General features: G+C 38.1%; 2 protein-coding genes across 5 annotated transcripts; one reads left to right on the top strand and one right to left on the bottom strand.

Annotated features, from left to right (window-relative positions):
* Positions 1 to 46,455: 46,455 nt before the first annotated feature.
* Positions 46,456 to 69,808, top strand: Nemp2 (nuclear envelope integral membrane protein 2). Of its 2 annotated transcripts, XM_026389076.2 has the most exons (10): positions 46,456 to 46,641; positions 55,818 to 55,933; positions 58,862 to 59,093; positions 59,214 to 59,286; positions 60,420 to 60,513; positions 61,343 to 61,457; positions 63,169 to 63,394; positions 66,674 to 66,850; positions 67,649 to 67,805; positions 67,971 to 69,808. In XM_026389076.2, the coding sequence occupies exons 1-9, from the start codon at positions 46,551 to 46,553 to the stop codon at positions 67,785 to 67,787; spliced, it is 1,263 nt and encodes a 420-aa protein (XP_026244861.1). In that variant the 5' UTR covers positions 46,456 to 46,550; the 3' UTR covers positions 67,788 to 67,805; positions 67,971 to 69,808. The 2 variants fall into 2 exon arrangements, with proteins under 2 accessions (XP_026244861.1, XP_026244860.1); XM_026389075.2 differs by having other exon boundaries at positions 67,649 to 69,808.
* Positions 69,809 to 73,297: 3,489 nt separating this feature from the next.
* Mfsd6 (major facilitator superfamily domain containing 6) lies at positions 73,298 to 135,593 on the bottom strand. 3 transcript variants are annotated; one of them, XM_026389069.2, is made up of 7 exons: positions 135,515 to 135,593; positions 115,408 to 117,019; positions 93,050 to 93,147; positions 80,307 to 80,468; positions 79,321 to 79,419; positions 77,418 to 77,698; positions 73,298 to 75,432 (listed from the first exon to the last, which is right to left on the bottom strand). In XM_026389069.2, exons 2-7 carry the CDS (start codon positions 116,964 to 116,966, stop codon positions 75,229 to 75,231), a joined length of 2,403 nt encoding a protein of 800 aa, XP_026244854.2. In that variant the 5' UTR covers positions 116,967 to 117,019; positions 135,515 to 135,593; the 3' UTR covers positions 73,298 to 75,228. The 3 variants fall into 3 exon arrangements, with proteins under 3 accessions (XP_026244854.2, XP_026244856.2, XP_077655226.1); XM_026389071.2 differs by lacking the exon at positions 135,515 to 135,593 and adding an exon at positions 134,948 to 135,177; XM_077799100.1 differs by lacking the exons at positions 115,408 to 117,019; positions 135,515 to 135,593 and adding an exon at positions 93,290 to 93,335.
* Between the last annotated feature and the right edge of the window lie 8,586 nt (positions 135,594 to 144,179).

The raw sequence follows: 144,179 nt of genomic DNA, 5'->3' as shown, positions 1-144,179 counted from the left end.
CAAGATAACTAAACGAGAGATGAAGAACAGCTTTATTACTCATATCAATAGCAATATTCAGAATATCAGGGTTTTTGCATCTGTTCCTCAAGTGCCAGTTCTAACAGCATTATTCAAAAGGATCAGGTGACATCTGTTCATACAGTAGGTTGAGTTATAAGAGAAGGACCTGAGCTTAGGGAACCTACATCTTTTATAATGATCAGTAAGTATGCCACCTTTTTCTCCAGGGAGATACCCTATCTCTAACTTCCAACATTTTTCACTATATAAACATCCTCTTAAAAGACCAAAGGTAAGTCAGTGCTTTATTCACAGGATATGCAGAATTATGAGAGATCAATGGAGAAGTGTCTTTATTAAGATAAAGAAATGTCTAGGTATACCATGGGAATGGCATTCAGATAGCAGGTGACTGGGAGTCGAATGAGCATCTCATGATTTTGTGAACAATATATAGAGAGGGGCTGGTAACCTATGATTACAGTAATAAATGTACAGCCTTCTCCAAGAGGTTAAATAAGCATCTCCACAAGAAGAGAGAGAACCTGAGAATTTCCACCTCGGAATGGACAATAGAGGGCAAGGCGTGTTTAAAAAAAATAAATTAAATTCATGAGCTATTGATAATTATTGAATCAGTATGATGGTATTTGGGGCTTCCCTTTTTTAGATACTCTATTTTTATGTATCTAAAAATGTTTATAATAAAATTTTAAAACAGTTTAATTAAATATTTTAAAATAGCAGAATTCTCCATTGAAGAGAAGGTGCACAGGAAAAGAACCTCCATTGACTGTGGTTGGTATGGACCATTTCTCCTATGGAAGACCTCAACTACAATAAAAAGAAGAAAATAAGAATAACAATTACATCTGTAAATAACTGAAGTGGAAATTTTAATTTTAGAAATACTTGACATATTGTAAATATAGGGGAAAGATATGGGATGAAGGAAAGTTGGACAATCAAATTAAATTTCTGGATGACTGCTGTGTCCAAAGTACTAGAAGGATCTAATGCATAACTCATACAGCATTGAAGTTACAATGTTCACTGAGAACAAGGAGAATACCGGTCTGGGAAGTATTTCTAACAGATACTATTTATATATAACAAAGAAAACCAAAATGAAACTGTCATAAAGGGACCATAGCCATTCATTCTTCCATTGAGTATCAACTAAGTATTGGCACTAAGGTGAGCATAGCTAAAGAGAGAACAGGCTTAGAATTCTTTTTCAAAATCATGATCTTCAGTATTTTTTAAAATGTCATATTATCCATATATCATTGCTAGTTCTTACATTATTCAGGATTTGAATGTATTTGGGGGGAGGAAATACAGAATGAAATCTGAAAGGTGACAGGTACAGTTGGTACAGTTTTTAACTGATGAAGATAATATGAAGAAAGACTGCATCAAGCTTAGAATATGTATAGAAAATATCTGACAACTGTCTTCCAATGAAAAGACAGAGTTTGAGGCAAATTAGCCTAAACTGCGATAATAAAATCATCATCTCTAGAATATCCATTTGAAACCCTCAAAATGGAATCCACTATTGACTTTTTCTTCTGGCCCCCATTTTGTAACTATCCCTAAGACCATAGCCCACTGGCTATTACTGAACCTGGAGGGGCCTGATGCTACTCTTCAGCCTGATTCCCACATTCTGGAAAGGCAGAGAAGGGTGAATAAACTCTAAATCAGAAATTAACAGAAAGAAGAAGATCCCTTAGGGAGATGATCCATTAGAAAGGAAATTACTATTACTTGTCAAATCTTTGAAGGACCCTCTTGGTGAAGCCCAGAGCTGCTGTATACCATTGTACTAGTTGTAGACTGCAAGGGCACCCAGCCAAGGACATGATGTAGGGGTGGGAGTACCTGGCTGGAGCTAAAATCTAGCTCCTGTTTCACTTGCAGGGCCATGCACCTGGCACAGAGATGTATTTGTCTGAATAAGGGATCACCCATTCCTAAATCAAGGGCTCAGAGAGGATGCCATTTCTTATCTGCATAAAAGCTTTGTGGGCTAGCTATAGCTCTGAAATGGGAACATCCTCAAATTCTGCAATACTAAAACTCAGGGGCACCCATTGAAATTCTATGAAAGTACTTTAAAGATAAATAAAAGATGGCATTCCTTTATACAGTGGGTAGTAAACATATGGAACTCATTATCCTCAAGATGTTGCATAGTCCACAAATATAAATAGGATAAAGAAAGATTTAGATAAATTCATGCTTGTTAGATTCATATGAGCTGCTAGAGCATTGTTAGAAACACACAGGGAACATGTCCAAATGCTTTCAGGGAAAATACCATGTTTGTCTTCAAAGTGCCTTGCAGTGTTGGGGCCATGAACTGAACACAGCAGGTCTCTGGCTATGCAGGTTTCTCAGGGAAATCAGCAGCCACAAAGACCAAGTTTTCCAAATAACTGGAAGTTAAATTACTATTTCTTAAGTATTTTCTTTATATTAGCAAGTTGTGTAAAAATCTTTCTTAATGGTGGTATGGGCTTTTAAGTGAGCTTAAATGGAGTTTGACAAACTAACTTTTTTTTGAGCACTTAACTGTTGTCATGAGGAACACCCATTATTGTATTGGGCTGTGAGAGAATGATTTCTTAGGACCCTGGATTTCAGTTGAGATGCGTAGCACCGGTTAATCATAATATGATCCCAGTGACCTTATGGTGGTTTCCCTTTTCATTTCTTTCAGTGTTTGAACTTATTTTGAATAAAATCTTCTCCTTCATTCTTCAGGCCTCTATTTTCACTATTGTGAATGGGCTTGCAGGAAAAAAAAACCTTTCACTCCCTCTCTTTGACTTCAGAGGAAGGTTCTCTTCTGTCATGTCACCCTTACTTCATTATAGCCCCCCCAACCCAAGATCAGGCTGCACTTTTTACATGCTTAACTGAAGATTAAGGAATAACAGAAGAGAAACACATTTTGGTATCACTGCTGGACTTGACTACAGATGAGCTTACCCCTGAACCCAGGGAGGTTCAGACCCAACCTGAGTTCTCCTATGGATGGATATGCCTATTTATTTCCCAGCCCAGCCCAGCTCCATTCAGCCTTAGAAACAACTCTATCTAACCTTCCATGAATGTTTTCAGACATGTCTCCACAGAAACACATAAAACAATGGGGTATGTGTGTATAACAGGAACAGTGGCGCTCATCCATCAGTCCATCTGTTCCTCCCTACATCCTCATGCTTTTGTAGGTATGTTGTGCTTTGTGACTAGTTATGGCTGGAGGGACATGGATAGAAAGTGACTTGTGTTATTTCTGGATCACAGCATTAAAAAAATTAACTTCCAGAGGTCTCTTCTCGTGCCACAATAAACCCTGAAGTCTCTTAGCAAAATGATGGCTGCTCAATCAGCATACGGCTCCCAAGTGACTAAGTAGAGTAGAGGTCCCAAATATAGTCAATATCCAATGACATCTTCCTTTTGATTAAATAAAGTATAGAATACTCAGCAGTGTGCTGATATTGCTTAACAACCAGCTCTGGAGGAGATGGAGGGAGTCCCTGATTTATAGTATTTGACTATTTTTCTGGTACAAATACTTCTACTATGTTCAATTTCAAATTACTGATGTGATTGTAACTGGCTTGAAAAGTTCCTGCAAATGTAACAATTTCTTATAAATCAATAAAAATGGGCTCCAGTACAGCATCAAACATACATCACAAATATATGTTTTTCTCATGGGACATGTTTTGCTTTTAAGCACCCAATTAATATAACACATATCTCTTTTAATATATCATTTGTTGGCTCTGTTTTAATAGGAACAATGTATATTTATATACTCAAAACACACGGAATATTTTAAATGAAGCAATACATTAAAGAAGAAATATAATTAGCAAACAGAATCATGTGCATACACACATATAAATGTATGTGCCTAAGTTCCAGTGACTCAGGAGGCTGAGGCAGGAGGATTGCAAGTTAAAGGCCAGCCTTAGCAACTTAGTAAGATATTATCTCAAAAAATAAAAAGTGCTGAGGATGTGGTTCAGTGGTTAAGTACCCCTGGGTTCTATCCCTGGTATCAAAAAAAAAAATTACTTGGTTACAAGTAGTAAGTTTTTCTATCACTGATACGAACAGACATTGTAGCATATAAGAGTTCTTAACAATTATATCAATTCTTTGATAATCAGCAAGCTTCGTTTAGTCATTTTACATCATAACATGGTAGTTTGTTATTTCCATATATGCATTTTACTATGTTTTAATTACCATTTAAGAAATTTACTGGTTTAAGGCTGATGTGTTACATACTCTAATTTTGCCCATTTAAAATAGTGCGAAATAGAATTATAGTCAGTCTTTTCCATGTAGAACATCTGGTTTTCAGTATAGACTACTGACATTTTGTGAGAAATGTGATTATATAAATAACAAGACCTTGAGCTCTTAAGAGCTTTAACACATGAGTTTAATGACATCTATTTTGCCACTCAGGGAACTTTTTGCATAATTCTTGGTTTTTAGTTGTGTTCCAGATGGACAACGCTGCTGGAGAGCTAAGTTGTGGATGGTTTGAAGCAAGAAATTCTTATATTCTTAGTATGGTTTAAAATATATGGTACAACATTAGTTACTATCTGTTCTGAGATGAGAAACAGGGTGGAATTCAATTATTTCTGATTCATTGAAGACACATAAATGAGTAACCATTTGGAGAATGGTTAACAACCTTAGCTACTCCGTGTCCTCAAATGTCTTTCCTTTGAACCAAGATTTTCATCTGCAACCTTCTCAATCTTTATCAGTTAGAATGAGACTGAGATCTTTACCACTGTCCCCAACACTAACACTTCCCGTTTCTTTTAAATTGTCCGATAACAGTGCTAATCATGCAGTGGATATTTTACTGGTTGATCATTTAATATTTCTTCTCAAGACACTGGGTGTATCAGTCTGGAGGAATCAGAAGGCCATTTAAGCAAACCCTCCCACCGTAATACACTTTACCTATCATAGAGTTGGACATTTTGCTGATAGAACTTTCTCCCTCAGCATCTTAGAAATCGAGAATCTTAAAAGAGCTCCCTGGGAAAGGTCACATCTTAAAATCCTTACTCTTTGAGTCCTGTGAGGCGATTAGGACAATTGGTTGAGGTCAAAGTCTGGAGAGAAAAAAATGAAGATCTCTCTTAGGAAAAGGCGTGCTTTACCAAGGATGAGACAAGTAGGTAAGGAAGGGATGAAAACAGCTTTGTCTACTTGACGGTTTAGCCTGGAATTCCCAGGAAGTCACTAACATTTAACCCAATAGACTGTATTATCACCACCATAGGGCAACCCCAATCCAGTCCAGGCATTTACTTCCTCACGTATGCCCCTGGACAGAGCCAAACCAATCATTAATTGTTTAACGGCACCACAAAGCTTCTCCCTCTCTTTTTTTAAATCTATTAATTTTGTGATTCCATGGATGGGACAGTATTGAATCTCATTTCCCAGAGGCATCTTGTACCCCTGTCTAGGAAAATATAGGTGAGTACCTTGAATTTCCTAACTTCTTTTTCCTAATTTCCTAATGTCTTTCGTGTCCAGACTTGCTTCTCTGAGTGATATGTGAGCAAGCACCATCAGCTTCTCTTAGAATTACAGAATCCCAGGCCTACTGAATCAGAATCTGCATTGTAATAGATCCCCAGGTGATGAGTGTAACATTCTGAGAACTGCTGTACCACCTCTCAAACAAATACCTGGGATGTGCTTAAACTGGACAGTTAGCAAGCGTCTGAAAGTTATTAATCACTGAAAACTTTAGTAATCTCAATACCACACAAAATTGGACTGGACCTCCCATAGCAATAGGGACAATTTAGAGTGATTGATAAGAGTTCATGTCTGTTTTTCTTTTTTTTTTTTTTAAAGAGAGAGAGAGAGAGTGAGAGAGAGAGAGAATTTTTTAATATTTATTTTTTAGCTTTCAGCGGACACAACATCTTTGTTTGTATGTGGTGCTGAGGATCGAACCCGGGCCACACGCATGCCAGGCGAGCGCACTACTGCTTGAGCCACATCCCCAGCCCCCAGGTTTGTTTTTAGTAAACATTTCTGTCCAAAACATAGCATAACCTTTTTTCTCTACATTTGAGTTGGTCTTGGGGTCACTGTCGTTCTCAAGTTCTGTCTGCATTTATATGATTGTACATATAAATTGTCCGATAACAGTGCTACTCATGCAGTGGATATTTTATTAGTTGATCATTTAATATTTTTTCTCAAGACATTTAATATTAAAAATAATTCTGTATTGCTTAAAGCTTAGTAGAGTCCATAACATATCTCAAAGTTTTGCTTAAAATTCTTCAGACTATCTTAAGTCCACCTTTATTCATTGCTGAAATTCTCCCTAAACATACAATAAATGGTCATCTTTCCTCCACTTGAATATGTATAATAGCATAACATATACCACTTCCCATGGCAATTTCTTCTGGTTTTGAGTAACTACAGTTAGTAAAAGTTCTTTCTCAAATTGAAAATTTGAGGTTAAAATTTGTCACCCATTGATCTTTGTAATTATCTATTCATTGCAGTAATTAATTCTGTACAATATTTCCCTAGCTGGAAATATTATTGTTACTAGAAGAATCAGGAACCAAGGCACAGAAATCTTACAGTAGAGATCCAGAGGGAATCAAAAAGCACACAAAGAAACCAAGACTAGAAAATATGTATTTCTAATTTATAGTTCTATTCACTAGACTTCCCAAGAAACACTGCTTTGTGACCAACACTATGATAATAGTGTAAGTAAAAACATCAGTCCCTGGGAAAGATCATGGAATAGGGTGTGGTAAAAATCCAGAAATGTTCCCTCCCTTCACATTTGGCAAACATCCTGGGGTCAGATTAGAAGCCAGAAGCCACCATGGGGAGCTGATCTGTTCCCACGAAGGAGATTTGACTCCCTGGCAGCTGGCAGTTTTCCTTTGGGTGTTCCTGGCCCTCCATGAAAGTCCTTCCCCCTTCCCTCTGCACTCCTTTTTCTCTCCACCTCCACACTCCACACCCTACTGTACACACCCTCCCACGCCTTCATCAATAAAACCCCTCCCTAACATACATTCTGCACACACACATGCCCCCACAGCTTCCTCTGCAAACACACCCACACATCTCTCAGACACACACCCAGGCAGCACCAGGCTTTCTGTCTCCTTCTGTCATCCCTCACTCAGCCTTCTCAGAGTACCTTAACACTGTATCTACCACCCAATACTTCCTCTTCTCATTATCTCCTCTACTTATTATTACTGTAATTTTCCTTTGCCTCATCCCAGCCCACTCCCCTTTGCTCGTTGGGCCTGGGAATGCTGGCACTGTAATCTTGTTCTGCACATTTGTAATCTGTCACAAGCAGGAAAGTTGTCAGCCTGCATGTGCCTGCCTGTTCTCCTGCAGCAAGGCTAGGTGGAGGATGGGAAGGAGCTGGCAGGCAGTTCTATTTCTGGAGACTAGAAAAACCCTTGTTTTCCTTCCTTAAATTACTAAAGGAACCATCCCAGCCTTGCAGTAGTCACCACCATTCCTCCTTCCCTATAACTCAGTGGCAAGTTTCACCCTGTCCATTCTTCAGAGTCAACATGTTGTGTCTGTCTTCAGTGGGTCCCTCATACACTGTCCATGATGACATATCACTCAAGGCCAAGAGACCCCAGAGAGGATATAAAGGGCAATGAAAGAGAGTATAAGGCTCCATGTTTAACCAGACCTTAGATAATTTAAATATACAGTAATTCCCTGGACTCTATCAATTGACATATCCCTGAAAATAAAATGCTGAATCAATAAAATATAGGACCTTTGTTTTATAGTACCTTGATGCTCCATCATACATGACAGCTTCACAGAATTGAAAAAGTGATCTTGGGCAAATTATTTGCCACAGTTACCTGAGTTTCTTGTTATTCCTTGGTGAGGTGGGTGATAGCTTAGCTAAATAAATAAGAATAGCAGGGGTCCTTTATTCCTTTCATACTAAGAACACATGAATTTTTAATAACAGCTGCTATTACATGAACTAGATATTAAGCATATTCCACAAAAATTACCCTTGGACACTAAACAAGCAAAATACTGTTTTTGCTCACTGAAAATTTACTATCTAAAAAAAAACAATCATAGCAATGAAACAAAAAAAGGTGAATAAATAATCAGAAGTAGGACTGAGGCTGTAGCTCAGTGGTAGAGCACTTATCTATCACATGTGAGGCACTGGGTTCGATCCTCAGCACTACATAAAAATAAAATAAAGGTATTATGCCCGTATACAACTAAAATATATATTAAAAAATAATAATCAGAAGTAGCATTGATCATTTTCTTTTAATGTTAAGGTAAATTCAGTGGGTTTCCACTCTCCAAAGAATAAGATTCTAACATCTTTTCAACTCTGTCTTCCAATTTTCTTACTAACATTGCAGTTTGCCCACCGAATTCATTGATTCCCAAACACAATCTGTGCTTTTCAACAGAATCTTGAGGCCAGAGGTATTGTCATTTCTGCATTCCATCCTTCACAGTTCCTAGCCCAGTGCACGATGTTGACTTGCTATGTAAACATCTGCTGAAAGCAAGCTTCATGAGAACAAGGCAGTTAAGATTCGGGTGGAGTTATAATTAGCAAAGCTCATTGAATAAAGAAAAGACAGGTCGTTTTTGCCTACAAAGTGCCTACCTTATCCCTATAGTAGGCCATCGCCCTTTTAGCATTCTTGTTCATCAAAGGTGTTTTTCCGTTGCCATAACTGCCTAATAACGTTAATGCATTTCACAGTTCTAGGATGTGCTTATTCAACATCACATGTCCAGGCTTCACCTACCGCTGGACTGGGTTTTACCAGAGGCTAACAAGTTGCTATCACCACATGTATCCAAAACACAAGGGAAACTAGTCAGTGGCACAAGTAGAGACTGGCACCAACCCTCCCTCTGTTTAGACCAGTTAATTCAACTCTCATTGGGAACATACAAAGTTTTACATATTTCATTGATTTCTTCTCTCCTAAGGAACAATTGTTCTCTAATCTCTTCCATCCTCTTAATGCTTAGCTGCATTTTGCTGCTTCATGTTTTATTTCACATGACTGAAATGTATTATCTTATGGACTCCCCTTCAATCAACGAACCTTGAAAGCGGATGCTAGGTCTAGAAATCATTGTTTCCAGTCATATGATTCAGATAATTTGAGTCTGGTAAAAGCAAATACCCATGATTTAACACTTTGTCAATAATTTTCCATGGCAGTGAATGTTATAAAAAGTAAACCAAAAAAGTAAAAATAAAAAAGTAAACCATAGACTCTCCACACTAATTGTGGACATAGGTCATTAAAATTCACACTCATTTTTGAAAAAAAAGTGACCACAACACTCGGAGCAACCAAAAGATCTTTATTGCAGCAGTGCAACAAAGAGAAAAGAAAGAAGGAAAGAAGGAGAGAGAGAGAGAGAGAGAGAGAGAGAAGAGGAGAGATGAAGAGGGAGAGAGCAAGAGCAAGAGAGAGACAGAGAGCGCATGCAAGAAAGACAAAGAGAGCAAGAGAGAGAGAGAGCAAGACAGAGAGAGCAAGAGAGAGAGAGAGAGAGCAAGAGAGAGGGGGCCTGGCAGGAAGGAGTTTTTATAGCCCAAATCTAATGGAGCCCCTGGGTCTGCAAGCTGCCTTGTTGGCCCAAGTTGGGGTTAAGTGTTCAGCCTTGAGCGGAGCTGAATGTTCAGACTTGAGGCAAACAGGTGATAAAGGACCAGATAGAGGGGGGTTTGAGTGCATGGGCTATCTATGCAGCCAACATCTGTTCAGCCTGCTCTGCACCCAACAATTTTAACTATGAATTTTGATACCTGCCTTTCTACCAAGCTATGCTATTTAAAAAACTAGAGTTATCTAAGATAGCAATTTTAATTTGATCTCATCTATTGACCACTTTTTATAATCAGTTAGAGGTACTAACAAGCTGAGGAATGGCTCATGAGAGAATAATGAAAGAGAAGAAAAGATTTTGAACACTTCATAAATTGGATAATCAGATCATGAACAGATGAGAATGTGAAAAAATAATCAGATTTTAATATTTTGTTAAAAGGAAATTCTAGCTTTAGCACACTACACCAGAAACTTTGGGTTTTGAAGCCAAAATAACTGAGAAACTTTGCAGAGTTGCAGGTAGAGCTAGAGTGGGAGAGAGGAAGAATCATTTGATGAGGGTGGTGAAAAACTGACATTCTGGGAGCCCTTGTAGACAGTCTAGAAAGTAGATTAGTAGAAGCCCAGGGCTAGGAAGTGGGTGAGGTAGCAAGGTGGGTGGAGTAGCAAGCGGGTTGGGGGTTATGGCTAAAGGGAATGGGGTTTCTTTTTGAGGTAATGAAAATTTTCTAAAATTGTATGATGGATTCACAATTCTATGGATATCCTAAAAGCCATTGAATTGCATGCTTTAAATGGGTGAATTGTATAGTATGTGAATTATACCTCAATAAAGCTATTAAAAGACACAGAAAGAGGGACAAAGTCAGTAAATTTTGGACTTGGAGCTATTTCCTGAATCTAATCTAACTCATTCTATCTGATTTGTTCCACTTCAGTTTTGAAACGACTTTATCCTTTCATAGGCACGTGAGTTTGAACTGTTCCCCAGCATATCAGAGCCAAGAAAAATGAAAAAGGTACTCCAGTTTATGAGCTTTCTGGAGAACAAGCAGGAGCTTGAACTGTAGGCCACTGTATCTTGGAATCAACTTGTTTCTTTTTGTCTTGCAACAAGTTTAAGAAAATAGAAGTTTTGTTGTAAGAATAAATGTAAGATTCTTAAATGATAAGAAATTCACACAATGTTGTAAATAGCAATAATAAAATAGGCTACAAACTTCCAGCTTCCTAGTTAGATGGCATGAGGCAGAACACTAACCTTTCCAAGCTTTGTTTTTCTCCTTTAGAAAATGGAGGGTCTTATACTACAGTTGTTCTCCACTGATCCTTGGGGAATATGTTGTAATATGTTTAGATACCTCCAGTGGGTATCTAAAATTATGGTCAGTATCAATCCCTATATATGTTATATTATATGTACATTTGTGTATGTTCATACTGTAATAAGATTACAGCATAAGTACTCTTCCTTTGGAGGGCATTATTAAGTAAAATAAGGTTCATTTGAACACAATCACTGTAATACTGAGATAATCTGACAACTGAGACAGCTATGAAGTGACTAACCGGCAGATTTGTCTATAGAGCATGTATACACTGGAAAACATGATGATTCATGTCATGGACGGGACAGAGCAGGGTGGCACAAAAGATTTTGTCACTCTATTCATAAAAGCACACGATTTAAAACTTATCCATTGTTTATTTCTGGAATATTTTATTTTATAATTTTGGATCACAGACTGTGAAACTGCAGATAAGAAAAGACTACTCTGTGTACAAGATTGTTCTGAAGATTAACAATAATGTATACAAATGCCTGGCACAATGAGGGCATTGATTATTGCAAAGGATATATATTTGAAGTTTTCCACTGATCCAACATCTTATACATATTGTCATTAATCTTGAGAAAACCTGCAGCAGTCAGGGTAGCCTAGGTTCTGTTGCAGTAACAAAAAAACCCAAAGTCTCAGAAGCTTCAAAAACCCCAAAATGGATTTTTCACTCAGTTTACAGATCCATCAAAGTTTGGCTTGGGGCTCCATTCTGTGCCATCCTTACTCTAAGACTTGGGTTTAAAGAACTGGTATTTTCTGGAAATTTTCCACTCATGTGGCAGAGGGAAAAGAGAATGGCACAGACTTTTAAAATGTGCCTGGGAATGACATATGGTACTTCTGCTTCCATTTCATTGGCTAAGACAAGTCATAAGGGCATATCTATTTTCAAGTGGGCATGGAATTACATTCCTATCTTGTGCATAGAAGATGGTAAAAGAGGATATTTTTCAATGGCCTTAATGATTACCATACAATCTTATGATGGAAACATTTGTAACCTCAATTTTAAAACAAGAAATAAACAAGGAATTGGAGATACAAGAAAAATAAGTACTTGCCTGCAGCTATACAGCTAAGAACTGTCAACATAAAGGATTCAGACTCAAATCCTGGGTTTCCCTGTGTTATTTCTAGCCAGACTCTGAAAATATTCTACCTACAAGATTATGTGAATATGTCTCCCAGTCCACATTTATAAAAAATATGTGCACATTTCCGTTGGGAACAAATTGGTAACTGCCTTCTCAGAAACCAATTTGGAACAACAACAACAAAAAAAAACATTAAGAATCATAAAATGTTCACACACCCTTTGACCTAGTAATCCTAATTCTGGGAATTTATCCTAAGGGAATCATTCCCAAAAGATAAAACAAAAATTATACTCATGAAAAGGTCTATTGTAACATTGTTTATAATACTGAAAAACTGGAAAGAATCTACTCTTTCAGTAATAGGAAATATTAAATAATTTATTGATTATACACTCAATGAATTATTATAATAATTATTATTATTAAGCCAGTGCTTAATAATTATGAAGACCATGAAGTAATATTTTAAAAATAATACTCTTAATATAAAGTTAGGTAAAAGTGAAATAAAAGTGTTTTACTCTAATGCAACCATGTCATACATTTGTGTGACAAGCATACTCCATATTTGTTCACCCCTTTCCTTTTTTAAAAAATAGATACTTTTTTAGTTGTTGATGGACCTTTACTTTATTTGCTTATTTATATGTGGGGCTGAGAATCAAATGCAGTGCCTCACATGTACAAGGCAAGTGCTCTACCACAGAGCTACAACTCCAGCCCGGGTTCCTCCTTTTAATATTAGAACCCACACCTCCAGTTTCAGCTGGTTACAGGGGTGCCCAGCTACATTTCCAAGCCTCTCTTGAATCTACTGCCACATAACTAAATTCTTGCTAACACAATGTAAGCAGAAGGAATGTGTGTAACTTTCTAGTTTTATCCAGAAAAAAATGATGATGCACATGTTCATATGAGTTATTTACCCCTTCCTTAAAGAAAGAAAACAGGACTGACCAAAGCAGTTGTCTTAATTCTAATGATGAAAGCCATGAGTTATGGAAATGGTAAATTTTTCTTTTCTTTAAACTTCCTTAATCCAATTTTTTTATAAATAAAGTGAGAATTGTTTTTACTACAGTTAATGCAATTAATTATCACCAAAATTAATCTTAAATATTGATTTCCTGTGTGTGGGGAGGGGGGAGGGGGGTGCCATGGTTTGAACCTAGGTCCTTGTACATGCTTAACATGGGCTCTATCACTGAGTTTATACCCCCAGCCCCAAATATCATTTTTATAAAAGGAAGGTAGATCTTCTCACATATGTGGAGGTGTTAAAGGAAAACTTGTGGGGATAAAAAACAGAAAATAATAAAGAAGCACATAAAAATGACACTTTTTCTTCATTTTGGGCACTTTATCGTTTTGAATACCTAGAAATCATTAAGGAAAATGATTGAGAAGGGTTATGGTCACAGCATGCTACAGTGTTGGGGTAGAGAGACTAAGATCCCATAATGCCCTGGGCAACAGAAGACTGTCACCCTGTGGTTGTGTGTGTGTGTGTGTGTGTGTGTGTGTGTGTGTGTGTATTCTATTATACGTACATTGGTGCAGTTTATTAAAGTGAAGAAGTGAGAGTAAGGGGGGAAAAGAGAAAAACTAATTTTTATTCAGTTTACCAATGCCTAACTTCTTTCCCTTTCATAATGCTACTATGGAAGATAAACACTTATTATCTCAAGTAAAACCTCATGGTTTAACTCAGGGATCAAGCTTTTGTAGTTGTTTTGTTTTGTTTTTGCAGTGCTGGGATCAATTCAGGACTTCATGAATGCTAGGTAACTGCTTTACCATAAAACTACATTCTCAGTCCCCTGGCATTTTTAAATATTCACAAATGCAAAAATGGAAAATATTGTATACTTGTAAATTATACTTTCTTATTGATGTATTTATTTTTAAATTGAAAAGTATTAACTGTACATATCCCATTTATGGGATACAGTGTCATATTTCAGCATATGAATACGCTTTGTAATAATCAACTCAGGATATTTAGGTTACCCACCATCTCAAACATTTATCATTTCTTTGTGATTGGAAATTCTTTTTTTTAATTTTATTTTTAAAAATTTCTTTTTTTCTTTTTTTATTAGTTACACATGACAGTACAATGATCTTGACATATCATACATTTGAATCAAATGGGGTATAATTTCTCATTTTTCTGAGTGTACAGGTTGCAGAATCACATTGGTTATACAGTCACGTATATACATATAGCAATACTAGTGTCCATGTATATGACAGCGGAATGCATTAAAATTCTTATTACACATATAGAGCGCAATTTTTCATATCTCTAGTTGTATACAAAGTATATTCACACCAATTTGTGTCTTCATACATGTGCTTTGGATAATAATGATCATCACATTCCACCATCATTAATAACCCTATGCCCCCTCCCTTTGCCTCCAACCCCTCTGCTCTATCTAGAGTTTGTCCTTTCCTCCCCTGCTTCCTCACCCTAACCCACTATGAATCAGCCTCCTTATATTGAAGAAAACATTCAGCATTTGGCTTTTTGGGATTGGCTAACTTCACATAGCATTATCTTCTCTAACTCCATCCATTTACCTGCAAATGCCATGATTTTATTCTCTTTTATTGCTGAGTAATATTCCATTGTGTATATATGCCACATTTTTAATCCATTCATCTACTGAAGGGCATCTAGGTTGGTCCCACAGTTTAGCTATTGTGAATTGTGTTGCTATAAACATTGATGTGGGGCTGGGGTTCTGGCTCAGCGGTAGAGTGCTCGCCTCACACATGTGAGATCCTGGGTTTGATCATTAGCACCACATGAAAATAAATAGATAAAATAAAGGTATTTTGTGTCTAACTACAACTAAAAAATAAATATTAAAAAAATTGATGCGCTGTGTCCCTGTAGCACGCTGTTTTTAAGTCCTTTGGGTATAGTCCAAGGACAGGGATAGCTGGATCAAATGGTGGTTCCATTCCCAATTTTCCAAGAAATCTCCATACTACTGTCAATATTGGCTGCACCAATTTGCAGTCCCCCCAGCAATGTATGGAGTGTACATTTTTCCCCACATCCTCACCAACACTTATTGTTGTTTGTCTTCATAATAGCTGCCATTCTGACTGGAGTGAGATGAAATCTTAGAGTAATTTTGATTTTAATTTTTCTAATTGCTAGTGATGATGAACTTTTTTTCATATATTTGTTAATTGATTGTATATCCTCTTCTGAGAAGTGTTTGTTCAGGTCCTTGGCCCATTTATTGATTGGGTTGTATTTTTTTTGTTGTTGTTGTTGCTTACCTTTTTGAGTTCTTTATATACCCTAGAGGTTATTGCTCTGTCTGATGTGTGAGAGGTAAAGATTTTCTCCCAAGATATAGGCTCTCTATTCACCTCACGGATGGTTTCTTTTGCTGAGAAGAAACTTTTTAGTTTGAGTCCATCCCATTTATTGATTCTTGATTTTAGTTCTTATGCCACAGCAGTCTTATTAAGGAAGTTGGGGCCTAATCCCACATGATGGAGATTAGGGCCTACTTTTTCTTCTATTAGACACAGGGTCTCTGGTTTTATTCCTAAGTCTTTGATCCATTTTGAGTTGAGTTTTATGCATGGTAAGAGATAGGGGTTTAATTTAATTTTGTTGCATATGGATTTCCAGTTTCCCCAGCATCATTTGTTGAGAGGCTATCTTTTCTCCAATGCATGTTTTTGGCACATTTGTCTAATATAATTGTAATTGTGTGGGTTAGTCTCTGTGTTCTCTATTCTGAACCATTGGTCTGCCAGTCTGTTTGGTGCCAATACCATGCTATTTTTGTTACTATTCCTCTGTAGTATAGTTTAAGGTCTGGTATAGTGATACCACCTGCTTCACTCTTCTTGCTAAGGATTGCTTTAGCTATTCTGGGTCTCTTATTTTTCCAGATGAATTTCATGATTGCTTTTTCTATTTCTATGAGGAATGTCATTGGAATTTTTTACTGGAATTGCAATAAATTTGTATAGTGCTTTTGGAAGTATGATCATTTTGATAATATTAATTCTGCCTATCCAAGAGCAAAGTAGATCTTTCCATCTTCTAAGGTCTTCTTTGAATTCTTTTTTTAGGGTTCTGTAATTTTCACTATCTTGATCTTTCACTGCTTTTATTAAGTTGATTCCCAAATATTTTTTTTGAGGCTATTGTAAATGGGGTAGTTTTCCTCATTTCCCTTTCTGTGGATTTGTCACTGATATACAGAAATGACTTTGATTTTATATCCTGATACTTTGCTGAATTCATTTACTAGTTCTAGAAGTTTTCTGGTGGAACTTTTAGGATCTTCTAGGTATAGAATCATATCATCAGCAAAGAGTGCCAATTTGAGTTTTTCTTTCTCTATGTGTATCCCTTTAATTTCTTTCATCTGTCTAATTGCTCTGGACAGTGTTTCAAGAACTATGTTAAATAGAAGTGGTGAAAGAGGGCATCCCTGCCTTGTTCCAGTTTTTAGAGGGAATGCCTTCAGTTTTTCTCCATTTAGAATAATGTTGGCCTGGGGCTTAGCATAGATAGCCTTTATGATGTTGAGATATGTTCCTGTTATCCCTAGTGTTTTGAACATAAAAGGGGTGCTGTATTTTTTCAAATGCTTTTTCTGTTTCTATTGAGATGATCATATGATTCTTTAAGTCTATTGATGTGATTAATTACATTTATTAATTTCCAATATGTTGAACCAACCTTGCATCCCTAGGATGAATCCCACATGATCGTGGTACACCATCTTTTTGATATGTTTTTGATTTGCCAGAATTTTATTGAGAATTTTTACATCTCTGTTCATTAGAGATATTGATTTGAAGTTTTCTTTTTTTGATGTGTCTTTGTCTGGTTTTGGAATCGGGGTGATACTAGCCTCATAGAATGAGTTTGAATGTGCTGCCTCTTTATCTATTTCCTGAAATAAATTGAAGAGTATTGGTATTAGTTCTTCTTTAAAGGTCTTGTAGAACTCAGCTGTGTATCCATCCTGTCCTGGGCTTTTCTTGGTTGGTAGACTTTTGATGGCATTTGCTATTTCATCACTTGAAATTCATCTGTTTAAATTGTGTATGTCGTCCTGATTCAATTTGGGCAAATTATCTGACTCTAGAAATTTGTCGATGCTGTTGATATTTTTTATTTTATTGGAGTACAATTTTTCAAAATAATTTCTAATTATCTTCTGTATTTCTGTAGTCTTTGTTGTGCTATTTCCTTTTTCATCACGTATGTTAGTGATTTGAGTTTTCTATCTCCTTCTCTTCATTTGAATGGCCAAGGGTCTGCCAATTTTATTTATTTTTTCAAAGAAACAACTTTCTGTTCTGTAAATTTTTTCACTTGTTTCTTTTGTTTCAATTTCATTCATTTCAGCTTGGATTTTAATTATTTCCTGTCTTCTGCTGATTTTGGTGTTGATTTGTTCTTCTTTTTCTAGGGCTTTGAGATGTAATGTTAACTAATTTATTTGTTGACTTTTTCTTCTTTTAAGGAGTGAACTCCATGCAATGAACTTTCTTCTTAGAATTGCTTTCATCGTGTCCCAGAGATTTCGATATGTTGTATCTGTGTTCTCATTCACCTCTAAAAATGCTTTAATCTCCTCCTTGATGTCTTCTGCAACCCATTGTTTATTCAGTAGCATACTATTTAGTCTCCAAGTGTTGGAGTGGATTTTATTTCTTATTTTATCATTTATTTCCAATTTCATTCCATTATGATCTGATACAATGCAGGGTAGTATCTCTACTTTTTTATATTTGCTAAGAGTTGCTTTGTGGCATAGTATATGGTCTATTTTTGAGATAGATCTATGTGCTGCTGAGAAGAAAGTGTATTCTCTCATTGAAGGATGAATTGTATTATTAGTTCTATAGTTTCTTTGTTCAGCTTTTGTTTGGAAGATCTATCTAGTGATGAAAGAGGTATGTTAAAGTCACCCAAAATTATTGTGTTGTGGTCTATTTGACTCTTGACCTTGAGAAGAGTTTGTTTGATGAAAGTAGATGCTCCACTTGGGGGAGCATCTACATTATACTTATAATTGTTAAGTCTTGTTGGTGTGTGGTTCCCTTGAGCAGTATGCAGTGTCCTTCTTTATCCTTTTTGATTGACTTTAGTTTGAAGTCTACTTTATCTGATATGAGGATGGAAACCCTGCTTGCTTCCGCAGTCCATGTGAATGGTATAATTTTTCCCAACCCTTAACCTTCAGTCTGTGACTGTCTTTTCCTATGAGATGCAGCATATTGATGGATCTTTCTTTCTTTCTTTCTTTTTTTTTTTAAATACAATCTGCTAGTCTATGTCTACGTCTTTTGACTTAGGCCATTAACATTCAGGGTTATTATCGAGACATGATTTGTATTCCCAGCCATTTTTATTTATTTTTTGTTATATTTAACATGACCTGGTTTCTCCTCTGATTAGATGTTCTTTTAGTGTATGTAATACCTCCCTCTGCTGATTTTCATTTCCTCTTCTTGGAATATTTTTCTGAGGATGTTCTGTAGTGTAGGCTTTCTAGTTGTAAATTCTTTTAACTTTTGTTTATCATGGAATGTTTTTATTTCATCATCAAATCTAAAGCTTAGTTTTGCTGGATATAAGATTCTTGGTTGGCATCCATTTTCTTTCAGAGCTTGGTATATGTTGTTCCACGATCTCCTGGCTTTGAGGGTCTGCATTGAAAAATCTGCTGAGATACGAATTGGTCTCCCCCTATATGTGATCTGATTCCTCTCTCTTGTGGCTTTTAAGATTCTATCTTAATTCTGTACCCCAGACATTTTCATTATAATGTGCCTTGGTGTAGATCTGTTGTAATTTTGTACATTTGGTGTCTTGTAAGCCTCTTGTATTTGGTTTTCCAATTCGTTTTTCATGCTTGGCAAATTTCCTATTATCTCATTGAAGAGATTGTGCATTCCTTTGGTTTGAAACTCTCTGCCTTCCTCTATCCCAGTAAGTCTTAGATTTGGTCTTTTGATGCTGTCCCATAATTCTTGGATGTTCTGTTCATGGTTTCTTACCATCTTGACTGTGTGATCAACTTTATTTTGTAGATTGTATACTTTGTCTTCATTATCTGATGTTCTTTCTTCCAAGTGATCTAGTCTGTTGGTTATGCTTTCTATTGAGTTTTTTATTTGACTTATTGTTTCCTTCGTTTCAAGGATTTCTGACTGTTTTTTCTTTTTCAGAGTCAGTCTCTCTCTCTCTCTCTTTCTCTCTCTCTCTCTCTCTCATCTTTTGCAACCTGTATTTGCTCTCTTATCTCATTGTTGGAGTGATCAATTTTTGCTTGTATTTGCTGCTTTAAGTCATTCTTTAGTTCACAGATCATTTTAATTATGAACCTTCTGAATTCCTTCTCTGACATTTCATCAACTTCACTGTCCATGGGTTCTGTTATTATAGTGTCCTGGTTTGGTTGGGGCACTTTCCTCCTTTTTTTTTTTTTCCATGTTGTCTATGTGTCTTCCTTTCTTGCAGTGTGGATCTGAGATATTAAAGTTTCTTCCCTATATTCTTATAGTACCCGTGCAGATTGTCTATACCTCATCTTGATGTTGAGCTTCCAGACCCTGCTGGTGTCCCTCAATGTATGCTACTGCATCTTGGACCTGGGTCCTGTACAAGTCAGCTTGGGTGGATCTGGGATGCTGGGCTTGATCTCTCAGTGTAGTCTGCTGGTTGGAAGGGGTGGTCCTGCATCCGAGGTTAGCCTCTGGCGGGTTTCTGCCCGACCGGTGGAGGGGTGGACGGGCTCTTCTGTGAGCCTGGGTCCCGTGCAGCCTGGTGTGGACAGTCTGATTGGAAATTCTTAATAGAGACTCAGATCATCATGGCTACCTGTAACTTTGAAGAAAAAAGATTTAGTTAAACAAAAAGATACTGGCCAAGTGTGGTGGTATATACCTGTAGTCCCAGTGACTTGGGAGGTTGAGGCAGAAAGATTGTCAGTTCGAGGCCAGCCTCAGCAAATTACTGAGGCCTTAAGCAACTTAGTGAGACCCCGTCTCAAAATAAAAATCAAAAGGCCTGGGGATACAGCTAAGTGGTAAAGTGACCCTGGATTGAATCTCCATAAATATCTCCCCTGCAAAAATACTCAAAAATACTAATAGCTAACGTTTGTTGAACATTTATGATTTACCAGACACTATTCTAAATAGTTTAAATATATTAATGTACTTAGTTCTCTCAAATCTTATTAGATGGGTATGATTATTATTATCACCATCTTATAAAAATGAAAACTAAATTTCAGAGTATTTAAGTAATTTTCCTAAGTTCATACAGTTAATAAAATGGAAGCCAGGCAGGCAACTTCAGAATCTGAGTTTTTACTCCCTACCTGTGTTGAATATAATTTATTAAATCCTACAAAAATATGCAATTAAGACTCCAAATAAAGGATTTGCAAAGTGGTACTCTTTAGTGCGTATGTTAGCCTAGCAGTATATATAAAACATCTAATTGACAGATTGGTTTTGTTTGAAGGGAATTACATGGCAGTTACTAAAACATGTTGTGAAAACTGCTGGTTGCCTACCAAATATCCATTCTCCCCTTCTCTCTCAAATTAACAGAACTTCTATTTTAAGATGGCCATTGAGCTGAAGTCCATAATTTGCAACCATGTTTGTAGCTTTGTGTAGCCATGTGACTAATTCCACGCACTAAGACCCAATGGAATTAGAAGTCTCTGAAAGGGAAAGGCACTTACTCCTCCATCCTGCCCCTGGGGTGTGGATGTGCTGGCTTATGCTCCCTGAGGAGAGGCCTCACTCCTTTGTGTGCAAGGGTAAAAGCTAAAGGTAGCCAGGCACTCTGATGACAACGAAGCTAGAGGTCTGTTTGCAGGGAAGAGTATTGATTTAATTTCTTAAACTACCTTCTTGGGTCTCTATTAATTACTTATAGATGAACTTAATCCAAACTCATTCATAAATTTAACATTATGTGATTTCCATTCAGATTTGACAACATAAAAAGTCATTTAAAGACGTGCAAATTTAACAGCAATCCTCTTTCCAACCTTATCCCTTCACCCATCCCCACCTCCCAGATACCAACAACATGGATGCTCAAGTTGTTTATATAAATTACATAGTATTTGCATAACCTACTCATATTTTCCCATACACTTTAAATCATCTCAAATCACTTATAAAACCTGACACTCAGCTATGCAAATACTTGTTACACTTTATTATTTAGGGAAAATGACAAGGGAAAAAGAGCATGTACATGCTCAGAATTTTTTTCTGAATATTTTGATCCAGAGTTGCTTGAATCTGTGAACACCAAGGACTGACTATATTTCTATTATTAATTCAGTAAGGTAAACAACTGAAAAAGAGTACCTAAATGACTATGAATTCTTATGAATATTTTTTTATGGTATCCATGTAAGACAGTGCTCTCCAACCCTTTCTATGGCATGACACTCAAGAAAATCATAGTAATTGTACATTTCTGGGTAAAAAAATGTTTGGATGGTTTTGGCCAGAGGATGCTGACCCAGGGGGGAACCTACCCCAAGAGCTGTGGGGCTCAAGTTAACCTCCCTTCTAACCTCCAACACTTCATTGATAGTTTGGCTGGGTATTGCATCCTAGGGTTAAAAAAAAATACTCATTCCTTATAATTCTTAAGGCATTGCTGATTGCTTTCTCTAGTTCAATATTGAAGTTGGGAAGTCTGATGTATTCTGATTTTTATTTTTAGCATAAGACTCATTCTTCTTTTCTTTTTATGGAAGCTTTTGCAAGCTTTCTGTCATTATTCCCAGTACACTTCTCAGAGATGTGTCTTAGCGTGGGCCCATTTTTATTTGTTGTGCTGAGTTCTTGGTAGGCATTTTCAATTTTGAGATATGGCCTCTGAGAAATTTCCTATATGTTTTCCCCTCCATTTCTTCTGTTTTTGAAGCTCCTTCTAGTCAGACTTTATACCTACTGGATTGATTCTTTAAGTTTTATATATTCTTATTGCTCATCTACTCATCTTTTGTCTCTATTTTTAGCCAATTTCCTTAACTTTATCTTCTACTATTTCTACTGAAGTTTTAAAAATTATATTTTTAGCTCCGGCTTCTCCCCTCTTTTTTCTTAATTGGTCTTTTATCATGGATTCTGATTTCATTTTATAAATACAAATCTCATAATTTTGAAGATAAAAGAGCATTTAAAGAGTGTTTTTCTGTTCTCTAAGTTTCCCCCTTGTGTTCAATGAATCCTCTCTTTTAGGTTAGAGGTGTGCCTTACACATCTGGTGGTCCTTTTTGTCTATTCATGTTAATGATGGTGCTAAACAGCTGAAGAGGAGCTCTGTGTGGGTGGGTGGGGTTTGTAGAGTATTGGGCTTCCCTTTGCATGGTAGGGAAGAAAACATTTTGTCTCTTTTCTGGGTCTGTTTAGCCTTTCAGAAGAAAAACATTCTCTAGTTTCTTGCCTAGGGAAGTGACTCTTGAATATTTTTGTCAGTAAGATTATTTTCTATCAAGTCCCAATCAATACACATCCACATATATTTATATATGAAAAAGGTTTCATGGAACAATATTTCCTTTTTCTGTTACATATGCTGACATTTTCTGTATGTCAATTGAGTTTTATTTTCTTTCATGCTTGTGGTGGACCTTATGATGCACCAATAGGCCACTCTGCAATGAAAGGACTAAGTACCTCAGTCTGAGAGTGCTGCTGGGGGTCTGTTAAGCTGTCATCCCCGGTGAGGATTGCCTCAGTGCAGACCTGCCTGTCCTAGGGTCACACTTTCTATGGCCATATCCATCAAGAAGGATGGATTAGTTTTCTAGGGCTGCCAAAACAAAATAACACAGACTAGGTGACTTAAACAATAAAAATTTATTTTTTTCACAGCTATGGTGGCTCTCAGAGGTTTAGCCTCTCTCCTTGGCTCTCACTATGTTCTCACAGGGCCTTTTTTGTTTTTGTTTTGGTTGCATGTGTTCTTTGTGCCAGTGTTTGTTGCTTTCTCTTCTTAGAAGGTAGCCAGTCTTCTGGGATTAGGACTCCCCTGCCCAAAAGCTTCATTTTAACCATATTGCCTTTTAAAAGAATTTGTCTCCAAATAAGGTTACATTCTTAGGTACTGGGTGTTGGGACTTCAACATAAGAGTTTTGGGGATACAATTCATTTCATAACAAGGGAAAAAGCCTAGCCATATTAGCCTCAATTGGGACAACTCCAGAGAGCCACCAGTGCTCCACTGCTGGCTGAAGCAGTCATGGACTTGGCATCACAGCTATGTTTTTCCCTTTGTCCAGTTCTACAGCTTCCCAGACATTGATCCCAATGGCGTCCCCTAACAGACATTCTGAACTCTCTGTCTCAAAATTTGCTTCTTTGGGAACTAAAGCATGAAAATGTTGATTGTGACCCATTAAACTGATTTCATAATCCATTAATCATAACTTATTTCATAACTCAGTTTGTAAAATGCTGGCCTAGGGGTTAATTGCCCCACAAATAGAGCTTTGACTGTGTGGCGGGGAGACAGCAGAGAAAATCCAACCATTCCTGATGCACACTTACAGTCTGTTTCACTGTTTACATCCCCGTAGCTAAGCCCTTCTTCTATAAGACCTGGTTCCTCTGCTGCGCAAGCTTCCTGGGGCAGGTGGGAGTAACCTGGTTGCTGATTTTCTCTGCCTGGGGAACATGAGTAATAGGCTGTTCCATATCAAGCTTTCAACTTATCTCAAACTTTATACCCATACTTTCCCCCCTCTCTCTGCCAAAACTGGTAACTCCAAATCTTGAGCTATGTTTTCAGGTTCTTCACTATAAAATACATTGCTTATGCCTACTACACATTCTAGGCTGTGGCTTTCTCTCCAATTAGTAATGATAACCATCCTCCATTCTCTTTCCAACAAACAGTTTGAATTAGTCCATTTTCTGTTGCTATGACAAAATAGCTGAGGCTTAGTAATGTATTAAACAGAGGTTTATTTAGCTCACAGTTCTGGAAATTCAAGGCTTGGTACTTGCTCTAAAACTATATCACATGATGGCAGATGGCAGGATAGCAGAAACAAGTGTGAGAGGGAGAGACCACTTGGTGATACTGAAAACCAGAAAGCAGGGAAGGGTCAGGCCCACTCTTTTATAACAACCCCTTCCATGGGAACTAATTAGGGTCTCATGACCAGTACATTAATTCCTTCTGAGGGCAGTATCCCCAATGACACAATTGTGTCCCATTAAATTCCACCTCCTAAAGGTTCTACCACCTCCTAAGGTTGCTATGCTCAAAACCAAGTTTCCAAAATATGAGTCCTTACAGAGACACAGGCAAACCAAATCCAAAACAGCATATTTATTGAACCATCTTACCTACTCATAACCCCTCTTCTGATCTCCATTAAGAAGAGATCACACGGTGCTCACTGTGTGATCTTTAGCTGTAAGTTAACAACTTGAGACTTGGTGGCAGTCATATCACCACTGCAGCTATGAAATGGGCCAAAGGTATTCATTTTTTGCTTTTCTACCTCCCCTGCATCTTTTTATATAAGGAAATTTTTAAGTGAGAAACTTTGCTTTTCATGAGCATATAAAGTTAAATCATAGAGAGATCTGTCTCAAAAGTCCTGATAAGCCAATAAGAGTTTTAAGATTAAATATATTACAGGAGAGAAAGTAATAAAATACATGTGAGCAAATAAAGTTTTTAGCTCCCACTTGTCCTTTCCATAAAGTTTTGTGGAAATTTAAAGGAAAGAATAGTTATGTTAAAATTAAAAAGACTGGTGGAATAAATTTGGCTCTACAGTTTAGGGTTAATGAGAAATTATCAGGAATATGAAATAATATTTGGTTATTGATCAAGTGCTACTACACATCAGGCATTGTGCTAGACCTTGGAGAAATTAACAAGGAGGCCAGATAGTCTCAGCCTTTCCTTGAAGACTTCATGTTATGATTGAGAAAGAAAACAAAACAAAAAAATATATATATATGTAAACACAAACCAGTTGGGAAATTCTCAGAATCCATAATTTGCTCATATTTCCTCTTAAGAGAAGATTTGTAATATATCAGAACTGATTCTGTTCACACCATGTGGCATATAATCTGAGCTCCCCAAAAAGATAAAAATAGTTGCCATGAATGGGAAGAAACTCCAGCAACATCTTTCTAATCCTTCACATTTTAAATACTGAGAGGTTTCAGGACTGAATCTCTTTCTGGAATGTCAGGCATAGCAACACCAGGATGACTTGGGAAGGACCATTCTGGTAGTCTTAAAAATGCATAAAAGCAACAGAGGCTGGCCTGGGCCTCCCCTGGGGCAGCTCCACAGAGCTGGAAGGCTTTGGCAGGGTTCTGATGAGTGGGCTGGTCCTTGTTTCTGGTGTTGGTTCTGGAATTGCTCCGGCATAATTCACAGCCAATTAATCTTGTCAGGCAGACTGTTGATGCCAGCTATAGCTCAGACACCATCATCACAAATAACCATCCCAATGAGCCATTGTCTCATCGGTGCAGCCATTCACTTCAAAATGTGAGTAAAATATTTTAATTTGGACAAAAAGATAGGACATCTGTTCTCAATGAAAAAAGTTACAACACGCCAAGTGTATATACATTTTGGTAGAGTTTTTAAAAATAGAAAATCCAATTCTTATGTATAAGGAAGTTTGGGGAAAAAAATCTAAGAATAAAATAACTTTATCAACTGCTTATTGTGCTTTAAAGCTTGTTAATATATTTCTAAAAACCCATAAGGGCTATTAGAAAAAAAAAAAATCTCCCTAGAACAGTATTGTGCTTTGTTTGCTAAGCAGTGGGAGTGTGAATACCTCCACCTGTGTGAAGGAGGAAAATGGAGTGGGTGGGTTTGTGGGAGAAGCAGCTGGAGGAGGCAAGCCTTGTGGGTCCCTGAGCCTGCGTGGGCGGAGGCTGGGCAGCTGAGTCATCGGGAGGAGGAGGAGGGCGGGCACCTGTGGGCAAGGAGTGGGCGACAGGCAAAAGCAGCAAAGCCACTTGGCCTGTGAATGTCTGAGGGAATAGTCCCCAGGACTGAACAAAGAGCATCAGAAAACAAGTACCAATTCTAGTTTAAAAAGGGAAAGCAAAGCTCTGTTGACAGTGCTATTTACAGGTAGCCGTTTTGAATTTTTTCACTCGTGTTTTTCAAACCTACTTATGTGGTTTTTAGCCTGATACTTGGTAGTGAACCTATTGTTGTCATTGACAGAGATCGTTTCTGCTTCTGTGTAGTTGTAAGTTGCCTTTATAAACAAAAGTGGCTCAAGGCAGAGCAGGGGAATAAGTTGAGGACTCAACATTGAGGTAAGCTTAAATTTTCCATCTAAAATGAGCCTTTAAAAACCCCACTATTATGTATAATTATAATGCACCAATTAAAAAAAAATTTTTAAAGAATTCCAAGGAAGGAAATAAAGCCTTAAAACCTTAGGAAGAAAGGTACTTTTTCTGTTAGTCAAAGGCATTTATATTTTTTCTTTTGTAATTATGGAGGGGATTTAAAAAATCTGCATTTAAGTCTGAAATGGAAGCATAGACTAATAACATTAGTTATTACGGTGAAAAGGAATCACAGAGATCATCTTGACGAATTTCCACATTTTTCAGATTAATTTAGACTCAGCATAAATGGACTTGGCCAAGGAGTGCGTTGGGAAGTCTAGAACAGCTTGATAGAGCGATCAATCAATCAATCAATCAATCAATCAACCACGGATGAAATAAATGTAAGGGTACCGGTCCTCATCCACAGCAGCCTCCTGGGATAAAAGGGATGTGGGGGAAGCTTGGAAGCAGAATTGGATAGTGTTACTGACCCCATAGAGAAGTGAGACCCTCCTGGGAAGGCACAGCTGGACTCAGAATACAAAGAGCCCTACTCTGGCACTACTGTTGAAAGCCGCAGACAGCTGGGAAGGGGGCTGGGGACCCCTAGTCCTCTGTGTAACTCTGAGAGCTTCCTGGCTGGGAAATAGCCTTATTAGACCAGAGTTTCGCTAAGGTGGCTCCTATTCAGTTTCTGTCAGTCTCAAGCAGTCTCTTTGAGCTAATTCAAATGTATGGAGCTTGCTTCTTACTCAAAAGAGGAAAAGGAATATTTAGATTTTCTCTTTTCTGTCAGCTAAGTGAATCTTAAAGATTTCTTGTCTTTCCTCTTTTACCAACTTTCTTTACCCTTTTAAAACTATTTATGTAAACGTTTTCTGGGCATTGAGTACACCCAGTCAAGGGTGTTTCAAACAGACAGCAGTAACTACACAGTAAAATAAAAACTAAGATGCTCTTATTAAAAAAAAAAAAATGTTGGTAGCCTCTGAGACTCTTCCAGGGGCCACTGAAATACAAAATTTTTCTGCTCTCAGTACAATTAAGTAACTGAATTCATGATGTTATGAAAATATCTGTGATGTTAATTAAAATAGGACACTGTTATGGTTTGTTTCTGGAATATCCCATAAAGTCTGCTTGGTCTCAATGCAGCAATGCTCAGAGCTGGGCCTTTCAGGAAATGATTGGATCATGATGGCCCTAACCTCACCAGTGGATTAATCCATTTGATGGATTAATAATAGAATGGACTATAGGCAGGTGGGGCATGGTCAGAGAAAGTAGATCACTGATGGTGTGCCCTTGGTGACTATATCTTCTCTCTCCTTTCTCTCTCCTGACTTTCTCCTTTCCAGCGCCATGAGCTGAGCAACATTCCCTCTGCCACACTCTTTTATCATCATGTTCTGCCTCACCTCAGGCCCAAAGAGATGGAGCGAGCCAGCCATGGGCTGAAACCTCTGAAAACATGAACCAAAAAACCTTTTTCTCCTTTAAGTTGATTGTGTCAAGTATTTTGATCATAGCAACAAAACAGAAACAGAGTGCTTGGAAAACACCATGTGAAGGTGGAGAGAGAAAAGAGCCATCTATAAGCCAAAGAGAGATGTCTAAGAAGAAACTAAACCTGCTGACACTTTGCTCTTGGACTCCTAGCTTCTGGAATTGTGAGAATTGGTGTCTGTTATTAAAGCCACCAGTTTTGTGGCTCTTTATATTGGCAGCCTAAGCAGAATAATGCACACTTTTATTAATTTGCTACACATTGCCTTCAGTTACTCTCTGAGAGAAAGTTCAGCCAAGATAAAAGATTTCCCTCTCTCATTTTTTGAGTCTTCTCAGGCAGGATAATTGGAGAAGAGGGTCCTATTTGAAATAAATTGTCCTATGGAAGGAGGGGCAGGCCAGAGGAATGGATAGTCCTGAGGGGAGCGGAGAGGCTCGAGTACAGAGAAAGGAGTAGACAGGCTCCTGGGGGAGTAAGGGTAATAGAATCTAAGAAACTCCCCTTCCTCTGGTTGCCCAATATCATCTTTTATTCTCCAGAAAGAAGATTAAAAAGCTTTTTAATGAGTATCCCTCTGCTCCATTTGAAATATTAATGCAAGTGTATAAATTATCTCCAACAAATATAGTATTTAGGTATTTAAAAATAGCCTGGGGTATAAAAACTGCTATTTCATTTTTCCCAATTCTACTCAGAACTCAGCCCATTAAGCTTAGAGTTTACAGGATTAAGTCAAAGTGACTAAACTTCCTACACATCTTGGGGATTATTTATGCCAATGAACTGAATTTATAATAAATTTATATACAATACAATATACAATAAATTTATGACACTATTAAACAACAGACACATTTCACATTCTTTTCATAGGGAAGTTAATGGCTATAAACTCCTTGCCCAAAGTAGGCACTCAATAAATAATTTTTAGCCTAAAATCAAGTGACATATTTATCCAGAAGTTCAAAGATTTAATTCAGATAGCCATATATATATATATATATATATATATATATATATATATAGAGAGAGAGAGAGAGAGAGAGAGAGAGAGAGAGAGAGAGAGAGAAGGCAATCAATGATTAGGGCAAGCATCACATTTTCTTTAATTTTGAAATATAAATACTGCAAGAGTTTAATTTTCAAAAAGGCTAAAATGACTAACAAGCAAATAAAAATGTAAATGTATAAAGATTTTTTTCAATGCATTGAAAGTGAAAGAAGAGTAAGACATCAAAACTAGTTCAGTGAGCCTGTGAGAAGCCATGGATGGAGTGGGTAGAGGCACTTTAGAAAAAGGAAGGAGAGTTGTAATTTGGTGGTGGCTATTGGCCTGTAGACTATTGCAGTCATCCAAACTCTCTGAAGCATTCCTGTCTCAGCAGTAGGAACTGCAGCATCTTACCTGTTCACATAAGTGGCACTCTGCCTAATGTCCAGAGTCTGTTTTGCTCTTTGCATACCAGAGTTGGTACCGGCTTTAATCCTTGTGCCATGAGAGCACAGCTTTGAAGATCTGGCTAGAATTGCCACCACCTTAGGATGGAGCTCCCAGCTCACTCTCACCATCCTCCACTACAGAAACGGCAGATCTGTTCTGAAGCTGAGTAAAGTTTGCAATTGTGCAATGCTGACAGATTTCCTGGGTGCCACCTACCTCCCTGGGACACCCAAACCTTCCCTACTCCTGAGTGCTCTGTCAGGTGTTAGGTTACTCATCTCTTACCACCTCCCAGACACAACTGTGACTTTCCATGACCTTCTCCCCACAACTGCTTGTCTCAACTACCACTTCTTTTTGTTGTTAACTCCCAGGACATGAAATCCTCCTAATTGCTAAGTCTTATCTTACTAGAAAGTTCTCTAGCATTGGACAGTGCTGACTACTCCCTCCTTGGAAAGTTCTCCACTGGATTACATGACTCTACTCTCCTGGTTTGCTTCTCAGTTTCTGTTGTAGGCTCTTCTTTTTCTGCCTCCTCTTAAATGAACATATTCTTTAGGATCTCTCCTTGGTACTCTTCTTGTTTTGACTCTTTACACTCATGCTGGCAACCTTATCTTCATTCCTTTGTCTTCAGTTAGGACCCATATGCTTAAGTCCTAACTTTCTCCTGTTCACATTTTTCTGACCTCCAACTACTCTTCTATCCAGCTACCTAGTAGATGTCTTACATATGCTACAAAGTCACTTCCAACTGGAATTCCTTTTCAAATGTGTATTTTCTGCATTCCTTCTATCAGTAAATATAATAAGCATTCATTCATGCCAGAAAAGCAGTCACCTTCATGGGCAATTGGTAACAAGTTCCTGTGGATTTTAGCTCTACACTACTGCCACTGTCTTTCTGTATATTCTAAATATTCTTGTATGTCTATACTTTGAGTGGTCTTAATGTCTCCCTTCCACCATCTTTTCTTCATACTGACTCCAAAGTAATAAAAAAATATGAGGCGCATCCCTTTAAGAGTTGTTCAAACAATTTAATGGGTTGCATTATCTTTTCTAGATGCAATAGATTAGAATGAAAAATACAAGGGTAAGTGAAGTTTCATCTTATTCACTTCATATATACATTCACGTGCATACACATATATATTTGTATACATAATCTGTATCTGAATTGTCATGTGAAATGTATTTCACAAAGAAGTTCAAAAACTATTACTCTAAAATACACAAGTGATCCATTTCCTTTGCTCTTGAACCATTTCATGGGCTCATCTGTTTCTAAATTCCAAATGTTTATCAGAGTCGTCAAATTCTGCTCATGTGGCTGCAGCCTACCCCTCTCCACTTCCTCTCATGCCTTCAAATGAAGAATCTTTTAGGGCTAAATGATGATACATCGAAAAGTATGAAGAGCCCTGGATAAACGTTTTCTCTCCCTACGACAATTTTATCTGCTGGTAAATAGTGCAAAATATTCTTTTTGTATTCAAATAGCACAGAAACACAAAATAGAATTTAAAATTTGTGTGAATCTGAAGGTAAAGTTTTAAAATGTGGTAAAAGATTCCCTGGAGATAGAAGACAGGCTTCTCTCTGCTTCACAGAGCATTAAGGAGTAGACATATGAGAAGCACTGCCACCATCACCAGAAATGTTCTGACACCCTCCTCCTACATCCACTGTGCATGGGAGTCCTTGTGTCCCCAAAACATGCAGGCATCGTGGGGCCACACAGAGCCACAGGCCCCATGGAAATTTGGCAGCTCCATGCTTTACTAGCTGTTACCGCAAGACAAATCAGACCACAGGAGCCAGCATCAGGAAACCTAGGTTCAGATGATACTTCTGTCCCTTAGTCTTTAAGGTACTAGACAAGGCACTTCACTACACCCTGAGAGTGATCCTCCCACAGATCCTGTCACTCCATGGGACTTCAGGGAGTGCGGAGCTACGTAGGCAGGTTTATACTTCCTCCACACCTTACAGGGATGTCAACAAAGCTAAGCATACTGTGGTAAATCCTTACAGATAAAGACAATAAGACTGTCTCTGTAGAGACAGTAAACCTTAGTCACTTATGTCCTCTAGGCTCAACTTCTTATTCTGAATAATGAGACTCATAATAACAATAATCCCAAGAGGGTTATTTTGAGGATTAAGTGAGCTAATGTATGTGAAAACACTGTGTAAATAGACCTCCTCTTATATGAACAATAATATTACTTTTGTAATATTTACATTATAAATGCTTTATACCAAGTTTTCTTTTTTTTTTAAATAAAAAGCTGGTTTCTGTTAGTGCCTGGAACATCTAATATCTTTAAACTGATAGGACACACAAATATTATCTCTTTAATCATACCAGAACTAAGCTGAAAATAATACACTGTCATACAGTTTTTAGAGGATTTTGTAACATTGAGAATGTGTTCCCTGAGGCTGGATGGAGTTATATAAAACTATCAACACCTAAAAGTTAATAACAACTTGCCATTTCCAATTCTTATAACAATGGAGATTCTACTTCAATAACAATTCAGATTTATTTAGTGGGTTCTAGGAAGATGATGGTGGCAGCATCATCTTTAATATTTTTAAATCCAAATCTTGCCATAAAAACACGAAGTAAATACATAGCAAAACCAAAGCCCATGGACAACATTTGCAATGACACTAGGAACAAGGCATCTATACAAACTTCAAAATATATGGGAGTATGAAAAATAAAACAAAAGCAAAAACAAACAACCAGCCCTGAATTGTACTCATATCCTGTATCTAAGCAGGAGAAAGCAAAGAGAAGCAAGCAAGCTTAACAGACTTGAGCAAAGGAGAAGCCCCAAATAGCAATGGCTATTCACTGCAAAGCATGTGGGTAGGTTCTGCCCAAGTCATAGGTCTTGAGTACAAGGGGCCTGTTGTGAAGACCAAAAGTTCCTAGCATATGCAGAGTCCTGAGTTCAATTTCAATCTCCAGCACTGGGGGAAGGGGTTTGGCAGGGGGATGTGTAGGGAGAGGGTAGAGGGAGAGAATAGAACCCTTAATGTCTCGTAAAGCAACCTGATCTTTCTGAACATAAAAACAACAGAAGAGGGAGTTTGTGAAGTCAGAATGTTATGCCAGATTCGTGGGACCCCAATACACCTCCAGGAGCTGAATCCAATGCAAGCACACAAGAGTCTTTATTGCAAGCTCGAACCTGGACTCACAACCGTTCCAGACGCAGCGGTCCCAGGGAATGAGTCCCGGTCCTTTGTTCAGTGAGATTTTATAGGTTTTGGGGGGATACTATATTCGTCACAACATCACACAGCAAATCATTCCATACCACGGGAAAATCAAACAACAACTCTTAACATTGATTGGCACATTCACTGCCAAGAACAAGTTGGGTAGGGGTGATTGGTTAGTACAATAGGGGGATTCGTTTGAACTGATTGGTTTAGGCCACGAGGGATGTACGTGCTAAACTACATGGTTTCCCAACACGTTATCAATAACCATAAACTACTTGAGGGTCATCTGGCATTCCAGGTATTTTCCCTGTGTCATGCTGATTGGAGATTGCTAGGGGGGTTGCTATGGGTGCTCACCTAGCCTAACTGAGTCAGGGATACCTGGTGCCACAGATCTCTCTTGTTATTTACGACAAACAACTCAGCAGGGTGGGTATGTGCTTAGGAGTGCTCTGTGTGTTTTTCCAAGGACAAGGGTCATGCCCCCTTCCTTGGACAGGCTTTGCTCTGAGGTAGAGGCTGGTTTCTCAAAAATGGAGTCACATTAGTTTCTCAAGAAGAGCTATCCCAAAACACATGTTTTGGAAATTAAAAGTTTCAAAACTAAATAAAAATTCAGGAAAATAATTTTCACATAAAAATGAGAAACAGAAAAACATTGAGACCAACTCTCTTACAAAGTCATTTCTAAGAGAAAAAACAAGGCACTAAAACATCCCTACACTAGAAAGACGTGATCACAAAAACAAATCAAAACCATAACTCTTTACTTCAAAAGAACCTAAAATACATTAGGAAAATGATACATGATATGAAAATAATAATCTAAATTTTAAAAACTCAGAAATAAGGTTATAGAACTTTGTAAATAATCAGAGATAAAAGAAAAATCATTTTGGAAAATATGAAATATAAAAATATTCTGGAAGGAACAGAAAAGTAAACAAAATAAGACAGATTACCCCATAAGAGAAATAGAAGATAAAATGGAGGAAATTTTTCAATAAAAGATAAAGACAAAAATTTGAGAGAAAGTGAATATATTGAAGACAAAGAGATTCAGCCACAAAAAAACTGGAATCCCTGAAGAAGAAAAACAAAGAGACAAAAAAGATACCAAAATATATAAAATTTTTTCCTTAAAAAAAATGAAACTACATGTTGAAAAAACACACTGTGTAGCTGAGAATACTACAGAACAACCAAAATCAAGATATATTTCCAGTATAATGAATAAACGTTAAGGAAAAGGCAAGTATTTCATTGGATATCAAGTCAATCTGAGCAAGCAATTTATAAGGGTAAGAAAATTCAATTATCATCAGATTTCTTTTACAACAATGTTTTAGGCCAGAAGAAAATGTAGTAACAGATTTAAGAGACTCAAGGAATAAAATATAAACCAACTTTAAAAGGTTAATACAAATGGCACATAACAATAGTTATGAATATGCAAGAACTCAGAGAATATTGTTGTTATTAGTCCTTCCTGAAGAATTGACTAGTGAATGAATTTCAAATAATTAGAATGATCAGACATCAAATATAACAACTGATGGTATATATTAAAGATAGGTTGTATTAGTCAGCTTTTCATTACTGTGACAAAATACTTGAGAAAAACAACAGAGGAATGATTTATTTTGGCTCATGGTTTCAAAAGTTTTAGTCCACAGTCATCTGTCTCCATTGCTATGGACCTTTGCTGAGGCAGAGCATTATGATACAGAGGATGTGGAAGAGCAGAGCTACTCATCTCATGGCAGCCAGGAAGTAGGGAGGTATAAATAGAGATCCTCCAAGTAGGCCCACCTCCTACAGTTCCAGTCACCTCCCAATAATGCCAATAAATCATGAATCTATCATTTGGATTAGTCATTGATGAGGTCAGATCCCTCATGACCCAATTACCTTCTGATAGCCCCAACTTTGAACACTGCTGCATTGGGGATCAAGCCCTTCAAAACATGATCCTCTGAGGAACATTCCAGGTTAAAACCACAACACAGTGTCATTCAGAACTGATACGGAACGACAGTTAAAAGAGCATAATACCTAAAGGCAATGTTCTCACATAATTGTATAGCTATAAAAAAAATGAGGTGAGAGAGGTAAGAACATATGAAAAATATTTCAAGGTGTTCTTTGTAATTATGTTCTTGGTGATATTATGTGTATTGTTATTCTAAACCTGTTTTGTACATAATGTGGAATAAAGTAAATGAGCAATTATGGGATATTCCATTTACTATGGTTTGAATGTTTTTGTTTCTTTAAAATTCATATGTTGAATTCTTAACCCCTCAGGTGATGCTGTTGGGAGGTAGAGCCTTTGGAGGGGGCGGTGATTAGGTCTTGAGGGTTCTACCCTCATGGGATTAGTGCCCAAGGGAGCTCACTCATTTCTCCCACCATGTGGGGACACAGTGAGAAGGAGCCATCTGTGAACCAGTAAGTGGACCTCAGCCAAAACTGAATCTACTGACACCTTGATCTTGGACTTTCCACCCTCCAGAATTATGAGAAAAAGCTTTCTGTTATTTATAAACTACTCAGTTTGTGGTATTTGGTATTTTATTATAGCAGTCTGAATGAACTAAAATACTGTCATCTCCTATATCTTTTGTAATTAGGAATCTAAATAAGGAGGCAAAGAGATTCAGAGGTAGTATAAAAAAGCAAAAGAAAACAAAACCATAATCCTGAATTTTAATTTTAATATTGTGATTAGGAATTTTTCCTGTAAAATTATATGTATACTTATCAATTGATAGATTTCCCAACTCTGCTACTAAAAGTCCCAGAAACATTAACCAATTCAGTAGCACTAAGCAATAGCACCCAGATTGTGGTCTTGAAGTTATATTTCCCACTAACATAAATCAAGACATTTGGAATCATGACCAATTCCATGTCTGGGTCAGGAGGCATACAATAAGCCTAGAATGTCAGATATTAAGAAAGTTAGTAAAAATTACTAAACCATTCCAAAAGGACTCAGAGGCCAACTTGAAGAGAACCCTACTGGCCAAAGAAAACAGTTTGAACTAAAAAAAAAAAAAAAAAAAAAAAGTAATAAGTTGAAACCTTACTAAGTATGTCAAAATCTATGAGTTCATGATTATTCTTTTTTTTTTTTTTGGTAGTACTGGGAATTGAACCCAGGTACACTCTACCTCTGAACTATATTCCCAGTCCTTTTTATTTATTTTCTTTTAATTTTGAGACAGAGTCTCACTAAGTTGTCCAGGCTGGTCTCAAACTTGTCAATCTCCTGCCTCAACCTCCTGAGTAGCAGGGATTATACACATGTGCCACCACACTTGGCTCACAATAATATTTCTGAAAATATAGAGTATTGTTTAGCTTCAGGGTTTAAGGAACCAATTCATTATCTTGAGAACCGGTGAATAAGGGAAATGAACTTAGCAGTATCTTGCCTTTTCTATTTGAACTATATCACTAGATGACCGAATGGTGGATGGGGAGATATGCCTTCTTATAAAAATACTCCAACTAATAAGTGAAAAAGAAATAGTAGAATTTTATTATTGCCATCTTGCAACCTTTAATGAATTAAAGGATCTAGACATCAACAATCACAAAAACAGCCAGATGTGATATGCATCCTGAGGAAAGAACACATCCAACCTATAGTTTCATCCAAAGGGATAAAACCAGTTGTGATAAAGGAGAGGTATGGCATTAGGACTAGGCACATGGAGGGTTTCTGGAGCAGCTAGAAAATTCTGTTTCTTGATTTAAGTGCTAAGAGAATGTTTGCTGTGTAATAAGTTATTAGAGTATACATTTATTTTGTACAGCTTTCCAAATATACTTATTCATAGTAGATGTAAAGATTAAAAGGAATAAAAACCTATTAAACATAAATGATAGCTGTCACAACAAAGGGAGAATTTCAACAAGATTCTCTCATGTCTATCACTCAAGACTGAAAGTACTGAAAAGTAAGTACCGATAATATTTCCAGTATCTACAAAAAGTACTAGAGAAGAAACTAAGAAAAGGCAATAAAGAACCAGGTGAAGTAGTGAAATGGAAGGAAGAAAGAATAGCCTTTAAATCCTAACACAAATCCAAGGAATCTTCAGTGCATTTGGTGAGCTATTTGCTCTAAAATGTGTTTATATTTTACCCAGAGGAATAAAGTTTTATAAAGCTCCCATTACTTGGAAGGTCTGGTACTTTTGAAACTCAGGGCATAAAAATGTCCCTTCTAGAGATGTAGTGGCAGGATGTTTACCTGCCATACAGCCCAGAGTTCAATCCCAGCCCTTAAAAAAAAAAAAAAAAAAAAAGTGTCCAACTTTAGGGCTGGGGCATAGCTCTGTGGGAGAGTAGTAGCATATGTGCTCAACATGTGGAGGGCCCTAAGTTCAATCAGCAGCAGCAACAACAACAACAAATTTCCTTGGCCTATTCTAACCTCATTTATTGCCAAGGAAAGATAAGAACCTTAAATATTTAGATGGCTTGTTTAAGTGTCATTGTTGGGTAAATTATCTCTAAGTGTGTGGGGGGAAAGGAGTGCCACCAGAATCCTAATGCCAAGCTCTATGAACATGCATTTCCTGCCCCATGATTAAGAGGAACAGATTCTAACCTGCAAAATGTATGCTCTGAAAAGGATTCTGCTTCCTCTCTCTTTTCTGCTTTTTGAGCTTATCCTGCCCATCACTCCAAGTGGCAAGTGACCTAGTTAGCTGAACTCCTCACATCAGACCATCCAGATTAGTCACTGTTCATTCTACTCCACCCCTCCTTTTTTTCTGCCTTTTTCTCTTTCAGCAAATCCTATTCCCTTTCCTTTTCTTTCATTATTACCCACTCTCCTTTGTCTAATTTTTCTTCTCTTTCATTGTAAGAGTAGAAAATATTTGCTACTTAGGAAATGGAATGATTCAAAATAAAGATGTTCTGCCAATCTACTAAAGAAGATCCATAGAAGAAAAATACATAAATGGTGCAGAAACAATTCCCTTCTTGAGTCAATGTGTAAATTTCAAAATTGAAAACACATTTATCAGAGTTTAGAATAATGAATAAAACTCATTTTTTAAATCACCATCAAATTTCAGATTACCATTTTCACATATTTATGAAGTCTTTTGGGATCTGTCAAAAATATCACCATAGTGATTTCCCCCTCCCCCATCTATTGCTATTCCAGTTTTTGTTTTTTTATGAAAGCACTTCCCACCATATGCCAGATAACTCACTCCATCACTGAGTAAAGGTACTGATGGGCTAATAACCTGCCAGTGGGACCAGCAAAGTAGTCTGCTGGGATGATGAAGGCGAGAATTTCCAAGAAAGGCTCACTTTTATATGCCAGATATGGAAGCAGAGGTAGACCCCCACATTTGGTCACAGTTGTATGAGGATCCAGTGTCAGTCCCAAGACACACTTTTTAAATTACAAACAGAAAACCTGAAGGACAAAGTTCAACAAACTGAGAATAATGAAATAGAAAACTGAAAAGAGCCCGAGTTCCTGGTGACATGCTTAAATTACTAGATCAATTTCTTTTGGGACTTAACCTCCATGTGACTAATAAATGTTTCATTGCTTAAGATATTTTTAGTTGTACGTTCTGTGACTTGTAACTTGAAACATCCTAACAATACATATCCTAGTAATACAGGTAGAATTATTGACTGTTGATAGGTCATAGTAGGAGATGAAAAGTAACTGAAATGTACTAAATAATAATTATTATTCTTTTCACCTAATTTTAGAGACTTAGAGTGTGGGCAAAAATATATCTAATTTCAAGTAGATAGATATACTTAATAGGCAAAATGTGATTAATCACATTAGCAAAAATTAGAAATATATTAAGAGAATTATTTATACATTTCACTTCCCATGACCTGTTTTGAGACATGACTAATCTAGAAATTATGATTTTGTTATAGAAACAGTTCAACAGATAGACTCTCTTGTGTCAGTTTTCTTCATAAAATAAAATATTAGGTACATCCAGGTTATAAATTTCTTCCCAAAGGCTTCTTACATTTTCTTAGACATTGCACTCCTATGGTCAATACTAACATCCTAGAAATATAAGGAGAGAAAATCCATACAACAACTCTAAGATATGCTTGGATCTAGCCAGATATAGAATACAAAGTGACGTAAAACTGGAAATAAAGGCTAAATTTAAAAAAAAAAGAAAGGAAAAGGAAGAGAGAGGGAACATATAAGAAAATGTGAAACTTGTATTTATCTGCATTTACCAAGCTCCCCCCATCCCTTTTAAAAAATATCTGAGTTATTTCCAAAACCATGCGAGTGAAAGTAGATTGAAGAATTTTCTGGATAGAATGTGACCATTAGGGATACTCTGACGTGCATGAACAGGAATTGAAAACTAAAAGAAAAAACTCCTATTTTGTAACTAAATTGAAGATCTCCTGAATCATACATAAATATTTTTTATTTTAAATAAACGTCAATAAAGACAGTTAAAGAATGTAAATTAAATGCATATCTGTTATTTTTAGCTTTCTCTGAAAGAAAAAAAACTTTACAATATGATTCACCTTCTGTCTATATAAATCTCTTTAACAGAAATTTCCCCAATGTAAAAAAAAACAAAACAAAAAACAAAACCACAAGCAGCAGCAGCATAGATTATGCAGAATGGCTGATTAAGAAAAATACTTCCTAAGGGTGTTCTGGATGCAAAGAAAATTTGGCAGAAGCTCCATAAGAATTAAATGAGGTGAAAGAGCAGGATTGGATGGTGTCCAGGCAAGGAATAAACGAGGGTTCTAATGCTGGAAAAATGTATTTATAGTGCAATCTTAAACTTACTTCAATTTAACCCTATTTCTTTCTCTTGTTTTTAAATTTTGAAAACTTAACAGATAACTAATGACCAATATTCTGTATCCTAATTCTTTAAGTATATTCATTCAAAGCTGTAACTATTCAACCTTTCGGCTTTTTCAGATTAACAAATTATACCTTTCTATTCTCATTGATACCATATTTTTAGCCACCAGTCACCAATTACTTGTCACTTGAATTTTTTTCCCCATCACTAAGTAATCAGAAGACTGCCTTATCATAGATATAGATTCCTAGGCCACATATGAGACCCACTGAATAAAAATGTTTAGAAATAGAACTCCTGTCCAAAACAAAATTTGAACTACTGTTTTAAAGAATTCTCCAACTCTCAATTTACAGGAGTTACCAATTATTATTATTATTATTATTATTATTATTATTATTATTATTTTACCAAGGGCTCTAGCAATTTATTATAGAGGATATATATATATATAGATAGATAGATAGATAGATAGATAGATGTATATACATATATATAGATATATGTGAGTGTTATGTGATTTATACAATATATTACCATACATGTTACATATATTCCATATGTATATATTTTTCAGTACTGGGGATTGAACCCAGGATATTCTACCATGCAGCTATTGAAGACAGGGTTTCACTAAGTTCCCCAGGCTAGCCTCAGCATTGTGAACCTTGTCTCACACTCCTGAGTAGCTGGGATTAGGCACGTACCACCATTCACAACTTTATATTACTTGTTTCTTAATAAATCATATTTATTTTACTCCTTCTCAATATTATTCATTCATGCTGAAAAATTATGTTAGTTTTAATATGACTTAGTTGTTATTAAAATTAGACAATTACTATATAATAAGTCAATGCTAAAACATTTCCTAAATGAAATATGTTAAGAAAAACATGATTCAACAAGTCAATGTCTATTTTCATTCTTTTATTCTTTCCTTTTATTTAGAAGACTTGGCAGTCTATTATTGGTTGTGTTTGTTTGTTTAGGAAGAAATGATGACATACAGCCTCTATAATCTGTATGGCATTAGCCAGTACCATTGCAGTTATAGATTAAATCTTTATGAAAGGACACAAAAATAGTAGAACTTTTCCTATTTTGTTCCAACTCATTTAATTAAATGTTCTATCTAGAAACCAAGTGAAAGCTCCTAAATAATTTCTGACATGAACTGGATTTTTCTTCTGATTCATAATGACTGATTATAACCCTACAGCAGTTATAGAAAATTAATTAGTTATAAAGAACAAGAACTCTAGAAATAAAAATGCAGAGGCTGAAAATTGAATTGTCATCTTTTTATACTGCATGAATATAGTCTGACAAAACTAAAGAAATTAGGTCACTAAAATAATATTTTAAGAGTATCTTTATTATACATGGTTTTCTCATCAATATCTATAATTCATATTACAATATGAATTATATTAACCTGTACATATAATGTGTTATTTCTGATTACAAGTTTGCCCAAACTGCTACATGTTGTCAAGCATGAAACTTGTAAAAGTTCAAAGTTTAGTCCATGGTCCTAATACTTTTGAATTACTTGGGGACTCAATCTCTGGAGAACATATCCTAGGAATCTGTACTTTGCTGAACATTTATTACTGCACACTGCTGCCAGCATTCTGACAAGGATGCCAAGGTCTTCACTAGCTATGAGATGCAGATGCTCCAAGATGCCATATTTCATCCTTTCTTGGAATTTATTAGAGTCAACAGTTAGAATCCATAAGCACAAGTGAGCAACTACTTTAAAGAAGGGATGAATTCTATCCTTTTAAAACCTCTCTTTGGTGTAGAAATGTATGAGCTAGTGACAGTATCCACTCACAACTGTTTTACATCATCCTGGAAAATTTAGTGATTATTCCAGCAATTACCATATTGAATCACTGATGGACAAATTTTTATGTTTTCTAATGGAGATAAGAAAGCAAGCCTGTAATAATACCCCAGAAGACTCTGAACAGAAGATTCTGCAGGTGCCCTGTTTATGTAGATTTTTTAAAATTTAGTTTTAATCACTATAGTTTATCACCTAGAAAAAGGTACATGAATTTCAGTATAGCTTAAAAACTATAAACAGCAAGAATGAATTTCTTATGGGAAGGAAGCAACTATACATGATGGTGTCAATGGACCCCAGAGCCTCCCTAAAGCTGACTACATTTTCGATTCTTTCTTCCTGTATTTCTCCTCCTCCTTAGTGTCTTTTTTATGTCATTACCATTGTCAACACAAAGCTTAGACATATTGCACACCTATTAACACCTCTGATATTCTGGCCTAAGCACTCTGTAACTCTTTATATAGCTGAAATTTGACTTCAAAATCTTTATTAAAGATTAAGTATAGTGTTTTTCTAAACTGTGTGCATAGGATGTTCAGAGATTTTATTTGGGAAAAATAATTATTATGGCTTAAACGTTGATGGAGTACAAACAAAAGCCAAATGTTTCACCTATAATTTCTCAATACCCAAGAAAGATTATTAGTGGAAATGATACAGAATTAGAAGGGTAAAACAAGCCAATCCTTGGTTTTAAACACTGGGTTGGGAAAGTTATACTAGTTTTGTATTAGCTATCTATTGCTGCATAACAAATTAAGTCTTAGGTGAAAATGATAAACATATTTTCTCACACTTTTTGAGGGTTAGGAATCTAGGAGCAGATAAAATAGGTTGTTTTGTCTTGGGGTCTCTTACAAGGATGCAATCCATGTGTCAGTCAGGGCTGAAATCTTCTCAAGGCTCTTACTGGAAAAAAACCCACTTGCACATTTAGGTTTTGCCACCGGGATGCCCCTCCCAGCATGTTAGCTGGCTTTCCTCAGTGCAAGAAATTGTGTGTGTGTGTGTGTGTGTGTGTGTGTGTGTGAGAGAGAGAGAGAGAGAGAGAGAGAGAGGGGAGAGCGCTCACATATTGAAGTTGGAAGCCACAATCTTTTATAATCTAATCTTGGGAGTGACATTTAATCATTTCTTCCACATACTATTCATTAGGAGTGAGTCAATATTTCCAGCCCACACTTAAGGGGAGGGACTTATATAAGGGCATGATAACCAAGAGGTGGAGAGGATCATTGAAAGCCATCTTAGAGGCTGCCTTATAATGTCTTTACTGTAGGAATTTTAAAATACAGTCATGTGTCACTTAATTGGGACATGTTCTGAGAAATGTATCATTTGGTAATTTTGTCATTGTGTGAGCATCTTAAGAGTGTATTTATACAAATATAGATGGTAGAGCCTACTACACATCTAGGTTATATCTATATACCTTTGTTTATGCAGTTTATCATTGACTAAAACATCACTCTGCATCATATGACTGTATTTAATATGTAGTTTACCATTGTAAACATCTATCGGGCATAGTGCAGTAAGTAATACTTTTCAAACTCTAATTTAAAGTCCTTCCATCTGTTTTTATGCTGCCAATTTATATATTCACCTAGGATTTTAAGGACTTGCTGGCCAAGTTATGATTGATCCTTGGACCAGATGGTTTATTAGAAACACAGACTCTCAGATCCCACCTTGATCCACTGATTTATAAATAATATTCCTTATCTTGGCATCAGCATCTACCTTTAGATATTAATATTTAGATATTAATATAATAATTCATCTTTCTATTGGTTGGTATTCATATGGCATATCTTTCCCCAATCCTTTCTTTTTAACTTGTCTAAATCCTTATATTTCAGGGTTTCTTGTAGACCATTTTTTTTTTTGGTAGATTGCATAAATACACTTAGTTGACAATGTCTGCCTTTTAATTGGGGTATTGAGGCCATTTACATTTTATGTGATTATAAATATAGTAGAATTTAAATTTACCATCTTTTTAATTGTTTTCTATTTTTCAATTTATTTTCTAACCTTTACCCCCTGTATTCTTGCTTCCTTTTAGGTCATTTTATTATTCCATTTTATCTTCACTATTAGTTGATGAATTACATTGCTTTTTAAGATAGTGTAGTGTTTGGTCTAGGTTTTTATAAAATATTTAAAACACAATTTATTTAATAGTATTATAGAAAATAAAGATTACTTCCATGCTTTTTAAAATATATATATAGATATATCTATCTATATCTATCTATCTATCTATCTATCTATCTATATATATATATATATTAGTTGTAGTTGAATACAATACCTTTATTTATTTATTTTTATGTGGTGCTGAAGATCTAACCCAGGGCCTCACACATGCTAGGCGAGTGCTCTACCACTGAGCCATAACCCCAGCCCGACTTCCATGCTTTTTGATATTATAAATAATGCTGTGATTAATATTTCTTTCTTTTGTTTCTCCTACAATGATGTCTTTGTTTTTAAGGATTAATTTACAGGAGAGGGATTACTGGTCAAAATGCATTAATTTTTTAAGGATTTTGCCATATGTTAAGTTACTCTCCTGAAATGTTGCACCAGTATATTCCCTCTCAAAAGTTTTTCTGCTGGTTCTTCTCTCTGATCACAAACTAACCATGGAGCACTGTTAAGGAAACTCTCAGGACCACATCAATAGTGCCTGTAAATGTTCAGCATTCTCTTTCCCTTTCTATTGTGCCCATAAGTTATTGTGGGGAAGGGTGCTTAAGTACAGAAAACCCTGTTGGGCCTTGGCAGATAGTAAGATGATAAGAAAGGAAAGGGAAGAAATAGGGGGAGAGGGCAGCCTTTCCTAAAACCTTTCCTAAAACCCAATATCTGGTTTCTCAGGCTGGCAGTCTTATATCAAAGATGAAGTAAAAGCCTTTAGTATTAGTAACTCCAGGTACAAACTTTGATCAGCTCTCTTCCCTTAGATGAATTCCTTTCTGTTTTCTCACTTAAAATTATTATATATCAATAATATTGGTAATAAATAGGGAAGACTATATTTTGCTGATACTAAAATGCATTTTCTCTCCTTTTAACATATCTGAAATAGGGATGTATCATGCACTGATGATTTTAAAGTTATTTACAACTGTGCATTGTATTGTTTTTTCTTAGTGGTTGTGGTAAGCAGAATTATAAAAATGACCTTTCAGTGACACTTCTTCTTATATGATCATCTACTCTTCAGTGACTAGAACCTATCCATGCAATGAAATCTCACTTCAGTAAAGACCTATACTATGTAGCAAAAGAGAAATTTCCTGATAGGCCTGTGGGAACCATCAGTGCCCTGAAAGGCAGTGAGTTTTTCTGGCTGGTGGGTAAAAGGGGAAGTCCGAAAGATTTATAGCAGAACAGAGATTTGAAGAGATCAGAGTCTGTGTTAGTCAGCTTTTCATCACTTTGACCAAAATACCTAATAAGAACAAAAAAGAAGAAAAAGTGTGTTTTGGCTTATGGTTTCAAAGCATTCAGTTCATGGTTGGCTGGCTCCATTCCTTTGGGGCACAGGTGAGGAAGAACATCATGGCAGAAGAGCATGGCAGAGGAAACTGCTCAGCTCATGGCAACTGGAAGCAGAGAGAGCTGGTCTAAGGTTTACAATATAAATCTTTTACTTATTATAATATAGTTTCATGTACTATAAAATTATTTCATGTATAAGAACCTTACTATATATAGTATATACATTTCTCTTTCATCCTTTGAAGTATTGTTGTCATACATTTTAATCCTAAAGATATAAATCTCAACACATTGCAACTACTTTTGCTTTAGATAGTTGTCTTTGAAAATGATTAAAATAATTTCAAAGTTTTATTTCTTTTCATTTTTGTCATTTCTAGAGCTATTTATTTCTGTTTATAAATCCAAATTTCCATCTGCCATCATATTCCTTCTGTGGAAATGACTTCTTTTAACATTTCTTGTATTGAACGTCTTCTGGGCATGGGAGAAAAGCAACATTTGTCTTTTTTGTTTGTTTGTTTTTTTAAAAAGATATTGTAGCTGGGTATAGAATGGCATTTTAATCACTTTGCATAGTGCCATACAAAATTAAGCCAAATCAGAATGAATGTGGTTAGGTCAAAGCGCTGTCTTGCATGAGCCAAGTGCATACCTTACCAGGGAACTTTAGGATTTAAGAACTGGATATGGTCTCTGGTGTTTATCTGGAGGCAGATCCTAAGGGCCAGACACTGAGAATTCAAGTAATGATGGCTTAAACAAAAAAAAAAAAAAAAAAAAAATCATCCCTGGAAGAGTCCTTTACAAGAAAATTTCTGAACTTTTTGAACGTCATATCTAGTATACACATGGTGCCAAGGAAACGTTTAAGGGCAGTTGGCTAAACCTTCCTTTAGGCCAGGGAAGCCTAATCTACCCTATTCAGACCTTTAGAAAAAATGAAGCTTTAAGTGTTTTTAAGAAGATGATTTCTGACACACTGGGTTCTCTAAGGAATCTCAGCAGTAGGCCAGAATTAAAGAGAAAATGACTTCTTGTTCTACTTGTGTGGGATATTAAATTACATTAGTGGGTTTCTAGGGCCTTGAAGGTCTGTTCTTAAAGACCAATCACAATTTATATATATATATATATATATTTTTTTTAACACGTTGAAAGGTAAACAAAATAAATTGGCTTTTATTTATAAAAAGGGGATTGCTAGGGCCTTCTCCTTTCTGAGTTGTCACGCACGAGCTCTTGGAGACCTGGGCCCCCAAATTCCACAGGTCACGGATCAGTCATGTTGTAGGAAACACTCACGGACAACCCGCTCCCTTTTTGCAGCCTGCTTCCGGGTACCAGACGCCAAGGCGACACCGCCTGGGGCGAAGGGAGAGGTGGCTGGCTACGCGAGAACCCGAGGAGGCGGGGCTCCGCCGCCGCCCCTGGCCGACTTCCCGCCCCCTCTCCGGCTCCGCCCCCTTTCCGGCCCCCTCCTGGGCCCCTTCGGGCTCCTAAGGGGCGCGCGCCATCTCCACCGCCTTGGGCGGAACCGGCCCCCAAGGGCTAGGGCCGCGCGGAGCCGGGGCCGCGGCGGGATGCGGCCGCTGTCGGGGCGATGGTGGCTGCTGCTGTGGCTGCCGCCCCTAGCCACGCTGCCCGCGGGCGCCGAGGACGCGGCGTTGTCAGGTAACCGCGGGCACACGCGGCGGGCGCACGCTTCCGGCTCAAGGGCGCGCTCTCGCCTGGCGGGGTGGACGCTCCTCCCTCGGCCTCCGGGTCACTCCCGGGCGCGGCCTACACTAGGGCGGGGCTGCCTTCCCGCCTTATTGGGTTCCCCTGTGGTCTCTGCTGCCATTTGGACATTTTGTGATTTGAGGAATAGAAGCAGCCGCGCGGTTCAAAGCCTGGCTCAGTTTTTCATTTTACAGAAGCAACGAAACTCGGAGATGTTTTGTCCAGGGTCACACAGCTACTCACTGGCACAGCTGGCCCTAGACTCCTTATTTTCAATACGGGGCTTTTTGTACAGCACTTCAATTTATGTCTAAAATCTTGTTATATTTATAGCCATTTCTTTAAAACTCAAAAGACTAGAGAAGCAAAGAGCTTCAGCTTTAGAATGGGGCCGAAATCCCCCTGCCCTGACTGTTGTGACAGGGGGTCACGGACGATGACAACCCATGGTAGTGTTTAATGTATGCCTGGCATATGGGAGAAAGAACTGACAGCAGCACGCAGTGTTGTTACAGGCAACCCCGGGAGTGCTCTGAGGATCCTGGCACAAAGTTAGAAACTCGAATTTTGTCTCTATAACTAGTAATTTGCCCTGAGCTCAATGTTTGTTTCATTTAACATCCTTGAAAAGATTTCCTGGATGTACTGTCCACCAACTTCCGCTCATTGCGTTGGGGTCATTCCTGATTGCAAGGGAGGCTGCCAAGTATGTTCTCTTAGCTGAACTCCAACCACTCAAGATCAGGGTTATTTATGTATTTATTAGCATCTTTCACAGCTGTCTAACGGTTAGGTAGGTATCATTCAGTGAGTTACACCTTGGGGAACTATATATACCAGTTCTCTTTGTGCTAGAGAGTGTTAAAAGTGCTTAAACTGCATTGTCTACCATATTTAATACCCATAGAAGTCCCCTTGGGTAGTTGCCATTTATATACCCATTTTACAGATTAGGAAATGAAAAAAAAATAGAACTTCTGTCTAAGGAAGTTCTAACTTCTGTCTTGTTATGGCAGCAGCTAGAAAATTAGAAGTAGCTCTAGACCAGCACCCAGAACCTTGAGCTCTAATTGAGTTATTACATTTCATGCAACAATTGTGGTGTGTAGTCTTGATCCAGGCACATAGTCTTTATACAGTTTTCTCAACAGTAAAATGAAGTTGTTGTATTGCTGGATAGTTTCAGTATTTTCTTCACTTTTATTTGCCTCAATGAAACCAATGTTTTTGAAGTTCTTGTGTTGTTATACTTGGTGGTAAGGGTTCTTAATTTTACTATTCAAAGACATACATAAAGGGTTACCAAGGCTTCTATTCTACCTTCAACTTTCAGGATGCCCACTGAGTTGGTTAAATTTTAATCTGCAACTAAGAAAATTGGCTACTTCTGTTGCTATCTAGTGAGACTTGCCTTTGCAAGTAGGCTTTCAATGTGAATAAAGAAGCATCCACTGTTCTGTGCTGCATTAGACTAAGTCTAAGAATCACTGCTGCTCCAGGGGCTGTAGCTCAGTGGTTGAGCACTTGCCTCGCATGTAGGAGGCGCACTGGGTTGATCCTCAGCACCACGTAAAAAATAAATAAATAAAGGTATTATGTCCATCTACAACTTAAAAAAAAAAAAAAAAGAACCATTGCTTTTCTAAAAGACTTTGGTTTTATGAGGAATATCAAGATGAAATAGTTGGTATAGTAAACACCCTTGTTCATGGGGGATATGGTCCAAAACCCTAGTGGATAACTAAAACCCGAAACAGTACTGAACCCTATGTGCTGTGGTTTTTTTTCTATATATACATACCTATGATAAGGTTTAAGTTATACAATTAGGCACAGAAAGAGAATAACAATAGTAACTAATAAAATAGATTATTATAGCAATATACTGTAATAAAAGTTATCTGAACTTATGAATTGTTTACTTCTGGAATTTTCCATTTATACCATTTCATAATTTCAGATCACAGTTGACTACAGGTAACTGACACCTCAATAAGTGAAACTGCAGATAAGGGAGGACTATTGTACTTTCTTCTGTAAAGTAGGGCCTATCTATAACACAAGAAACTTGTATTTGATGATACTTAAGATTCCTTCCTATTGTAAAATTCTGTCTGTACATACACACCCATCTATGAAATGGAGAACATTCAGACTAAAACCAGCTTTCTGTCACCTCATTTGGAAGAAAGAGGCAGTTGGCACAGGAAGCACAGGTAGGTAGTTGTCTGGCTGAGAAGAAAAAAAACTTCAAGCTAACAGTCATCCGTAATTTGTAACCAGTGGGTGAGGTCACAAGAAACCATGTGTTTCCTGAAATGAAGTTCAGGTCATAGAAATGGCTCCCCAGGCCTAGATTATACCAGTAAGTCTCTTCATATTCACAGCTTCCACATTCATCCATGCAAAGGAAAATCTGTACCTGGCAGTTAAAACCAAACCTGAATGTACGTTATCATCAACTCTTATTTTCAGTTTCATGTTTGAAAAACAAACTGGGTTAATAGAATAGAGAAGTTACCTTTTCAACTAACACCTTTGAAAATGTGAATTTTAAAAAATTAAAATTAAAAATTAAAAAAATTTTAAAATAAAAAGCTAAGCAAAAAATCCCCAGCTCCATCTGCAACTGTTTGCATTTGAGCTTTTTTTTTTTTATAGTAGATGCACACTTTTTAAAAAAACATTTATTGAGGATCAAACCCAGTGCCTCTGGGTTTGCTAGGCAAGCATTCTACCAACTGACCTACACCCTAGCTCACATTAGAACTTTTTACTTTTTGTTTTTTCTGCTCTTCTCCCTCTCCTTCTTTGCCAGCCCCCCCCCCAATAATTTCAGGTAAAATGGAGAAAATGGCAGCATAATGTGACAAGTACATTTATATATATTATTATTCTGCTGTAATTTCATTTGAGGATAGTTTTTTTTTTCCATATGAGAACCATGGAAGGTTAAGTTAGGAGAAACATTGGTGAAATATTTTTTATATGGGAGGCGGTTTAAGATCTGCTAAGATTTGAGAAGTGTTTGTGTTTTTTATTCTTAGAATATTCTGTTAGTAAGCTTAAGTACACTTTGTTTTTTTCTCAAGATTCAAATGAATATTTTTACCATTATGTATGGAGAAACTCTTTAACTTAAATATATATGTAGTTGTTTAGAAAAACTAATAAAGGACAAAAATATTAAGGAGTAATTTGAAATTTAACTTGTTACAATGGGGGACATTGGGACTGTGGCTGTGGCTCAGAGATAGAATATAGAATGCTCACCTTGCACGTGTGATGCACTGGGTTCAATCCTCAGAACCACATAAAAATAAATAAATAAAAGAAAGATATTGTGTCCAATTACAACTAAAAAAATATTTTAAAAAATGGGGTATATGTAGCTGTCCCTTTTTAATATCAGATATGTATAATAGTACCCCCTTATCCAGAGGGGGAATATACTGTTCCAAGTCTCCCAGTGGATGCCTGGAACTGCAAAGAGTACTAAAACCCATATGTGCTCATACATAATATTCCCTCATACATAATATTAACAATAAAGTTTAATTTATGAATTAGGCACAGAGATTAATAACAATAGCTTCTAATAAAAATAGAAAAATTATAACTATATTATAACAAAAATTACTTAAAACCTATGAATTATTTCTGGAATTTTCTATTTAATATTTTTGGATTACAGTTGATCATAGGTAACTGAGACTTGAAAGTGAAACCACAGGTGAAGGGGAACCATTAATGTCCTAAAATTATATTTGTTGGATGTTTATAAATTGAATGGTATTTAAAATGAACTGAGGGATCTCTCTCATTGGTTCTGGTAATCCTGACTTGAATCCTGTGCTTATGTAGATAACTAATCCCTAGAGAACCTGCTGAGAACTGCAGGGAGTTAAGGAAGATGGTGCTCATTCCAGGGTGTAGAGACCAGCCTTGCCATAGGAAGGATGACCTTCAGTGTTGGTTCAACAGACCTTCCCAAGTGCTTAGAAGATGTGGCAGAGCTGGGTTGGCCCATGCTGCCAGATCTTTCTCCTGATCTGAATCAGGTTTGAGGAAATGAATATCTCGGTAATGGGGCACCCTCCAGGGTGAGAATGTATTTCAATCTCAAGTGTAACCAGTGGCTGTCAGAGGCACATATTGTTCTCTTCTGATTAAATGATTATCATCACATTTTTATATTTAAATTCCTAGAAATTCTTTTTCTTTTCCTGGATCTCATTATAAAGGGATTGTTTTTATGATCTGACTGTATATATTTGCTCTCAGGAGGTTCTGTTTTAGCAAAATAAACAAGCAAAGGTTAGGGCTGTACTAATGAAGGCACCTGCAGCAGCACCATAATCTTCAGTGTTAGGGCTTAATTGGTAATAGAGTTCAAATAAATCAAACTGGCTATTTTTCTATTTCATATCATCAAACAATGAAATTTCTCTAGAAGATGTTTACAGAAGGGAAGAGAAGCCTAAGAAAGATATGACCTTTATAATCAATCTAAGGTGGAAGAATCTGGTCTCTCTAGGAAGGCAGTGGACCAGCTATGAAAGTAAACTTGTCATAGCCCCCATTTCATGTCTTGTCTGGTTAGCCCATGCCTATGGTTCACATGGGTGGACTCACTTCAGGCTAGGTTTGTAGCTTCTTGTGGCTGAGTTTCTGGTCGCTTAGATGTTTAGACATTCTGTGTGGGTTGACTAAGGTACATTCACCTCAGGAGAACTGTGATAAGAATGGAGGGCAGCCAAAGGACACCATGAAATACTGACACTTTGTCTCTACTCTTTTGGGCATTGTGTGAATTCCACATCAGCTTCATCTCTATGGCCAGAGGCTACCTGAGAATTTCTGGGGAGGCAACATACTTTTAAGTAATGTACATTTCTTAATCTGGAGGTGGAAGGAAGATTCAGAGCAAGTTCTTTTATTCTAACCAGGAGGTCGCTTACACAGAGTACACTGATGGACTGCATATGAAGAAAACAAAGCCAAGATTAATGCTGCTTTTTGCTTTCTCTACCCTCAAGTATCTGATGAGGAGCTAGAAGATGTTCCCTAACCAGAGGCTATTAAGAGTTATAGGCTCAACCCTCTCCTTAAGGGTACACCAGTAATAAAGTAGGTAGAGGGAGGTGTAGCCTGTGGCTTCCAACAAGGCTGGAGAGGGTGTCCTGCTGCATCAGGAGTGCTAACTGGCACTGGCCAAGCTCTTAACCAAAACTGGTCGGACTTTCTGTGGCTGGACTATACCCATTCAAATAATCCTCTTATCCTCTTAAATTGCTACACGCACACACACTCACACAACAAATATCTAAGTGCTGTGGGATATAGTAATGAAATGCATGCTGTCCCAAAGTCCACAGGAAGACAGTGTGAGCCAATAAGTCTATTTGTATTATGAAAACAATAAAGCAGAATCAGAAGAATGCAGGTAAAAGTGCTTGGGTATGCAATATTAGACAGTGGATCAGAGAGGTCCTTCCTAAGAATGTGATATTGGAACAAATACATCAGTTATTGGAAAGTACAAGCTCTGCCAATATCTGGAGAAAGAAGGTTGGTTGCAAATGAAAATTGAAGCAGGGTGAACTAGCACCTAGAGGAGGATCAGTGGGTTGATGTGGCTGGAGCAGTTGAGTGGGAGAGAGGTGGAGGAGAGAAGGTCATAGGGGTACTTTTGTCCCTGGAAGGGAGGTTAAATTTTGTTATCATGTAATAGGAGATAAAAGATCTTTATGCTGTTTGTAGAATAGTTTGTGGAGGAAATAGTAGGGCTCCTTCTGGAAGCAGGAGGCTGCTACTGTAATCCAAATGCAAGATAAAATGTGACATGGATAACAGAAATATTTACTCCCAAATTCAAACTATTGCATTAAATTTGAATAGCATTATGTTGCTCTTGGTTAAAGAGCTACAGGTATCAAATGATTTAGAAGATAGTCTTAGGATCAAATGCAAAAAACTCCATTTTAAGGTAGCACTTATTTACAAAGCTTAGGTCCCACAATGAGTATTTTTTCAGACCTCTAAAAAAAGGGAACTTTTCTGTGGGAATTGATTCAGCCCTTGAAGTAGTAGGCTTCACTAAGAGAGGAGTTATAGGGAGGGTCCTGGAGGCATCCCTAAGAAAAGTGCCCCTAGCATTGAGTACATGTGATGTTGAAATAACTGGCTAGAAGTGAATATTTCTGTAATGTTCCGGGTTTCCTGAGACCTCAGTTCCTTCATTTCCCTCACTGAACATACTCCTTCCAACATCAGTAGATCCTCTCTTATCTTTTTTTTTTTAATTGGTTGTTCAAAACTTTACAAAGCTCTTGACATATCATATTTCAAACATTTGTTTCAAGTGAGTTATGAACTCCCATTTTTACTCCAAATACAGATTGCAGAATCATATCGGTTACACATCCACATTTTTACATAATGCCATACTAGTAACTGTTGTATTCTGCTACCTTTCCTATCCTCTACTATCCCCCCTCCCCCCATCTTCTCTTTCTATCCCATCTACTGTAATTCATTTCTCTCCTTGTTTTTTTTCCAATTCCCCTCACAACCTCTTATATGTAGTTTTTTATAACAATGAGGGTCTCTTTCCATTTCCATGCAATTCCCCTTTTCTCTCCCTTTCCCTCCCACCTCGTGTCTCTGTTTAATGTTAATCTTTTCTTCCTGCTCTTCCTCCCTGCTCTATTCTTAGTTGCTCTCATTATATCAAAGAAGACATTTGGTAATTGTTTTTTAGGGATTGGCTAGCTTCACTAAGCATAATCTGTTCTAGTGCCATCCATTTCCCTGCAAATTCCATGATTTTGTCATTTTTTAGTGCTGCATAGATGCCCTTCAATGGATGAATGGATTAAAAATGTGGCATTTATACACCTCTCTTATCTTTTGACGATTCCCAATACAAAGTTCTTAACTCTAGCTTCCCCATTTAACCCTGGTTCTGGCTAAAAGACCCCATAGGATGCTGTGCAGAGGCAGAATGTGGGATGGGGAAGGCCAGTCCAGAAACCTCCCTCTTCCTCCTCTGCTGCTCACCAGGTGAGGGCTTAAGTTCTTGCAGTTTTGCGCTGTCTTCCTGCCTATACCCAACTGTCAGCCCTTCCCTGCCCCAATCTGCTCTTCCCCTGCCACTGCCCTTGGCCAGGAGATGGGTACATCTCAGACATGCTCAAGAATGTTTCAGCATAGGCTGCTCTGAGTGTTCTAGTATTGTCCTTTGGGCTCTTGTGCACAGATAGACCATACAAGAATGTATTTTTATTTTATTTTCCTGTACTTAACAGAGAGCTTCTCGAGCTTCCTTCTTGTGCTGCTTTAAAACAGCTCTTAACATGGATTCCTGAGTTTACATCTCAGGCTCTTAAACTGCAAAATTCATTGATATATTTTAAGATCCATGCATTTCATCATAAATTTAAGAATAAAATGAAAGAACATAACTGTCACAGGGGAATATCGTGGGTCCTCATACAATTTTACCATTTCATGTATCTTCCTAAGAACTCTGACATTCATGCTACTGTTTCAGGAGGCAGGACTTTCTCAGGGTCCTTTCCCCAAGTCTGTCTTCCCCAACTTCATGGTCCAATTTTTAATGCCAAGGATATTTCAAACCAGAACAGGAAACTATCAGAGCTTATTCAAGATTATTCCCTAAATAGGTATAATTGTTGAGTAGTTATTGCTGGTTAACCACTCCTTCCCCAGCTTTGGTATAGCAGGTTGTTCTAGCTTCATTTTAGGTTTTTCTGTAGAAATAGCAGACCATACTTTCCTCAGAGGAGTTAGGTATTGGATATCAGACCCATTTCTCTGGGGAACCAAGAGTATTTCCTATAGCTGTTTCCTATTTGGGAGATATTTCCTGTTTGATACTCTGTCTTGGATTCAGAAGAACTTACTAAATTTCACATCCAAACAGAAGTGGTCACAGAAGAATGACCCCCATTTATTTATTTATGTATTTTAGCATTTACCACATTAACTTTCTATAATTATAGCACTTATTTCCCCCCTACCCCTCTCTCATATAGATATGTAGTATCATAAGTGTGTAATTATTATATGTGGTATACAACATATATTTGTGTACATGCATACTCATATTTTTGTTTCTATAGCCATCTCCAGCCAAATTTCACTTATGCTATGGACCTGCCCATTTTCACTTAATTTCACCAGTGAAAACTGGGTACATATGTGTCTAGAATTGAACTCATCCCACATTCCTCTCACCAGCTTTACTTCTTTTCTAGTATTTGTTTTCTGTGGAAAGGGCTTCACTATCTTTCCATTCACAAGATACCTTCATATTATCTTACTTCTTCACCCAATGAACCTCCAAAGCCTGTTGGTTTCATTTCCTAAGAGCTGTTGAATCTGTTATTTCTCCCTCCTCACTTAGTTCAGAGCTCCAGTAACATGGGCTCTTCTTTGCTGTATCAGGTGCTTCCTGCTGTTGTTGGTGCCTGGAACAGTGCATTATGATTGGTGCCTTAACACTACCTAACCCTTTCTGAACTGTTTAATTCCTTTTGATTGCCAGCAGTTTCCTGCTGAGACTCTGATATTTCCTAAAATCTTTCAGTGCTCTGCTTTCAGGATGAATTCACATTCTTTGTGTGAAGTAAGCACTGCTCACCTCTCCAACAGCAAATGTTGAGATGTTTCCATGTATCCCTCCATAGGATTCTTGTTCCTATGCCAATATATCAGTTAGATATCCCTCAACTGGACTACTCCCATGATTTCCTACATATTTGCCACCCTCAATGCCTGACTGTCTTGTTGTTTCCAATCATCCATTTGTATTTCACTTTTTCTGAGAAGCTACCCTTAACTGCTGGCCTCTGCTTCAGGACTGAAGACATGCTTACTCTCTATGCCTGTGTAGTGCCCTCCATGTCATAAGAGCCTTTACACTGGACTAGGATATTTTCTGTGTCCTGCTAGGTCATGAAGACCAAAGGACTAAAATTACCTTATAGAAAAATTTATTAGTCACAGAATGTTAAAACTGTTACTATCTCTTTTCGAATAATTAAAAAAAAAGATTCTGGGCAATTAAATATTTAAGAGATTACATTTTTTTCATCTCTTAGTTCCAAGATGTAAAGTTTTGAAAGAGATGGATTTTATTCAAACTTCTGAGTCAAAATGTTACTGCTACAATCAGAATTCCCAAATGGAGTGGACATCTCTGTGGTCATCTGTGCAGGTAGGAGCCTACTTTTAAATCATGTCTTAAGGACAGGGCGTTAAAATGTAAGAATAAAAAGTACATTTTGTATGGCATGTAGCCGAGTGTCAGGATGAAGCTGATTCGAAGATCACATAGAGCGGCTCAAGGAGCAGTGGTGTGGAAAGAGTATGTTAACTCCTCTGCCTACTTCTCCAGCTCCTTTCTAGACCACTCTCAGTGAATATACCATCCAAGCGAATATAGTGTTGAAGCTATGATATTAAAGGGAGTCATCAGAATAGTTTTATTGATAAGGTATCATTAAGAAATTTTTAAGTGAAGTGAGTTACCAAGAGGGTATCTGAGAAAAGAGTGTTCTAGACTGAGGAGATAACTAGAAAATTCTTATCAGGAGGCACATGATATTGATTTATACTACAAATATATACAACACTTTGATCACTTGTTTAAGGTGGTATCTGCCAAGGCCTTCCACTTTAAATTTCCTATTTTTCTTTTATTAATGAATGAGTTTTTTGAAGAGATAATTTGAGACTGTGTATATATTCTGTTCCTCATCAACTTTCTAGCCTCTAGGGATGCTTGCCTATCATCATCATATTTATCAGATGATTTTCTAATTCCATTATTCTTTTTACATTCATTGGCATTCTACTAGGGAAGAGTTTTTCCTCCTTCTATTTATTAATTTATTTATATCCAGGTATTCTCATAAAGTGTCAAATTCATTCAATAGACTATAATCCATTACCTCTTTTGATACTCAAATTGTCCTAGATTTGGTGAGTATGGTGCTCTTTCAAACCATCTCAGTGTCTTTTTTAACTTGTGTCTATCATCTCTTTGAGTACTACATATTTCTTTTTCTTTTTTAAATATTTTTAATTGTAGATAGACACAATACCTTTATTTTATTAATTTACTTTTATGGCATGCTTAGGATCAAACCCAGTGCCTCACACACAGGAGGCAAGTACTCCACCACTGAGCTACAACCCAGCCCAAGCACTACATATTTTCTAGCAAACAAAAATGTTTCAGGCTCATGTTGTAGTTTCCTAGACCCAACCCTGCAGTCATAATTTTTTCCAGGGTGCATTCAGCACTAGGTGTGTCCATTACTACTAGAATATCACCATCATGTGTATGCATCCACACCTATATCCCTGCACATAAATCTGTTTCTATCTACCGGTCTACTTAAAACTATGAAATATAAAACATGGAGATATCAGAACTCATGTGAGTGATTCAGGGGTTAGGTTTGTTCTTATAAAAACTTGCTCTGGAGAGAACTCAGGGGTCCCACAAGACATCTAGCTTAACCCCATACAAAGCTTCTCTCTTACTGAGCTCCTATTAGGCCCCATCCCTTAAAGGTCCCACCTTTTCTCAGCACTGCCACACTAGGGGCCCAGCCCCCAAAACATGAACTCTAGTAAATACACTCAAGCCATATCCAGACTGTAGCAAGGACCAAGAGATGAGCCTGGGCCAGTCTTATATTAGGAGGTCAGAAAGAAGTAAGGGAGCTTGCAGAGGGGAAAGAAGGAACAATAAGTGAAGAAGGAAGTGTCTTGAAAGCCCTAAGAAAGTGAAACAGGGAGAGGGAATGATAAGCAGCACCAAGTGCCAATGGTGGGTCCAATAAAAGGGCTACAAGTCAATTGGTAAGCAGTTGAGACATATGAGGGCACTAGTGATGTAATCAGGACAACCTGTTAGGGTGAAAGCCGGTTGATGTGGGTTAAAGAGAGAATGGGAAGAGAAGAACTGGAGACTGCAGGCATAAGCAACTTTTTAAAGGAATTTTATTGCAGTGAGAGGCAAAATAATGGATTGCTAAAGGGAAAAGTGGAGTCCATAGGAAGTTGTTTTTCTACTTTAAATGGAAAAAATAGCAGCATGTGGCATGTTCATAGAAATGACCTAGTAAAGAGGGAAGAAGTGCTCGTGAGGTGTACTTGAGTAGGGAAAGGACAGGATCTGGTGCACAAGTCAGGGGCTTGCCATTAAGGGAGTGTATTAATTTCCTCTGACAGAAATTTTCTCCCAACTGGTGAGAAACAGAGCATGTGCCCACAGATGCTGACAGATGGGTAGATAGGGGAATAGGAGCTGATTGACATTCACTGCTGATTTCTTCCATTTTTAGTGAAGTAGGAAGGATCATCATCTGAGAATGAGCATGGGGAAAAGGTGTTGGAAAATTGAGGAGGGTGATGTGAATGCAGAGGGATGTGAGGTATGAATGACTGTAGCTTTTAGGTCCTACTTCAAGTTCACTGTCATGTATTCAAATTAAGACCACTGTGCATTTCCATAGCATATTTTGTGGCACAAATGCAAGAGTGGAATAGATGCAGAGTTGGATTTTCCAGGTGAGTATGATAAATCAAGAGGGATACAAAGGAGTTAAGGATACATGGAAGGGAATGGCTTATGCATGGAATTTTGCTGGGTAAGAAGGGACTTGAGTACATCCAAGGTGTAAGGATCAGGAGAAAGATGTTCTGGTCTGTATTATAGTCAGGGCATTGAAAGAAGCATGAAATGTAGCACATGGAGGGGCTACAGTTTGGTACAGACAGAACCAGGGTGTGACTATAAAAGTGATTAGCTGAGGTAGGGTGGAGGACAACAGTATACATAAAATAGGGTTCCAGGAGCCTTTAAGGTCCCTTATGTGTCTCTTGATCACAAAGACTTGCTAGAAGAGAGGAAGAAATATCCACTTTCAAAAATGCCAATGTGTGTTTGGATTAAATGCAGATGTGTAGGATCCACCATTTGGATCCTGGGCTCAGTACATGACCATGTGCATCTGTGTGTTCTCCCTTAAACAAGTGTTGGGTTCTCCTTACTCCTCTGCTAATGTTTTTAGGAAGTTTATGAGAAGTTTTTACTTCTGTATTTATGAATTTCTTTGCTTTTGTTTTATAGGTGAAAATTACCAGTCCGGGCCTGCTCAGTATTGTATATATCACAGAAATGCGTAATTGCCAGTATCCAGAAACAATTCTGACTTTTATCAAATGTGTTATTCATAAGTTTTGGGCACCAAAAGAATCTAATGAAATAACTATAATCATCAGTCCATACGAGGAAACCAAGTGCTTCTCTGTGAATCCTGTCAGGGAAATATTTATTTATACAATAAGAGTGAATCGAAAGAGTAAGTTTGTTAGTTACATTTGACTTTCTGGATTCAGTTTAAGTGACATGTCTCTTCTTTTACCAACAAAAGTATATTGACACAAAATGTTTTTTGTGTGTTTGTCTTTTTTTATTTCAGTTGTGGATTTCAAACTTTTCCTTGTATTTGTGGCAGGCATTTTCCTTTTCTTTTATGCAAAGACCTTGAGTCAGTGAGTATTCATTTTTACATTCTTGGCTTTGTGACTTAAATGGGTTATAGGTCATTTTCGACCCTGTTGTAAATATTTTTACACCATTGTGCATTTTTGTTCTTGCTTTAGGTTTTGCAAACAGTAGGTCTGAACATAGTGTCTGAAAGATCTTTAAAGACAGCAACAGTTATTTGTATAGCATGGTATGTGTAAAGTACAAAGTGCTTTTATATGCATTATTTTATGTGTTAACATATTTTATTAGATTTTCATAACAACTATGTAAACTCTGTATATTCTCATTTTATCAATGAGAAAAACAACATCCATCATCGTACAACTGGTTCTTATCAGGGCCCAGATTCATACTCAGGTTTTCTGATGCCAAGTGCCTCACTCTATTTCATTAGAGCTGCCTCCTAGATTTGTGGCTCAGATATATAAAGTTGAATATAACAAATATCTGACTCTTGAATAAGCATGTTATTCTGACATTTTCATTTCTTGCAATTTCATTTGTGAAAAAATCAATCTCTTTCCAATATTGCACTTTTTAAGTTTCTCATGCTAGTTAATATCCAACATTTTCAAGCATTCTTAACAGTGTTCATTTTTGAGCTTATCCTTGGTTCAATTAAATATGCTTAATGTCATCTACAAGCTTTATAAACCAGACAACTCGTATAGAGCAGGAAAAGTAAAGCTTGGACTCCAAGGAGCTGGGCTGCAATCCTGAATCCTCCAGTTAGTGTATATTTGGGAAGGTCTTCTAATTTCCTGATGCCTTTCTTCCTCTATAAAACTTAGACATAGATAACTAAAAATACATGTAAAACTCTAAGATAAGTGCCTGCTACCTGGCAGGTGCTCAATTACTGTTGTCAGATCACATTCTGAATACGTAAGATAACTCAGACATCCTGTTTTGAGTTAATGGAAAGCTATATATTATAAATTGGAAGACTGATTTCAAGCTATTTACTATAAATTACAAGACTGTAAGAACAGGATTTAATTAGAGTTGCCCTCTGAGTTTTTTTTTCTTGGTATTCTTCATGGCTACTGTTGTCATGTTGAACATGTTTTTTTTTTTTTTCATATTGAAAGTGCTCTTGGCATTTGAACTGACTTTTATCTGCTTGTCTTGACAGAAGCCCTGTTTTCTATTACTCTTCAGGGACTATGCTGGGTGTTGTAATGACTTTAGTCTTTATACTACTGTTAGTGAAAAGATACATTCCAAAGGTAGGCATGATATGTGTCAATAAATAAAAAAATGGAAACTGTAATCTGATAGGTGTAAAATACTAATCAATTTATTTATGTTATTGACAGTTCCTAATTCAAACAATGTTTCTTCACTATATTACCTGACTTTAAAATATAATATTTCTGGAGAGTTCATTTTATTTATTATTTTATATAGATTTACCTAAGTATTAGGTTATGGCAATATGTCTTTTGAGACCTTTTTTTTTTCCTAGGTAGTATGTATGTGGTTGGTTGGTTGGCTTTCTGAGTGACAGGAGACTGATTCTATGATTCTATATTGAGAGAAAATTTTATCTTGGCCAAACTTAGGACTCTCATGATGCTGAATCTTGGGGGCTTTGTTAATAGCATTGCTGCATCTGGGGATTTATTCTTTATTATTATTTCTACAGCACACCTTCAAAAGCATACTGCCCTGAACTTAGTTGAGGATAAGTAAATAATAATCCATGATGGTAATGTTGCTATTACTCTGGTTAAAGTTTGTAATAACAGCAGTATTTTGAGATAAATTTGTTCTTTTTAATAGTGTTTCTCTAATTTTATGTGCAAAACCACTTGGGGACCTTGTTAAATTGCAGATTCAGTTTCAGCAGTCTGAGAGCCTAAATTTCCCATAAACTCCCATGTCATGCCAATTACGCTGTTTTGTGGACCATATTGAGTAGCAAGACTCTAGAGAGAATCTTGAGATTGGTTTTAGCTCAGTTTGATATAGATGTAATACAAAGCGTTTGTTTTCTTCTATTTTTACAAGAATGAATGAACCAAAAAATGTGTTATTATTTTCTTCCACACACAGTATAGCACCTTTGGGGCTCTAATGGTTGGTTGTTGGTTTGCTTCAGTTTATGTTGTGTGCCAACTGATGGAAGATCTCAAGTGGCTGTGGTATGAAAACAGAACATATATGTTTGGTATGTAAGAATTAAAAACAGCACTTTCTCTTACTGGTGAATCTGTAATTACTAGAAGCCTTCTTTTGACCTATGTTTCTTTCCAGCATCAGAATTTTCATTTTGAACTAAAGGAGGTACCATTAAAAATAATATTTTGTTTATTTTATTCCCATAGTTGGTAATTGAAATTCATTTGGATCCCATTTTAAACAGTTTTTCCTATAATCTTTCTTAATTTTCTATGCTAATGATCGAAAGTAAAAAAAGTAACTAAAAAGTACAAATTAAAAAAAAATGCGCACACACACTCAAACACACACATGCACACACACACACAAAGTGTCCCTTTTGACTGTGTATACTTTTTCTTAATGTATTAATGTGAAAGGTGAGAAATCCTTAATATAAATGCCGAATAAAAAATTGACTTTTTGGAAACAAAAGCTAAAAACAACATTTATTTTCTTTATTCATTGCACACACAAAAAAACCCCGTTTTGTTTGTTTTTATTAGGAAATAATGGACAGTAGGAGAACCCTTAGCATCAAATTTCTCACATGTTTATCACCCCTAAGAAAAAAGCAATTAATATTTTGTTTTACTTGAAATTTTTATGTTTTTAGCTCATTTTCTTTGTTAACATAATAAGATATTTTAAAAAGTAAATTACAGATAACATGGTAGGCTCCTCTAAATTCTTTTCTATTCATCTCTAAAAACAAAGGGCATTTTGGGGTGAGTTGCTGGGGATTGAACCCAGGGCCTTATGCAGGCTAAAACTGAACTCTACTCTTAGTTCTACTATGGGTTTTTAAAAAAAATTAATAATTACAAAAAGTCATCTATTACTCAGGCCATGTTAAAATTGCCCAGTCACCTTGATGGCTGGTTTGTATAAGCCAGGATATAGTCCAGAACCAGAGTTTGTATCAGTTATATTTGTAAATCTCTTAATTCATAGCAATTCCTGTTTTCATCACAGTAGTGTGCTGAAGAGAGCAAGCTAGTTGCCCAATAGAATGTCCACTTTCTGGATTTATCTAATGACTCCTATGAGGCATAATTTAACTTGTACTTCTTTCTCCCATATTTCCTGTAAACTAGAAGTTAGATGTGAATGTTTGGTTACATACAAATTAAATGCTTTTGGTGGGATACATAAGAGGCAATATACACTTCACATTGGATCATAACTGGAAACATAGTATTATATAGTTACACATAGGCAATGGTGGACTGAGCACTAGATTAGGCAGGTGATCATCTGATCCCTTCACCAAAAAAATCACATTTTCCTTTTGTGACTTAAAGATTAAAAATAGGGTTTATAGCAGTCTGAATTCTACTGTAACTTATTTCTGACCAAAGCAACCATGATAACATTTACCCATCTATGACATTGGGCTAAAATAAAACATGCTTAATATATCACTATTATAATGACCATATATCCTGTATTATTTTAAAAGTCAACCTAAGGGCTGGGGATTTAACTCAGTGGTAGCATGCTTGCCTAGCATGTATGAGGCCATGGGTTCAGCACTGCAAAAAAAAAAAAAAAGGCTAATAACTAGCTGTATACTCCACCCCCGCCCTGCCCCAACCTTCAATGGAAAAAATAAAATTAAAATCTCACAGATTTTACTTTTAAGTCAAGGCTTTGCCAATATTTTTACATAAGATTTCAAATTCAGATTTACATTATTATACCTTCCTCTGCTTTTCCAGGCTATGTTTTGGTAGTTGGATTTTTCAGTTTTGCTGCCTGCTACAAACATGGACCCCTTGTTGATGACAAGAGCAAAAGTCTTCTCATGTGGACCCTACGACTTCTCTCCCTGGTTCTAATCTATGCTGGTGTGGCCGTGCCTCAATTTGCTTATGTAGTCATGATCCTCCTTATGTCCTCTGGGAGTCTGCACTACCCAATGAAAGTATTCAGTTATGTGAAGTGGTGTGTAATCTTTTTTTTTTTTCCCCATAAATTTGACAAATTGAGTTCTGGTTTTGTTGTTTGGGGGATTTGTTTTTATAACATGTGATATTTTATTTCATAATTAACTACATTTACTCTGGAGATAACACTTTGAGAGAGGAGAAGGATAGAGAGCTCTAATCATCTCATCCCATATCCATTTCTTGTCTTCATTAATCTTTCAGAGGTGCACCACCACTTACAAAGTAATTAGAGCTCACTTGAAATTTACTAAAATCATTGGCAAAATTACTTGGGCTCTGGGTTACTAAAGATTTCTACTTTTATTCTGCATTTCTTTTCATTAAAGCCAAAGACTGTTTTAATGTATTATTTGTGCTTGTGAGATAAGAGTTAGGAAAAAGAAATGACTTGTAAATAATTGAAAGGTATTATTCAGTTGATTGCATTAAGGACTTTCTTAGGTTTTAAGTTAAGGCTTAAGGCTTTTCAAAGTATAGAAGGAAAGACATGGCAAATTCTGTTGTCAAAGCTTTTGTTATGTCTGTCTTCAGTCATAGAGTCCGAGATCTGTTTTCATGTCAGGTGCACAGATGGCGATGGTCCCTTTATAGATGTATGTCTCTGTGCCTTTTAAGTGACAAAATAGAGCTTGCCCAAGGACTAATGGGATATAAAGAAAGTTCAGGAATGCTTTCCTGCAGGAAATATCACTGAACTGAATCTTAAATAATGAGCCAAAATAGCTCAGTGAATAAATTTGCAGGGCTTTCCTGACATAGAGAAAGCCCCATTTGGTGTCATCATGAGGCAGTAGCTATCAGGGTAGTTAGTGAGGTGGGCAAGGGCCAGATTAAGGGGCATCAGCAAGCCATGCCAAGGAATCTAGTCTGGTTCTGTACATTGTGGAAGGGTTTACTGATATGTGGCTTAGTTAATCTCTGTTGCCTAACCAGGAGTTATAAGTCCAAATGCTTGAGGCTAGGGAGATACTGTGCCAGACAGAGGTGAGGCAGTAGGGTAACCCTGAAGATGGTGGGAAATTCTGCAGTGTACCCTTATCAAAAAGGGTACACAGTTACCACTCAGCTTGAGCTGATTGTTGCCTTGTGAAAATATGGATTCTACATTGAAGATATTCTAGAAATAGTAGAACACTTCTAGAAATACTAGAAGTGTTGTTTGGGATTTAAATGTGACTTCTTAGGATTTTTAAATGTTGGCAGTTAATCTAATTAAAAATATATTCAACAGGGCTGGGGTTGTGGCTTAGAGGTAGAGCACTGCCTAGCATGCGTGAGGCACTGGGTTTGATCCTCAGCACCACATGAAAATAAAATAAAGATATTGTGTCCACCTATAACTAAAAAATAAATTATATATATATATATATATATATATATATATATATCTAACAAACCAGAATGTACTAATGTGTTAGTGGGATGTGGCCCAGGTATCTTCTGGGACAGAGGGTAGATAAAAGGGGGGGACTCTGTGGTAGGAAACAACCCGTCCTCAGGTATCACAGTGGCTAGGCATGCACTGATGAGGACAAGGAGTAGGAAGTGAGACTGGACTGGAAGAGGAAGTTAATAGATGTTTACCAAATTGGCCACAAGGAAGGATACTCTATGGTGATACTTAGTTTATATATGTGGTGACTGCATGTGTGGCAGTGTCACAGGGTTAAAATGCACCAGTGACAGGACAGGCTGCCTGTATAGAGTGGTGGAGGCCAAAAGGCAGCAGTGCCAGTGGAGGGGTTGACACTGAGTGGCTCTCTCGGCCCATCTGCCCAAGGCAGATAGTGTCTGGGATGACCAGAGGTCCCTCGGTCACTCTATAACTTCCAGATCCCTGGCCCTTTGTCGGGCTTGTGGCCTAAGGAACCCAGGATGAAATTCCTTCCTCCTTCCCTGTAACTATCTACCCACCTGCCAAGAGCAAAGTGTGTCCCTGCACAATGCTTCTTTTATACACTTACTGTGTGTTCAATAATGATAAAAATGTACAACAGACTCTCAACTTTAAATTCTCCTAGTAAATTATTATATGAAAAATTAGTGGATATTTACAGGTTAAATAAACCAGAAATAATACACTGATTTTTTAATAGTACTTTCTAGTTTCCAGAGTTGTTTCCATATAGTTTAATGATAAATGATAACTACTCTTTTGATTATCTTTATTGAATACTACTATAGGCCACTTACTATGTTAAGTTCTTTACTACCCAAAATAGTCATTTAGTCTGTAGTGACTTCATGAGGTAGATGTTACCGCTCTTATTATTTTTATATGAGCAAAGTAGACTCAGAACTGGTAAGGAATTGCCCGGGTTCATGCAGTGAGTAACCTCAAAGCCAGGAATCTGCCCCAGTCTTCTGGCTGAATCCAGGGTTTTTCCTTTGGGAAACCAGGCCAGGGCTTCAGAAAAGGAGAAGGAAATAATGTCAGTGGTTCCTCAATCTAGCTCATTCACTATCAGATGATTTTTAAATGGTAAAAGATTTTTGAGATCCCAACCCTTAAAATATGTTTTTTAAAACTTCCTGATAATTCTGATGTTCATTTAGATTTGGAAACCCCTGATTAAATTAAATTTAAAAGCACCTCAAAACATTTTTAAAAACTAATTGATAAATATCATTGTCCTTTTTATGAGATTATTAGATATGTAAGTGCTTAGATGTCTACATTTTATGAGATTTGGGACTTTCCTGGTTGGAAAAAGAAAATTCCAGTCATGAGCCTCTTGGCATGTTGTGAAAGAACTAATATAAATTATTATACATAAAAGACCTTTGTGCGATATATGCTCTTTCTCTAGGTTTAGTGAGAATTACCACCACTAGGTGGAAGTGATAACCCACAAATGCAGCTTCTTGGTCTAAAGACTAAGGAGACCATTGGGTCTCCTTAAAAGGACATCTCAAAGGCTGGCTTCTGTCAGTGTGCAAGAAAATCAGCAGGCCAAGCATAAATAAGTCCGACTTGTAATTGTCTGATTGTGTGAGTAGAATTCACCAAGGAAGAAAAGGACAATTAACATTCTGTGTCAGAACTTGCTTCTGAAGGGTTTTAGGACGTTATTGGATAGTTCAGGAAGCAAAAAAGCAAACATCAGGCCCAAACCACATGTTCTGTATACCTCAATCATTAAGGACAGTGGAGAGCATAGGTATGGTCTACAGGGCTTTAAGAGAGGGATTACTATTCCTAAGATATATAGTTTTCTAAATCCTGAGAATTGACTTGGGCAGGAATCTAGCAACCAAATGCCACATGTTTTAGGAAAATGAAGACGTGGTTTACACCAGGACAGCCAGTGGTTAAGTGTCTTACTGAAGAGGAATATAGGGAACAAGCTGATGCCGAAACAACCAGCGCCCTGGAGGAACTGCGCAGAGCCTGTCGCCGGCCTGACTTCCCATCCTGGATAGCCATCTCCAGACTCCAGGCTCCTAAAAAGTAAGCTCTGCTCAGCTGCTTTGGCCACAGCTTGGTTCAAATTATTTTAAAATCATAAGGTTGTCAGCATCTTGGGAGACTGAGGCAGAAGGCAAGTTTAAAGCCAGACTCAGCAACTTAGTGAGACCTTGTCTCCAAATAAAATATAAAAAGGACTGGAGATTGACTCAGTGATTAAGTGCCCTTGCCCTTGGTTCAATCTCTGGTTTAAAAAATAAAAAAGCCTTTTTGAGAGAGGCACTTTAGTTTAGAAACAGACTACTTCCCTGGATCACAGATGATGAAGTTGGTAGCAGTTCTCTTTCCTCAGTACTATGACTTTGCAATAGAGCTGCTATTGTCTGAATAAATATTGATTTGATGAGAGGTATTGACATTAAAATAATGAATAATAAATTTAAACTTACAAAAAAATAGGAAAAAGGGCCAGGGATATATAGCTCAGTCATAGAACACTTGCCCAGGATGCATAAGGCCCCAGGTTCGATCCTCAGAACTACAAAAATAATAAGAAGAAGAAGAACAGAAGGAATTAGCAACAGGAGTGGTTGGTTGCATTTGACTGCCCTGGGTGCTCATAAGTCTGTCTACTTCTCCACTGTTTCCCTGGATAGCTGTCTCTAGGAGGATTGCATAAGCCATCTCCCTGTTTATACCAAGAGTGTAAATGCCATCCTCTAGTGATGCAGAGTCAAATTTAATTAAAGGGATAAGAGGCAAGGGTGCATGTTATTTTAGAAATAAACCTTTCTGTTTGTTATACCACTAACTTTATTTACAACATAAAACACTTACTAGATTTGCAGAGTTTGTTCTTGGAGCAAGCCACCTGTCACCTGAAGAAATCCGTCTGCATGAAGAAGAGTATGGCCTTGGCGGTGCTTTCTTGGAAGAGCAGCTCTTTAACCTACAGACTGACAGTCTACCTGCAAGTTGACTTCATTCTGGCCAGGAAGTGAGTAAAGGGCAAGGATGCAGTTAAAGTTGGGCAAAAGGGTTTTAAGGAACAGTGGAAAAAGCATGTGTTGTGGAGAAAAGCCATGCTGGAAAGGAAGACTAACCTATCTATATTAAAGGGAACTTATTTTCCTAGTAAGTTCTGCTACTTATTGTACTGTAGGTAGCCAGCAAGATTCTGTGACAGTTCATTGCCACTTACCTTGAAGTCTTTCATTAGGAACAAGGGAATCATGTTGTTCTTCAAGGGACCAGTAAGTATGAACAGGTGACTTGTCAAAACCAAGGCACTAAATCCTTACTCCCCTCAACCTGGGCCAAAAGACTATTGTTCTTCCTGCATTCTATCAATACCAGTGATGGAAGAGACCTGAGATATACTGGGCCTGTGCTTTCTAAAGTGTGATCCACAGGATAGCAACAAGTGTTTTAGTCAGTGAAAGGATTCTGAGGTTAACTAAGATTGATACAAAGTTAGACAAATATATTGTAGGGCTTCTCCAGGGCCTTTAATAATACTAATGCACATTGTGAATCTCCTAAACAAGGAGAAATTGTGTAGCAGTTTCTGCCTTAATTTGGTCACAGAACCCTTTTTTATGAGACTAATATTCCTTAGAACACATATTTGTAAAATGCTAATGATGGTAGAATTGAGGTTTGAGGAGGTTATATAACTCATCCAAGACCACAAAGCTATTTGAGGCAGTGCTGGTAGAGCTCCAGCCCCAGTATGTCCTGACTCAGGTAGAAGACTTCTTCAGACACAAACTCAGGGGCCTACAGTCTAGTTCTCACAATGTTGACATCTTTTTTATTATTAAATAATGTACCTATTTAATAACTGTGATAAACATTTAAAGTTTTGATAAGATTTAGATATATGTGTGGATTAGAAATTAGAATTACTTTCTGTATTTTTTGTATGTTGAAATTGAAGAAAACCTTTTGTGAAATTTGAAATTCATTTTTAAAAATTGTTCAGCTGTATACATTTGTAATAATTTTGTACAAACAGATTTGTAATATTTTTTACAGAGAGCAAATGTTTGTTTCTTGATTCATGATGTTAAACTCCAGAGTGAAATGAGCAACTAACTAACTAATCCTTGACCCTAGCGGAATGATGCCAAAACAAGTTTGAGATTTGAACACAGCAAAATAATTTATGGGTTAAGATGTTGTTAAGTTGATTCTCTTAAAATCAAACTTTGGCCATTTTTACTGTGATGAGATTATCAGGAAAAGGATAACAGGGAAGAGACAGAGAATTTTGTTACTGTAACTTTAGTAAAGCTTTTCTAAATTATCAAGTAAGAATGTAACTATCTATTTGGAATTTTCTAGATTGATTTTCAAATGATATTTCCTCTGTGAGGCAGTATGTCAGTGTTTACAGGTCTGTTTTTGCCAGACATCTTAAAATATTAAGAACTGTCTCTTTAAAAAAAAAAAGAAAGAAAAAGAAAACTAGATTCAACTTGTGCCTTTATATAGACTTTGATTTTGTAAAAACTAAAAAACATATCATCCATTCTGTTTTATGATAACTATTTTATAAGTATTAATAAGGGATAAAAATATTTTTTGTTAGTCTAATCTTATTTTTTATAATTATATTTTATTGATGATGTATTACAAATATATCAGATGTATCAATTCTTGTGCTCACTTAGTTCACCTCCCAAGAGGCAGTTTTTATAGTACAGAAATGTGTGTATGAATCACGAACATCTGCTGGGGCTGCCAGGGCACGTCTCAGCTGGACAGCTGCTGGGCCCTTCCTGAGCCAGGTTGGAGAGAGGCTTCATTGGAAAGCAGCAGCTCCAAGTGGGCCAACAAGCCTGTGTAACCATCACAATAAAATACTACTAACAAAAGAGAAAAAAAAACAATAATCTTCAGGATATTGTTCTTCATGTTCACTTTTAGAGGAAATTATGGATTTGTCAGTTTCTGTTATGTGAGTACGTGTGAGAAGTTAAACAATTAAAAGTATTACTCGTGATATTTTTTGTGTATTTATGTTGTTTTCTTTTACATTGGTGTTTTATAGTAATGATCACAAATTTAATTCCCATAAAACAATGTACAGGTTTTTCTCTCCTTGCCTTCCTTCCTCCCTTTCCTGTCCTATCTCCCCTCCTCTGTTTCTTAGGAAATGTCCTTAAGGATAATGTAGTTGAGCAATGACTATATCTGTTGATGTTCTGAATTTGCCAATTTTTGTCCTTTGTAGCTATGTATACTGTAGACTATGATCAACTTGGTGCTTCTCAAAGTGTCTGCCCAGTTCATCATAAGTAATACTTATGTAAGATCCACCAAAAATAAGTTATTAGAAAAATGAAATCATCTTTTAAAAAAAGACATAAAATATGAGGCCAACAACCAAGTGCCAGGCTGTCATGATAATCTCAAATTGCTATACATATTTTGAAATGATTCTATTTTAGTCAGCTTTGCATCACTGTGACCAAAGTTCCTAACAAGAACAGCTTAGAGGAAGGGAAGTTTATTTGGAGCTCATGGTTTCAGGGGTATCAATCTATAGACAGCAGAGTCCATTGTTCTAGGCCTAAGTTGAGGCAGGACATCAGGGCCAAAGGGTGCAGTGGAGAAAAGCAACTCACCTCATGGTGACTAGGAAACAGAGAGTAAGGAGAAAAATGGAACCACGGTAAGAACCACCCTTCTAGGGAACAACCCCAGTGACCTACCTCCTCCAGCCATGCCCCACCTACCTACAGTAAACACCAATCTGGACTGATTAGGCCACAGCTCTCACAATACAATCATTTCATCTCATTAATATAGAAAGTAGCTTTTGGGGGACACTTCATCTCCAAACCATTAAAGCTTCAATTCTATTTTGTCACATACCAGCAATACTTCAGATATAACATCATCCCTAGCACTGGTCTAGATGTTATTTTTCTGAGATCCCATTGATGTTTTCCATTAACAAAAAATTCCTTACCTTTTTGAAATATAAGTTTACATTATAAAAGAGTAGCATCCTCAGATGACTAGTGGAGAAAACATGGTACATAACTTTTTAAGTGATTATACAGTTTTTGTTTATTTTGTTGATACCTCTTAAGAAAAAAATGGAAATTATGGAGCAAATGTATTATAACCTACTCCTTTCTGCAGACCTTGCATATTATGCAGTGTCATTACCTGTCATTTTCCCATCCTCTTCAACTTGTGTTTTAGTTAATTTTATCTTTTAACTAAGTCATATCTTTGACATTTAGTGTTTATGATGTGTATCAGAACTGAAAGCTTTATTGTACAGCTTACTACATGTAGGTAAATATATTTAGCATGGTACTATATATTGTTTGAAGGAATATAATGATTATAGATTTAAATGTCAACAAAATACTAAAAGCAAGGCCCTAGAGAAGGAGACAGTACTCCTCCTTCCCAGGCTATTTGTCACACAGTCATAATGGTGTTGTCATGGAACATACATGTGTCAGGGATCTCTTTTAAATATTGGAACAATCTACAAAGCAGACTAATTAAAATGACCCCAGTTTTACAGAGGAGGGCCCTGGGGCCCAGAGAACTTATGTATGTATATATGTATGTATATGTGTGTGTGTGTGTGTGTGTGTGTGTGTGTGTGTGTGTGTGTGTGTGTATTATATATGTTAAGTCCTCATTGGCAGAACTGGGACTCAATTCCAGTCATTCTGGATCCAGAGTCCATATTCCCAACTGTAGCATTATAAGGTCCCTGAATTGCCATGTAAAAACTGGGACTTTCTTAGAGCCCTGTGGAGCAAGTAGTCCTGTGTTAATTAGCTGCCCAAAGTAGAGAGGAGCCAGGTGAGTTGGATCCAGAGTGGGTGTTTACTGCTTCACATTTCCCATCCAGGACAAGCAGTACGCTTCCAGTTACACACTTATCAGAAGCCACAGCTTGTTCTTGTATAAAGTACATTACTTTCCAATTTGAGGAAACATGCCCCTTTTCTCTCACCTATTTTGTCCCCATCCAAGCATTGGTCTTTCTCCTAAGTGCCTAATGATTCAGAATTCTTGAATCAGGTATTCTTAAAGCTTCACTGAAATAACACAGAAGTGGTTTAGGGCTTCAGATAGCCTTTGTCTTTTTCCAGTGCATCATAAGGCTGAAGAATTCCTGAATGGAAAATCACCTTTTTTTTATCCATATGCTCATCTCTGTCACAAGCCTCATACTCACAGAATAACATAACTTTAGGGTCAGCCTCTCATGCAGAAGTTGAGGAAACTGAGGCCCACATATCTCCTAAAGGTGATTTCTTCCTGTACTGTCCAATATAGTATAAATCTAATTCCTCAAATGCACTAGCCACATTCCACCTGCTTAATAGCCACATGAAGTTCACAGTCACCACACTAGACTGCACAAATAGAGAATTTATCATCTTCCTAGTAAGTTCTACTGGACAGAGCCATTGTACAATACCACTGTCTCAGGATGTTGATCTGTGTATGTATCCACCCTTCCTGGCTCCCACGGCTCTGGTCTGGAGAGTCCGTACCAACCTCTGGGTTTTCTCTGTCATTGACAAACCATCCAGAGTGTAAAGGACCTGGTGTCCTCATAATTAGCACCAGGAGTTTGAAGATGCTAGATTTCTGGTTATCTGGAAATATCTAGAAATCATTAAATAGAAATAAAACCTCACACATGTATGTTTCAGGCACATGTGGAATGGTTCAGGCCAGGGCTGCTTTAGGCTTGCTCTACCATAACATTAAGTGGGGAATGGCCTCCCAACCCCCTGGGATGGAGGAAGGTGCTAAGTGGACCAGGACTTTGACATTAGGAGGATCTGACTTTGAATCCTAGTTTTGTGACTGTAATCCTATAATTTAAGCTCTGTTAGCTTCAGAATTCTCATATTTAAAATGAGGCCAGTGATATGTACCACAGAGGAATTTTGTAAGGACAAAATAATAATTTCTTTAGCACATAACAAGCACCCCAACCAATCACCATGGATGTGGCTCCTCTTTTCCCAGATTGACAGCTTAACCTCAGATTGGCTGAGAGGAATATTGCTTAAACAGTGGCCCCAGCAGCACTAGAAGTACTGAAAGGAACTGCAAAACCGTGGGAAGCTTTCAGCTAACTACTGCTTCTTGGGGCCATGGCAAAATTCACAGGCCAGTAGAGGAGCACTGTCCTCCCTATGAGTCCTTAAGTTTTTCAGGAAGTGACTGCCATTGAGATGTATTATAAGCTATTATTCTGTTTAAGGCTTTGAGGACTAGTTTAATAATTAGCAACCAGCCTCTTTGCATCCAGATGAACTCAGCACCCTGGGGTAATCTGCTATTTCTATGATCATAGGGGAAAAATTAGAAAATAAGCAATTAAGGCAGTGATTACCAGCCTGGGTTTTGTGACACCCCCGAGTATTTCTAGGGATCTCAAGAGGGGTTATAAAATTCTCAAATCAAGATTTAATTTGAATTCACTTTAATGTTTTTGTATGGCACTTTGAAGACAAGAAAAAGTCACAAAGTCCACAGACTCATGAAGGTGTCAGCTCAAAAGGCTGGAAATTACTGCATTATTGGATCAATTCCCACAGTAAACATTTCATGACAAAGGTGTGTTGCATTTGGTCTCATTCATTACAGAGTAAAGGACTTTTACTTGTTTGGTCACATCTTTATCATTTAAGAAATATTTAAAAATGTGTTTTATTTTTACTTCAACATGTCCACTGTGCATTTCCAAAACAGCAGGCTTTTCAAAGAAATAAATCAGAACTGTAAACACAAGATACAATATAAGTTTTTGACTTCCTACAGTCAGTTTCACAAATCTACATACTGTACATTCATAGGCGAGGTTCAGCCTGTCACCCACTTCTTTATTTCTGTAATTACACAAGCATAATAAATACATCTGATTTTAAAGGTCACTTAAAATGAGTCATGATAATTTACAGTACAGTACGTTTCAGTTCAAGTGCAAAAATAACTATTTGCTTAACTCTATTTCTTTTTAAGCTATGTTTTGTGGTGAAGCTAGATATCCAAGTGTATAATTTCTTCTCCCAGATAAAGTACTGGGCAGAGCTGTGTCATGGGGAGGCTCTGGCTTTACCATGATCCTGTATGACCAGAGGCTAAGGCGAGAGCTGGCTTCTAACTGTTCCTTCCTCTCTCCCAATTGCCTTTCATTCAGCTGAAGCAGTGGCTCTCTCTCCCTAGTCCTCCACTTTCATTTTTAGCAGCAAGCGTTATGCATGATTCACCAAACCATTGTTCTGAAGATAGCTGAATATGTATAGTCTCATACCCAGATCTAATTGTCCAGTGTCTGACTATATCTTCTTGGGAAAGAGCACACTGAGATTTGTTTCTTTATTCTTTAGAAAGTACCTCTTGTAACACACTTTCTATTCCCAATTTCTTATTTACCACCTCACAAACAAAACTGACCTACTAGGTAAGTTTTAAAAATTGTATCCCTCTCCCAGGCACTTAAATCTTATACTGTTCTTTGTAAATAGTACTGTGTAATTAAAGGAACCTTAGGAATTCAGTGATTTTTGTTTTATTATATAAGCTAACTAGAGCCCAAATCCCTCTAAAATAGTAAATAATGATGGAAGCTATTTCCAGTATAATATAAGTAAACCCTTACCTGTTAAGCCATGGGATACTGACTTGGTCAGTTTCTTTGAAATATTCCCTCATTTCTAGACATTCTCAAAGCCCATTTAAAACAAAAGGCATTTTAAAGCTCAATTTAGCTTGCAGTAGTCAATGACAGCTTTTGCTGCTCAGTACTATTTTCAATATATACTATACGTATATAAAAATATATTTGTTGGAGATATGCAAAGCTTATGATGAAACTTAACTTTTTAAAATTTTAAACAAAAAAGTATAAGTACTACTTTCATCTGATTACCTTTTAATATATCTTACAATTTTTAAATGGTTCTCTTCTAGAGAAAAAAAATTATAGATGTACTCTATTTCTTTACAGTGGGCATTAAGAACACAATAATTAGAATAAATAATCAGAAGAGGGAAATTATACCAATATTCACCTTGAAATACTTGTGTTCCCTCTACTTAGTGTAACAGCTGGTTTCCAGCCTTCCTGCATTGGCAGAAATGTTCTGTGGTCATTCACCTAACCAACCAAGAACGGAAGTCCTCACTGAATGCTATTTCTTTTCTGTGACTCCAATGGGACTATGGAAGTTCACCTTCTCTTGCCATATGTACTGTAGCTCAGGTGTGTGTGTGTTTATGTGTGTGTGTTTTCCATGTTAATGAGTTTAGATATTTAGAAGCGTATGCGGTGCTGGCTCCTTCCGCAGGAGTTGTGATGGGGTCTGGCCAAGGAACCCAATTCCATGCAGGGTGTGAGATGAGCAGGACACGGTCCCTCAGCGTCCTCCAGTGGCAGGCCGAGTGTGCTGCTCCCCACTCTCCTCCGCACGTGGGTCCACACTGGGGTGAACAGAGCTAATCTGTGTCTGAGATGCTGCTGCGTCAGGGGATGGCTGGTTTCTAGGTGGGTCAGGGTGAGTCTCACGCGGGACAGGTTGGACTCCACCAGCTAGAGAATTTTCTTGATTCTCACTGGTCCCCTGGGAGGAAAAAACAGAAAGAATGTGAAACCAACCCTTTATATATGTTTTCAAGTAAGACACAGCAAACATGGGGAGATCATCGTGAAGTGCCCAGGGACCAAGTAATAGAGGAATAAGTATAGAATGTCTTACCTTTCATTTCTTTTCCTATGTGCAACTGCCAGAGCCGCATGAAAAACACAAACACTATAAGCAGACATATCTTGTGGATAAAGGAACATTTTTACCAAAACACCCATCACTACTAGGTAAACAATTTACATCATCAAATATTTTAATGACTCCCCAGTCACTGTAAATCACTGGATGAGTACCAAGGAATAAGTGAAATGCAGGCCACTTGCTAAGACCAGGGTGTTCAAGAGCTAGAAGATGTTTTGTCAATATTAAGTTAATGAGGGATTTTTCTGTAATGAAAAATCCTAATGTATATTTGCAATTTCAAAATAAAAATAATCACTAAAAGTTAAATGAGAAAGAACTTCTACATAAAAAAGGGACGTGTACTTATGTAACCAGTGGTGGGTAGCAATAAGTATGTGTACTCACTCCAGTATGTTTTGGTAAAATTCCATATTAGTTTTCAGGTCAGGAAACATGATTTTTTTTTTGTAGTTATAGATGAACAGAATGCCTTTATTTTGTTTGTTTATTTTTATGTGGTGCTGAGGATCGAACCCCAGCCCAGGAAACATGATTTTTAAAAAGGGTTACTTCTAATAACTAAATAATTTTTTTTAAAAAGTTTCATTTTTGTTAATTTTGAAATATATGGGGAAAAAACCCCTTAGCACAATGACTTTTTCATAAGAACTACACCAAACCTGCTAGTTCTTGTTATTCTCAACAGACACCAGAAAAAAAGAAAAAAAAATTAGTGCTGCGTAACCCTCATGGGCTTCTGTGAAAATGAGGCTGAGCACAGAGATGACAATGCTACACCCTTGGTGGCAGACTCACCTGCTCTCCCGCTCCCATCCCTGCTGTAAGGTACAAAATCCTCCCTGTGCTCCTCCCACCCCAATGTTGAGTTCAGACCTAGCAGAAGATTCATATGAGTTTATTATCTTAAGGAGGATCATGCACAAACTGGCATGCATATGGTTATCAGTCAAGAATCAGATTTGCATAAATTATATAAAGATTTTAGGTTTACAAAGTCAAGATACATTTAATGAAGGTAATTCAACAGATTTTATAAAAAGAAAATACCCAAATTATCCTTAAGTCTTTCTCCTTTATTTCTTTGTTTCTTCTGGGTCCTCTGAAGCTACTCTAAATATGGAGCTGACACAACTTATCAAGTAAGTGGGAGAGATGAATATAAAAAAGGGAAGAAAATTCATTCCTTTGGTCAAACTGTTTGTAGAAGTCATACTCATTTTCCAAAGTCTGGAAACAGCTTTTAGTTACACAGCTATTAACTTTATCAGCATGGTTTGACTTTTCTCAGGAGAGATCACTAGAGATTATCTAGGGATAAGAATAATTGCACTTTCTATTTTTCAGGTGAGGCCACTGCAGAACCATCATCCCCTGAGTTGGGGGTCCTGTCAGACCCATACAGTGGCTCGGTTATTAGTTAATTAATTCAACAGATATTTATTGCATTCCTATGATATGGCATGACCACTAGAATGTTGGAACTATAGAGCTTAGTAAATACAGTCCCTGAATGCAAGAACAATATGCTCTTGCTGTAACTGTTATCCATCAACACTGAAATTTTAAAGGAGTATATAAGATTGGAATTTATTAAAAATTATCATCCCCTTCCTAAACTTCAGCAGAGTTTTCCTTCTACGGGACCATGTAAATATGCCATAACAGCTATCAGAGTATTGAAATTGTTTGCATGTCTCTTGTTTCCCACCAGTTTTTCGATAAATCTTAATGAATGTAAAATGAATAATTAAAATGAGTGAGCCCACTTGAAGTGTCTCCAGTGAAGGTGACATTGCTAGCCCAGTGGAGGACAATACCTGTAAAGGCTGTATCTCAGAAGCACGGTTGTCTCTTGTCAGTTGCATCATCTCTTTAATTTGGTAGAGTGCGTAGACCAAAGTCACCCAGGGGGAGGAGCTGACCCCCCAGGCTGGTTTGTTCACATCTTCCTGTTCTTCCTGGTGCTTGGTTTTCTTGGGTGGAAGTCTGGGCTCAATGCGTGGCATGACATCTTCTGTCTGTTGCTGTACCAAGTCGATGGTTGCTATGGGAACAGGACTGGAGGGAACAGGAATCCTTTCTGCCAACATTGTCTTGTCTGGAGAGAAAATAATGTTTAAATTATTTTTCAGTTTTCTACATATTTAAATAAAGGCAAATAAGCCAGGTGCAGTGGTGCACAACTATAATCCCAGCTACTTGAATGGCTGCCTTGAGCCCAGGGGGTTGAGACCAGCTTGGGCAACAGAGTGAGACTCTGGCTCAACTAAATAAGTAAACTGACAATTCTATAAACCCATTCTAATTTGTTTAGCAACATTAATAAATTTTTGTTTACCAAGGATTTCTTTATGTGGTGCACGACTTCTTTGCTTGGTCTCCTCATAGGGCTTAATAGATATTAACTTATATTTATTTAAGAAATCTAGTTTTCAATTTAACTTAGATATAACATTGTATGGAGCATAGGTTACAGTTAATGCGCTTTAGTCCCCTTGGAGGATTGCAATTTTAAAGGTAGCATCAAAACAGCAAAAGCTATCTGGAAGCTTTTTACTGAAGGCTCAAACTGAGACTTGTAAGAGGTATGATCCATATGAGATTATAAAGAAAAAAAGTAAGAAACCCAATATTGCTCTTTTTTTCTGAATAACTCAAAGTGATTAAAATCTACCTATGTGGTTTCTGTAATAAGTAAGTTTTTGTCCTGACAGAAGTACTTTGGATACTTGAAGCCAGGGCTCATGGAAGGATAGGACAGCCAAAGAAGACTATCCCTGCACAGGGACTAAGGAGCTGAGCAAGAGTTATATGTATTCTACTGGTTGACCCTTTTCATTAAAAAGTTGATTTAAGCTGGGTGTGGTGGCACAAACCTGTAATCCCAGTGGCTCAGGAGGCTGAGACAGAAGGATCACAAGTTCAAAGCCAGCCTCAGCAAAAGCAACTCAGTGAGACTCTGTTTCTAAATAAAATACAAAACAGGGCTGAAGATATGGTTCAGTGATCAAGTGCCCCTGAATTCAATCCCTGGTCCTTCCACCGCCAAAAAAAAAAAAAAAAAAAAAAAAAATGCTTTAACAAGTGGTGCATGCCTGTAATCCCAGCGACATAGGAGGCTGAGGAAGGAGGATCGCAAATTCCAGGTCAGCCTGGGCCATTTAGCAGACCTTATCTCAAAATAAAAAGAGCTGAGGACAGATCAGTGGTAGAGCGTCCCTAGTTTCAATTCCCAGTACAATCTCCAGTACTGCCATCTCCTTGTCCCTGCCAAAAAGATTGATTTAAATTCTCATCTATACATTATACTTTACAAAACAATTTTACTAAAGGTCATATCTAGTTCAGGGAAAACTTCAAATTTCAGGTTTAGACTTTCATTTTCTTCAAATGAAGGTAAAGGCATAGATAGTAATACCACTCCCTACCCCTAGAAGTAAAATTACTGTAGCCTTATATGTATTTGACTATTGAAATCCCTCCAGAATACCAGGGAAATTTAAAACCAGTACCATAAAACAAAACAAGAATGTTCAAGCTTCCTAATATAATTCTTTTTAGCAGAGAAGGAGGCTTCTCTCTAACATGGCACACACTGAGGAAATCCACCCAGGTAGGCCCATCGTATACTATTACTACTTCCAGGTTTCTGAGGGGCACCTGTGGAATTCCTCATGGTCTGGACCATTAGCAACATCAAGAAAGAATGGAAATGTTTACCTTCTTCCTCATCTGGCACTGCCAGCCACTGGATCAGGGCAAAGAGCAGGAGGATCACCAGGCAGGCCATGCCAATGCCTCGGAAGGTTGCAGCAGCCCCTGTGAAAACAATCAGAGGACCGTAGAGGAATTCCAGGAAAAGCAGATGGCCCTCCTCCCAAACTGTCAATGTTCTAAAGTTCAGGCACAGGAAGCACAGCTTTCAGTGAATCAGAGGACAGTGCCCTTCCGCTAGCTTTCCCTAAAGGTGCCCCTGGCGTTGGCACTGGTTCTGTTGTTTGTCAGTGATAAAACTGCATTTTTAAAGGATTATAAGGGATTGTTTTTCACTGCCTTCCATTGCAACATCTAATAGTCAATGGCATTCTCTTCTTTGTAAACACCATTTACCTACCTTTTTACTAACAGCCCTATTAATCTGTAGTGGGATGGCAGAGCTTATATAGTGTTATAAACTCACATGTCTCTGAGCCCAACTCACCATGACTGAGCAGTCACAGTCCCTAGAGCAGAATAATCTCATTTCCACCCTGGCCCCTATATTTCCAATAAAGGAGATCTGATGAGGCAGACAGGCTGTGTTAATGCAGATATACTAACATGATCAAAGTCAGTATACAGTTAGTTAGACTCTCCTGGTTCAAATGATGAATTTTCTTTTCTTTAGCTTTATTATCATCAGGTTTGGGGTACCACACTGTAAACCAAAAACATATGTGCTTATTCATTTTTTTTGGCTCCTTTGAAGAATCTATGTAGCATCTCATTAAACTGTTAGTCAGAGGAGTGTGCACAATTATAGGCTGCCTTTAATCATCTTAACAACCTAACCACATGCTTTAGAATTATAACTAGCCTGAAATTTAGAAACAGAATACAAATACTAGAATTTAGCTTCTGGCAATATTCAGTAATAATGTGAGTGTTCATGAAGTATTGCTGAAAAATTATGTTTTCACCAAAGGAAAAAAGAAAGTCCTTTTTACCAAAATAATTGACTAACACGCCTCCAATCATGGCACCACATCCTCTCCCCAATCCCAGGTGAAGGCCCTGCAGGATGCCCTGTGCAGACGTCCTCAGCTCAGGGGGAACAGCTGCACTGAGGTAAGAAATACATGCTGCCCAGATGGCCGCGTGTGTCACTCCTGGAGAAGGAAAGAAACAGAAAAACAGGAGGCATCAAATGTCTGCTTAGAACTCCTTCAGTTACCCCATTTAGAATGTGAATTATTTAAATTTTAAACACATGCATTCTCTCTCTCTCTCTCTCTCTCTCTCTCTCACACACACACACACACACACACACACACACACACACACACACACGTACATTGGTAAAGTATCCATAGCAAAAAGTTCACCACTTTAACCATTTTTATACATTCGGTTCAATGGAATTATGTACACTCACACCGTTCTGCAACCATCAACAACACCCATTTCCAGAACTTTTTCACCTGAAACAAAAACTGTACCATTCTTTAACCCCTCCCCTTCAGGCCTTGGCAACCCCTTTTCTTTCTATTTCCATGAAGGTCATTACTCTGAGTATCTCATACAGTATTTGTCCTCTTTGTATCTGGCTTATTTCACTTAACATAATGTTTTAAAAGTTCATCCATGTTGCAGCAAGTTTCAGAATTTCCTTCCTTTTAAAGGCTGAATAATACTCCAATATATGTATATATCACATTTGCTCATGTATTCTATTGGTGGACATCTGAGTTGTGTCCACCTATTTTGTTTTTTCGTTTTGGGTACTGGGGATTGAACTAATAAGGGTCATTTAACCACTGAGGCACATCCCCAACCCTTTTTATTTTTTAGTTTTCTCTCGTTTGGGAGACAGGGTCTCACAAAGTTGCTTAGGACCTCGCTAAATTGCTGAGGCTGGCTTTGAACTCATGATCCTCCTGCCTCTGCCTCCCCAGTCACTGGAATTACAGGGGTACACCACCACACCCAGATATGTTCACCTTTTAAAGGCTAGTGTGAATAATGCTACTATGAACATTGGTATACAAGTACCTGTTTGTATCCCTGATTTCAATTATTTTGGATATACACAGCTCAAAGCAGAGCTTCTGGGTCACATGGTCACATGCTTAACATTTTGAGGAACCACTGAACTATTTTACACAGTAGTTGCACCATTTACATTCCCATCAGATAAGAACAAGAGATCCAATTTCTCTACCACTTATTTTTGGATTTTTTTTTCTCTTAAATAATAGCAATCCTAATGAGTGTGAAGTAGTATTTTGTGTTTCTGATTTGCATTCCCCTAAATACTAATGATGCTGAGCACTAGTGATGCTTTTTAACCATTTGTGTATCTTCTTTGGAGAAATGGCTATTTGAGTCCTTTGCCCATTTTTAAATTAAGTTGATTTCTGTTGTTGAGTTGGAAGAGTTCTTTATAAGTTCTGTGTATTCATATCTTAGTGAGCACCTACTCTGACATTAAGATTATTTCCATTTTTCCCCATTATGATTAGCACCATAATTTACAAAGCTGGAGATAAAGCTTTTTATGTAACTTAGATTATTTACACTGGCTATAATTCCACAATTGAGGTTAATGGTTCAGAGGATATGACAATTTGGGGGAGGGGAGTACCAAGGATTGAAATCAGGGGCTCTCAACCACTGAACTACATTGATTTCTCAGTCCTATTTTGTGTTTTATTTAGAGACAGGGTCTCACTGAGTTGCTTTAGTGCCTTACTGTTGCAAAGGCTGGCTCTGAACTTGTGATCCTTCTCCCCAGTCACTGGGATTACAGTTGTGCACCACCACACCTGGCTGGAGATGACAATTTTTATGCTTGTGAATATACAGTTTTAGTTTTCCAAAAGAGTGTAGAGACAACTTACAATGCCTCATAACAACTGTATTTTACCTTCATTATCTGTTGGAGGGAGAGAGAAGTAACAGGTTTTTTAAAAGTAATTATTTTAATATATGGTAACTTTCCATTATCTGAATTAAAATATTAACTGAGACATTGATTTAAGTGTAATTTTAAAAAATATATTATCACAACAGGTTTTATAGCTAGAGAGATTAAGAAATCAGCTGGTTCTGCCTTGATTAAGTCAGGAGCTCCTTCCCTAAAAAAATGATCTCTTTTGGAGATAATATCTTCAGAAACTCACCCTAAGTTTTAGACTATTAAACTACAGAGTCAATATTCCTTTAAGATTTGATCTAACTTTTGTCTGCTTCTGACCAGAATGGATCAACAGGGTGTAGACTTACTCTCTTTCCTGAAATAACTGAAAAGCTATACAACATATATAAAGCGATGGTTCTTGAGACACTGTGCATCATCAACAAAACCAGTAACACCTGAGACATGAGAAATAAATGAGTAGCCCCAGCTCAAAGCCTAAGATATTCTGAGAGGTACAGGCACAGAGAAGAATCACTGAGTTGAAGATTCTAGCCAGGAGTCTAAAGAGACAAGGTGGCTGGTGTGTTGGGGCAAAACACCAGAGAGGAGACAGCCTTCAAAGAGAAAACTCCAGAGATCTACAGAGGGTTCCCAGCAGAGAACTAACTGTTCAACAAAGGCATGTATAGAAATTTTTCAAAGCCAAGGAAAGAACCACCCAAGAGTGTGATAGAGAGCAATTCTGGAAACCATATGAGGTTGGAAATAGTACCTGCTTCCACCAGCCAAGGTGGAAAACCTCAGGATTTCTGGGACTTGTCAAGTACTCAAGAGGGTCTTGTGTTAGTAATAATCCCTAAACACTACTCTAGTCTCACCTGAGTAATCTTAAAAGCAAGACCCCAAAAGATGATACTATTTTCAAGTAACTGAGCTATGTCCCAGAACAAAGCTCAAGCTTGTTTCTAGGAATATGAAAATATCCAGCACTCAAAAAGGGAAAAGTCACAAGTATGCCATACAATAAAAAATCACTGGGATGACCTTACTTACGTAGATCCATAATGCAATAAATGTCATTTTTACTGGGCACATTATCTCACATGCCTCATAATTGACTAAGAAACATCTAAACAATTTTCCTATCCCTTATATATGACTCAGTCATCATTTTAACTGTTTTTTGTTTGTTTGTTTGTTTTGTTTTGTTTTCCTAGTGCTGCAGATCCAACCCAGGCCTCCCACAAGCTTGGCAAACACTCTGCCACTAAGCTATATCCTAGCCCTAACCAGACTACTTTTCAACTAAAAAGTCAGACTAGATCATCAGTGGTAGCATGCACACTTAATTAATTTCCAAAGAAGTCAAATAAAGTATTTACTTTAGCTAAACAATTGCAATGTCTCTAGATAGTGCCACATTTCTCAGAAATGAATCATGTCTGGATAGAGTCTTCATTGTGAATGTTGATACAGAGGTACACAATGGGAAGAGTTTCATTTATATCGTTAAAGGGGATGTTACTTCTATTTCTTTTCAAGATGTACGACAGAATTTCACTAACACTAAAATAAAATTCGAAAGTATTCCAACACATACAGTTAATTCATTCAAAATTGATTTGATTCAATAACAAAATCCAAATTAGTGATCCATCTTTAAGAAGTGGTTTCCCAAGACCTGAAACCACATCACATGGTTGCACTTTAACTGCAATCAATTGCAGGATTTACAAGCAGACAAAGATGAGCCTCTTTGTGTATGGGACTGTATTAAAATATACTTTTTGGTTATAATTTAGATCAAATGTATTTGATCTCATTTATATTTTAGATTAAATATAATTCTTGAAGTTACTCTCAAGTGTGAAGGCTTTGGCATACACAAAATCTTGCAATAATAGGGCCTCTCTCTTTACACTACTTCAAAATTCTAGGTGTTGTCTAAAACTTAGACAACAAGGTAATCTAAGGTAATCAAACCATTTTCCACCAGGGTGACTCCAGTCTGAAGGCTTTTAAACTATTTTTAGAGCTGGCTGGCTAGTATTATGTGGCAGTTCTGAAATTCTCCTGAGTTAGATTTCTAGAGTCTCCTTATTGTTTTTGATTAGATAATTGGGAACTACAGCCTTTAAAGTAACTAATGGCATTAGCTGAAGGGAAAAACAGTAAAGTGTACAATAAAAATGTCTTCTCTGGTACTAAAGATAGAAGAAGGAAAGGCAACATTTTCTAGGGAAGACGAATTGATTTCTCTCAAACAAACAAAAAAAACTATTTCTAAACATCATGGCAATGGAAGAATCAATTAAGCCTACCCCACTTCCTAGAAAATAAACTAGCAAAACTAAGCAATCCATAGAAGGGACCGGTTAGTAATATCACCTTAAAGGCATTTGTAGAGCTATGGTTCTTATGCTTAAATTTGAATACACAACTCTCCAGTAATCTTATTAGTAATCTCAAACTCTGGCCAATATTTTTTTACAATTGTGTTCTGGTCCTCTAATTTCAGAATAATATAAAAAGCTACCTTAGAAATCTAAAAACTTTCCACCATTTTCCATATTTATACGACAAGATTGAAGAAGCCTTAGCAATTGTGCTACCTAAAACAACTCTCCTGTAAAATTTAGGAGGTAAAATACTATCATAAACTAGGAAAAGAAAATATTTCTACTTTCTTTACTTTTTATTAGAGATCTGTGCAAAAGAGTAAATGATTATTCTTTATGTGATGAAATAAGAACATTTATTTTGTGACATGGGTAAATGTGTACAGCAGAGGTACAAAATTTCAAACCCTTAAGTATGAGATAATTATGTTGGAAGAGCCAACGGTGAAAATCAAAAGATGTTACCCCTGACTGCTAACAGTGAACACACAAATTGACACCTAGCCACACCTGTTAACCCTTCCTTAGTCACTTGTCATAAATCTATCGAGATGCCTTCAATAGTAATTCATCACCAACTCACTAATAGGTGCTCAACGAATACTGCATGACTCACAAAGATCAAACAGGTCACATAAACTTAGTGTCTCAGTCCTCCCTTACTTCTAGTGAGGTTCATCAGCATTAGCTTTGAATGTGGGAAAGCATGAGGATGTAATATATAGTGCTGAGATACCGTTTGGATAACCTTGAATCACTAAAAATAATTGTGATTAATAATAAAATTTTTTATTAATAATATAGTATCATCACAGCAAATTATTCCACAAGGAATTGTGCTATTTTGCACAGATTATTTCCTTTATTCTTGGGTAGTATGTTTTTCTTCATTTTCCAAAAAGGAAACTAAGGCACCAAGAGATTAGAGTGCCATGTTCAAGGTCACAGAGACAGGCAGTAGTAGGACATGGTATGAATCTTGGATATCCACATTCAGAACTTAAGTGCTTATGTGTTGCACTGTATGTCCTCATAACAACTATTTCAGTATTCCTCAGAAAATGTAGTTGTCAGCTTTGAGAGGTTTTGTTGGTATTTCCAAACATGCCTAACAATCTACCTTCTTGAAAAAAAAAATTCCTATTCCTTCTGCCTTTTCCCCCTCATTCCCTAAAAGCTGATTTATTACATATAGCATCAAGTCTTTCATATACCCTAAATGACTCTTTAACTTATAATATTCAACACCGGTATCTCATTCTGCAATATGTATTTCAAAACTGTTCAGTCCTGGCCCACAAGAGTGCTCTATTGCAATAAATGGCATGTATGAGCAAGAAAAAAAATCCTTTCTTCTCAAGAAGACAGCTATTCTTTGTTAAATGTTGCTTGGCTTGGGGAAATCACATCATAATGGCTGGGAGGAGAGAGAACTGACAAAAGTATTGAGAACTAGAATTGTTTTGTTTTTCTTGTTTCTACCACTGATGTATTGCTTACCAAACAAAATATAATTATCCCTTTAGCACCAGCACACAGAATTAGCTGTCACAAACCTTTTCTGTGTACAGACCAAAGTTTACATTTCAATTACTTCATTGTACTTCTCATGCAGTGATGAAAGAAGCTTCTGAAAGATAAAACTTGTGAACATCCGTAAGACTGCTCTCCCTAAGTAAAGACCTTCAGTAAGAGGAGTCTCTATCAGTTAAGGTAATGCTAGCTGTTGTAACAGATAAGCCTCAAAATAATACTGATCTCACACAGTAGATACTTTCTTGATCATAAATTAAGTCCAATTAGCAGGAGATGGGAGGAGTAGCAGCTCTGTTCCATACACTCATTCAGGGATGCAGGCTGCAAAGACTCTCCACTCTTCAATGCCTGGTACCCTAGGTTTCAATACCCAGGGGAAGGAGGAGAGGGAATCAAAGCACACAGGAAATTTTATGGGTCAAGTTTAGAAGGGATATACATCATTTTTTTTTTGCTCCTATCTCACTGGTCAGAACCAATTATCCAGTCATACCTAACTGCAAGGGATATTGGAAAATATAATCTAGCTGTATGTGCAAGAAGAAAGCCAGATAGCAGATGAACTATAGCAGGGAGCCTGGCTTGTTATTATCCCTCTTAGACTTTCCAAAAATAGCAGAGAATCTGACAGAGTAATGTACTTAGCAGAGGTGGCATGGAACTTGAAAGAGATTTTATATAGGACAGGCAACAATTATTATTATAGGCCAACATTTCTACTTCTACCAGCACACAGCACTGCAAGAATCTCCTTCATGCCTCCACTTAGCACTATCTGTTGATAATGTTGATGTCTATACTATGGGCCAGATACCTGGTAGGTTCGAAGAATATGACGATATCTAAGAAATGTCCAGTGGGTCAAAAGGGTCAAGATTTACCTGAAGAAGGAGCAGACTGAGCTCCTTGTGGAGAACAGACCTACCCAGCATACAGCACAAAGCCTGACATCTAATGGCAGCTGAATAAAAGGATGATGAATTCAAACTAGGCAGGAAGTGGTCTGTATGCTGGCATATGAGAAAGAAGGCATTTATGGATAAAAGGTATTCTAGATAAGGTTGGAGAGAATTTCCAAATCCCATGTTGTGTAAAAGTAGAGAAGAAACAGATCTCTTTTATAAACTTTAGTTTGCATGTTTAAAAAAAGTGAGTTTCTAGAAAAATCTATATCTGATGTAACATTGTTTTTGGAGCCCTCATGAATTTTATATTATGCCTTTGGCACATTTCAAACAAGTTTAAGGAGACTACCACCTAACGCTGAGTGTGTTTAATGTCAAGACTTGGCAGCACTGTATATTACATCCTCATGCTTTCCCACATGAAGCTGCACACAGCTTTTTTTACTGGCTTATATCAAAGCCAGTAAAAAATATCCCTTCCCCAAAGATGGTCCTGATTCCGCTATGTTTTGGTCATCAGGCCTCAGGTTCTAATTCATAGCCAGACTTTCATGTATAATTGCAGATTAACCTCCTAGGATAGAATCTTTTCAATTATATTTCTTCTGGTACTCGGGTTTGTTTGTTTCTAATTTACCTTATTTTTTATTGTTTTTTTTATCTAACATCCATTGTACTCTGTGTGTCAAATACTGTGCTAAATATTTGCATAAATTAGCTTATTTAGTACTCATATTAATCTTTTCTATAATTCAAGTCTTAAGCTTAGAGAGATTAAGCAGCTTGCCAAAGACACGGAACTTACAGTCAGGGAGCTGGAATTCAAACCCAGATGGTCTAATTCAAGCCTAAGTACTTTATGGTTTCTAGGTTATTGTATATTTTTGTAAACTGCCTCAACAAGCCTATAGAATGAGGTGGGAGTGTAAGTGAGTAAATGATTAAAATATACCAGTGTTTTTACAGATATGCCACAGATGGCAAGATGTTATTCTAGAAAGAAATATGATATTGAAAATATAGGATTTAAGTTTTGTTTTCAAAATCTCTTCAGATATTTATAAATTTTCAGATAGAACTTCATTATTCACAAGGGTTAAAAACCGGAAAATATCAAGTACAATACCAGATACAGCAGTTATAACATATCTTTGTATAAGCATAACTCTTAGGAGAAATAAAGTGTAAGGCGTGGACTTTGTATTTAAGGGGTTAAACAAGGCAACAAAACTAGTATTTGCAAAATGACTTGAGTGCTATTAAGTGCTAACTTACACAACATAGTCCATAAATGTGAGAACAATTCAGAAAAAGAGAGCTCAGTGGGGCACACAGATGCCAGAAAAGGATGATTGGACCAGAAGACATTTCATCAAATGAATACTAAATGGAAAAAATAATTTATTTTTGAAGAAAATGTTTTTGTAACTGTTTTAGTTTTATCAACTATAAAACAAGGGCAACAAATAATAATATTATTAGCTGAGTGTGGTGGCACATGCCTGTAATCCAAGTGGCTCAGGAGGCTGAGGCAGGAGGATCTCAAGTTCAAAGCCAGCCTAAGCAACTTAGCAGGGCCCTGAGTAACTTAGCAAGATGCTCTCTCAAAATTAAAAATATATCCATATATATGTACATATATATATAATGTCATAAAAATTATATTTTTTATTATATATAGGGGCTAGGGGATGGCTCAGTGGTTAAGCACTGCTGCATTCACTCCTTGATACCAAAAAAAAAATCATTAAAATTTGTAAAACTATTCTGATTAAAAATTAATTTTAACAGTAATACCAATGACTTTTGTGTGCCAATTATCAATTGAAATGCTTAACTTAGAATATTTGTCTATCTTAGGTATTCATGTAGCAAACTACTGTTTTTTTTTAAAGAGAGAGAGAGAGAATTTTTTTTAATATTTATTTTTTAGTTATCGGCAGACACAACATCTTTGTTTGTATGTGGTGCTGAGGATCGAACCCGGGCCGCATGCATGCCAGGCCAGCGCGCTACCACTTGAGCCATATCCCCAGTCCAAACAAACTACTGTGTTTTAAGGGTTAAGCCACACAGAAAAATTTCAACCTGATAATAACAGATTGGAATCATGTCTAGAATTCCTACTGTCAGATAAGGACTACATAGTAATCCTCTTATAATTTTTCTGTGTTCTTCAAGAACCTAAAAGAAAGGAAAACATGGGTCTTACTTGGTGGAAGAGGCATGCTATATAAACAGAATAAAGCTTCATAAATGTCAGCTCAGGCCCTCCTACTGGTGACATTAAAAAACCATCTTTCATAAAAAATGTAACCCAACCCCCACTGGCAAAATATCCTACAGAAAGGAGATGACCTGGATTTCATTTCTACCTGTCAACACTAAAGTCATTAATTCAAGTAATTCAAAGTAACCTTTTAGTTATAGCAGCTCCCTGGGGTGGACTTACTCTCCTTAAATATATTTTAATAACCAGAATAATTTTGATCACATTCTTTTCTGAGTTTTGCAAAGATTTACTATAAAATCAGTACCCACATAGGAAAGAAGTATAACAAATTTGAGCTTTATTTTTATCAAATGTTTATATTCCTGATCATAACCATAAATGTTCAAACATTTCTTATGCAAAAGTAAAGGTAAAATTTCCATGAATTTTTAACATAAGATCTTGAGGAAATAAAAAACTAATCCTGCCACCTCTGGGATGGTACTTAGATCCAACTTAAAAAACAAAAATATGGACTCCTTATGGGCAGGAAATATGCCTTATGCCACTAGTTGCCTACTGAATAACATGTTAGCTGAATTGCTAAAAGGATAAGGCTGCAAAATAACACTGGCCACTGAATGTGAGAAAGATTAGAGAAAGAAATGACCTCACATTTCCATAATGGTCATACCTTGATCCCCAAATAGATCTGCGCAGCCTCTTCCCTATGGGTCTAAAGAGGAGAAATTTCCCTTTTTCTGCATCCCAAATGCTAATTAATGTTAATATAGCCCAATGAGAGAATGTTGACAGGATGATTAAGAACTTCAAGAAATCAAGGAAAACAAGGGATTTTTCTACCATGAGTTTCATGCAACTCCAAAGAAGAATAGATGGTGATACAGAACACAGTACAGCTTTTGTCTTCTCCACTTAAGCTTCGCATTAGGCAGTATTAGTTTCCATGTTGTTTTGGGGACTTTAATGTCATTTGGACAAACAATGTAAAGGCAACATAATCAAGACCACTCAAACAAATCTTTTCAGTCCGAACTGTATCCTGTGATGCAAGACTGACTCCACAGGGATGATCCACTGCTTTCTGTGGGGTGGGCATGGGTCAAATAAAGGAAGGAATTTTGGTTTTGTTGTACAGCCAAATACTCAGTATTCAGTCTGCCAAGGAATGAAATGATCTCCAGTTTTAGAAACAATGAGCTCTGTGGAAACTGGTCACAGAGCCCTCTGTTGGAGGAGGAAACTATGCATTTACAGATCTCCTTTTTTCTCTTGCTTCAATCAGTAACTAAGTTTCTCCTGGAACAAGAGAGAATAAAATGAAATATGTAAGTATAAACTATAGCTGGTGACACGAAGCAGAATTCCTGTTTAGATTCAGAACATGGCCAGTCCCCCAAATCCTGGGATGATACACCCCGAGGTATATACAGGCATTGTAAAAACACAGCCCAGGTCTGCAGTTTGGGATGATAACTCCATCGAGCCCTAGCTGTGGCACACCACCTGTGTTCCTGAGGTCCTGCTGTGCTTTCTACTTCTGGGTTTTGGCATACAGCACTCTTCCCTATCCCAGAATGCTGGCTTTGTTTAGGCTACCGGGTGGATTCCTACTAGCTCTTCAATCCCCAGCTTGTATGTGATTTCCTTAGGGAATTTTTCAATAAAATCCTCATCCACCCACTCTTGACTTCACAAAGCCAATTATTTCCTCCACTAAGCTCCTTGTCTGTTACCTAGCACATTTTTCTATGATTCCATCTAACACATTGTGTAGTAATTATATGTTTACACATCTGGCTTCCAGAACAGATGGTGAGACCTTGGGGCATGAGTTAATTTTTTTTTTTTTTATTACATTCCTAGTACCCCACATGCTGCCTGGTTCCTAGTAGCCATTTAATACATCTGATAAATTAACAGGAAAAGAGGTTTTAAGTTCAAAATAGCATTTGTTTTTCCTTCTTATAAAATTCTTCCGTTGCTCCTTAAACCATTTCATGAATGCTCTTTTCTCTTCAGTATCTTATGTAAACTTTTCTATCTAATTCATGTTAAATTAAAAGGAGAAAGAAAGTATATACATAGTTATTGCAAAATATATTTTCATAGGCACACAGATCTTTTTATAGAGTCTGTACACTGTGACATACCAATAAACAAAGCAATGAAGCCAGACAAGGAGAGAACAGGAAATAGAAGTGAGATACTAAGAACTGGGTTGCATATAGCTTGTTATTGCAAGATTCTTTCTTGTAGCTCATGTTTAGCTCTTTGTTATTCTTCAATGATATAATACAAGTATGCCTCAAGACCCTTCTAGAATTCTAGTGATTATATATGATAATTCCTTATATGCTCAATTTTCTATATATTTATATATAAATCTCCTTTTACCAATTATACCATAGAAGTATAATTTCCTGAGTGAAAAGCACCTTTAAAGTTTTTGGTTTTTTGGGGGTTTTTTTGTGGTACAGTACTGGGGATTGTACCCAGGTCCTCATGCTTGCTAGGCAAGCACTATACCACTGAGCTACATTCCCTATCCTTAAAATATATATATTTTTAAATTTTATAATTTTAATATAAATATAAATTATATCTCATTTAAATTGGGATGTTCTTTTCTCATTGCTATGGTGTAATCTGATGAATGAGTGAGCTTACATTTTTTTTTTTTTTTTTGGTACCAGGGATTGAATCCAGGAGCTCTTAACCACTGAGTCACATCCCCAGCCATTTAATGTTTTTATATAGAGACAGGGTCTCACTGAGTTGCTTAGGGCCTCACTAAGTTGCTGAGGCTGGCTTGGAACTTGAGATCTCCTGCCTCTGCCTCCTGAGTAGCTGGGATTACAGGTAGGCACCACCATGCCCAGCACATTTTATACATTCTATTTAGACATACGGTTGTAAATCTTTCATCTTAAAAGATCAAAATCATGAAAAGAAATTAATTATATTAAAATGCATTTACATCCTTCCAGTTAGGAAAAAAGATAATGGAAATCTTTAATAAAGCTAACGAAATTATATATAACCCCATGCTGTCTAGTCCAATTACTGATTTAGGAACCTGGGCTGTCACAGCAGACTCAACTCCAAATGATCTTGTCTTGAGCCTGTATTTTAATCACAATGCCAATCAATAAATAGGACAGCCAAGGTACTAACAGTGGTTTTCAGAACATGTCAATGAGCCTCCTAGAAATCTTTTCAGTTCTATCTTGATAGGAAACAGTGTAGTGAAGCCAGGGAGGAACTCAGGTCAGGATATCTGAGCAAAGATTTAGGAGGTTCATGGAAAAACAATAATGTGACTATAAAGCTTTAGACATAAACCATTAGATATAATAAAAATAATGGAAGAGATAAATAATTATGACAATATTTTTTCAATAAACATAGTTAACTTAAAAACAAAAACACCTAAATTTTTGAGAAATGAATACTTTTACATTTTGAAACCACCTCTAGATGCCTGTGCCTAACAATTATATATAGGATTATTTTCTAGAGTTCTTCTTTCTTTGTTTAGTCACAAGGGTGTGGGTCAAACCAGATCTGTTTGACTCAATGCAGCACTGCACTCAGGGTAACTGAAAAGCCAGCCCTTTGACGTCATCTCTTCCTTAACAATCACTTCAAAATCACATAAAACAGCAGGTCCACCCTTCCTTTGTAGAGTCAGATGCTGAAGGCCACATTGCTTGGTTAAGTAGAGAAATAATTCTAATTACAGCGGTTAACTTACCTTGAAGAACTTCCATGGGGAGGACAGTCCAGGCATTTTCCAGGTAGGAAATATAAATATAGCGAGCTGTATTGCAGGCCAGGCCAATGTACAGAACCCTATAAAAAGCAAAGGAAAGTTAATTAAGCCCCAAAGACTAAACACAAAACCTACAAATATTATCTACTTTTTACCCTCCATCATTGAACAGATAGGGTTCCAAATCTAGGGGAAGGTAAGCTATAGGACAATTAAATTTACCCATGATTTAGGAACAAGAATACTGCTTCTAATATATCTGCCCTCAGCCTTTCCCAAATGCTTAATATAAAAGCGAACATCGCCCTTCCTAAAACTTTAATTAGTAACAGAGACAATGTTTTTTTAAGATAGCCTGGGCACACTCCCATCTGTAATGACATTACTGGCTTCCTTCCAGGAGGCTGGAGGGTAAATATGCCTGGGATTGAAGCCACTTCACAACGACAACGGAGAAAGAACAGGATAAAAATCAGAACATGTGAACATGATTGTGGTCTCACTTATAATACCCAGGACATCAAGCAGTGTCACAGGGAGACTCTTAAGGTCACTAAAAATGATCGTCTAATGATGGATAATAAACTATTTGGAAATCAAATATTTTTCCTGTAAGTTCAAGTGATAGACTTTCACTATTTTAAAAAATATCCATGACATCACACACTTACAAAACTAATATATATTAATTTCTTGACTCCCCCACCCCCGTTCATTATTACTACAAAAAAATGTAAGTAAAAACAAAATAAGCAAAGGACTAAAGTGGTGCACCCAAGCATAAAGTTACACTCTCTCCCATTCTGAACTGGGCAGGCTGGTTTGGAAGCAAATGGTTCCTGCTTGTCTGTACTAAACAAACAGCCTGATGAGGAATTTCTCTTTCTCAGTCATTTTTCATTTTCCTAACCTTAATGCTTTTCTTGTTTTCTGATGCCAACATGACAGTCAGTGGTATTTTCCTAATCTTGCTCTGCTAACTTTTTATATTACAATCATTTCTATAAAAATTGTCCTCTTTTTCCCATCCTTGAATCAATCACAAGACAGACTATGCTCTCAGGTGCCCAGCTGGGACTGATTTTAATTAAATGTGGAACAAAAGGATGGGGAAAAGACAAAAGAAAAAAAAAAGGATTGGGTTTGAGGAGGGCTAGGAAATGGATATTAGAAAAAACTTAGGAGAACCTCCGTGAATTATTAAAAAGGCCTGGGTCACTTAGTTCTATAAATATTATATTCTTTATACTTGTGTGGTTTGATGAAATAAATATATTTCAGTTCTGTTTCATAAAAAATTTTGCTGAACATGCTTGCTACTGATCCATCTATCAAACTCCCTCAACTAGGCAGGAAAAAAACCCACAGGAAATTAAAATGCAAAATGCACTACAGAAACACAAAACAAGATCCAGGAACCTCTTTTTGCTCCTTTTTAAAGTTCTAAACCAACTCTAAGTTAGGGTAAGAGGATAGCCTCTACTTAGCCTAACTCAGAGACCAGCAACATTTTCTGTTAAGGGTCATAACCTCTATAGTTTAGGTTTCCTGAGCCACATGGTCTTTATAACAACCACTCAACTCTGCTCTGCTGGTGTGAAAGGAGTGCAGATAATATGTAAGTAAATAAGCCTGTCTACACTCTAGTAAAATTTAATTATGAACACTGAAATTTAAATTTCATATAACTTTTATGTGTCAAAAAATATTATTCTCCTTGTGACTTTTTTCAGCCATTTCAAAATGTAGAAATGATTCCTAGTTCATGAGTCATACAAAAAGAGGCAGCAGGCCAGATTTGGTCCTTAGGCCATAGACCTAACCCCTGGCCTAAGTTGTTAATTCTTAACCTTGGCTTTGTATCAGGTTTACTCTGGTAATTGTTTAAAACGACAGATGTCAAGGCCTACCCATCTCAATAAAGATCTCTAGGCTGAAATGCAGGTATGGTGCTTCTGAAAGCTCCCCAGGTGGTTCTGATAACTGAGTCAGCCAGGAGAATCACTGGTGTAACTCATTCCAACCTGTCTTCAGTAACACTTTCCCATAATCCTATCATACAGTATATTTGGTAATCCACCTTCCTAAGGTTCACATTGCCTGTCTTCAACCTTTCTTTCAAGCCCGACTCTGAATCAGAGTTGCCATGACAACTGCTATGCAATCCAGTGTGGGCCATAATACAAAGCTCCTGGCTAAAGTAACCCAAAGCCAATTAACCCATTTTGGGAAGTAGAGGATGCTATGCCTTCAAACCTCTACCCATGTGCAATTCACTCACTGGAGCTACTGATCCATAGCCTCTGGGACTCTTAGGTCTCAGACTGCCACCAAGAGCTTGCTATAGACTTCACTTCTTTCCCACATTTCTAATGTCAAAACTGATATTCCTTTAGCATCAAACAGGTGCCCTAAAAAAGAAAAGCAAAATAAGAAGTATCCACAGCAAGGTACTCTCTCTCTGACACTCAGTTTCCTCATGTCTCAAGTAGGATAACAGCATCTCTTCTGCAAATACAATGATTCACCCAAAATAATCACTCAATTAATGATAGTATTTTCATTATTTTAGAGGAAAGTATCCAAGAAATTCCCTTTGGTTTTCTAAAAGAACTTTATCCCAGAATTGCAAAAGAGGAACCTGTTAGTATTTGAATCGCAAATGTCCCTTAAAGTCTCATATGTTGAAGGTGTGGTCCCCAGCTGATAGCCCTGTTGGGAGGTAGTGAAACCTTTAGGAGATAGGGTCAAGTGGAAGGAAGTTAGGTCATTGAGGACCTGCCCTTGAAGGGAATATTAGGACCCTGGCCCCTTCCATATTCTCTTTGCTTTCTAATTGCCATGAGATAAACACTTTTACTCCGTGGCCTGCTCCCTACCATGACTGCTTTGCTACAGGCCAAAGCAACAAGGACAACATGGACTGATATCTTGAAAACTGTGAGCCAAAGCAAATCTATCCGCCCAACCTCCCACCCCCACCTTGTCCCCTTCAATGTTGGGGATTGAACCCAGAGCCTTATAATGCTAAGCCAGTGTTCTACCACTGAGTTATATCCCCAGTCCAAACTTTCATCTTTTGATTTGTTATCTCTGGTATTTTGTTGCAGTGACAGAAAGCTGACTAATATAGAGCCCAGCATTCTTCCTCACCAACTATTTTGGGGAGACCATGGTTTCAAGAAACTAGCACAGATAAAATTATGAGCATAAAGAAAGGCAGCATTTGGATCTATGAAAAGGCAAAGATAAAAAAAATATATTTATTCAATAGTCATTGAAAAGTGCAACTAAAGAATTTTTTTTTAATATCTGAACTTAAGCTGCCATATTATTCCATTTTATAGACTGAATTTTGCCCAGAATTCATAATTCCTAACCTCTAGAATCTCTGAATATGACTATATTTGGAGATAAAGGTTTTGAAGAGGTAAGGTGAAATGAGGTCATATTGGTGGGTCCTAATTCAATGTGACTCATGTCTTTAGAAGAAGAGAGTAGGAGACAGGCATGGGGGAAAGCTGTGAAGACACTGGAAAATGAGCCACAGGGAGGGGCCTTCAAAAGAAATCAACCCTGATGACACCTTCATCTTGGACTTTGAGACTCCAGATCCATAAGGAAATAAATTTCTGTTTTTTTAGGCCACCAAGTCTGTGGATTTTGTTATGGCAGCCCTAGAAAACTAATACATTCACTCTCACAAAATTAAGGATTTGCTGATAAAATGAAATTTATAATGTGTTTTACTAGATCATCTTATAGATCACCAAATGCTTCTTTATGTGTGGTGTAGAGCACATGTTCAGAGTCCCAGAATATCCCTGGGCTCTAAGGTCTGGAAACACAGATGAACAACCTAAAAAAATGCTTCTCGATAAGACACAGATACCTATTAAACATCTGTAGTGATAAAGGTCAGTAATAACGTCACTCTTTTCCTTTTTCATAACAGGAAGTCAGTAATAAAAGTAGGCAAGAAACAAAGGCAATTTTAAAACAGGTGGTTGGTATAAGTGAAGTTATCTACAAAGAGGAACACAACTAGTAAGAGGGGATATATAACTACACCATGGAAAACCTAAATCGCTTGTTAGATATCTTGATTCTATATTTGTGCAAACTATAAAAGTATGAGAAAAGGTACTTATGACATTTTTAATTTCTTATACAACCACAGTTCACAGTATTAGCAGTATATATTGGTTGGTAATAATCTGATAATAAAACTGATACTTTTAAAAACAGTCTTCAAGAAGTAGATAACAATTAATTGTGAAGTCACTCTGGAATTTCTTACAGAATGTAGGTTAGACATAATGCCCTATTTTTCTAAATTTAACCAACTATAGTGTGGCTGAATGCCCCATAGGAACCATACAAAACTATAATGTGTATGAATTTCCTCAAAAAACATTTATTGAGACACCACTATATGCTAGTATACATTGTACTGGACCCAAGGGGAATAAAAATGAAGAAGAAATCTTCCTTGCCAGAAGAAACAGTCTACTGGGGAAAAAAGACACATAAGCAGGAAAGTTAAATACAAGTAAAATAAAATATGCTAAGAGGGGGTGGGGTTGTGGCTCAGTGGTAGAGCGCTCTCCTCGCCCATGTGCGGCCCTGGGTTCGATCCTCAGCACCATATAAAAATAAATAAATAAAATGAAGGTATTGTGTAAATAAAAATAAATACAAAATAAAATATGCTAAGAGTACATGGGAACACAAAGATCAGGCCCTTAGCTTACAGGAGTTCAGAGACACCCAGGGTAGAAGCAGCTAGAGACAGAAGATGGGGAATGCCCCAGGGAAGTGTAAACAAAGTGAACAGAGGTTAACTATAAAGCCACCTGGGTCTACAGCTAGAGAGGGTCTTTCAAAGATACAAAAGGGGTCCTAAGCTAAGGACTGAAGAAGAGGTACCAGTGAAAGATTCTAGTCCAGGCCCATTCTGGAAATTATTCCAGAGACAGCACAGGGTGTAAGCAGCAAAGAAAGGCCTAAGCAGGCCCTCCCTACAGTGCTCATCTGCCTCTTTCCATTCTCAGGGAAGGAACAGAGGTCCATCACTGTTTTTCAATAAGCAGACAAGTAAATAAGGAATGATGCTGGCCCTATGGCTCTCCAACCCAGTAGGATTATTATCTGGGTTTCTACTTTGTCTTTAAAATTGTGCAACATCCAACTAAATTCATATTTAATATCATTCCTGTATTAATAATATATTAGGAGGAAACTGGGGTTGTGGTTCAGTGGTAGAGCACTTGCCAAGCACATGTGAGGCACTGGGTTCGATCCTCAGCACCACATAAAATCAACAAAATAATACATTAGGAGGATGGATGTGAGTAAACCGTGGTTATCCAAGTAGTTTTAAAAGGCACATGACATAACCAGTGATGCCTTAATCATTTTCATTCTAGACAAAGAAACTGATGGCCTTTGGAGACAGCTTAAGGAAAGCACTGGTTTGCCACACAGATCATTAGAAAGCATATGTAATACAATGGGGCATCTGGATTTAAAAAAAAACAACTGCTGATACACACAAGATTCTATTCTAAATCATCCTTCCTTGCAATCTATCTGGCACAATGCTCTGCCTAGCAACCTGTCCTCTGGCCCACGTGAATGCCAAAAGGACCCACTGGCACACAGTGTCCTAATCCTCCTCCAGCCATCACTCAGCTCCATCTCATACCAGGTCTATGTCCTTTACCTGTGATCACTGCATCACAGGTTTGCCACATAACACTTATCTCCATTGTGACTACACATCCACAACCTGAAAGCATTTCCATGGAGGGTGCTATGTTATATCCATTTTATCCCCAGTGCCTGACACACAACAGGCAGTCAATAAAATATTCAAGATCTAGAGGGAAAACATGAATGCTCTAAATAAAACACCAATTAACAAATATGTAACGAACATAATCTGTGCTAAGTGCTAGGGATACAGTGGTGGAAAAGATATATACTATGCACATATTGTACTCACAATTACATGTGTGTGTTTATTTTAAGATTCCTAGTTATGGTACAGGAATAAGTTATGAGTTTGTGAAAGAATGAATTGACTTAATTCATTAAAAAAAACAGATGTATACAATTGGCAACATTTTTGACTAAAGTTAATTGACTTTGTTGAAGATGAACATTGAATTATCAATGAAGAGCTGGCTATGGTTTGCTTTTGGGGAGCATCCTGAAGCTCCATGCAATGTGCAAAAAAGCAGATAACAGAGTGCTGCTCCCCACTGGCCTATCTCACCAAAAGAAGAAAAGCTAGCATACAAGCCACAAAGCATAGGGTCAATGGCATGCCCCTGGCACAACTGAAGGGATCTCCACTAGAGTCCTCAGAGGCCATCAAGCTTCTATTACCAACGGGTACTGCTGGCCACTGAACCATCCTTGTAAAACTGAGCATAAGAACCACAAGGTCTACAAAAGAGTAAAAGGGAAAGACACAACAGCCATCTAGCTATGTGTGTTTTTTGTATCTACTAATCGCTCCCTCTATTGTTCCTACTAGAAACTGAAAAGGTAAAAGTGAAGTCTGAGTCTCTGATGCTCTTAACTCATTCTTTATTTTGCTACCTTCAGAAATCTCCTCTCTAAATGATTGACAAACTAAGAATATAATTATTGTCACCATCGGCATGGTCATTGCTGGTTCCCTGACATATTTACATCTCTCCATTATTCTTTTAATTTATCTTTTTTCTTAGGGTGTGTCCATCATCCTGGTATAAAATTAATGATGTTGAAAAACAAATAAAACCTTGACTAATGGAACAGAACCACTTGGAAGACAGAATATGCTATTTCATTGTTATATTTTTCAATTAGGTGAAAGCTGAATGACTAAAAACGTAACTCCCCCCCCCTAATTTTCTTTAAAAATTGTTCATGATAAGGCCTAAGTACACATACATGGACACTTGGCATAGCAATTAATTTGAAGAAGGCCTCAAGAGTTTCAGCTGCTCCTAAACTAAATCTGAGGGAACTAAATAAATTCATTAAAATTCAGGCTGAAGGGGGCTGGGGTTGTGGCCCAGTGGTAGAGTGTTTGCCTAGAACGGATGAGGCACTGGGTTGGATCCTCAGCACCAAATAAAAATAAATAAATACATAAAAATAAAGGTATTGTGTTTATCTACAATTAAAAACTATTTCAAAAAAACAATTCAAGCTGAAAGAATATCATGACCAAATCAAAAAGTGACAATAATCCCACCATCCTGACTTTGGCCAGACCATGGCAGAAGTGAATACAATTAAAGGCACCAGATTTTAAGAGATCACTGACAAAAAGAAAGAGAGAGAAAAGAAAAAAGCCAGAATATGGAGGGGAAAGACAATAGAGGTGCTGAATAAGATGATCTAGAAGAAATCCCTGAGGGAACTGGGACCTTCAAGATAGTGAGGGACCTTCCTGCTAAAGATAAGTTGGGCCCACAGTCACACCTGGGAGCAGGCAGTACGGTAGAAGCTACTATCTTAGCTGCCTCTCTTTTCAGCTGAACTTGAGCCTGGAGATTCCTGGGACCTGCAGCACAGGCCTGTCCTACAGGAGATGAGGTTATTAGAAGGAAGAACCCAGGGTCTGGTTATGTCACTTGAGACCTGGTTAAAGCTGCACCTAAGGCCATGTGCTGCATTTCTCAATTAGACAATATATTCCCTGTTTTGTTTAATCCACTTTGAGTAAGGTTTTCTGCCACTTCAACTGAGAGTCCTAAATGATACAAAATCCTGGTTGCCTTGGGAGGTAGCAAGTTCAATATCACCAGAAGTAGCCAAGCAAAGGCTAGGTAACCATGAGTCAAGGATTAGAGAGAAGGGAAGATAAATAGGAATGGAGCTAGTCCTGCATGACTGCATGAGTTTGCTAGGGCTGCCATAACAAATAGCATTCACTGAGTGGTTTGAACAACAGGAATTTATTGTCTCACAGTTCTGGGGCTAGAAGTGCAAGATCAGGGTGTTAGCAGGGTTGGTTTCTTCTGAGGCCTCCTTCCTTGGCTTGAAGATGGCCATCTTTTCCCTGTCATCACAAAGTCTTCCCTCTATGCTTGTCTGTGGCCTATCTCCTCTTCTCATAAGGTCATCAGTCATCATGGATTAAGGTCCCACCTAATTACCTCATTTTAACTTAAACATTTCCTTAAAGGCCATAACTCCAAATACAGCCATACTCTGAGGTTCTAGGGGTAAGGACTCCACCATATGAATTTTCAGGTGACAAAATTCAGCCCATAAAATGTTCCCCAAGGTCACTTTTGACCCCAACATAGAGCAAAATTTAGTAAAGAGCTATTTACTCCATGGACTACCCATCAAGGATGTGATAGCAATGGTACCTTCCCTGGGCCTCTGCAGTCAGACTGAAGCTGTATCTTTAGTGGAGGATTGTTTAGGATTTTGCACAACCTAATCTAGTCACATTTACTCATTTATTTTATCTGGGGGATTGCTATTTACTTTTCCAGTGGTTGATACAAAACAAAAGGCTTGTACAAACATGACTAATGAATGCCTTTTCACAATGAGCAGCACTGTGACATTGCTGCATTGGGCCGAGGTGGTGGAATTCAAGGCACCCTTGAAGTGGGCTTCGCTTAGAAGTGGTTATAGCTTTCCTGCTTATGAAAAGTTCAAGTTAGCACGCAAAGAAAAATTACAAAGCCTTGTACAAATGCATAAGCTACCATTAAATAAAATACAGCTATTTCAGCAAGAGCAATCATGCCTTTTACAAGTTCTGCCTGAGCCAGTACATAGAGAAGTGCCTAAGATTTGGAGGCCCCAACTTCCATTCAGGTCAATTAATTAAAAAAAAATTTGTACAGCAATCAAAGCACTGCTATGATAAATCACATCCCCTGTCACTGGCTAGACTGCTGTCACAGCATGGCATAGATAAGTTTGCATGGATGGCTTTGTGCACATTTTTGATTTAGCAGCAAAAACCATTTGAAGTCTGAGTACTGGGGTAAAGGGTGAAGGTGGGCAGGGAGTGGGAAGGTCTGATGGATGGTTTTTCACATACTAAAATCAAATAAAGCAGAAAATTAGATTACTGGAGACAGAACTAAAAGAAGCCGTAGCATTACCTCCAATCCTCTCGTTTCATAGCTCAAGAAAAGAGAGGCCACAGTGTTAGACCAGTGGAAGATCCAGGTCTCTGTCCCCCTTGCATCACAGCACTCTATTGGAGGTAATAGCAATGTGCTATTTTTCTTCTCTAAGGTAGGGCCCTATTGCAGAAGACTGGCAGCATTAGTGTGGATATACTTCTGGACACAGCTGTGCATTTGGATTAAGGATGCTGGCTGGATGTTCGTGTTGGCTTTAGAACATGGCTAACATTTTAAACTTTGATGAATCATTGCAAAGACTGGGCTAAGAGGAAACTAGAAAAGCAAGTGCCATGCAGCAGCTGTCTAATATCCTGGATCTCAAAAGAAAACCTTACCCAAAGGCAAAAATTATGTGTTATGAGATGAAATGGGCCAAAAGACCATTTCTGCTGAAGTAGCCACAGAAATCACAGGTGTCAATGCTGAGCCAGAATAAAGGGTGGGCCAGGGTTTCCACCCCTACCTGCAGGCCAAATTGGGGCTGCATCTAGCAGGTGAACTTTGAGATGAAATAATCAGAGTTGACTGCATGGCTGGGAAAGAAGCAGAAACCAGGGACACTGCTTACATACACATAGCCAAGGGAAGAGTATTTTTCTTCTCTAAGGTAAGGCCCTATGCAGAAGACTGGCAGCATTAGTGTGGATACACTTCTGGACACAGCTGTGCATTTGGATTAAGAGTGGCAGAGGCAGGGTCTGATAGGAGTCTCCCTAACCACAGGTGCAGGCTGCAACCATCATCTAGGTCTTATAGGTCTCTATAGCAGGCTGGGAAGTAGCTTGAGCTGGGCTCACCCCTCATTCCATCAGGGGACTGAAAGGAGTCCTGATCTCTTCCATTCCCTGATTCCTGATGCAGTTCCACATGACCCACTGTGAAGAGTCTTAACTCCCCAAAGGCCACACTGGGTATTGAGTCACCTCCTCCTTTTCTTGAACTTGCTCTAGTTTTCAAACTTAATGCAATCCTAACTATGTTAAACATATTCTGTCTGAAGTACAATTTAAGGTGTGCATTTTTCAAGTAAGAAAAAAAATAACATAATAAACTCCTACCCTAAGCCTGTCAATTAGTAAACTTTTATAAGAAATTCTGCTCTTATTTTTTAAAATAGGAACTCCAACTGAATAAATTTTGTTCAAAGCATTCCTGTCCCTCTTTTTGTAACATTACAGAATTATACCCCTCATACCAATATTTCAGTCTTCTATCATATTCTCCTTTTTTTTTTTTTTAAGCATTTTCCCAGTTAGTTCCCTGTTTATTCCTGTGGATAATCTCCTGGAAGTTTTATTGCAGAGGAAATTAAGGTCCTGAAAAGTGAACCAAATTTCCAGAGTCATGTAGCTAAACATCACAGAACAGCACAGCTGGGTCTTCTGCTGCCTTGTCCCAGGCCTCTCCACCACTGGCAAAGCCTTCCCATCCTGATCACAAGCCTTTAGGGAAATTTAAAAGGTGATCTTTTTCTTATACATTAATGATCACTTTACCTTAAAATCTTGTTTCACTTAGATTTGCTATAATATTCTACCTATATTTGAAACATATTATATTTTTACAAAAAATCATTAACAGAGCCAAGAATAAAATAATTAAGAGTAATGAATTAATAGTAATTAATATTAATTCAACTAATAGTAATTAAATAATGATACTAGTCTCCATGTACTTCAATGACACTAATATAAGTGTCTGATACCTATAAAAGACCATGAGATTTGTAAGCCAGAGAACCTGAGCCGATATCCCACTTTCCTCTCAGAAAGGTAAATTTTGGACAAATTATAGTAAATTGGTTCTTTCTTAGGCTTGCAGAGTGGATGTGCCCAACCAAGGTGCATGCTACTAGAAATGCACACACATGCAGGAACAATTAAGGGTGGTCCTGGATTCACTCCTACTGGGTTCCTATGCTAGTGACCTTTGACTCTAAAAATATTTGAGAATCCAAAGGCTCTACACCCACTTTAGCCTCTTCTTGCTGACTCTCTGTTTAGAGATGTATATTAGTTTGCTTGGGCTGCCACAGCAAGAAACCATAGACTGGGTGGCTTAAACAACAATTATTTCCCAAATTTTCTGGAGCCTGAAAACCAGACAACAGGGTGCTAATATGGTTTCTGTTTTTTACCATAAGAAAAGCAGAGTAAGCCAAGTGCATGCCTTACTGCAGGTGTGTGAGAGTTCCTCTAGTCTGCTGGGTTTCTGTTCTCGAGACTAAAAGGCTCAGGGTTTACTCCAGTTGAACTGAGCTGACTGGGCTGCACAAAATAACCACACAAGAGACACAAATACCTTTTTCTTGGGGGTCACTGTGAAGGCTCCTCTGACCTTAAGGGTCCACAGGAAGAGAGAGAGAGAGCATGTGCTGACCCCTTTTATTGAGGAGAAGCTATTCAAATGAGGCAAAGGGTCAGGTTTCAGGGGGCTGAGTCTATCTTCATGAAGTCCACTGTCAGCAGGTTGACTGACACCTGGGTAGGCCACACCTCAGGGCACAGTAAGAGAAGGGGACACACACAAGGCACTTCCATGGAAGATTCTATCCTAAACAGGGCAAGGGGTTATATTACAAAGGAACAGGTGAGCATAGCTTCACCCATGGGCTGTAGCAAGACACACCCATGCAGGAGACACTGACCCTTGAACCCAAGAAGGGTGGGGAAAGCTCTGCCACATTTCTGTGACTGAGCGCCTCACCACCCAGCTGGGGAGTGTGACTCAGTCACATGCAAGGTTGGTCTCCCACACAGAGTCTTTATCTTAAAATGCAATTTTCAGGCCAGAAGTAACATCCAACTTCAGCATCAATACAGACTGCTAAATTGGCCTCTACAGTGACCACCTAGGTAATGAATGTGTCAGAGCATCTTTGCTCTTGTCCAGTGCACACCTTGACCATCACCTTGGCCTGTTAGGGGCCCTTGTTAGTATTCTTGGGGCAGTCTGCAACCACAAAAATGAGGACACAGGTGAAGTTAGTCCTGCTCTTTTTAACCAAGGGAGTTGCCTCATTGACCCAGAAATTGAAGATAAAGAGAAACCAAAAGTAACACCACTAACTAAAAGCCCTGGATGCAGTTGCACTGCCTGGCAACAATGGCCTTTTGTTCTGAGCTATGAATAACTCAATTATAGGTAGTGTTGTTATAAGTCATCCTGGTAGCTATGATATTATATGGTAATGAATTTCTTTGCAAAACTGTCCTTTCAAGGAACTACAAAGACCAAATTACTCACTTCAACTCCTGATCATAAATTCATCTATTTTTTATATTCCATGATTTATAATTCAATAATAAGAATCTATACTTGAAATAACTCTAAGAGGCTTTTCCTATGAAAATGGGTATCAACATCTTTGAAGGTCAAGTGGAAAATAGAAAAGTAGAAATCTACCCACATATAAATAATAATAGCTACAATTACAATTATTTTGCATGTAAGCAATGACAGAGATGGAAGTTTACAGTCACCAAGCCCTAAGGAATGGCATTAAGAAATATATAAAGGGTTTAAGATTTTTTTTTAGTTTTAGATGAACACAATATCTTTATTTTATTTATTTATTTTCATGTGGTGCTGAGGATAGAACCCCAGTGCCTCACATGTGGTAGGCAAGTGCTCTACCACTGAGCTACAAACCCAGCTCCAACAGTTTGATTTTTATATGGCTTATTTTTATCAACAGAAGTTTTCTTGATTTTGTTTTGGTAAGTGCTATGATATAGACTACATGTGTGAGATATGTCCTACAGGTATTAATTGAGACAAAAATAATCCATAATTGCTTATATTTTAACAACTCTGAAGTTTGCCAATTTGTACAAAATGAAAAACAAATCCAGTGGTGATGAGCTCACACTGGCCTATCCTATGTTCTCATCCAACCATTCATGTCTAAGAGAATGCTGCCCATTGCACTTTGAGCTTTAAAAAAAAAAAAAGATCTTATCACCAGCTTCATGTTCTGTAACTAGAAAAGCTCTAATCAGCTCAACTCTATAATATTCATTGTGTTGACATAATAATTCCACCTCAGAGCCCTCTAAATGCATGATAATTTTTATACTTTGTATGTCAAGACATCCTTTTGAGTTATTTTTTACTGTGCCTGTGAATCAGGGAGACAGCAAGTGAACATCTGTGTAGTTTCTTCTGAAGTTTTCAGGACTGCATTAAACAGGAGGTCTCTTCACGCTTGTGGTGATGGCTCACAACCTGCCTTAGTGGCTCACACAGGCCAGCCATATATTCAGAGAGCAGTGCAGGGGGAGTCCCTAAATCCCCACCCACCTAAGACTCCTGGGTTCCAAAATTCCTCATCTCCTAAAACCTGGCTCATTTTAAGTTTGAACCAGTACAGTCTACATGTCGCTCTAGGTTGCTGATATTTAAGCTCAGTTTTTTAAGACATAGTATAAATGCCAAATAGACCAGAACCAATTATTTCTCTCTTGTACTCCCACCAATGTCAGTGGGTTGGGCAGACCCAGAAGCATCAATAAATGTCCTGGCGCTATAGGTTTCCTATCTTTGGCCAACTTGGAATTTCCAGTTCATAGTCTATTTCATTAGCTTCTTTATAAACGGAATGTACCCTCACCCCTCCTCAACTTTGAAACATCACTGGCATTGCCAAATAATTTTCTTTCAAACTTATATCCCAAAGAGCCACTGGGAATATTTTACTACTGATACCTACCTCTCCCAGTTAGCTCCACCATCTAGCTGGGTTGTTTTTTCAGGAAGCTAAGGAGTCAAACTATAGCTATAGCAGTAAACAAAGTTCAATGTCTGTGTCTTTCTGAAGGGCAGAATACTCTGCTCAAGAGTCTAGAGTTCTAGAAGCACCCATTAAACTAAAGCTGTGGCTCAACCTGGCTTTCCCTATTGATACAACAGCATATTCTTTAGAGTTTATAACAATTCTGTGATGACTAGAACTCAGATGAAGCTTCGTGATGTTAATCTCAGCCTGATCTCAGGAAGTAGATCTTGTCACAGGACAGGAAAATCTTGGTCATTGGATAGTGGCAAAAGCAGTACTACTTCTGGAGAGTGTTATTGTGTGGGTGTTTTTATTTTAACTTAAGTCACAAAGAAATTTTAAAAATATTAAAATTCATACCCTTTGATTGATCAAGAGGGAGGCAGGATAACTTTATTTTTCCCCTGGCACCAGTGCTTAATATGTGCTCTATCTCCTTTGGCTAATTACTTACCCACTTGAAAAAGCAGGTTGTTTTGAAATATCAGTTCTAATTCTTACAGTTCAAAGGGAAAGAGGAAAAACAATCTTCCTTTTGTCCACACAGTCAATCAGTTATAGGAAGCATTAACTCCTTCCGTACTACCATGTTATGAATAATTGTAAGTTATCCTGATGAAAAGAGAAGGATTTATCATTTTTTTCCCAACTGACTCCGCAAATAAAATTTCAAAACCAAGACACCAGGAGAAGAGTCAGACCTTACATTCCAAGTCATCCACCATAGGAAATGGACTATTTTCTCTTTCATGCATCCACATGGTACTAGTTATGTACCATCCTTGGAAGACTTGAAGAACCAGTTACTCAAACCGTTCTCTGTGTTCTATGGTTCTGAGAAACATCAGTTGAGAAAGTCTGGCAACACAAAAGAAAAAAAAAATTCTACTCCTTTAAATGGGGCATAATGTGTTGAAGGAGCATAGAACATATTGGAGTCTACTTTCAATACGTGAAATACATAGAATCTACATTCTCTCAAATATTCTGATGAATTTAAAATAACTTGCATTCAGGGTTGTCAGGGTTATGGAATACCAATACCACCACCACCAAAAACAGCAGCAGTGGCTCCTATTGCTTCCTGCATCTTTGCTAATGCCTGATTCCACCGAGCTTTCATAAATTCTCTTGAACTCTCTCTAGCAAGACTGCCCAATTAAGTAAAAAAGCAAAGGCAGGACGGAAGCCAGGTCAAGGCTCCAAGACCAACCCTGAAGGGTGGAAGGCTTAAAATGAGGGTCTGAACTATAGTCTCTCTGAATCTATTTCAAATTAGCGTGTATTTATCAAAATACATAGTATAGAAAAGAGAGAGAAACCATGGATATCACCTCTTTCCACTATATGATTTTGTACAAAAAGATCAGAACTTAAAACAGAACACAAAACACTGTCTTTTGTCATACAACTCTTTTGAAAGATGACCTACTTATCATACATGAATATTCCCTTTCAAAATTAAAACAACAGAGTTAATACATAACAATATAATTGTTAACTCCTATAGAAATACCTGGCTGATAACCAATTTAGGACTAGTATTGTGGCTTTACTTCTTTATTTATGCTTCACTGTACATTTTATATAATGAATGAAAAATATGCCAGAAATAAGAAAACTGAGTTGTGTATAATGGCAACTTCAAAGAACCATGAAGTGTCCCTTACACGAAAAGCAAAGACACAGTCTCTGTTGGTCTGCAATCACCCTCCTGAGGTCTTTCGAGTTAACTCCCAACCTGCTGCAAGAGAGCACTCATTCATTCACATCCTAAAAACCCAGACTGGTGACACTGTAGAGCTGACGCTGTGGCTCCACTGTATTCTATTATATATGACAAGAACAATCACATACTGAGTTTGAAGCCACAACCAATGACACATACCATTCTGGCAGAGCAGATAGGGGCCAGTGTGCCTCATTTCACCAGTGCTAAGAGTCTTCACATACCATTTCACTAACTAGCCAGAATACATCAAATCACCAGTTTTGGATACATACCATACAAATTCGAATGATAAAAGTACTGATTAACTAGACTAGATTAATCTTTAAGACCATCTTATGTTTTAAGGAGAATAAAACATTCTCTAATACAAAGGCTACACCAGGTAACATGATTCCAATTAAATATAATCTCATTTAATTTGTCAATCTACATTTGAAAATCATTATAAATTGTTGGAGTGGGATCTCAATTTGCCCAAGATGTTTGTTGAGGGGGAATGCTGAGTATTTTGAAAACCTCAAATAACTTGACTTGGCAGCCTTAATGATTTATATACTTATGATATTGCTGTCATTTGTATCTTTATTAGATTCAGTGGATCTTAAGTTATGAGCAATGTAATATATCAGAAGATTAACATAAAATAACAAAAAATTAGCTAAATTCCTAATATATGCCAGTCACAACAATTGCCACATTTTATCTCATTTAGTCTTCATAAAAAAAGTTAAGAGACAGGTATTAATACTATGCCTATTTACGGATGACAAAACAGAGATACAAAATGTTCTGTAAATTGTTGATGGCCACATGGTTCCAAGGTGCAGATATGGACCCAGAACCAGGCAAGCCAGCTCTGAACCCATACTGGTGGACAAACAATACAATCCCCCGTTAACACTGAATATTCTGGAGCATAGTGATACGCTTTGAGTAATAAAGTACAGACCAGTATTTCAATAAGATGAGAAACTTAAAATGCTATCTTGGAGATAACTATAATTGATTTCCCTCAAACCACTGCTCTTCTTAGCCCACAAAAGTTCCTTGCTGATCCTATACTTGTCTGCAGTTCTAACTGTCCCAAATATGTACCCCCAATCCCACCTCTCCATTAAGCTTCAGGCTTATGTCAGTACATGCCAAATGTCTGCCAGACATCCCCCCATCTGACCTCTCTAAATGTTTCAACTTCAAATTAACCTAACACTAAATACAAATCATTATATGCCCCTTCTTCCTAATCTACATCTCTTTTCTGAATTTCCTATGGAATAATGAAACTACCATACCTAAGTCGGAAATGTGGAAGTCTCTACCTCATCTCCTATATCCAAACTATTCTATGAATTTTAACTCCCAAATATATCCTTTCCCTCAATTTCTGCTGTAGTTCAGGCCTGTACCACATGTCACTTGAACTATTTTAAGAATATTCTAAGGGGCTGGGATTGTGGCTCAGTGGTAGAACACTCGCCTAGCACGGGTGGGATCAGGGTTTGATCCTCAGCACCAGAAAAAAATAAAGGCATTGTGTTGTGTCCATCTACACCTAAAAAAAAAATTTATATATATATATGAAGAATATTCTGAATGGGCTCCCAGCTTCAAAGTTACCCTGCACACTGCACATGAGTGACCATCCCATATGAAAATCAATGGCCCTACCCTGCTTTGAGCCTTGCTATGACTCCCTACTGCCTCCAGAGAAAGTTCACTGATCCTAGCATCCATCTAGACTTCAACATCTCCTGTATTTTCCATTGTCCTTTTCTTTAGTGCCTATTCTCTGCATCCTATTAATATGGGATTCTCTAGGTCTAAGTAACTGTTCAACAAAATTGAACAAATATGGAGGGTTTTGATTTTAAATAATGTGGAATAATATTTGTGTCTCTAGAGCACATGTAATTTAAAATTTACTATGAAAATTAACTCTTTCAAAACATTTTTCTAATGGGATAAAAATATTTTTAAAGGACTAATTCTCCTTTAAGAAATCAGAAGGGAAAAAGTTGTTTAAGGTCCACCATTGTTTTGTTTTCCTTGCAGTGCTAAGTTTTGAACCCAAGACCTCCCACATGCTAGGCAAGCACTCTACCACTGAGCTATATCTCCAGCCCTTTTTTAGTTTATTTTGAGACAGGGTATCAATAAATTACCCAGGCTTGCCTGGAATTTGCAATCCCTCTGCCTCAGCCTTCCAAGTAGCTGAGATTTCAAGCATGCAACACCACCCCTAGCTCATTTTGTTCCCCAATAAATAATTGAGTTATTCTATTTCTATGCTATGGTGTCATTGTGGCAACTGCCATCAGAAGTCTTCCTAAACAAGTAAGTGTTGGTGCCCAAGTCAGCATCTAATCAGGGAAATAGTCACCAATCTGTCTCAATTCAGGGACTTGTTAAAGAGGTGACAAAAAAAGTGGAGAAGCCAGGGTACTACTCAACAGCCTCTCTATGACACAAGTTAGAAGGACACTGGGAGGAGATGATGATCCACAGTGGTGGATCCACAAGCAAGATGTGGCAGCTCACAGAGGCTCTGCCTAATGAGGCTGAGAGTTCTCCTGAGTTGAAGAGTCAGGGTAGAGAGTCTGGGAAGCTGGAAAGAGTACTGTAGTGGAGAGATCCGAAGAGAGAGCTGCAGAGATCTGCAGGGGGTTCCCTTGGAGCCTCCAGGTGAGTACTAATCAACACACGGATGTGAGGAAACTGTACCAGAGATCAAGGAAAGAACCACCTGGAAGGATGAGAGGGAGCTGTCTCTGAAACTCATACAAATATGCTGCATGAGCTAGAAAGAGAAAAATGCCCTCGGTTTTCCCATCTCCCTCCCTCTACTCCTCTTTTCGCCTACGCCTCTTATTAGTTGGTGTTTCTCAACCTAGGCTGGGCACAGGAATCAACTAGGGAGCTTTAAAAAGTGCAGCTGCCTGGAGAGTGTGACGTAATTGGTCTGGGTATATCCTGGGCATCAGGAGCCTCCAAAGCACTGCTGATGAAACTACATTAGCTAAGCCCAGGAGACCAAATCCTGGGAAGCTCCAAACACCACCACCACCACCACCACCACCAAAAAAACTCAGATATGATCTTCTCTGGGTCTTTCAGGGCCACCCAGCTCAAACTGATCACTCCAGCTGTAGGGTTTCCTCCTTCTTCTAATGCTTTTTGCTATTTCTCCAAAGTGTATGCTCAGCTGAGCTGTAGCCCAGCAGCTGACTCTGCTCTGGGTCTGCCTGCAACGTCCCCTCAGCAGAGCCTGGTGCTCCTCCTCTTCTTGCTATTTGCATCATGTATTTCCCTCTTTCCCAAAATGACTGGCTAGTTTAGATACATAGGTACTATTAAGTAGTAACTTATGGCTAACAATGGATAATAAATATATTACTCTCTCTGGATAACAGCTGTAGGCAAAACTGACCTTAAATGTAAGAACTTCAGTGTGAGATTGAGTAGATTTATGTGTGTTAGATTTATGTGTGTCCCTTAAATGGAAATTATTTTAAATCAAATAACATAAGTCATGGCCTAATCTTAGATAGTAATAATTTATAAGTTTACAGATTGTCTATTGCAATTTGTTTTGGTCATGACCCTACTCACAGTTATTGAAATGTTCTGCAAGGTGAATACAACCTTAAGACACATTTATATCTCTAGTTAACCATCCTGACATATATGGACCTAAAAATAAACTTGCTGTAAATCCCCAAATATTGTGATTTCAAATACAAGAAATTTAGTTTTTTAGGGTAAATATATACTATCCTATTTGCTAGAAAAAGTCATTGTTCAGAGAGGGACAAAAGCCAAAGTCAAAATCAGAAACCATTGACTCTGTGTGTGTATGTGTGTGTTTAGACTGAAAAGCTATTCTCTGAAAAACTGGGCCTGAAATACTAAATGGTTCAAAAGTGTACATGCTGTGTTAAAAACTGTTTTATGATGTGGGTTTTTCTTCATTTTAAATCTATATTAAAAATTTTTGTGAAAATAGATTTCTGACTATTCTGTCCACAAACAACTCACACACACACAAAAAATTTGAGTTTAAACTGTCACCACTACATATTTAAGCCACCAAATCTCAACAATCACCACCTGACTGGGCTCCCAAAATTGTTATCAAGAGAAGCATATCTGTTTTGCCTGAGTACAAATGCAGGAATAATCTTACTTTAGCAACCAGAATCTTTTACATATATTTAAAATAATTAATATTACTTTAGTGAACAGAATATTTGAAAGAGGCAAATGACCACATATTGATGAAATTCTGGCAGGCTCTAGGAAGCAACAAGGTGACCACAGGGGCCACCTCCTGTCATCACATCATTGAGTAAGAAAAAAAGAGAGATGCTTTTGCGTGTGTGTGTGTGTGTGTGTGTGTGTGTATGTGTGTGTGAACATAATACCAAATAATTAAGGTTATGTGCATTATAGGTTTTTAAGTAAGAGTGACTAATACTACTCAGGAAAGGAAGACAGAAGTGTAAACTCACTAACATAAATAGTAGTGAAGCTACTAGGGCTTTATCATGAAAATACACCTCAGACAAAAGGCAAAGGCTGCTGAACCGGGGATGTGGCTCAGTGGTTAAGCACCCGTAGGTTCAATCCCCATTACCAAAAACAAAAAAGAAACAAACAAACAAAAAAAAAAAAACGCAAAGGAGGAAAAGAACTGTCTTTTGTAGGCATGAGAAAAACTTAATATCTCTGAAAGTAGAACCTATCTGTATATTCTGTACCGAGTCTGTGCTCAATTGATGCTATTGATTGATTAAATAATATGCTGTCTAGGAACTCCCCTTCTTGGTAACACCTAAATGGGCACTTTTTAAGGAACAAACCCCTGATTGTTTGAGGAGGGATACTAGAGTGCTCTACCACTGAGCTATAGCGTAGAGCTATAACCCCAGCATCTTTTTTTTCCTTAAAGTACTGTCTTGCTAAATTACCCAGACTGGCCTGGAATTTGCAATCCTCCTACCTTAACCTCCTGTGTTGCTGGGATTACAGGTGTGTACCACCATGCCTGGCAGATTTAAAAAATCCTATTAGAGGTAAGATCCATAGGCTGCAGAGAAGTATCTAATCATCATGGTCAATCCACACAGCTCAGAGAATGTAAACATGGCCTGGAAAAGGCTAAAGGACATTCCAAGTCCTTAATGTTATAAGGCTCTTTTACAAAAAGGTCCCACTGGTTGTGCCTCAGGGACTCTATAGGTCTGAGAATCATCCACACTATGCCTTTGTTTAGTGACAAGAAAGGCGTCAAAGGATTTGAGAAAGAAGGGACAGGATATACCTCCCAAAGCAAAATCAAACCACACAAGGGAAAATATTCACAATTGTTTGGGGGAAAGAATGATTCTAGGTTGGAACTTTAAATGAGAAAATATTTTCTTCAGTTAGAAAGGAAATGAAAGGAGTAAAGATTAATATTTTCTAAATCTTGTCACTGTTTCTTTTTAATTTCTTACAGAAAGAGCAGGTTTCAAGACCATCATGGACACACAAACACATACAGTTGCTTTCTTTTGATTATGGTAACTCGAAAGTTTAGGGAGAGACATGTCATACTTTTCTACAAGGCAGTGGTTCAATGCAGCTGGTTCCATATTTTGGAGTCAATAATAGAGCAGAAGAACCTATAGATAGCAAGGTGTGATTTGATCAGCTTTAGGTAAACATCAATGGTGACAAACGCTACAAAACAAAGAAACTAGAGGAATTCATAGCTTTTGTTTGTTTGAATAAAAAGAAATCATGAAAGATTTTTAAATAGTCCATGTCTTCATGGCAAAGATACAAAGATTCATGTAACAATTAGGAAAAAAGTTACATAAAGATTTACTCTGTGGAACATCATGGATTAGGGATTATGGTGGGTCATGTCATACTTTATTAAATATAATGTTTTTTTTTTTAACAGCACTAAACTTCAGCATGCTAGATAATTGCTCTATCACTGAACTACATTCCTGGCCCCTGTTTTTTGTTTGTTTGTTTTGTTTTGTCATTGTAGTAGGACTGAATGCCTTTATTTTGTCTATTTTTAAAAATATTTATTTTTTAATTGTAGTTGGACACAATACTTTTATTTATTTATTTATTTTTATTGAACCCAGGGCCTCATAAGTGCCAGGCAAGTGCTCTGCCCCTGGGTTACAGCCCCAGCCTTGTGGTCATCTTTACACACCACATATTCAAGCTTTACCTGTTGTCATTAACTGGTTCAGAATAAATGGAGGCTGGAAAAATAATCTACAGAAACTTTCCTATATAAATGTTTGATTCAGGTGGACTCCTCAAAGTCCATGGAACAATCTAGCTCACTAAGCTCCCACACCTGAAAATACTTATTTTGAGCATCTCTTAGCACACAGATAAACAGCCTACTGATCTTTCCAGAGTGGTGGGCAAGGGGAGGACAGCCATTTTTTGTTTGCCTGCTTGTCTATAATAATCCATCTAGGTTATTCCTTCCTGGCTTCCTTTGGTTTCCATTTTAAAGAGAAAGAGCAAAAGATACCTTCCTTGCCAACCCAACCCTACCCCCACACCAAATCAGAATACCTTAAATATGTTAAAAGGAGCTCTAGACTATAAAATGACAAAGCTCCACTGCTGAGGGCATCAACAGTAAGCATTTTCTTACCTGATGTGGCCAACCAATTCAATAAGCTTGTGACTAAAAAAATAAGCTGTCAGCTCAGACACGTGACTCAGGACTGAACAGACCCCAAAGAGGGTTGTAGTTCCATTCAGGTCTTCCAAATGCCAGTAGAGAAAGGTGAACACGAAGCCATATCCAAAACCCATGAACCAAGCCACAAACAACACTGAGCCATACTGCACGCTGCACAGCAGTTTGATCAAGTCCCAAAAGTTGAAGGTCTGCGAGTGGCTCGTGGTGGTGGGTGTCTCCTCGGAGGACTCGGTGGAGTTGTTCCTTTCCACCTGAGGGATCTCCACCTCTTTCCCCTTGCTATCACTGTTGGTGAAGTGGTTGTAGCGGAAACGGAACTGGGTAGCCACAATCAAGGCCATCGTCATGAGAACTCCAAAGACGATGAAGACGATCTGGTAGTTCCGGTACTCAGGGGGCTTACACCCCTTGCCATCCACGAGAACTTCCATGTGGGTATAGTCAATCCCGATGCCCACGGACAGCATCGCCAGGCCCCAGCCCAGGGAGCCCCACATGCGCTGCAGTCCATAGCGGTCTCGGTGCTTTCCCAGATACTGGAGTGTCACTGTGTCTACAATCGTGACAGAAGAGGCACTGAAAAATTCTCCAATTATGACAACTACCAAGATCACCAAGAATATAGCTTCAACTTCTTGCTGATCATAAACAAGAGTGACTTGGTCAGAAGGTAAAGATTTGGTGGTAGTGACAATAGCAGTGGTTGTCTCCCTGGTTACATTCCCCGTGGGGGAAAGGGTTGCTGTGCTTGTATTCAGGCTCAAGTCCATAACAAGGTCAGTGATTTCATATATCTGGGGCTGCAGAGTGGGTTCATGGATCTTGGTTGAAGCTGTCGAAACGATATCAGCATCTAAGATGTTGGGCCCCGTTTCTAACACTGGTGGCCCACTGGAAGGAAACAAGTCCCTTTTCTCCCGCATTTTTGGTGATATAGTAAGGAAAGAGATAGCAGAAGAATTTGTTGGCAAGACAGTTAACAGGTGACTTGCATTGGTGGGGTGAGCTGTTGGGGGAATCTTTGGTACACATCTCAAGGTAGCAGGTTTGACAAACCCAATGCCCAGGTTGAATAAAACCCAACACAAAAGAGAAAAGAGAAGGACAATTTTGCCTTTTTTGAAGCGGTCTGCAACCACACCCCAAAAGGGGGCACTACAGAATTCAATGAAGTATCTAATACCAACCAACAGTCCACTCTGGCTTGGCGACATTCCCAGCTGTTTATAATACACAGGCAAAAGTGGGTAAAGAGAGCCATAGGCAGAGTAAAAGAAAAAATAAAAAACCTTGGAAATGAGAAGATCGTTGTTTATTTTAACACAATGTTTTTCTATCCAGTCTATTTCCTCCTCAGGAATAGCAGATGTTTCTGTGGAGGAGGGCGTTTCATTTGAAGGTGGTTCTGGTTCCCTGGAAATTCCATTGAAGGGATCAGCAAGCACATATTTTCTCTTCTGCTCCTCCTCATCATCAGTTAAGATAGCAACTTTATCATCTGCCGCCATGGCTCACCACCACCATCAGAAGGCTTATGACTTTTAAAATCTTGACTGTTGATCTGTAAAGCAAAATGTTAAAGACAGCTTAGTCATGAAAATCATAACATGGAAGCATAGGACTTCATCATGCAGGAAGATGAGTTTCACATTAGAGCTAACAAAATAACTGGAGAGAGAACTAGCATTTATTACTTATAGCCATATAATACTGGTACAGAAAGATAGCTTTAAAATTTTAAATACCCTTCATGGCCACTGACTCATTACATCTTTCAGTGGCAGGTTTATAGCTCAGGATCATTCTCAATCTTTCCACGGATTCCCAGGGAAAATGTACAAGTAATAGGGATTATGTTTAAACCTAATACAGGGAGCTGAAAATAAACACTATTTATAGTTTCTTGGTTTTACAATCACTTGATTTACAAAACCACTGCATTATGGAGTCTAAAAATCTTTAGTAATTAAAGAGAGTTAAAAACCTTCAGTTTTCAGAGAAAAACAAACAAGTGTTTAATCACCAGGACAAACACAATGAGAACAAAGAAGCCAACTGTGTTCTGTAATGGGAGTTGGTTACCAGGACCATGAGAAGACATCCCAGTAAAGAAGCGGTAAGCAGTAAGGAAGCACTGCTAATGTTACAGACATCAGTCCCGATATGCTTTTAGGGTTTGCAGTTTAAGGGAACATCATCAAAAATAGGTAATAACATTCATTGTGGGCCGGTAGCAGACATTTATTGAAGGCTGGTTCAGTAGCAGAGTGCTTGCCTAATATGCATCAGGCCCTGGGTTTAGACCTTACCACCATCAGTCAATCACCCAACCAACCATAGCAAATTCAATCTGCTAATGTTTAAAAAGGAACATTTATTGGGCACTTTCTCTGTGCCAGGTAACATTTTAAGATCTTTAAATGCATTAATTCACATTCATCCTAACAGGCCTATCATTCTGTCTGTTTTACAGATGAGAAAAATAAAACCTGAGGAGTTTAATTAATAATTGGCAAGGCCAGGATTTGAACCTTGAGATTATGGCTTCAGGACACATGATCTAGTGTGCCCAAAATGCCAAAATGCTCAATGACACATTTTAGATAATATTATTAAACCTTTTTAGGACACAGTTGTTTCATATGAAAGATCAGCAATGTACAGTGGTATAAATTTATAGGAACTGTGTCATATTACACCAAAATTTCCACTTTCTTCTGATAGACAAACGGTCAAAGAGTCAAGAGGTCTTGCCTCACAAGTTGTGTCCTCTAGTTCAATGAACTCTTCTGAAGTTAAAAGGCATATCCACTAAAGTTTTGTTAACTCCTTTTACTTTCTCTGGTAGAGAAATACCAATTTTACTTGCCAATCCTTGTAATATCTTGCCTTCTCTTTTCTCAAATGAATTAACATTCTGAAAATATTCCAGAATAATGCATGTAAACATTTTTTAATGTCTACAAAGCCCTTCAGCAGACAACAGAAACACAAGTTAATGAGGTCTGTATAATTAAGTCCATTTATCTTATTCTCAGAAGTGAGTTGTCAAATAGTTTCTAGCTTTGAAAATATTCTTGCATTTTGGTAGTTTTTTTTTTAATTGAGGTAAAATTCACATAACATAAACTCAACCATTTTAAAATAAACAATTCAGGGGCATTTGGTCTATTCACAGTATTGTACAGCCACCACTTCTACCTAGTTTCCAAATCTTGATTTTCTTTACGGTAAAAGGAAAAGTTCCCCACCCTGAGAAGACATGAAGAAAAGCAAAGTCCAGCTTCTGCTGCACAGCTATGAAAGACGAATTCCTCCACACTCTATAAGGTGTCTTGGCTTCCATCATCAGTGCCTCTACCTTCCCAGTTCATCAGCTCCAATTCCACTTTGTTACCTCAAAATGAGAAGTAATTCCCCTTTGAACTATTTCCTAGTTTATTTTATTTCTTGAGCTCAGAACCAAAAGAAATGTTTGTTGTGTTTCAAATTCATACAGTTATATGGCATTTCTGGGTGAACTGGGCAGATTAAACACATCTAATTTGGCTCCTTCCCTAAACCCACTGAAAGGAAAATGTGCGTGTGCACACCTATACCTACATTATAATCATAACCTAAGCTAGGAAGAGTTAAGGAGCACATAACATCAATGAAATAGAGATATTTTATACAAGTGATTTCTCACAAAACGGATCTCTTGTTTTTCCCTTTCTCAAGGTTATGTTTTAGCACACCAATGGGATAAATCAAGAGAGTAAGACACAGAATGCAGCAAATAAGAGCTAGAACCAGGAAGACAAGCAAAGGGAGCATAGGGATGATGGTGATTGAAGATCCCAGATGACAGCTATGTGCCAGACATGAGAGACAATGAATCTAGCTGGAACAGTGGGGCCCAGGACAGACCCTCAGCTGAATAACACTGGTGTAGAACACCAACACACCTGAGCAGGTCCTAGAGGGTAATTTAGACAATTTAGACAATTGATGCATTCAGGGATGAATCAGTGGTAAATAAAGTTAAAAAAAAAAAGTTGCACAAGAAAACAAAAAGTTGCACAGAAAAAACAATCATAGTTTACTACACATCTCCCACTGTGATTATAGTCACACTATGTAAACAGTGAATACTGAACAACCCAAATCTGCCACACAACTACACTGGAGAGGCAGGAAATGAGATGGCTGGGCAGATAAAGCTCTAAGGGCAGGAAGGGAGTCAACTTCACACCTTCCACAGCAAGAACAGATAATCCTCACGTCCAAAAGCTGAGAAACAGGAATATAAAGACAATCCCCAAACAGGCAGAAAGCAGCTCCTGGAAGGATAAACCAGAAGGGAAGGCACACAAGTCTGAAGGGCTTTTTGTTTTTCATGACTGGTTTGAGTCAAAGTTTGAAAAAAAAAAAAAATCAAACTTTGTAAACTGGTTCATGTTTTTAAACTTTTGTGCATGAATAACTCCCATTTAAAATATAAAAGTCAATGAATTGTACATTTCAAAAAAGTAGAAATATAACGAAAGTTTTCACCATAAAGAAATGATAAATGAACCGGGCACAGTGATGCACACCTGTAATCCAGGGGTTCCGGAGGTTGAAACAGAAGGATCATGAGTTCAAAGCCAGTCTCAGCAATGGCAAGGTGCTAAGCAACTCTGTGAGACCCTGTCTCTAAATAAAATACAAAATAGGTGTGGGAATGTGGCTCAGTGATTGGGTGTGCCTGAGTTGAATCCCCAGTACAAAAAAAAAAAAAAAAAAGAAAAAGGAAAAAATAAAGGAAATGATAAATGAGATATATATACTTGAACTAGGCAATGTACACAGGTATCAAGTGACCCAAAGTACTCACTGATATGTAAACATTTGTGTTGTTAAGGGTCAGTTAAAAATAAATTTAATTTAAAAAAGAAAAAGAAATCTCCAGTTATATGAGCTTTGGCCCTGCAAGAGACAAGAAAACCTTTCCAATAGTGACTAAAAATATTTTTCAGAATTGCACAAAATATCTGACTACATGAATTCTAATCAGGGGCCCTTTGGTGGCCTTTAATTATCCCTCATCAATCAACTGCTGAGACTTTACCAAGTAAGTCAGAGAAGGACACAAAGTTTTCGTAAGAGGCATAATTCCTTAAACAGTCCAAGTGGTGATGAAGAACTGAGGCCCAAATGCTCATCTGAAGCTGCAAGATACCTTACATTAGGAAGTCAGTTTATACCTTGACAAATGACATTCTCTCAAACAGTCTTTCCTCTCTACTTTCTTCAATTTGGCCACCACAGAGTTATTCGAGGTTTCTTTGGTTACAGAAGTCCAGATGTTAAGTTAGTTCTCAAAGTATCAACAATTGCAAAGTAATGTCCCGTAACATAATGTTCAGTACTTTTTATGTGAAAGTCATACTCGGTAACTTTTATATGAATTTCGAATCCAAAAATACAAACAAAAACTCTTGAGTTTAAATTCAGGACATTAATTTTTAGACTTGATATTTTCACATTTAGATTTTAATGAAAAGGAATCAAAACATGGGGAAATCATATTTAAACAGTAATAAAATAAAGAGTAATTATAGTCACCCATATAATCACAGGACCAAGGATAAAAGAAACAAACCAAAAACATTTCTGAATTTTAATGAGACTAAAATATGTTCCAAAGTAGTTTATCTTTTGCTGAATTTAATCATAAAATTTAACTCGTCATGTCAAGTACAGATAAAGCAAGTATAAGGAATGGTAAAATATTTATATTCTGAACAAGATCCTTCACATGTTTACAAAATGGGGGCAGATTAAGAGGCTGATATAGGCTGAATGTCCATGTCCCCCAAATTTATAAGTATACCAAGGTGACTTTATATGGAGATATAGGACCTTAGATTTTAAAAATGGTCTTGAAGGTGGGATCCTCATGATGGAATTAGTGCAATTATAGAACTGGAAGACAGACAGATCTCTCTTTCCACATCATTTGATAAGAAAAGGCCATGTGAGGACAGTGAGAGAGAGACATCTAACAAGTCAGGAAATAGGCCTTTACCAGGAACTAAGTAATTGGCACCTTGATCTTTAACTTCTTAGTCCCACCCAGCACTCTGAGAACAAATTGCTGTTTAAGCCACCTAGTCCATTTATGGTGTTTTGTTAGAGCAGCTTGAGCAGACTGATTCAATAAACATGAATCCATTCAGCTTGTATTTTAAACTTCTAATCATGAAGCTTAAAAAAAAATAAGGCCTTAAAAATAAAAGACATTTCAAATATTCAGAAACCTATGAATCTCTCTGGGAAATCGCTATTGCCAATTTGCAGTTGATCCTAATTGGTAACAGGGACTTTGGTTTATTTTCTAGATAACCTGAAAAGTTTTCTCATCCAGCACACTTGAATGATATTCATCAACACCACCACTGTGAAAACAGAACACAGCCTTTTAAAACCTGAAAAGTCATCCTACCAGTACCTATTGTGAATCATTCAATTAGCAGGTATTTTTGAATTATTGATGAGAGACAATAAAACCATTCTTGTTCAGATTGATAGCTTTCTTCATTAGGTATTTAAATTAAAAATGACTTGAACATGTATTGTGATCCATAAATATATGAGTATAGAAATGGATTAAATCTTTGAAAGGAAAAAAAAACCCTTAGACCTGAATATGTTATCTAAAATAATAATTGCAAAGATCAGATTTACAAACATAATGATAACACGTGCTATGACATAGCAATGAGATAACAGTGATATAAAGGACACAATCCATGGGGAACAGGGAAGGGGCATTCTTCCTGTGCCCCTACCATCATAACTCAAATGTTGCCCATAACTGAAGCTGCAACACAGGGAAGACTATTTCTTGAACCCTAGGAGCTAGCTCTACCTTGCCAACTCAATGTCTAGGAGCAGTGTGAATCCCAGAGCAGGACTCTAACAACCACTGTAATTTATTATCAGCACAGACTATGAGAAAATCACTGTAAATGAGCTGTAAGAGTCCTGGCATTTACACACAACACTCCTGAACATTCAGTTCAACCCCTACCATTTTCTAGAACAGAGCTTTCTTCAGAGGTACAGAATGCAATATCAACCCCACAGATCTTTATTTAAATCAGGATTGCTTTAGCATCTGCTAGACATTTGGCTGATGTCATGAAAAAAAAATTAAAAATTGGCTTTATAACAGTCACACAGGGTACAAAGACATCAAAGTGTACAAGTGGCTATTTTGGAATCTTCCTCTTCCTCCCAGGCATTGTGACAAGGCTTCTTTATGGCTGAGAGAAACTGTGAAGGGCAGAACTGGTCCTACTTCTGTCAGTCCAGTTTTCAGCCTGAGCCCTCCAGGCACTTGGTACTGCCCCCAGACTCTCCCTAACTGCTACCAATAGCATTGTACTGGGACTGAAACTCCTCCCAGAAACAGAACCTGTCATACTTGTCACTCCTGGAGGACCTTTCCTAAGCTCCTAGTCAAACTTGTCTGCTAAATGACAAACAGATGACATATATAATGTTGCTCCATTTTCACAATATATTTGTATTTGAATAAGGACTTAGTGCACTATTTTGCCATCATTATTATTACTAACTACAGCACAACACTTAACACCGTGGGCTTCACTGATGTTAACTCATTTAATTCTCACGGCAGTTCCCCAGGGTAGATATGATTACTGTGCTTCATTACAGGTGAGGAAATAGAGGTACAGAAAAGGCAAATAACTAGCCTACGTTTACACTGGAAACAAGTAGAAGAGCTGGGATTCAAACCCATATAGCCTATTCTTTTAAAAGATACTACCTCTCTACGCACTGCACAGTTATTAGGCAGAGATGCCAAATACTTGGTCTGAGGTCCCAATGACTTGCTTTATAGTAGACAAGATGAATCCAAAATAGAAGGAAACATTTAATGATGTGGAAAAAGTTAAATCACTAGAATCAGAGGAATAATGAAAGAAGCCAGCCACTTAGCACTGTGTAATGAACAACAGAAAAAAGGTGCTTCAGACCGTGGGAACTTCTGGAGTTGAGTGAAGAGTCCCTACTTCAAACAGGGGGTGGCAACAGAAAGAGGGACTTAGACTGACCTTGAAAGATGGAAAGGGTTTTCCTTAGGCAAGTAGGAGTGGGGAAATTATTCCAAGATGGGAAATGAAGAAGAAATAGTGCTTCTTTAAAAGATTCATATTAGGATTGTGGACCTCTGAGGCCACCAGACAGCCACAGATGACAGAGGGTCTGACTGTCAGGCTGAAAGAGGATTCAACACAAAGCACAAAGTTAGTAACTTACACTGAAAATGAAGATTTTTTTTTTTAACCCAACAGCTATAAATGTAGCAATAACCATTAGATGGCATAAGCTGTTGGTGACCCACAGTTCAAAGGGCAAAGACCATGCAATCCCTACTCTCCAGCCCAATGGTGAGAGACTTGAAGGCAAAGAACCACAACATACCATGCCGTGTGTTAGACCAGAAACGGACACTGTAGTGCAGAAGTCCCTGGGGTGGGATCTTGAGGAAGCCTTACAGGATGTGTAGAGCAACCCAGAAGAGGAAGAGGGTGCTGATCCAGAGACCTGTGTAAATGCCGAGGGGTTCCTGAGAGGTGGAAGAGACTGGCAGAGACAGGAATCACTGACTAGCTTTGAGGTTCTGGAAAAGCTTTTAACATCTCAGTTTCCTCACCTACAGGTGAGGCTCATCAGAACACCTTTCCTTCTCGACAGCTGTGAGGGTGAAAGCATATCATGCATGTTGGACTCTTAGCACAGTGCTTGATAAACACTGAGAACCTGTAGGTATTCTTTATTTTGAGAGCAATGGGGAGCCACTGATGTGAATGAAGCAGGAGAAGAGCATGACCACATTTACAGAAAACAGACCGCAGGGTTTTGCTACTGCAACACCTACTAAGAATTCCCTGACATTCAAATTCTTATTTAAGTGTGTGGCCTTAATTCTAAAGGCAAGAAAAACTTCCAGAACTTTGTAATTCAGGGGCACTCAGCCACAGAGCCACATTACCAGCCTTATTTTGTATTTTATTTAGAGATAGGGTCTGAGTTGCTTAGCACCTTGCTTTTACTGAGGCTGGCTTTGAACTCGTGATCCTCCTGCCTTAGCCTCCTGAGTCGCTGGGATTATAGGCACGGGCCACCACACTTGGCCATTTTACAGATATCTCTTATCCAACCAAAAAGATTATAAACTCCTTGAGAGAGGAATCTAGTGCTTTGCATATTTCCATTTACTTCTGTAAGCTCTTGCAAATATTGGTTATTTTTGGTAAGCATTTGATGAAAATATAGGATTTTTATTAAAGTTTAATGTGATCAGAGATTAATTTTAGAAAATAGAGGAGAAAGAAGTTTCAGTATTTCTCCTGGTCTTGACAGATCAGTGCCTCTTCAAGCTCCATTTTCCTCATCATAAAATGGTGATTAAAAAAACACAAAACTAAGTTAATTGACCCACAGAGAAATTCTGGGCTTAAATGAAATAATGTATGAAAAAGCGTTTTGTTAATTCAAAAGCAACATATGAACATTTGGTGGTGGTAGTGGTCACTGTGGTTTTATTCCAGGATATGCTATTTATTTTGCAATTATTCCAAAAGTGTTCTCCCGAGGGAGTGTTCTAAAATTCTTTGGCACCATCTAGCATCTGACCTGTCAATGCTCACAGATTTGTGCTCTTGTCTATCTCCCAGTTCACAGCCCAGTGTGAGGTGAGGTCACTGGCTTGCTAGAGAACACACTGTTGTGTTATGGATTGGAATTATAGTTGAGTACCTCTGGGCCAGAAATAACTACTCATTTAAAATATAAACGTCTGTAGAAGCATTTTGCTTACATTTGTAACATCACAAATCTGCAAGAAAGGAGTTGAAACCCTCCCTAATATTTCCCTTCAATCTGCTGAGAGAGTAAAACAGAATGAACTGTTTTGATCTCTTAAGGCTGAAAGATAGCTTTTAAGTGTAATGGTGGCTTTAGGAATAAAAGCCAAGTGGATTTTCACTTTAACTTTGTTGAAAAAAATAATCAAATGCCAATGTTAAAAATTACAACTTGGGCCCTTTAGACTTAATTAATCATCATGGAAACAGACTCCTATTTATTTATTTTACGCTTCTGATTAAATATTGTATCAATATACCACAGTTTAAAACATAAATCTGGCCAGGCAAGGTGGCACATGCCTGTAATCCCTGTGGCTTGGGAAGCTCAGGCAGAAGGATAATAAGTTCAAAGCCAGCCCCAGCAAAAGCAAGGTGCTAAGCAACTCAAGAGAAACCCTGTCTTTTTTTTCTCTTTTTTTTTATTGTTGGTTGTTTAAAACATTACATAGTTCTTGATATATCATATTTCACACTTTGATTCAAGTGGGTTATGAACTCCCATTTTTACCCCGTATACAGATTGCGGAATCACATCAGTTACACTTCCATTGATTTACATATTGCCATACTAGTGTCTGTTGTATCTGCTGCCTTTCCTATCCTCTACTATCCCCCCTCCCCTCTTCTCTCTCTACCCCCTCTACTGTAATTCATTTCTCCCCCTTGTATTATTTTTCCCTTTCCCCTCACTTCCTCTTGTATGTAATTTTGTATAACCCTGAGGGTCTCCTTCCATTTCCATGCAATTTCCCTTCTCTCTCCCTTTCCCTCCCACCTCTCATCCCTGTTTAATGTTAATCTTCTTCTCATGCTCTTCATCCCTACTCTGTTCTTAGTTACTCTCCTTATATCAAAGAAGACATTTGACATTTGTTTTTTAGGGATTGGCTAGCTTCACTTAGCATAATCTGCTCTAATGCCATCCATTTCCCTCCAAATTCTATGATTTTGTCATTTTTTAATGCAGAGTAATACTCCATTGTGTATAAATGCCACATTTTTTTTTTTATCCATTCGTCTATTGAAGGGCATCTAGGTTGGTTCCACAGTCTTGCCATTGTGAATTGTGCTGCTATGAACATCGATGTAGCAGTGTCCCTGTAGCATGCTCTTTTTAGGTCTTTAGGGAATAGACTGAGAAGAAGGGGAATAGCTGGGTCAAATGATGGTTCCATTCCCAGCTTTCCAAGAAATCTCCATACTGCTTTCCAAATTGGCTGCACCAATTTGCAGTCCCACCAACAATGTACAAGTGTACCCTTTTCCCCACATCCTCGCCAGCACTTGTTGTTGTTTGACTTCATAATGGCTGCCAATCTTACTGGAGTGAGATGGTATCTTAAGGTGGTTTTGATTTGCATTTCTCTGACTGCTAGCGATGAAACCCTGTCTTTAAATAAAATACAAAATAAGGCTGGGGATGTGGCTCAGTTGAGTATCCCTGAATTCAACCCTAGGTACCCCCGCCAAAAAATACATAAATCTGAAATAGGCCCCAGAATCACATTTCTTTGTACTTTCAAATAAACTTCCTGTCTTAAAACAAGCCCAGCCCAAGGAACAAGAAACAGTTCCTATTATAACATTGAAAAAAAAATGTTTTACAAAAGATACCTCTATTGAGGCTGGGGATGTAGCTCAGTGGTAGAGTACTTGCCTAGCACACACCCTGGGTTCAATCACCACCACCACAAAAAAGGGAAAGTATTTATATCTTGTGAGTTTCTCTAGCCAAAAAAATTCAACAGATGTTCAAGATAGTAAATTGAATTTGCAGTTGATACTGTGCATGCATTTGTTGAAGATGGAAAACAATGTAGGGATTTAAGGGGCACACAGAGGCCTTTGTGAACGTAGAAGCAATGTATTTTCATCATCTGTTCCTAAACAAACATCAATAGCCAGGTGGGCAATGAAATGGCTTTTCATGGTAACTAAATGAACAGGCAGGGTTTCAAAAACTCATTGTACTTCAATTATTGAAGCTTAGAAACCATTTCCCCATTGAACCAATATTACAAATAATAGGAGTGCTCAGGTTACTGAATTAACAGTGTTAAGAACCTAAAGTCTACATAATTTTTAAGGGGAAATTCTTTCACTTTTCCATCTGGGATGCTACCAACACATCTCTCTAAGGCATCTCCACCCACAGCTTGAGATTCTACTCCTTCCTTTCCAGCCAGGAGTCACAGCAGTGAGCCTGGGGTCACCAGCCACTTGCTTCCCCCAGGACGACAATACCAATCTGTGGCAGCCATGAATTATTGCCAGGGATCTCTGAAAGCCCTAAAAAAGCATATCTCGTGTTCACGTTCTATTTGTTTTCAAATGTTTATTCATGCTACCATCATATATTTATTTCTCTAATAAATGTTAATGCAAATCTTATTATCTTTCTACCATAAGTTACTTTCTCAGGGGACCCTAGGAGAGCAACTATGATCACATGGAAAATCTACAGGATGCTGTCTTCAAACTCCTCACAGGTAATCAGACAGGTAAGAGGTTGGGAGAGGAAGGGGAAGGATGAAACCTGATCAGCACCATCACAGGCCACAGCAAAACCAGGAGCCCAGCAAGTTTACAAGGACCATCTGAAAGTTGTCTCTATCACCAAATTATTTGTTATTTTAATGAATATAAATTTCTTTCTTTGCTAGTAAACTGACATGGAAAACCTTAGATTTCTTGTCTTTTTTTTAAATTTTTTTTTAGTTGTAGATGGACCCAATATCTTTGTTTATTTTTATGTGGTGCTGAGGGTCAAACCCAGTGCCTCACACATGCAAGCCATGTGAGCTACTGCCCCAGCACCTCTTGTCTTTTCATAATATAAAACAAAGGGTTTTTTAAAGATTGGCATTGAAATTGAAAACCATTATTTAAAGTTTTACAGGAATACCTTCCTCAATAAGTTTGTTATATCTTAAAAGTGAAAACAATTTATATAGAATGTATATCTGTTTTTAAAAAAGACAAATTACAATTCAATTGAATGATTTGGGGGACTGTTTTTAAACTCAGTTATGTGAATCCCTCTTTCATACACAAACACACAATTTTTTTCCTCAAATCTCTTCAGAAAAGGACTGACTTCAGTAAATACAATTACTATAAGACTATGGGTCCAGGAACACGAAATACTAGGAACATAGAAAATTCAGACTGTAAAAAAATAAAAATTATAATGAGAAATAAAAACATAATTCTAAGTATTAGTAACCTAACACTAGGTTATAGTACTACCCTACATATTATTATAATACTGTATTTATGATGGGTCCTTAATAAATGCTTGTTCAATAAAAGACAGGTCTTATCACTTGATTCTTCTGATACCAGACACTGAGGAAGTTAAGAGGCTTAAGGAAAGCATAATCTACTCATAGGACAAGACATTTTATACAGAAATGTACAGGAGCTTTAGAAGAAAGACACAACTCTTATGAGTTCACCATTTAAATCAGAATATAGACTTCAAAGTTTAAAAACATTTTCCTATAGATATGAAGCTACTGTCAATGATCTTTACCTTCACTCCCTAAATACACAACAGTCTAAGAGAATAATTTATATCCTTAGAACATTCCATATGTGTAATCTAATATTGTTTAATTTTGTTTATTATGCTATTAGAGTTCTGATAAATTGAGAGCTGAAATGTGCTATCAATTCTAATGACATAATTACTTTCAGAAAAATGTTTTGTTATGTAGCCTACTAAATAAAAATATACTTCAACATACATGCTGTACTGGTACTTTTTAAAATAAAAGTATTCAGTGCTAATGAGGTTGAGAATTGACAGACACCTTCATTCACTAAGAATAGAAGTATAAACTTTCTAGGAAGCAAAGATTCAAGGTAACCATATTTACCTTAAGAACCTTAAGGTTACAGACCTGTTTAATAATCAAAACTGAAACAAAGTAAGCAATTAATAATAGGGGAAGTTAAATGAATCTTGGTAGATACATATTAGAGAAAAATTAAAATCATATCTATATGATGGGAAAATATAACTTAATTACACAGGAAAATGTATCACACTAAGTGAAAAAAGCAGAACACAATCCTCTATGTAAAGTGAGAGTTTATATCTGTAAATTTATGCACTGCAAATGAAATATGTTTTTTTAAAAAAAAACTTGAAGAAATAATATAAAAATGTTACTAGGTGTTAACTCTGTATATTAAAACTAGAATTTATGTTAATATTTTTTATACTGGGTTGGATTTTTCTTCAGTGAGCACTTCTCTCTTTTAAAATGCATATTTAAAAAGTCATTGTTAAATATGAGACATCTTAGTGACATCTGGGACATCATTTATCCTGGAGTTCCTGGCTAAAGTGTGATTACTCACCAATGCCTTGTGGTTCTTAGTAGAAATGACTGAAAGGGACAGTTACAAAGGCTCTGAACTTTGCAAAGATCTTACATCTGTGATAGGGAGACTCATTATATGGATAATAAAATGTGTGTCATTTTTATCCTTTTGAAAACATCACAAAGTCTTTTATTTAAGCTTTCTTAAAAGGTGAATTGGGTCATAAAGGTTCCTTTCTTATAAAGGAACACCATTTTTCATGAAACACAATTCCACAGACATTATTTTAAACAGAATTAAAGGCCCTCATAATAGCTAAAGAAGTGTGACTCTCTGGATCAAGTCCTGCTTATCAAAGCAGTGCATTTCTTAAAAGTTCCAAGTAGTGTGCATGCCACTTTGTATGGTCTGGCTTTATTTGTTTAGTATGGGGGCTTCCTGCTTTGCTCTATATGAATGGAACCTCATTTTTCTTGGGCCCTACTACAGTCTATCTGAACCTCTGGTCCCTAAAAGTGTCCAGAACAGTTATGAGAAAAGAATGGGCAACACGAGTCACAAGGACCCACTCCTCCAAGGTAATTCTTCCCTCTTTACCCACCATGGCAGAGGGGCTCAGGGTGCATTTAGTGCATAGGTTTATTGAAGCTGATGCTGCTAGCCATGTGGAAAGTAGAGGGCATCTGACTTCGCTCTAGTAACCCTACACAGGCAGCCACCTACTAGTCCAGACTCGTTACTCACTTTCCCTTGGCATGGTTAACCCGCAAATCAGGCTTGTTCAGACAGCACCAGTTCCTCTTTCTAATTCTCCTTTTTATCCTCCACAAAGCCACACCAGAGCTTCCTCTGCCCACAGCTGACTCATGGTGCTCCCATCTCTCTGTCTGTTTCCCCAGTCTCACTCTTGGTCTCAGATCAAAACACTATTAAACAGTTTGTCAGCGTCATTCAAAGTTGGACTTTCCTATTTTCTATTTGCAGAATGTTTCCTGAATTAGTCTCCCATTCTCAAGTGTCAAGGATTCCTTGTTTCGGATTCCTCCAACAAGTGTCAAGAAAGGTGTCCCTGACCACCTTAACTCAATCCTTTTCACCTCTTTAAATATGGCTTTTCTACGAGTCTGAGTTTCTTCCATCTTTGGAATTCTCTCTCATTCCACCCTGGCCCCCACATCTAAAATACAGCAGGACCACAAGGTCGTGAGGTAATACAGAGTTCTCATTTACATTTCCAAATGTTAACCTGCTTTCAACACAATTGTCAGCATATCCATGGCTCAGTTACACTTACATACTGGACCAAGGCAGATGGATGCTCCTTTGAATGTACAAAACAACTGGCTGTCAGTCTTAGTTTCTGTTGGTGCTGAAGTAGAGGGTGTACGTGTGCTCTTTAGAGACACAAACTAGCAATCAGAGTCGCAATATCTATAGCAGACACATATTAATACATATCACCTAAACTCCGGATTTAGTTTTTCCACATTTTTTTTTAAAGAAAGTTTTGTTTTGGCATCTGTACCAACAAATCAAACATCATGTGTCTTAGCAAATGACTAAGTTGCCCAGCCAATGAACTTGAGACAGTGTCACTTTACAAAACAATTGATATTTTCCAAATATAAAAATCCAAACACAGCTACAAAGCAAAGGTTACTCAATCCAACAATGGAGCTAAGTACTGGATAACTTGTCATTCAAGATTTAGGAGAATAAGTCAAACTGATACAAATCCCTTTCACCCCAAAAATGCCAGTATAGTAGATTCCCATAGACAGCTAATGTTGAATAACTAACCATGGAGGGATTTTAAATCCAAATCGAATACTCTTGGTGAAGGCACTAAGGTGATTTCATTGTCCCACAGAGAATTCATGTCAGTTGTATATATGTTTCTCCTAGGAATCCAAAATGTTGTGCCCTGGGAAATGCCTTGGTAGTTTTGCTTTGAGGAAGAAAGTTTTACACAAATGGAATCTGTGCTAGGGTTGAATTGTACACTAGACCTAGAGTTTCCTCAATCAAGGAAAACCTTAAAATGTTCAATATCACCTCAAATTGTCAATATCTCCTCTGCAAAATAACTTTATAATTATCTTTCTCAGGACTCCTACTATGTTTATAATGAACCAAGTTTATTCAGAATTCTTTCACATATAAAATATAAGAAGCATGTGTTTTCTTGGTTCTGGAAAGTCTGAATATATTTGGTTCTATGAATTTTTAAGGATTCTAAGCATTAATTTTTATTAATTTTACATAGAACTGAGCAGAATTATGGGATTGTATTAAATAAATATGTATGCATCAGACTAAATTAACTTGATAAGTTGCTGCTCCTGAAGTTGTTAGTAAAATTACATCTTAAGTCATCTGGAGTGTCAATCTCATAAGATGACACAACAGGTAAACTGATTCCTCCAACTCCCACTTCCACCAGGTTGTTCTGTAGGGAACAATAATGCTCCCATGGTTGTAGCCACCAGCAAGACCAGGAAGAAAGGAATTCTTACCCTCTAGTCTTAAACAGATGAACTGTGGTATGCACCGGAGCATTCATACAGAGGAGGAAAACTGGGGAGTTGCAGAATATGCTACACTTTAGAAAAAGTAAAAATCAGTTATAAGACTCTTCACTCTTTGTCCCCACATCTGCAGTTCCAAGACCACTGTCTTCCACTTTGATCTCCTGAGATTCATTTCACTTGCTTAAATTATAGAATTTAGGCACACTCAATTTCCTCTCACTTTGGATTTTTATAAAGTGAACTGATGCTATTCTTCGTTTCCCTTTTTACTTTATATAATAAAAGAACATATGATTATTTAAAAATTTTAAAGCCCAAACCTAACTTTATAAGTAAAAATGGGAAAACACCCTTTTATTCTACCCCATCCCACTTGCTTAAGATAGCCACTCTTGACAGTTTGGGGGCAAGGAGATATATATGTACCTGTAAGCAGGTTTAAGTAAATGTATATAAATCTCTTCGGCAAGTTGCTTTGTTCACTTAATATATCTTGATTTTTCCCTTGACTATGCATTTATTGTATTTCTCCCTTTCCCCATAATGAGAACGTTCAATCAAGAGTTAATGAAAAAGGTGGGTGCAGTGGCACACTCCTGTAATCCCAGCGGTTCAGGAGGCTAAGGCAGGAGGATCTTGAGTTCAAAGCCACCCTCAGCAAAAGCAAGGCACTAAGCAACTCAGTGAGACCCTTTCTCTAAATAAAATACAAAATAGAATGGGGATGTGGCTCAGTTGCTGAATGCCCCTGATCAATCCCCAGTACCCTTCCCCAAAAAAAGAATTAATGAAAAAATAAATAAATAAATAAAATTTTAAAAGAATTCATGAATATCAAAAGAAGCAAGAAAAAACCCTACTGGTCTAATACTAAATTTTTCTCTGGCAAATTAGTTTTTACATTGACTGAAGTCTAAAACTAGAACAAATGGTAAAATATACATGTTCTGATATATATCTATATGTATTCACATATATAGATATAGATATCTCCATTATAAATACGTAGATTACCCTACATGGATGTTACCATATGTAATATATGTATGTTGAAATGAAGTTAATTTTCAAAGGCAAGAAGAAAAGGAAAGCATTTGTCTAGGTAGTAAGGTTTAATGGTCCTGAGTAGGGAGAGACACCAAGTGGAAATTTCCCACACTTTGGAGCCAGGACACACAGGGTCCAAACCTAATTGCATCTCTTCCTGATTATGGTTAGTATAGTATTACTTAAATTTTTTGAGCTTCCTTTTAATTAGAGAAAAACATTTTACAGATATTTAGAAATAAATGGTGTTAAGATGGTGTGTTGAATATCAATACTCAAAAGTGTCTTATTGCCAGGTGTGGTGGTGCATGCCTGCAATCCCTGCAACTCAGGAGGCTGAAGCAGGAGTATCACAAGTTCAAAGCCAGCCTCAGAAACTTAGTGAGATCTTAAGCAACTTAGTGAGACCCCGCCTAAAAATGAAAAGTAAAAGGGTTGGGGATGTAGCACAGTGGTTAAGCACCTCTGGGTTCAATCCTGGGTCTGGGGTGAAAAAAAGTGCCTTACTACTGTTAATAATCCAGAAATTATACATGATGAAACTGACAGTCCAATATTCACATGTCCAAATACCTGCAAACCTTACTATTTTGTCTTTTTGTTTCAGTATGCCTTCATGATTTTATACTTACCTTATTTGTACACAGAAGGTACCTTAAAAATAAGTTATTATAAACATGCTTAGTCACTATTATTTAAATTTTTATTGAAATAGTCTATTCCCCCAGAGCATCTTGTTGCACTGGGCTCATTAACGTTCCAACCTTTTTCCAAGCAATGCTGAATTTTACTTATAAGTTGTGATAAATACCATCCAATCAACTACCACGAAATAACTGAAAACACTCCCCTTGTCTGCCAGTGACCAAGTATCAAAAGTCAAGCTTCCCATTGAAAACTCTAATCTCTCCTTTTGTTTAACAAGGCAGTCAGAGATACCTACACCTTTAGTTGGCTAATGCCCAGGTCTTGGGGAAGAGATGTTCTGCTCACATCTGGGACCTACCAAATAGTCATCTCTTTTCATAACATGCTGTTAGTCAACTATATGTCCACCTACTCTTTACATCCATCTACACTAAAAAGGTTAGATTAACACAATATCATGAACTTCTAGAAAAAGCAAAGGAAAATTTAGTCACTACACTACCCAACCATCTTTTTTTTTTCCACAAGTGAGAGAAAACTGGGACCCAGAACCCAAGGGCATCAAACTATTTGGATTTGAGCCTTCACTCTTAAAGATGCTTTTCTATTACTCATAAGCCAGATATCATAGGTTCCAGTTGTACTGTGTGATACTTATTAAACATTTTTTGATTAAAGAAAATGTTTGTTGTTCCTAATGCATGTGGGAGTAGCAAAATGCATTGTGTGCCTGCTTGAAGGGTTATTAATCCACCTGTGTGTGTCCACGAGAGGAGGGGATAAAAGAAAGGGGGAGGTGCGTTTGGAATTGTTTACTACTTAAATTTACAGGTAAATTACTGGATATGGAATAAATAAGACTCACAAGAACTAGCAACCCCCATTACCATCTCAAAAGGGCTTCAGGGACATATCACTAAATTCAAGTACAGAAGGAAGCGCGAAGGGTAGAATTTCTCCTAGGTAGCAGGCCTGAAAAAAGGCTTTTTCCCCGTATATATTCACCTGGGGAGACTGACAATATCAATTTCCTCCTTCTGCCAAAGCAGGGCCATGTCCTTGTCACTGGGGCTGTGTGGAGGTTCTCATCTCCGCCTTTCTCCCAGAGACGTTTGTGCCAAGGACGCAAGTGGGGCTGGGCCGAGAAGGGCCTGGACACCCGGGCCCATCCCTCATCCCCCTTCTCCGGCGGCGGCAACTGGCGTCGGACGAGGGCTCCCTGGGCAGCGCCTTTGTTTTCCCGACTCCAATTACGTTTGCGGAAGTGCTGCCGGCGCCCGGCACACGGGGGGCGCTGACGGCAGCCTCCCCCAGCACCCTATAAAGATGACAACAGACACCCGAGCCCAGGGGAAGGAGGGAGCGAGCGGCTGGCGACCAGGGTGGGCGCGGAAACGCCCACGCGCGCTCCCTCGGGCCCCTTCCCAAGCCCCCTCCCCGACAGCAGGTGTGCGCGGAGAAGGGTCCCCGCCCTCCCGCGCGGCGCGTCCCCGGCGGGGGGAGGCCAGGGCGGGGCTGCGGGGCCTCCCCCGCCGAGCGCGCCCCCTCCCCGCGCACCCGGCACCGACTCACCTGCTGCGGCGGCGGCGGCGCTCAGCTGCGCGGGGCGCGGGGAGCCCGGTCCCCGGGGCGCGGGGCGGCAGCTCCGGGCGCCGGGGCGGCGGCTGTCGGGGCGGTGCGCACCATCTCCGGCGAGTCGCTCGTTCCTGGGGGCTGCGGCGGGCGGGGTGGGGCGGGGCGCGGCGGGGCTGAGGGATGCCGGCAGGGTGGGGCGACCGACAGCCGGGGCCGAGCGCGCCCGCCGGGGCGACCTTCTCCAGCAGCTGCTCTTCTTGGTGCTGGGTCCTCAGGGTCGCTGCTGTCGTTCACTACCGGCTGGACCCGATTCAGGGCCGAGCGCCGAGGACCGTCCGCCAGGTGCAGCGCTCCGCCTCCTGCGGCGGCGGCGGATGCGTCGGCCTCCTCCTCCCGGCCTCCCGCCCGCCCTGGCGGCCCCGGGGGACCCGGGACCCGACCTGGCTGGGAAGCGCACTAAGAAGGGGAAAGCGGACGTCGAGGTTCCAGCCCGCCCGGCCATTATCACCACCACCACCACCACCTACCCACACAGGCTTCCGACCGAGACCCCTTCTCCCTATGCAAAAAATTCAGGCCACGGCGAGGAAGAAGACTTGAGATGGGGAGTAGAGGGACGTCTGATCTGAAGATAGTACTAGCCATCATTTATTGAGCGCTTATTAAGAGCCAGACACAAGGCTAACACTATAAAGGCTCTATCACAGTGTCTCAAGTCACAGTCTTGATCGACTGTCCTCAGTTGACTTGGGAGAGAAGGGAGGGAAAGAACGTGGTGAGTTTCACCAACTCACAGAGGCTAAAACACCCTCCTAGCAAGGCACTGCGGGGTATCCGGCGCTTTGCTGAAGAGATCCTTGGGTATCGCACTAAGAATGTAATTTAAATTGTATTTCTGGTTAAACGTACAGCGAGGGCGGAGAGTGTAGTCGATTGCATAAAGTATTCATTCAACAAGAATTTTTGTGAGCTTGTGACTGGCTCTAGGGGATGCCATATCCTGTTCTCAGCGTTTATTCTGGCCACAGCAGAAAATAATGGAAGCTAACATTTATGAATGTTTATTATATATGAAGTACTATTTAAGCTTTTTCATGATCTTATGGGTATAGGTAATGATATTCCCATTTTACAACTAAGAAAACTGAGGCTGAAAGTTAATGTAATCTATCCAAAATTACTAGGTAGTAAAAGAAAAAGATGACTTCTTTTAGATCCAGTTGTTAACCTCCTAACCATGAAATCATACTCATGAGAACTTTTTAGGTCTTGGAGCTTCAGAATTTGGAGTCCCTTTTGGGGGAGAATTAAAACAATAATAAATACTAAGTTGCTAGACCCTCTCCAGGAACCCATGAAATGTGCCTGAAGCCTACAACACAGCCTCTTGATAGATCCATTTACAATATCGACACATAAAAGCAAAATAAAGGTAGTGAGTGCTAAAGTTTTAAATGAAAATGATGAAGGAGATTATTGTTCTAAGAATGACAGATTGTTGTTTGATGTGGCCTGGAGATACCTGCTTACTACTGCATTATTTTAAACTAAATGGTTCATAGAGTGCACAGTTGGTAGCTGTCACAATAGAATTCTCATTTTTTTCTGATCTATCAAACTAGTAAATAAACAACTTTTTAAAAGAGAACATAAGGGAAAAAAGCAAACAGACTCTTTTCTTTCAGGTCCTTTCCTTTATGAGAAAAGACAACAGAAAAAAAAACTTGGAGAAATATTAGATAGATCTTGATCTATAAAGTCAGCCCCACGTTGAAAAGTGAAACCATGTCATCCCAGAGATCAAAGCTGGTGTTTGTATTTCAAATAGGACCGGGTAGGCTCAAGGGTCAGCACAGGGAAAAGGTGTTGTTCCAATTGACCTTGTTAAGGAAGGATTTTTTTCCTGACAGCCACAATCCTTTAAATATGTCAGGGTTTTTGGCTGTCTAGTAGGTCGTTATTCAACTCATACACATACTAAAGATCACAAAATTTTAAATTTTCTTAATTTTTAAAACACAAATAAATCAATATAAGGAGAAGACACAAATATGGATGAAGAAATAGTGATCTGCTATTCCTTCCCACCTTCCCACTGTCTCTGAGCTAACCAGTGGGTGTGGTGTGGGAAATTAGCCTCCAAGTACACAATCAGTCAGGCTAACCCACAGGGTCATTGCGCAGAGAGACTTCAGATGTTGAAATCACAAGGCTATTGAAGAATGCACAGCATGAAAGCCAAGAGAGAGAGGATAGAGTACAAATGGGTGATATATTTATGAAATGTGCATAGCTTCATACCCTTTCTCCAGTCTCAGCTACATCATTCTTTCCCGCTGATAGAATAGTTACAAGGATCAGAGTGGAGGTTAAACAAAGAGGCTTGGTAGACAGAAGGTGCCTGGTGCCCGACCCAACACATACTTACTTGCTCCAGGAGACATAGGAACAAGTATGCCTGGCTCTAGTTCTAGCTCACCAATTAATCTGGTAGTTGCTATGGATTTTATCTGCATTTCTCAGGCAGAGAGGAGTGCAGCCTGGATGGGTATCACCAGTGGGTGGTCCTTTTAAGACTTCCTGGATATTGATTGACTTATGAATATTTAGTATATCAAGAATATTTGGGGACTGGGGTTGTGGCTCAGCGGTAGAGTGCTTGCCTAGCACGTGCGGGGACCTGGGTTCGATCCTCACACCACATAAAAATAAATAAGTAAAAGGTATTGTGTCCAACCACAACTAAAAAATAAAATATTTTAAAAAAACAAGACTAATGGTAAAGCTTGGAGAATTAGCACTTAAAAAAAAAAGAATATTTGGCCAGGTACAGTGGCGCATGCCTGTAATCTCAGCTGCTTGGGAGGCTGAGGCAGGAGGATCACAAAGCCAGCTTCGTCAACTTTGCGAGGCCCTAAGCAACTTCGTGAGACCCTGTTTCAAAAAGTAAAAGCTGGGGATGTGGCTCAATGGTTAAGCACCCCTGTGTTCAATCCTGGGTACCAAAAAAAAAAAAATTGATGCCTACTTGGTCCTTCCAACCTTTCCTCTTTCCTCTTTATGTCCAACTCATATATTCACTACTTTTTCTCACAAACTACTTTCTTCTGCTTCATTTACCTTCCTCACAATGTTTTTTTCTTGTATTTCCTTTGACAGAATTGTTTATTCTTAAATAAGAAAATAAACATATTACATTGGGCAATAATAATAACAAATAACATTTATATAGGACTCACCATGAGCCAGGCAAGGCTCACTGCAATTTGCAATATATTTATTCAGAAAACCCTCACAGTAATCACATGATTTTACCAACTGGTGCATATAAAAGTGAAACAACTTGACCAAGGTCACACCACTAGTGAGTGATAGAATCTTCATTCGATCCCACATAGTCTGGCTTCAAATTCTGGCTCTTATTCATTCCTCCTTGCTCATTTAAATACTTCAAAACATGTCTAATCATACAGAGGGGTTGGAGTTTTTAAAAATTTTTTTTAGTTGTAGATGAACAAATACCTTTATTTTGTTTATTTATTTTTATGTGGTGCTGAGGATTGAACCTAGTACTTCGCACATTCGAGGCAAGTATTCAATCACTGAGCCACAACCCGAGTGTCAACCACTCAACCACTTCTTTCTTCACCTGTCAGGAACATTACTGTTGATGGTTTCTTTTTCTGTCTTTCTTTTTTTTTTTCAAGTTGTCAATGGGCCTTTATTTATTTAATTAATTTATTTATATAAATTATATGGTGCTGAGAATTGAACCCAGGGACTCACCTGTGCTAGGTGAGCACTTTACCACTGAGCTACAACTAACTCCAGCCCCTGGTGTTTCCTTTTTAAAACTTTCTTCCTTGAAACTCACTCCTCCTCTAACTTCCATGACCCATAAGCCTTGTGTTTCTCTTTTCCCTCAGGCCACTCCCCTTTGTATGATCCATTTGTTTTTTTTTTAATTCCTTGGATTTTGTTCTAGATCTTTCTTTCTCCTAACTGCTGCTGTTGTTATTTTGGTGAATGCTCCTTCTCATTCTGTTAGCTTCAATCACAGAATGTTTGAACATAAACTAACATCCTTCTCTCTGAGGCAGCTTCTCTCCTGAGGACCAGATCCATATGGCCATTGTCCAGTGGAATGTGTCACAGGCATCCCAACCTCACTAAATCCCACATCAATGCTTCATTATCTTCTGTTCTCCCCCACTCTCCTCCCCTGTTCTTACTTCAAATACCATCTATCTTTCCCCCTCTCCAGTACCCCCATACACAGTATATTTATTTCCTATTGCTGCTGAAACAAGTTACCATATTATCTTAATTTTGGAGACAGAAGTCCAAAATGAGTTTTAGTGACTGCAGGGCTGGTGTGTTAGTTAGCTTTTTGTCACTGTGACAAAATACTGGAGGTAAACAACTTAAAAGGAAGAAAATTTATTTTAGCTCATGGTTTCAGATATTTCAGTCCACGGTCAGTTGGTCCTATTGCTATGGGCCTTTGTGAAGGCACAACCTCAAGATGTTGGCTGGGAATGTGGGGGCAGAGAAGTGGAGAGGAGAGAGGAGAAGAAAGGGCCTGGGGTTAAGATATGCTCTTCCTGGGATATGATGCAAGTGACCTACTTCCTCCACCTAGGCCCACCTCCTACAATTTCCACTGCCTCCCAATAGTCGGTCCAACTATGAACCCATCAGTAGATGAATTCATTGATGAGATTAGAGCCCTCAATCACTTTCCAAAAGCCCCTCCTCTGAGCATTACTGCACTTGGTGCCAAGGCTTTAACACATAAGCTTTTGGAAGACATTTCTGATCTAGTCTATAATAGCTTCATTTATGTACACTATACAGGAAAATCCATCACTTAGACTTTTCCTACTTCTAGAAGCTAGGCACATTCCTTGCCTCATATGACCCCTTCCTCCACTTCCAAAGCACACCATTCTAATTTCTGCTTCAGTTTTCATGGTGCCTTTTTTGACTCTGACCCCTTTACCCTCTTATTAAGAACCTCATGATTTCACTGGGCTCACCCTAATGACCCAGTGCCGTAGTTTTGGCTGGGCACAAAATCACGAGCCACTCACAGCTTTGTAGATTCAAACAGCAATTCTTTATTCCCGAACTCACACCGGCCTCTACACACATGTTCTGGGGAAATCCAAGTTCTGGCGCACAATTCACGTCCCAAATACTTTCTGAATTCCAGGAGAACTCAACGGGAACTCAGGCAGCAGGAACGCCCTATTCCCAGCAGTAATAACCTTAAACCTGGAACTTCCCTAAACCCAGATTGTCTTAAACCGGGAACACCTTAAACCCAAATTATCCTAAACCGGGATACTTCCTAAAACCTGCAGGATACACCCTAAACCTGGATCCACCCTGGTCATTGAGCAGGGTCACCTTTCTCAAACACACATGCAATGTCGCAGCAAATTTCCAAGGCAAGTCCATTTAACATGGGGTACGCTGGCAAGGAAATTTCGATGCGTCATTCCTACTTGGCAATGGCCCTCAGCAACCCAGGATAATCTCCTCCTTTCCAGAGCCTTAATCACATCTGCAAAGTCCCTTTTCGCCATGGAAGGTAGCATATTCATAGGTGCCTGAGGTTGAGATTTGGACATCACTGGGGGCTTTGACCACACCAAGTCAAACGCCAAACTCTCCCAGATCCATCTTTTGAAATCTCTGGAGCCCATCCTCCTCTCTCTATCCCTGTGCTATTCTAACCCATGAGGTTATCTCACCTCTTCCTTGTGACAACCATTTCTCTGACCTATCTGCTTCACTGTGCTCATCCATTCAATTAATTTTCCATCCGCTGCCAAAGCCCGGCTGCAGCAAAATAACCAGGGCGGGGTGGGGGGGGTGTGTGTGTGACAGCAACTTGTGTAGATTGATACAGCAGGAATGGGAGCCGTTTATTGTAGGACAACAGAGGTGTTTATACCTTTCACTCAGCTTATCTTAATTAACATAAACTAGATACAGCAGTCAACCAATAAGAAATCTCCACACTTAATGAATTGCTGGAGTTACTTCACAAACCACTCCCTCTGGCATTTTGCCAACAGTATTGGTTGACAGGTGAGGCATTACTATCTGCCTCCACCACTACTTTTGAGTTCTCAAGCTACTTTGGAGTTCTCGTGGGGATTCCCGGGGATTCCCCGAGAGTTCCCATTGGTTGGGGAAGTGCAGGAGGAGGGATTTCCAGGGGAGATGTTTCCGGCTGGGGGTTCCTGGACGAGCCACGTGGCGTTCTGGAGAATTCCCCCGGAGCATGTGTGAAGTGTTTTCTTGCAGTTCAAAAATAAAGTTTGTTCCTGCTTCAGTGGCTCGTGATTTGTGCCCAGCCAGACTGCGGCAATCCGCAACCAAAGTAATTTTTAAAAACATCTGGCCATGTAATCTCTTTGCCATTCTTCAGGGTTGTGTAACACCATGGGGCACCCTTCACATTGTATGGTGTATCTGGGATGTGCTACCAGCAGACCTTGCTTCCTCTTCTTAAAACACATCCAAGACCTCATTTATTGTAACAAGGAGACTCAAAGTTCCAGTAGTTAAATAGAACTAGAGATTTTTTTTCTCATTTACTCCTTAAGTAGATGAATAGTCCACATAACACAGGAATTCCATCTCTGGTCCAGGGTAACTGCTTCAGGTCTCACCATCCCCAGCACACGGGCATGTTGGCTATAAATTCAATCAGTTAGGAAAGCACTAGCATTTACACACATCATGCCCATTCACATTCCATTGGCTGGAACTTAGTCACATGACCACATCTGAGTGCAAAGGAAGAAAATATGGGCTTTAGCTGAGTGGCTATATGCCTAGCTAAGTTCTAATCCTACAAAAGAAAGGAAGAATGAATTTTGAGAATCAACTGGAAACCTTTAACAGAGGAAAAAAGTGGAGGAATTGAAGCCAGATTTAAAATTAGGTAGTCAGTGTAGTTAGGTAAATCGGGTCTAATATTGAGTGAAATCTAAAATGGAGGCCATGCTGAGAATGACTCAGGGAAAATGCAGGACAACTCATGGAATGTTAATGAAGTCCGAAAAGGCCCTAGGCCAAAGTCCACCTCAAAGAAGTGTTAATGAAGTCCTTCCTGCTCAGACTACTTCTTTGGCCCACCTGTGTCCCACCCCTCGGGCTTTCCAACCTACATTCCATCACCAAAACTATAAAAAGGGGAAACAACCGCACTTCCACGGATTCCACCTCTTGGGTCCCCTTCTTCCTCTGGGAGAAGTCTTTTCTGCTGTCCTTTAATAAACTTCTAATTTCTACTCTGACCTTGCCTCGGCATGTGCTTTTCTGGTGTTATTCTTCAACATTGGTGAAGCAAGAACTTGTCACCGGTCAACAGCGGTATCATATTGGAGGTCGCACCGAGATTTTTCTACACCGAGGTAAGTGCACACATCCCATGTCTGTTTGAGGTGCATCTTTCTCTTTCATTCTGGAGGTAAGGTGGGCACCCGATGGCTACTTAAACGCAATTAGTGCAGCCGCCACTCTTCAAGACTCTGGTGAGAGAGGTTTCCCGGCCTAGGCAGCTCTCAATCACCTGTTCGGTACAGAGCAGGCATGTTGGGTTCTGCCAAAGCCGCTTCCAACTTTTCTGTCTGGGCCCAGAGAGCAATTGGCGTGAGTACACAGTGTCCAGAATCCTGGTCTGCCTCAGATGTGTGGAGGTGGAGGAAGGAGTTTGGAACAACTGCGGAATTCCGGTCTGGGCTACTCTCAGGCGATTCCTAAGGTTCCTTTCTCTTGAACCCCCTTCCGACAGCCCTCAGGGGTATCTAGGGTGATCGGTAGATGAATGGCACTGAGGGAAAGCCCCAATCACATTTGCCTCCATATGGGCTACGCAACACTCCCAACCTTGCATCCATTCCTCCTGGATGCTCCCCTTCTGCCGCAACCCGGCTACACGAGCCGCCGCAATCCGGCTGCACGAGCCACCAGCAACCTGGCTAGACACAGAAACACGAACCGCTCAAGCGGGAAACAAAGCTTTATTTAAAAAAGCCGCTAAGCCATCCCTGTGCGTCTTACTAGCAAGCCGGTTGACCCATGTGTCTCACCGGAACCGGGCGCTTGGACCTCCCTCGGAAGTTCCCTCCTACAAATCTTCCCCAAACAATGGGAACTCTCCCATTACATGAGTGACATGAGTAACCCAAGTTCCGTAACAGGCCGAGGTGAACAGCAGGAGTCCAATTTCCATATGAAATGTAAAGCTTAACATAATCATATCTTCAATGGTTCGCTGGCAGTCACCTAAACCAAAAGAGCCATGTATCAATACTTTTGCTGTGGCTCCTAGCACCCTTCCTTGGCAGGTTAGAAATGTTAGCAATTCAGGTTGTAGGACTGAGAGAAAGGCATGGGATAATTAGCAAAATCTGCCCAGGTTCCCCAAGATGCATAGGTAACTTTTACTAGTCTGTTTTACCGCCCAATGTTTAAAATGAGCTGTGTTCTTTAAGCTACTAGAGAGGCATTTTTAGAATCAACTCCTCCGGTAATCTGCTACCTTACAACCAGTAGATATCCCTTAACACTTAGGAGGCTCCTTTAGTCTACAGAGCAAAGACAACAAAAGAGCACACGATTCTCTTTTGCAATGGGTTTT

This window comes from Urocitellus parryii, chromosome 1 (genome assembly GCF_045843805.1).
Source record: "Urocitellus parryii isolate mUroPar1 chromosome 1, mUroPar1.hap1, whole genome shotgun sequence".
NCBI lineage: Eukaryota > Metazoa > Chordata > Mammalia > Rodentia > Sciuridae > Urocitellus > Urocitellus parryii.
This window is presented reverse-complemented; position numbering and strand designations above follow the sequence as displayed.

Coding starts and splice junctions, on each gene's coding strand:
- Nemp2 (XM_026389076.2), top strand. CDS start 46,551: ATGCGGCCGCTGTCGGGGCGATGGTGGCTGCTGCTGTGGCTGCCGCCC. Junction 55,934..58,861: donor CTCTGTGGTCATCTGTGCAG/GTAGGAGCCTAC, acceptor TTTGTTTTATAG/GTGAAAATTACCAGTCCGGG. Junction 61,458..63,168: donor AAACAGAACATATATGTTTG/GTATGTAAGAAT, acceptor CTGCTTTTCCAG/GCTATGTTTTGGTAGTTGGA.
- Mfsd6 (XM_026389069.2), bottom strand. CDS start 116,966: ATGGCGGCAGATGATAAAGTTGCTATCTTAACTGATGATGAGGAGGAG. Junction 93,148..115,407: donor GAATTGGTTGGCCACATCAG/GTAAGAAAATGC, acceptor TGCTTTTTATAG/GGTTCTGTACATTGGCCTGG. Junction 80,469..93,049: donor CCCCATGGAAGTTCTTCAAG/GTAAGTTAACCG, acceptor TTCCTTCTCCAG/GAGTGACACACGCGGCCATC.